The 118,220-nt window shown below is 64.0% G+C and overlaps 8 protein-coding genes across 12 annotated transcripts; 4 read left to right on the top strand and 4 right to left on the bottom strand.

Moving 5' to 3' along the window:
• Window positions 1-5,193: 5,193 nt before the first annotated feature.
• Window positions 5,194-17,873, top strand: SAPCD2 (suppressor APC domain containing 2; the record flags this gene model as incomplete). The annotated part of the gene is made up of 6 exons (XM_082327358.1): window positions 5,194-5,593; window positions 10,517-10,650; window positions 16,325-16,471; window positions 16,594-16,695; window positions 17,223-17,336; window positions 17,745-17,873. The coding sequence occupies 6 exons, from the start codon at window positions 5,194-5,196 to the stop codon at window positions 17,871-17,873; spliced, it is 1,026 nt and encodes a 341-aa protein (XP_082183484.1).
• A 22,730-nt stretch (window positions 17,874-40,603) lies between these two features.
• On the top strand, window positions 40,604-52,164 carry ENTPD2 (ectonucleoside triphosphate diphosphohydrolase 2). 2 transcript variants are annotated; one of them, XM_082327349.1, is made up of 9 exons: window positions 40,604-40,767; window positions 47,186-47,303; window positions 47,820-47,970; window positions 48,593-48,752; window positions 48,853-49,080; window positions 49,487-49,753; window positions 49,949-50,068; window positions 50,348-50,482; window positions 51,085-52,164. In XM_082327349.1, exons 1-9 carry the CDS (start codon window positions 40,657-40,659, stop codon window positions 51,283-51,285), a joined length of 1,491 nt encoding a protein of 496 aa, XP_082183475.1. In that variant the 5' UTR covers window positions 40,604-40,656; the 3' UTR covers window positions 51,286-52,164. The 2 variants fall into 2 exon arrangements, with proteins under 2 accessions (XP_082183475.1, XP_082183474.1); XM_082327348.1 differs by having other exon boundaries at window positions 49,484-49,753.
• Window positions 52,165-54,917: 2,753 nt separating this feature from the next.
• TMEM141 (transmembrane protein 141) lies at window positions 54,918-56,658 on the bottom strand. Its single transcript, XM_082327262.1, has 5 exons — window positions 56,574-56,658; window positions 56,339-56,405; window positions 56,146-56,229; window positions 55,872-56,003; window positions 54,918-55,219 (listed from the first exon to the last, which is right to left on the bottom strand). The coding sequence occupies exons 1-5, from the start codon at window positions 56,625-56,627 to the stop codon at window positions 55,140-55,142; spliced, it is 417 nt and encodes a 138-aa protein (XP_082183388.1). The 5' UTR covers window positions 56,628-56,658; the 3' UTR covers window positions 54,918-55,139.
• An 11-nt stretch (window positions 56,659-56,669) lies between these two features.
• PAXX (PAXX non-homologous end joining factor) lies at window positions 56,670-59,170 on the top strand. Its single transcript, XM_082327261.1, is given in 7 exon segments — window positions 56,670-56,800; window positions 56,883-56,943; window positions 57,057-57,098; window positions 57,100-57,352; window positions 57,917-57,988; window positions 58,488-58,581; window positions 58,703-59,170. Coding segments are annotated over 7 exon segments (666 nt in total). The 5' UTR covers window positions 56,670-56,696; the 3' UTR covers window positions 58,743-59,170.
• A 1,047-nt stretch (window positions 59,171-60,217) lies between these two features.
• Window positions 60,218-63,077, bottom strand: CLIC3 (chloride intracellular channel 3; the record flags this gene model as incomplete). Its single annotated transcript, XM_082327227.1, is given in 7 exon segments — window positions 60,218-60,379; window positions 60,742-60,917; window positions 61,216-61,322; window positions 61,452-61,577; window positions 61,988-62,097; window positions 62,963-63,016; window positions 63,018-63,077. Coding segments are annotated over 7 exon segments (795 nt in total).
• A 2,998-nt stretch (window positions 63,078-66,075) lies between these two features.
• ABCA2 (ATP binding cassette subfamily A member 2) lies at window positions 66,076-100,173 on the bottom strand. 4 transcript variants are annotated; one of them, XM_082327395.1, is made up of 49 exons: window positions 100,037-100,173; window positions 91,614-91,707; window positions 89,018-89,129; window positions 88,399-88,565; window positions 88,048-88,175; window positions 87,695-87,799; window positions 87,033-87,218; window positions 86,701-86,919; window positions 85,773-86,104; window positions 85,324-85,483; window positions 84,777-84,905; window positions 84,333-84,500; window positions 83,922-84,018; window positions 83,338-83,511; window positions 83,146-83,248; window positions 82,372-82,486; window positions 81,827-82,017; window positions 81,459-81,609; window positions 80,994-81,198; window positions 80,266-80,430; window positions 79,767-79,947; window positions 79,325-79,537; window positions 78,814-79,010; window positions 78,546-78,728; window positions 77,916-78,100; window positions 77,695-77,815; window positions 77,141-77,431; window positions 75,809-76,027; window positions 75,523-75,625; window positions 74,794-75,122; window positions 74,031-74,244; window positions 73,763-73,868; window positions 73,307-73,418; window positions 72,834-72,894; window positions 72,408-72,582; window positions 72,207-72,322; window positions 71,791-71,938; window positions 71,430-71,553; window positions 69,709-69,841; window positions 69,400-69,517; window positions 69,094-69,272; window positions 68,637-68,778; window positions 68,200-68,334; window positions 67,866-67,969; window positions 67,501-67,593; window positions 67,138-67,240; window positions 66,852-66,989; window positions 66,383-66,589; window positions 66,076-66,121 (listed from the first exon to the last, which is right to left on the bottom strand). In XM_082327395.1, exons 1-49 carry the CDS (start codon window positions 100,100-100,102, stop codon window positions 66,086-66,088), a joined length of 7,533 nt encoding a protein of 2,510 aa, XP_082183521.1. In that variant the 5' UTR covers window positions 100,103-100,173; the 3' UTR covers window positions 66,076-66,085. The 4 variants fall into 4 exon arrangements, with proteins under 4 accessions (XP_082183521.1, XP_082183518.1, XP_082183520.1 ...); XM_082327392.1 differs by lacking the exons at window positions 91,614-91,707; window positions 100,037-100,173 and having other exon boundaries at window positions 79,767-79,950; window positions 89,018-89,140; XM_082327394.1 differs by lacking the exons at window positions 91,614-91,707; window positions 100,037-100,173 and having other exon boundaries at window positions 77,222-77,431; window positions 79,767-79,950; window positions 89,018-89,140.
• Window positions 100,174-105,485: 5,312 nt separating this feature from the next.
• On the top strand, window positions 105,486-108,413 carry FUT7 (fucosyltransferase 7). The gene is made up of 2 exons (XM_082327302.1): window positions 105,486-105,555; window positions 107,126-108,413. Exon 2 carries the CDS (start codon window positions 107,169-107,171, stop codon window positions 108,210-108,212), a length of 1,044 nt encoding a protein of 347 aa, XP_082183428.1. The 5' UTR covers window positions 105,486-105,555; window positions 107,126-107,168; the 3' UTR covers window positions 108,213-108,413.
• A 3,601-nt stretch (window positions 108,414-112,014) lies between these two features.
• Window positions 112,015-115,772, bottom strand: LOC309597617 (POU domain, class 5, transcription factor 3-like; the record flags this gene model as incomplete). Its single annotated transcript, XM_082327217.1, has 5 exons — window positions 112,015-112,266; window positions 112,535-112,699; window positions 113,233-113,363; window positions 113,788-113,899; window positions 115,272-115,772. 5 exons carry the CDS (start codon window positions 115,770-115,772, stop codon window positions 112,015-112,017), a joined length of 1,161 nt encoding a protein of 386 aa, XP_082183343.1.
• Window positions 115,773-118,220: the final 2,448 nt, after the last annotated feature.

Raw genomic sequence — 118,220 nt, 5'->3', positions numbered from 1 at the left:
TGCTCAGTGGCCGGCTGGGGTTAAACCACCACCCGTGGGCTGCGCCAGCTACTGCCAGGTGTTGGCTGGCCCCTGGGGTGTATCCGATGGGGACCCCAGGGCTGCTGGGACCTTTGTACCCAGGAAAGTCTCACGCCTCTTCTTGCACCCGCGTTTGCAAATGTACTGAAAAGCTCTTGGGTTTCCCTCAGCGCAGCAGGCAGCCGGGTGGATCCCCCCCCCCCCAGCTGTGATGGCCACAGCAGGGCCAGGCCTCCCGGCTCGCAAGCCCAGCTCCCCATCAGGGACGCAGCAGCGGCAGCAGTGAAACGGCTGGACACAAAATCCCAGGGGCCAAGGCTGGGCCGGTCACGAGGCAGCAGAAGGCGCACGGCGAGGCAGCCGCATCTGCACCCGTGCTGGGGCCGCAGGCTGCCGAGAGGGGGGGCAGCGCCGTGGCCTACGCTCCTGCCCTCGAGCCCCTGGTGTAGTCAGCGCGCTCTCGCCGCTGAGCCGCCCGGCACCGACTCCCTGTCCCACCATCGGGCTGTCTCCGTGCCATCCCGCCCACAGTTGGAGCCCGGCTGGGCAGAAGGAGATGAGAAGACAGACAGACGGACGGACGGCTGCTCAGACACAGCCACCTCCCTGCGTGCAACTGCAGTCGGGGAGCTGGACCCCATCCGGATGCGACAATCGGGTCAGGAAGAATCCCTGACAGTTGTCAAAGCTTCTGTTTCCCGCTCTGGTTCCTCTTTCACGGGGCTCAGCGCCGCTCCGGCGTGGGCAGGGGGTTTCAAACACTCCTCGCTCTGCTCCCGTTCGCACAAAAGCCCTCCCTGCTGTGGCCGTGGCCCCTGCCTGCCCAGCGGGCGTGGGTCCCTCCCGCACGCAGCGCCTGTGTAACCATCAGGCCTTATTCATCAGAAAAGGCTCTGTCAGTTCCAGCTTACAAATCCAGCCCTGCCTTTTCCTGCAGAAATATTCCTACAGCCCTTGCTGCTGTGCTTTGAAGGAACCCCAGCACATAGCCATGGCATCCCACATAGCCGTGGGATCTCGTAGCCATGGGATCTTGTAGCCATGGCATCCCACATAGCTGTGGGATCTCGTAGCCATGGGGTCTTGTAGCCATGGCATCTCATAGCCGTGGGATCTCGGCTCTCCTCGAAGAACCACCGCGAATCGTGCTGCTGCCGGTGAACGTGCTCCCACCCCCCAAATCCAGCCATCCACCAGAACAGGTCTGTCCTGCTGCACAGAGTCCCCAGGGCCGATCGCACCAGTGCGGGTAGAAATTTCCTTCTGTAAAGCAATAAGAACGAGGGCAGGTTGGGTCGGATACAGCGGGCAGGACAGCCTGCGAGCAGGAGGGAGGTACGCTCGGGCCAGAGGAAACACAAACGTGCTGGTGGAACAGAAAATCCATCATGAATAAAGCTCCAGCACCCCGAAAGCAGACAGACAGACAGCAAACACTGCTCCATCAGGGTAAGATATGCTACCAGGAGACGGGTAGAGCTTCTCGTTTTTAGGGCCCTGCTTCAGGCTTCAGTATACAAACATCCACCAATATATCCCCAAAGAAACGCGGCCATATGGTCGTTCCCTGACCAAGATGAAAGGCTGGGCAGTTTCTGGCCGCGGCGTGACCGGTACTGCCCGCGTAGCTGCTCCTGTGATAGCCCGTCACAGCGGCAGCAGCAGAGTGGCATTTATAACAGGACAGAGCAATTGCTAGATGGATTCTAATCGGAGGCCTTGCAGCGTCTATCGCGCTTGGATTTAAGACCCAAGTGATTCCTTATTGTGCTGAGACCCCATCAGCTGGAGGGGTGGGAGGGTGAGGCTGGGCATGACTGACTGCTGCTTCCTACCGACACAAAGTCTTGCTCTGCGGCCCCAGGCACGTTGCAGAGCGAGGAAATAAAACCACCCGCCCCGGACAGCTTATTTTAGCTTCCCGCCCGCCGCCCCTCTCCCAGCACTCGTGACAGCCTGCGAGCTGCCAGCAGCCGCCAGGCTTCCTGCTTGCCCGCCCTCCGGGGGGAAAACAGTCTGGAGGAAAGAAAAGGAATGTTGTGGGAAGCGCCTGGCCCCCTCCAAAGCAAACAGAGCGTGTCCTCAAGAGGCCCCGTAAGCGACAAGATGGAAAACACCATGCATCTCAGAACTGGGAAGATCAAACAAGGCAGCCCTCCCCCAAGGCAAAATCCGCTGCGTCGCCCCAACCACACTCCCCTCACCATTTTTAGCCTCTGCCCAGAGGTTTCCTGGGGATGGGCGCGTTTCTGGGTCGACACTTTGGTACCCCGCTGGAAGTGATCCCCTCCACCCCCTCAGCTTCGGGGTGAAAGAAGGGGTTAACACCAGTTGTGCCTAATGAATCGGACAGTAACACCAGAACTTGGCATTGGGGCTGTTTGCACAGCTCCTGGTCTGGTTTTAACCAAGCCTCGCCCAACCGGTCCTGGGTACGGTCTGGTAACCTGTGCTGGCCGGGCACCAACCCCCACGTGGCTGGTTGCCCACCAGACCTTGCTCTCCCCCAGGAGAATGTGACAGCAGAGGCTCACAGCATCTGCTTGAGCATGCTCATAGGAGCCCACCTCATGGCCGCCGTCACCACGTGTCCTCTGCAGAGTCAAGATTCACACGTGAAGACCTACGTGCTGCTGAAGTCAGCACAGGGCTTAATCTACTGCCGCAGTCACCCAGCATCCCCTGGAGGGGGTCAGTGTCATGTCGGAAGGTGCCCCCGTCTCCACCGCCAGCACCCTGTTCCCCCAGCGCCCTGCTGGGGTTTGGTGCGGCTACTGCGACCTCTCCTCCCAGGGGTGGCGAGGCTGGTTACAGGACACGCTGGCCTGCCACCAGCCTTCCAGGGGACATCGGACACCCCGTGCCCTCCCCAGAGAGGGGTACCAGCGTGTTGGGTGCCACCAGACCAGAGCGTGAGTGGCACCGCCTGTGCCTGCGGGCCAGTGTGGAGGGAGGGCTGGGCCAGGGCTGAATGGCAGCTGGTGCTCCCCAGTAGCCTGGGGGAAGGAGAACTGAGTAACTGCGTTGTTTATATTTAAAAAAAACCACAAAGGTGGCTCTGTCAATGAGAAGAGCCTGGGCTGGCCCCAAGATAAACTACTCAGTGAGAGAAAAAAAAAAAACAACAAAAGAAAACCCCAAAAAGCCTTTTCCAAGAATTTTCAATAGCTCCCTAACCACGTTCAGCTGACCAGGATGAAGACATGGGCCTGTCTCATGGCGGCCTCCTGAGGGCACCTCGGTGTGGAAGGCGCGGGAAGGCTGGAGCTGTGCTGGGCAGCTGCGTCCCAGCTCCCGGTTGCCGGAGCAGAAAGCTCCACATGGAGGAGCGAGAGTCCTTCGGCTGAGCCACCAGCCACAGTCAGCACCAGGAATTGTTTCTGGTATCTCCGGATTTCTTTCCTGGTGGGACAGACCTGCCAGGCAGGGAAACGGGACAAGAGACATTAAGGTCATTTTGAATTCCCCCTATTTTTCCTGCCTGTTGCAGCAAGCCCAGAGATGTGGGAGGAACCTAGAGAAAAACTCATTTTCCTGCAGATTTACCCTTTGCTGAGCAGAACAGCCCATGCGCTGATGCTGCCGGAGCTGAGCAGCGTCACATCCACTGCATTTTCTGGGGCAGAAAGGGGAGGGGTGGTGCACCGGCTCCTTCGCCATCTGTCCCACGCAGGTGTGAACCTGTTCAGTCAAACACGGCTGAGCCACGCAGAGATCTCAAAACAGGTAGGACAGGTCCGGGAAATGTATGAAAAGAAATGCTTTAAGGAAAAGCAGGCTGTGAACAGCCTGGCCGTGGCACAGCCAGAGCAGGTCCTTGATAGAGAAAAGCCTGGTGAGGGTCTTGGAGGCTGCTGTGATTTACCTGGCAGCTGGGTCTGACAGCACTGAGAAACTCCATGGAGAAGAGGAATGGCCAGAAGGGGCGGAGGAGCCAGGAGCAGGACCGAGCTGGTGAAGACACCCGGGGTTGGAGTCCGGCCCAGAGAGGGAAGCTGCTGGCGAGGGGAGCACAGCAAGGGCCACGTGGACGGGAGGGCTTGAGGGCCAAGTGTCTTCCACCCTTCCTTTGGCTTTGAAGCCAACTCAGAGCTAAAGGAAATCACCCCCGGTGGAGGTGTCCGTGGCACAGGGCGGTGTCCATGGCACAGGGAGATAGATACCTGTGGCACAGGGAGATGTACACGGCACGGTGAGGTGTCCATGGCCCAGGGAGGTGTCCGTGGCATGGGGAGGTGTCCGTGGCACAGAGAGATAGACACCTGTGGCACAGGGAGGTGTCTGTGGCACAGGGAGGCGTCCATGGCCCAGGGAGGTGTCCGTGGCCCAGGCAGCCTCACAACCCGAGCACCCTGACAGGGCCTAATTGCCCGTTCTGGCCATCCCCCTTCTCCAGCACGCTCGCTCCTGACACTCCTTCTCTCAGCATCATGAGCAGCAGACCAGGATGGGGGCTCTGGAGGTGCCGGCGCGGGGGCCCCTCGAGCGGGTCGCGGCGCCCGTGGCACGGGAATCGCCACACCAGGGCTTTGCAGTCTGCTTTGTTGCGACGCGCCATCGGAGGGAGGACGTTCGCAGAGGAGGGCAGCACCTCTCGCGGGGGCAAACGTGCTGTCAGATCCAGTGGACGCAGCAAATGTCGGTACGAATTAGAGAAACGCGTTCCCTTAACAACGCCGGTTTGTACTAAGTTTATAAGAGATATGATCCCAATGCTGTTTTTCTCACATTTATCAACATTGATATATTTTTTTTCCCCTCCTTTTTCCACGTCCATCGTTCCTTTGGGCCTCTACCCCCGCTCCTGCCGGCACCATCAGCCGCATCCCCGGGATGCCCAGACTCAGTTCCCGTGGCACCGGGCAAGTGAAGCACACGGGACCGCTCACGAGTCCCTCTCCCGTGGGGATGCTGCCGAGGGGGGAACCTGGGCCCCTCTTCCAGGCCGGGGGTCGGGGGGTCCCGGTCCCCGCTCCCGAGGGTCCGGACCCCCCGCCCCCCTCGGGCCGTCAGCGGGGCGGGCTCCGCCTGCAACTCAAACCGCCGTCCTCCCGCTCAGCCAATAGGCGGCGCGACCGCCCGACGCCAACCAATGAGAACGCGGGATCTCCCGCCACCAACCAATAGGAGCGCGGGGGCCGGAGCAGCGAGTAACGCTCGGGCACGGCGGCGATGGCCCCGGAGCGAGGCGACCGGTCGCTCCCCGCCGGTACCGAGGGTCTTCCCCGGGTTTTCTTGCAGAGCCTGCGGACTCTTTTCGATATCCTGGATGACCGGCGGCGGGGCTACGTGCACCTGCGGGAGATCGAGTCCCGCTGGAGGGGAGCGGAAGCCCGGGAGTTGCCCGCCGGGGTGATGGAGGGGCTGCGGCGGGCGGCACCGGCCAGCGGGTACCTCACCTTCGAGCGCTTCGTCCTGGGGCTGCGCTCTGCCCTGCCCGGGGCTGAGCCCCCGCCGGAGAGCGGCGGCCGGCGGAGCGCGGAGAAGCCGCCGAGCCCGCGCGGTGCCGAGGAGAGGCGCGGGAAGAGCAGCGGGCAGCGGGAACCGGGGCACGGCCAGCCCCGCGGCCGAGGTGAGCCGGCGGGGCCGGGCTGCGAGCGCCGCCGGCGGGGCAGGACCCTGCCCGGCTCGGTACCGGCCGCCCCCTGGTGCGCGCCGCCCCCCCGGTAAGGGCAGCCCCCCGGTACCGGCCGTCCCCCCGGTGCGGGCAGCACCAGCGCCGGAGACCGGAGTTGGGCAGGGCGGGTCGGGACCCTGCGGCCTGCTCCAGCCCTGGGGCAGCGCAGCCCTGGGCCCTCCTCAGCAAGGTGTAAAAGCAGCAGGCCGGGTGTAAACCCCGCCGGAGTTAGTGCTGGTTGTAACTCCGGCTGTGGGGGACTTCGATCCGAGGCACGGGTGAAGCGGGGCGGCGAGTGCGCTGCTCCGCTCTCCGGCTCCCCTTTGCGCTTCCCTTCGCGTCTCCCCTCGCGTGGGTGCTTGTCCGTTTATAGCGGTGACGAGAAGAATTAAGGGCTTTACCGGAATGTGTCCGTGGTTGTCCCCTGGCGCAAAGTGACCTTCCCGGGGGGAATGCGGCTGGGCGTCTCGGGGAGTCGCTGGGCCCGGGGCTCTCCGAGAACCGAGTGGCTTTGCCGGAGCGAGAGCTGCGGTCGCGGAGCAGCCCAGTGCTCGGGGGCCCTCCGAAAGGCTTGGTTCATGATTCCGTCCATGTTTTGGACAAAAAACCCAGAAAAACCTGATCCAACTTTTTTGTTTGGATAATTCTGCAGCACTATTTACAATAATAAATATTGAAGCAATAATTCAGCGGGGAAGCGGCCCCAGGGAGATGTGCTTGGAGGCCTCCGGGCGCTGCCCAGGTGGGGAGGCCGGGGCTCCCCCACAGGGCTCCCGGCAGGTCCCTGCGGACTCTGCCCCTTCCTCGGGGCCGGGGTCCCCGTGCTGGGTCTGCCAGGGCCCCCCACCTGCGGGTGGCATGCCGACCTTGGCGAGGGGGAGACTCTTCACTGGCATCTTCATTTGCTGCTGGTCGGTAGGAGACGTCAGAAGGAAACCAGGCTTCTGGACTTGTCTGGTGTAGGTAATAATTCTTTATCTGGATTTGTGAGGCACTTTGAGATCTACGGACACAAAGGTCTGTGTGAAGAGCGGGTGTTTGTTATTGCAACACTGGGGCGCGATGGCTTCCTCTGCCTCGGGAAAGCTGTCTGGGCTGGTTTGCCTTCCCTTCCCACCCGCTCCCTCCCCGTCCCGTCTTCTCTTGGGTGGAGAAGAAACTTTAACCGTGGCTGAGGTTCTCTGCTTTCCATTTTGCCTCCAGACTAATCTCTGGAGTTTCATCTAGGGGAATATTATTAAGCAGGCTGGCTCTTCTATCATCAAGAGTGTAAATCTGGAAAAACCTGAAAAAAAATCCTCCTTGGTAAATAAAGAGCAAATTGAAAGCTCTGCCCTGGGAAGGAGTGAACAGACGACTACAGCAGCTTTCTGACTGCTGAGGATCTTTCCATCATAGGCTGATGTGCTGATGTCCTGAGCCTGTGGGCAGGGTTAGTGCCTCAGCCCTTGCTGCCAGCTTCCCGCAGTGCAGGGCTGTGTGCTGGCAACAGGCCTGAATTTCAGGTTGATTCAGCGGCTTAGCGAACATCATAACTCAGAGTTATTCTGTCTCTTTTAGCTCCAGATCCTGCCCAGCTGCCCAGCACTCCCTTCCACCACGGAGGGTTTCCCAGGGCGTGGTTGAACATAGATGCTCTCCTCAACTGCTGCGAGGGAGTTGGGCACTGCCGTGGCAGGACACGGCTCTTTCTCGCTGCGGAGAAATGTGCTGGGTGCTGAGAGCTGCCTGTGGGTCCGGGAAGCCCTGTCTCCGTTAAGATTGTATCGTTTGGGCTTGAGGCTGCTCTGAGCCTCCAGCTGCACCAGGCAGCTTCTGTGAGAACCCAGCCACGTGCAGCGAGGTGGTGTATCAGCACTCATCAGCTGCAAAGAGCCTGAGGAAGCTCTGCCTGTCTGCGCCGTCGGGGAAGGAGGTGCTCACAGGATGCCACCCGAGCTCTGCTCTCTGCTCCAGGGAACCTCTGCATGCGCCAGAGGTGATCTGGATGCAAACCACGGCAAGATGGCAGAGGCTGGGGCCAGATCGTCCTCCTGGCACGTCCAGGGGTGGAGTGAGCCAGCAGGATGGCGATTCTGTCCCCTCTTCCCCGCTAACCTCCGTTAGCCTATGGGCAGAAGGGAAGAAGTCCCTGCTCAGAGCCAGCTCCCAGCTTCTCAGAAGCTCTCATCAGCCCGGCGGTGCTGGAGCAGCCTGTGAGCCGCTGCTGGGTGTCAGCCACGGTCTCTGGGGAGCCAACAGCACCTGCTGGGCACAAGGACGGTGAGGCTGAGATTGGAGATGTCACCGTGATGGCTTCCCTACCAGTGGTGCATAGGTGGCCCATCACAGCAGCATCCGAGCATCTTGGTGTTGGGGGTCTTTACCCTTGTGGTTCCCCTGAGAGCTGAGACCTGGGGAAGTTAAGACACTTGGGAGGTCTGGGGTGGCCCTGGGCTCTGCCTCCTCCCCGGTGCAGTGCTTGCCTTTGCCACCGGGGTGGCCTGGCTCTACCGGCTGCCTGGAGAGCTGGGGGCCCCGGCGGGAGGGAGGGGTGCTTTGTTGGGGGCCCCGGCGGGAGGGAGGGGTGCTTTGTCGGTAGCTGTTATTGTCTGGGCCGCGGCCAGGGACAGGTATGAAAATGTGTAAAACGGCCCCGAGGTGTCTGCTCCAGCCCCGAGGTGTCTGTTCCGGCCATGAGGTGTTGCTCCAGCCATGAGGTGTCTGCTCGGTCCTGGGCACTTGCTCTGGCTGGTGAACGCTGGGCTCGTGCCCTGCAGGGGCAGAGAGGCTTTGGAAGGGAGGAGGCCATCGCACATCTCACGGCAGGATCTCCTCCACCCCTGGTGAGCTGGTCCTGCTCTTTGCCCAAGAAGAACTGATCCCAGCTCACTAGCAGGGATCCTGTTTTAGCCGCTGTCAGCGCAGGCACACAGAGCTCAGTTGTTTGACCAGGGAGCGCCTTCTTATCACGGGTTCAGCTCAGCTCAGCCTGGCGCTTCCAAGTACCAGCAGCAAAAACCTTTTTAACATGTTTCTACCCTGCAGCTCTTCCCCGAGGTGCTTCTGGCTTTGCTTTGGGATTCTGCCTATTGAAGCTACCCTTGGGCTTGGGGCTGTTCCGCAGCTTCCCAAGCAGGACGTGCTGCAGGTCTGCTAGGAGAACATGTGCGTGGTTGCACCAGTCTTGCTGGGTTCCTCCCGGCTAGATATGGGTGTATGAAACCAAAGCCAGTTGGCAAAACAAATGAATGGGCGATATCAAAGTTTATAACTTTGTTTTATAAACTGTGTTTATTGATGTGCTGGAGACCTGTCTACACCGGTGCTCTTGCTGGTAGGAGAAGTGGGTGCCATGATGGACCAGGAAGAGGATTTTTCCTGTGCTGCGGTGGCTTCTTTCCCCAGGGACACGAAGTGACAGGCTGAGCAAGGTGCTTGTGCAGTGCTGCCTGCTGCCCCCTGAGCCTGAGCCCAGCTCCTGCTGCTGAACGGGTGCAAACGTGGCAGCGCAGGCAGCCCCAATACCGTGCAACTCTCCTCGACCTCCTTGCCTTCAAGGTGAAGGGTGGCTCCTGTGGCCATGGCTGCCCTCTCCTGCCCCGTCTCCCTCTTCCATCGTGTCCCTGTGCTCGGCTGAGGAGGCTCGTGGAGCAGCGGGCAGCGATGTGCCAGCCCAGGCAATGCTACGTGGCCCGTCCCGGCGCTCGCAGCCCTTCATGCCCGCATGGCGGAGAACGTGCTAGACCTGCTCCAGGCAGTGCTGGTGCCTGGGAGCCGGCGTGTGCCCAGCTGTGGGAGAAGGATGTGGCGATGGGTGGGGGTGCCTGGGAGATGGGTGAGGAGCAGTCCTGAGGAGATGTTTTTCCCATCTGCCTTAGCTTGCCTGCCTCCATGCTGCTCTGGTTTGAAAGCCAAGTTGGGAAAGAAACTCTCGAGGAAGGCTGTGTGCAGAGAGCGGGGTGAGCTGCCAGAGCGAGGGGGTGAGCGCGAGGCAGGGTCTGCTGGGGACTCGGCAGGGGACCGGGGAGGTGCAGCAGGCTTGCTGCCCGGGCACGGCTGGGGAGGGTGCTGGCTGCACCCTCGGCTGCCCGGTGCTGCGGTTCGGGGCGGCAGGGCGGTGCTCTGCCAGCTCGGCCAGAAGTGGGGATCTGAGCTGGCTTGGCCATGGCCGCAGGGCTGCGTTTCTGGCGAGTTCGCCAGGGCGGGCGGTGTGGAGCTTGTACTGACTCTACCGCAGGTGCCCAGCCAATACCTGCTTCGGTGCACAGGCAGGAGGTGCCTGATCCAGCCTAAAACCTGCCAGTATGAACTTAATCTGCAAAAATAGGTTATGCATGGATTTGTACCAGCGTCATGCGTTTGTCGTAGATCAATCGTTTGCAAGATAGGATGTTGGGATTTTAATAACATTTTGGAAAACCTACAGCCTGATTTACTCTATGCTTAGACCAGAGGCACGGGGTCTTGGGGGGGACACCTGCACGGCCAAGCCCATCACCAAGCAGGAGCTGCCTTCAGGAGGAGTCGGGTTCCTGGCAGAGCCTGTGCCACCTAAGTGGGAGCCAGGGGTGCCATGAGGACAGGCCGAGGGTAGGCAGTATCACCAACGGTTTAATTGCCTGTGCTGGGACTGAAACAGCATTGCCTGGAAGCTGCCTGCTTTTTGCAGAAGATGACCACTGAGGTCTGTTGCCAGCCTGGCGCAGCCAAGTCAGTCATTGCTGAAGCCTGCCCTGCCCATACGAAGATGCGAGCAGGGGCTCGGGCTGGTGCTTTGCTCAGCTGCTCCCTGCCACATCCGTTTGCCAGACCACCCTGCAGACAGTCCCATCGAAGTGGCCGTGGGGAGGTTTTCGTTGCAAGTGGCTGGTGGCCTCATGCTTTTCTCTGTTACAGGTGGTGATGCTAAGGCTGCTGGTCAGTCCCAGGGAGATGGCAGCCATCCAGGGGCTGGGGACACTCGGAGGAATCAGAGGGGACGTGCAGAACACCGGAGACACACCATCACCAACGGTGTGGACTTCAGCATGGTAAGGGGACAGCCCTGTCGTGGGCTCCAGCGAAGGGGCCCGGGGTTGCAGGGGTCCCCCACCGCTGATGCCAGCTCTCTTTGGGCTGTGGCTCCCTCCTGCCCACGCTGCACGTGTGAGCCGTGGGGCGTTGGGCAGACCCTGGTATTTCGGATACAAAGCTCTGTTGATGTACGTGGAGGTCCTGCCATTGCTTCCAAGGAGCTTTCTGTCCCGAATCGTGCCAGACAGGGAGGAGGCACCTGTTCCCCTGCCCTCCCCCAGGGCAGGGTCGGCCCACGGAGCCAGCATTGGGCTGCACGGGTGCCTTACCCGGGGGTGAAAACCTGGGCAGGGAAAGGCAAACGTGTAGGTGTAGGAGCAGGTGGGTCTCTGGGCCTTTCAAGCATGCCAGCGAAGGTCAGGTACGCTCTGCGCTGGCGCACGGTGGTGCTGGGTTCTTTTCCCTGCCAGATGTTCTCTGCAGATCGGGGCTCAAGCACACTGATCCTCCTAGCTCCCGAGAGACTTTTTGCCAGTAATGCAGAGAAATCAGCATTGAATTTAGCCAGGCAGCCCAGGATGCAGGGATCTTCTCCCTTCTCTCCACCCCTGAGTGGAGAGGCTTGGATCAGATTGCCTGGATGAAGGGATCTGCACTGCTCCCAAGTGGGATAGAGGAGCTGCCTGGGCATGTTGCCCACAAGCTCAAGCTAAATTTTCCTGGGAAGAGAGGCAGGACCCAGCCTGCAGGATGAGTGATCGGCCAGAGCTCGTCTCGCCAATGTCAGAGCTGCTGCGGAGGCTGTGACTGTCACCTCTGCGCTTCCACCCCTCGCACCCTAGTGTCACCCTGCTCTCCGAGCCCAGCGGGGCTGACCGGCAGCATGAGCAGTGTCCATTACAGCCTGGTGCTGGCCTCAGGGGACATAACGTGCTCTGACGCCTGGCCTGGGGAGCGGGGGTTTATGCACACATGGTTTGCTGGGCTTGCGGCCATGCAAGGGGTTGTGGTTCTCTTGGGCTGAGGGGGTCTCTGCTGAGAGGAGCTGGCAAGGAGTAATAAAGGGAGATGTGTGCATCTGGGGATGGGGGTCTCTGATATTCAGGGGTTTGGTGGCTGGGAGTTGCTGCTTCGGGGAGGGGAAGGTCCCTCCTTCCCTGGCAAGGCTCTTCCTTCTGAGTGCAGCTCCAGGCTGGAGCCCATCACTGCCATGAGCTCAAGGTCCTGCCCAGGACTGGCGAGGAGGGGCTGGTGGCCAGCGCGCCTCGCCGACAGCTGGGGTCTGTTCCCAGCTCTGCCACAAGCGCTCTCACTCTGGGCTTACGTTGCCCTTGCCTCTGTTTCCCCAAGTTGTTGTGGGGGCAGTGGGAGGGAGGTCCTCTGCCTTGCTTCCCGCTTCCCCACGTACCTGAGTGCCGCGCTGCCCTTAGCGTGCTCCTTCCCCTGGACAAGGGGTGCCTGTCCCTGTCCCGTGGGTGAGGAGCCTTCCCTGGCAGGAGCCTTTGGGTGCTATTCCCACTTCTGAGCATACAGACACAGCTGGAGCAGGTTTGAGTCCTGCAAGAATCGAATCCCTGTGCAGGGTGGTGCTGTCACCTCCCCCCTGATGCTGGGAAGATGTTGGGCCTCCGCAGCGACAAGGCACTCGCCTGTGATTAGGCTAATTTGCCTAAAGGCCGTGGTGGATGGGAGTACTGGTATCATAGCATCACAGAATGCTTTGGGATGGAAGGGACCTTTCAACCCCCCTGCAATGAGCAGGGACATCTCCAACCAGATCAGGTTGCTCAGAGCCCCATCCAGCCTGGCCTTGAATGTTTCCAGGGATGGGGCATCTCCCACCTCTCTGGGCAACCCCTTCCAGTGTTTCACCACCCTCGTTGTGAAAAAGTTCTTCCTTATATCCAGTCTGAATCTCCTCTCTTTTAGTTTAAAGCCATTCCCCCTTGTCCTACCACTCCCTGCCCTCGTAAAAATCTCCTCTCCAGCTTTCCTGTAGGCCCCTTCCAGGTACTGGAAGGCCGCAATCAGGTCTCCCCGCAGCCTTCTCCTCTCCAGGCTGAACACCCCCAGCTCTCAGCCTGTCCTCACAGCAGAGGTGCTCCAGCCTCTGAGCATCTTCGTGGCCTCCTCTAGCCCCGCTCCAACAGCTCCATGTCCTTCCCGTGCTGAGGACCCCCGAGCTGGACGCAGGGCTCCAGGGGGTCTCCCCAGAGCGGAGCAGAGGGGCAGCATCCCCTCCCTTGGCCTGCTGGCCATCATTCTTTTGATGCAGCCCAGGAGATGCTTGGCTTTCTGGGCTGTGAGCGCACATTGCCAGCTCATGGCCAGCTTTTCATCCACCAGCACCCCCAAGTCCTTCTCGGCAGGGCTGCTCTCAATCCCCCAGCCCGTACTGATAGAAAGGATTGCCCCAACCCAGGTGCAGGACCTTGCACTTGGCCTTGTTGAACCCCATAAAGTTCACCCAGGCCCACCTCTCCAGCCTGTCCAGGTCCCTCTGGATGCCATCCCGTCCCTCAGGTGTGTCACCTGCACTGCTCAGCTTGGTGTCATCTGCAGACTTGCTGAGAGTGCACTCAATCCCGCTGTCTGTGTCACTGATGAAGATATTGAACAGCACTGGCCTCAGTATGGACCCCTGAGGGACACCAACTCATCACTGTTATCCATCTGAGCCATTGACCACTACCCTCTGGATGCGACCATCCAGCCAATTCCTTATCCAGCAAACAGTCTGCTCATCAGATCCATATCCTTCCAATTTAGGGAGAAGGATATTGTGGGGGACCGTGTCAAAGGCCTTACAGAAGTCCAGATAGATGACATCCGTAGCTCTTCCCTCATCCACTGATGCAGTCACTCCATCACAGAAGGCCACCAGCTTGGTCAGGCAGGACTTGCCCCTGGTGAAGCCGTGCTGGCTGTCCCGAATCACCTCGCTGTCCTCCATGTGCCTTAGCACAGCTTCTAGGAGCTCCTTGATCTTACTGGGCACAGAGGGGAGGCTGGCAGGTCGGGAGTTCCCAGGGTCCTTTGTACCCTTTTTAAAAATGGGTACAATATTTCCCTTTTTCCAGTCCCCGGGGACTTCACCTGCCTGCCAGGACTTCAAATATCATGGAGAGTGGCTTAGCAACTACATCAGCCAATTCCCTCAGGACCCTGAGATGCATCTCATCAGGACCCATAGACTGATGTACGTCCAGGTTCCTCAGGTGGTCACGAACCTGATCTTCTCTTACAGTGGGAGGACCTCTGCCCCCCTGTACCCATCTTGCACCCTGGGGTGCACCGGGACGGGTTCATCCTGCACAGGGCAGCGGAGGTGTGGGGGCTGTGCTGCGGCCCCAGGACCCTTTGCACCACCACAGCCGGTGTCCGCTCAGCTGGTGTTTTTCAGCCAGTCCATCATTGATCGGCCTGATTTCCCCATGGCCAGAGGGCGTAGCTGGGAGGAGACCTTCTGTGAGTGGCTGAGCGCTTAAGTTTGTAGGCGGCACAGGGTACAGCACCGTCCCCTCCCTTTGCACCCCGGGTAGCACCAGCCAAGTCCAGCGCTCTGTCTTCCTTCTGCCCCCAGAGCATCCCATCCTTAGCGAGGTGCCGTCCGTCCCTGCGCCCGCCAGAGCTGGTGATGTCCCGCTGCTCTGCGGGATTCTGCCTCTTCCTCCGGTCACCGTGCTGGCCAGCAAGGCTGGTGGGACCAGGTCAGGCCAGGCGGCCGTGGGCTGCAGCCCGAGCTGGGTGGGTGTCCTTGCCACGTACAGCACCTTCTTCATGCCCCTCAGCAACAGCCTGCGTAGCACCAAGGCTCTGCGCTTCTTCCTGTGGGTATGTCCCCTTTGGTCTGTCTGTCCATCCAAGCATGGGGGGGTGCTGTTGTGTTGCAAACAGCGTTTCCAGGAGGAGCGGGAGCAAGAGCAGCCCTGGCTTAAAGGGTAGCTGGCGTGGGGCGGTTGGGAGGCTTCACGGCTGGCAGTGGGGACAGGGAAGTGCTGGTGGCCTGAAGAAGGTCTTGGTATGGTCTTACTTGTCCCTGGGGGCGGGGATCTGTTCAGGGTCACCTCTGAGCTGAATCGTCCCCCTCCAGATGCTCTCTAAAGCAGCAAGAGAGATTCCTGAGCATCCAGCAGCTTCTGGGTGATCAAAGTTGCACTGGTGTCTGGAGGAGACTCTTCTGGAGCCCAGTCTGTGCTGTGGGCGCTGGAGGTCAGGCTGTGTTGTGCAGAGAGAGCAGCAAGGCAGGCAGCTCCCCGTGCTCTTGGCATGGAGACGGGGGGGCAGGAGCCAGGGGAGCAGGCTGGCACGGCTTGGGAGAAGGGGAGCGGGAGCCCTGGGCTCACTGGGTGAGGGCTGATGAAAGGGTCGCTGCACTGGTTGCTCTGTCCACAGGGACGTCCCCTCTTCTCTCTCCCCCTCTGTGATTGCCGGTGGCAGCGCAGTGCCGAGGGGCTGCAGGAGAAGAAGGTGGCAGCGGAGCAGGGGACCCTGTGTTCCCTGGGGCACAGTCAGCTGCTCCAACCCCGCTGTCGATGGAGGGGCCGAGCCGCCTGCCCTGCAGCAGCCTTGGCTGTGCCATGACCTGGTGCTGGGTCCTGCTCTGCCTGTCCCAGGGCACTGGTCTGGGGGCAGGAGCCCCAGGAACCCTCGTAGCAGCCCTCCAGGTTTAAAAACGTCCCCAGGTCCCTCTCCAGGTGATGCTGGTGCTTGAACCTGAAAGACTTTGAGAACAAGTCTTAGGAGGAGTGGCTGAGGGAGCTGGGGGTGCTCAGCCTGGAGAAGAGGAGGCTGAGGGGAGCCCTCATCGCTCTCTGCAACTGCCTGAAAGGAGGCTGGAGCCGGGGGGAGGTCGGTCTCTTCTCCCCAGTAACAATCGATGGGACGAGAGGGAACGGCCTCAAGCTGTGCCAGGGCGGGTTTAGGTGGGATATTAGGGAAAACTTCTTCACCGAAAGGGCTGTCAGGCCCTGGCCCAGGCTGCCGAGGGCAGGGGTTGAGTCTCCATCCCTGGAGGTATTTAAAAGACGGGCAGACGTGGTGCTCGAGGACATGGTTTAGTGGTGGGCTTGGCAGTGATAGGTTAACGGTTGGACTCGATGATCTTCAGGGTCTTTTCCAACCTTAACGATTCTATGATTCTATGACTCACAGAGACGCTCAGCAGAAAGGTGTGCTGTGCTCTGCTCAGCTCGGAGGTGCCTTGGGGGTAAAGCAGAGTGGGGAGCAGAGCAGAGTGCTGGGGAAACGGGGCTGCAGGTTTCTCCCCGGTTTCCAGTCTGCACATTTGTCTCGCTGCTTGCCGCTCACCAAAAGCCGTGTGTGTTTGTGCTGCTGGCTGATGCTCGCAGCCTTGTGGGGCTTGGGGAGCGGCTGCAGGCCCTGCTCTTGCTGCATCCCTGGATAAATACAGGGCAGAGAAACCTGCTTCTGCAGTGGGGAGCAGGAGGGTGGAGGTTGCCTGACTGTCCTTGACCTGCTTTGGTTGTTCTCCCAAAGCAGAGAACTCTTCCCCCAAAGCAGCATCAAGCAGCAGCCATCATCCCTCTCCTCCACGGCTTTTCATGGGGAGAGGTGCTGAGACCCCTGCCTGTATCCATATCCCTCTGTGCCTTGTGAAGAAAGCAGCTCCTGGGGCGTGACAAGGCCTTGGTGGGAGGGAGTGACATCTCCGTGCACTTTGTCCTGCAGCTGAAGCACATGAAGGAGCTGGAACAGGAGAAGGATTTCCTGCTGCAGGGCCTGGAGCTGGTAGAGCGTGCTCGGGAGTGGTACCACCAGCACATCCAGTTCATGCAGGAACGCCAGAGGCTCCTGGGGAAGAACAAAACCAGTGCTGTGAGTCTGGGGCTTGTTCTTGGGGTGCCCGTCTGCTTGGGAGGTTTGAAGAACTGGGCTGGGACTTGGCTGGAGCTGGCCCCACGGTAACACCCAGCCTCTTCTTCCTCCCCGTCCCCCAGGAATTCCTCCCTGAGGGCAGCCAGAGCCACCTGGGGCGCCTGCTCCCCAAGCTGCAGGAGGTGAACCGCTGCCTGGGCGACCTCCTTTCCACCGCCGGCAAGGTGAGAGCAGCAGATCAGCAGTGTGTGGTCGTTTGCATGAGCTTGGGACCTATCCTTTCTACCCCCTTACTCTGGTGGCTGGGCTGACATCGGAGCTGCCAGAGTTTCCCCGGGCTTTGGGGAGGTGACTTGGCTCCGTGGGCAAGACAGAGGATGGGGGATGACGAAGAGGACAGCACAGCTAGTCCCAAGATGGGCTGGAGGACGCTCAAGGCATTTGGGGACTAAAGGAGATCCCCCAAAAGGTGTAGCCATTGTCAAGGGAATAAGGAAACCATCCTGCTGAGGTGCTGAGTCAGCCCTTTCGGGGCTGGCTGTCCTGCCGGGCTCCTGGCAGTAAGGCTTCCCACCTCTGCCTGCCTTGCTGGAGACCCTGCGATGGCCTGTGCTGGGGTCTTAATCCTGTGCTGGGCTTCTCTCAGCTCCCCATGTGCCACAGAAACAGCTTCTGGCCTTGGAGAAAGGCTGGGGAGAGCCACGGGGAAGGAGGCTCAGTGTCCCGTCCCTTCCCTTCATCTTCTCTGCAGCCAGTGAACCCCTCCTCAGCTCTGAACAGGCTGGTCCCCGTGGTGTCCCCAGCCTCAGCAGGCTCCCAGCAAGCCATCAACATGCTGAAGGAGCAAAACCGGCTTCTCACCAAGGTGAGTGGAGGTATGGGGGGAGGAGATCCCCTTGGGGGGGCTGGGAGAGGAGGAAGGGGGGGATGGGGCTGGGGAAGGAATACGAGGCAGTGGAGAGTGTTCCTTCAGCTGGGCCAACCTTGGCCATCCCAGAGGAGGGCATGTGGGCTGCACCTGGAGACCCCCCGTCATGCAGCAGTGTCCAGCTGTTTGCTGGGTGAGGGTCTGCAGGCAGAGTGGGGGCATCCCTGCCAGAGGGAGACGACTGTGACAAATGCAGGTCACAGGAGGGTGCGGACGTGGCGGCTGGGGTCTGTGAGCAGGGCAGGGCCGGGCTCACTGCCGGGGGTCACATCCCAGCACCCGCAGCGCAGCCAATGCCAGCATTTTCCTCCTCTGAGCAGCGTTTTCCTCCTCTGTCCCGTGCAGGAGGTGACCGACAAGAGCGAACGCATCACCCAGCTGGAGCAGGAGAAATGTGCCCTGATCAAGCAGCTCTTTGAGGCTCGTGCCCACAATAACCATGAAACGAGCCAGCTGGACTCCACCTTCATCTAGCGCCCATCTCCCCACTCCCTGTCCTTGAGCTCCCCCGGGGCTTTCGTGGGACTCTTGCCCAAAACCCCTTGCACCCGTCGCTCCAGGTGTGGTATCTCGAGGTCTGGAGCTGCCGGTGGCCTCTCTGCAGGAGGAAGCTGGGAAGGCGTTTCCCCGCGCTTGCCTCGGGAGCATCCCCGCACTGCTCTGCTGCTGGGCTTTCCAGCCGTGCTGCTCTCAAGCTGCTCCTTTTCTGTCTCTAAATGGACTGCAGGGACTGTACCCCCAGCCCCGTGATCCCCAACGCGCGGGGGGAAACAGCCGCTGCCCATGCTGCCTGCGCGGGGGGCAGCTGCTCTGCCCTTGGCCTGACTTAGGCTGAATTTTGGCTGCTCTCAGAAAAAGGTGATGCGTCTTCAACACCAGCTGGCATCTCCAGGCAAGCCTGGCCGTCGAAGGGCGGCCTGTCCCCTGCTTGTCCCGCTGTTGGGAGACAAGATGGAAAATTGGATGGGGCATGCCTGGCCCCTCTCTGCTGCCTGAGTTCTGCCCGCCAGTGACGATATACTGGGCCAGAGCAGTGCCCGAGCTGGTGCTCCTCCTGGCGCAATCCCTCTCTCCAGTTTGTGGTAGTGATGCCATAGTCGCCGTTTACATGTCTGCAGGCTCCTGTAGTTAATGAGCCGTAGACCCAAGCGGGGTAGGCCGCACCTCTGAGCTGCTGTTTCAGGCTATTTGCAGATTGAGGTGGACACCCCGCCATCCCTGCGTTTGGCCTGGCCTGGCAAATGCTTCCTCCTGACTGCCAGGCTTGGGGTTTTTTCATGATGACTTTAAAAGGTGATGTCCTGCAGCATGAGGATGCGAACACAAGCCTGACTTCACAGAGGGGCTTTAGGACAAGGTTTTGTATTGAACCGAACGCAGGTGACGGAGCGGAGGCTGATGGGCTCTTTCCTTTGCACATCTCCAAGCGGGGAAATGGCAGCTTTGCCTGTCCTGGTGGTGTACGCTGGCTCCCCGGAGTGACGTCCCGAGCGTGAGCTGCACCCCTCTCCAGGTCCCTTGGGGGGGTGGTGGTGGTCTCAGTGTGGGTCCTGTTAGACTGGTGCATCGTAGGATACCTCCTCCTTCCCACCCAGCTCAGTGATGACGCTTGAGCTGAGCGATGTCTTCCACCATGGCTTGGTACTTGGTATTGATGGTACTTCCATAGGAGATCCTTGTGAATCCCCGTGTCGCGCAGGCCTGGCCCTCTGTAGCTCCAAGGCCAGGACCTTTCTTTCCAGGGTTGTTCCATGCTCTGACTCTCCTGGCCCGATGCTGTGGCACAATGCACTGAGCTGGGCAGAAGGTGCTGAGCCTGCCCTGCCGTGGGCTGGGCACCACGCAGACGAATGCCTTTCTCACTCCTGCTTTTATCTGTCCGTGCTGTCTGTCGCACCCAGCTCCAGTTTGAGGTTGATCTTGACCTGAAGCTCACTGCAAGGCATGAATCCCTGCTCTACCCTTGCGCCCGCTGCCCTGTGCCGGAGGGGATCGGCGGAGTGCCAGGGAGAGGGAGGAGCGAGGCCAGCGGTAGTCGTGTCCCCTGTCTGCCGGAGTAGGGCGTTAGTTGTCCCCTGGGCATCGGTGCCTGCCGTCTCTTCCATGATGCCACCTCTGGTGTCCAGTGCCTGTTTTGCCTGAGGTTTAATTAAAAGCGACCCTCTTTACGAGGAGGGTCACCTCTCTGTAGGGCTAATAAAGTGGGGTGAACTATTTAACTTATCCTTCTGTCTCTCTGCCTAAATCAGCCCATCTGCTGCTGCAAGCCATGAAGTTCCCGACTGTCCTGTCCCATGGGATGTGGGGTGAGCTGAGGTCGCGCAGTCACAGCCGGAGCACGAGGAGCCCGGGGGTCTCTGCTCCAGGCCGCGTTCCCGTGCCCTTTCCCGTCCCCTCTGGGCTCCCCCGTGCTCAGGGGCTGGGGACCCCCGGTCACCCCTCGCCGCTGTGAGGGGTGATGAAGCCACCTGCACTCCTTCCAGCGCTTGTAGCTCCATCTGGCTGCTCCTCCAGAAGCTGTGCTGGGGGGTCGTACTCCTCAGGCCGTGCTGGGGTAGGTCACAACCTCTCATTTCTTTTGCAGTCCCCTCCTTCAGAGCTGGCTCCCGTGGCTGTGGGCCGCCGTGGCCATGGTGCTCTGCAGTGACGCCTTGCTTCAGGGGCAGCCGGAGGGGACCTTGTGGGCAGGGCTCTCTGCAGTGCACATCCCTCTGCCCTGGGGTGCACATTCCTCTGCCCTGCAGCGCACGTCCCTCTGCCCTGCACCGAGGGCGACAGCACCCACTCAGGGGGACCCTGGGGCTCTATGCACAGCTGGGCTGGGGGGTGAGCTGGGACCTCCTGCACCCCGGGGGTGAGCTGTCTGTGCCTCCCCTGCCAGGAGCGGAGCCGGGAGGGAAACCCAAGCCAAGCTAGGAGAGGGATCTTTGCCACAGCCTCTTGAGTGGTGCTTAAGGCAGCCGGGAGTCCCAGATGGGGCAAGGAGGGGGGCGATAATTGCCCTCAGTTCCCGTTTCAGGCCGTTGCTTGGATGCGAAGCCCGTGAGGTCTTTCAAAAGAAAGAGGGGATCGTTGTCCCTGCTCCGTGCAGAGCCAGGGCAGCTCGGCCCTTGCCCTGCTGTCGCCGCTGCCCCGGCCCAGGGCAACGTCCTGGCCGTGGCCCAGCAGCGCTGGCCCTGGGCCCGCTTCCTGCGGGATTGCTGCCGGGGTGGCGGGGAAGCTCTGGAACTGCAACAGGCCCACTGGGAGCCGGGACCCCGGGAGCTGCAGGGCTGACCTCGAGCTGTCGCCACGCTGCTTCTGGCTCCCCCATGGGTCTGGCCTGTGCTTGCCCCTCACCTGTGTGTCTGGGCTGTGTCCACTGTGGCACCCTTAACTGTGGGGGCTGGCACCACTGCAGTGGCGGTCTAGGAGCCACGCAACCGGGGTTTGTGGCCAGGTCTGTAAGCAACGCACTGGGTGACATGGGCGAACATCTTCCCTTCTCCTCAGGCTCTGTTCCTGCTGGAGCTGGATTTGCACGGATCTGTGAACGCACCTCCAGGGCTTTGGTCACATCTGGAAACCTCTGTGTGAAGCTGCGGTCTGCACGGGGAGCTGCTGGAGCAGGTCTCTGCTGTCCCCAGCCAGGACCAGTCCTGCTGACCCACCTCAACTCAGCCCCTCCACGCCTGAGGGTGTCAAACCCGGGTGCAACACCACATAGTCAACATGTGTCACTGGGCATTTGTCATGGGCACCAGGGTGACACCGCACGAGGGGTCCCCACTGCCAGAGCCTGGGCATGGGGGCTGTTAGCGGGAGCGGGCTGTGCTTGGCCCTCGCCCAGGCTCAACCGGGAGACATTTCCAGCCCCCGAGCTGCCCCAGGGGATGCAGGATCTCGTCCTCTGTGTCCTCAGCCACGCGGTTTGGGAAGGATCCAGTCACCCAGGTCTATTTGTACTTCCTCTCTCTTCTCCTGCCCAGCTCCATGCCCTTCTCATGCCCTTGGCGGCTGGGCTGCGTGCCCAGCTACCCCTCTTAGCGAAGGGCTGCTCTCCCAGCAGAGCAATTATCTCAAATGCCAGCAGGAACAGCCGCATCTTGGGCCCCCAGCCCGTACATTTTGTGCTTTTTGCTTTTCTTCCCTGCCGCGTGGTCAGGAACTGCTCTGCCTGTCGCAGGTCCTTGCTGCCCTGGGCGGTTTGCAGCAGCTCCAGTGTCCAGCGCGCTGTTGGCCCACGCACGCTGCACCCACTCTCCTGCTCTTGCCAGTGCAAATCCCTGAGAGATGACCTGAGGATGTGATGACCTGGAGAAGCCGCCAGGTCCTGGGGCTGGTCCTCACCAGGATGGGGAGCTGAGTCATGCGGGGATGTCTTGGCTAAGGGGGTGCCCGCTGCATCTCAGACCTGCGAGCTGGAACCTGGTCCTTCTTGCTCCTCCCCTTGGTCCCTCGTTGCGGGTGTTCTCCTGCCCCAGGCCATCCCTGTGCCTTGCTGCCGCAGCCCTGCCTGTATCCCAGGCTCCAGCTCGCCACGGCTTTTCTCCTCTTGGCAGGGATAAAACTGCCTCCTGCCTTAGCCGCGTTACCTGGCACGTGCTCTGTGCTCCCCGTTCCTCCTCCCTGGCTGCGGCCATGGGAGAGTTTTGTTTTCCACTGGCACATGAGGCACAGTGGAGCAAAGATCTGCTCCCAGGTGGCAAGGGACCGGGTCCGCCCTCCCCTCTGCGGGGACACGGCAGGGGCAGCGGCGGGTGAGCCTCTGCCACGCCATCACAGCTCATTCCCGGGGGGCCACTGGGGCCGCGGCTGTGCCAGGTGCCCCCGACATTGCCATTGTGGGCAGAATCGGGCACAGCATCCCGGCGCTGCTCCAGCGCCCTGCCAGGGCCGATGGCTCCCCGTGACCGTGACCCCAGCCCGGCGCGGGTGCTCGCCGCTGCCTGCGCAGCCAACCCAGCCTCTTCCAAGGTACAGCTGATTGAAGCCAGCTGCTCCCTCCCGGGGAGAGCCGGTGCGACGGGGAGGGGTGGGGCTCCCAAAATTCCTGCTTTGCTCTGCAGCTGTGTGCCGTGGGGACCATGACTTTACTCCCCGCATTACATAAAGAAGCAGCTGCCCGTGGTGGATATCCACCCTGTTTCCTCACTCTCGGAAGCAGCCGTGCAGGGGCTGGGGTCCTGGCCATCACCCTGCGAGGGGCCACGCTCGCTTTGGAGGTGTCCTTAGACCCAAAGTGTCCCCTCACGGGACCCCAGTGCGGCGGCAGGGGCAGACACGGTGGAGGTGGCCCCCGCCTCCTGCCCTGCCATCAGGGCACCTCTGGTCACCCTTCCTAAGAGACGGGATCGTGCCAAGCAGGACCATGCCCCGGGCAGGGACAGGCAGCTGAAGGGACAGAAATGGCTGGATGGGCAGAGAGTCTGCAGTGGGGCCAGGCTGCAGCCATGTCCCAGGGGGCAATCAAAACCCACCCATACGATGACACCGGTTAACTGCTCTGCCTCAGTTTCACCAGCTGTAGATGAGGGCTGGGCACGTGGACCAGCACATCCCTGCAGCAGGAAGCCTGGGCTGCTCCGTGCCTCTGCAATTTCAACAACCCAGCATTTTTCCTTCATTCATTCCCACATCCCGCTGCAGCCTGGTCCCGTGGAGACGGGGCAGGGTGGACACGCAGCTCCCACAGCTACAGCTGGGTCTGGGGACCAGTGCTGGGAGCCGTGAGTCCTGCTGCCCCAGAGCCTCTCCTGGGCACATGCCCCCCATTTCCCCCCAGGGCATGCCTGCAGGGGTCCGAGGGACCCCACAGATCTGCCGGCTCCTGCCACAGGCAGCCAGGGACACCACGTCCTCGGACAGGTCCAGGCAGGCAGGTTTGGTTTCTTTTGGCTGCTGAAAACGATCTCCTACCCATGGTGGAGGTCTGGGGGGTGTCTGCAAGCCCAAGCAGACACCAGGTGGCTGTAGGGATGTCCTCCAGCCCTTTTCCTTGGGGAGGAAAAAAAAGAAACCATTATCAAACCTTCCTGTCAAGAATGTGATGGCAGGCAGGGCTGCCTGCACCGGGGCACCCTGCAGCCGCCCCTGGGCAAGGGTCATGGTCACGGCCATGGTTGTGCATCCCACAGATGGGGACCCACAGGACAGAGCTCAGACACAACAGCGATAGCCCAATGCACACAGGACATCCTAGCCCCAGCTCCCCGCACTGGTGTCCCCAGGTACGGCCTCCAGCCAGGTCCTTGGCAGTGGGGACAGAGCCACCACGGAGGGACTGGCGCTGGCCTGGCCCTACCAAACCCCGCGCAGGCGCCATACATCACCCTGCCTTTGAGGAGGGTGTCACAAGTGACACAGTTTGCTCCGTCTCAGCCCTGGGCTCCTCCCCGCCACGCCGCTGTGGTCCTGGCCACCTGAAGCAGCTGGCAGTGTCACAGGTGGGCAACCCAGGCAGGTCTGCAATGGAGGGGAACACGGGAAGCAAACCCAGCTGCGCTGTGCTGAGAGCACCAGCCGCGTGGGCTGGCTTTCCCCCGTGCTGTTGCACACACCTGCATGGCAAAATATTTATCTGTATTTACCACTCGGGGTCCCCAGAGTGATGTGATAGGCTCTGAGCATCCTGGTCTGGCTGAAGATGTCCCTGCTCATTGCAGGGGGTTGGACTGGATGATCTTTGGAGGTGCCTTCAACCCGAACCGTTCTGTGATTCCATGTGGAGCGGGGGGGTGAAGGGAAGCTCCGGATGAGCTGTGCCACGAGCAGTGCCAGGCTCGGTGGGGAAGGGCTGAGCATGGCAGGTGTGGGGAAGGGCTGAGCATGGCGGGTGCCACAGGCACGGGGAAGGGCTGAGCATGGCGGGTGCCGTGGGTGCGGGTGGGCTCTGCCTGCGGTAACGATGTTCCCATCTGCAGGGTCTTGCATAGGGTTTTTGTGTTGCTTCATTTCTACAAAGGCCCTGAGTGGTTCTCAAACCACAACGGTGTTTCCATCCCTGCTGAAGATGAACGGCTCCCACGCGGTGCTGGTCAAACTGGGAAAGAAACGGGCTTTTTTGTCCTATTGACTAAACAAAGAAACCCGAAGGACATCGCCTCAGCCACCAAGGTGGTTTTTTAGCCCAAAATGAAAATACTTTGCATTGGTTTGAGTTGAGTTTGGGCTTTTTAAACACACATTCCTTTTCCCTTCTGCTGTATTTAGGGCCAGTTGAAATGCAAAAGCTGTTTCCAAGTAGCACACGGAGAAACAGCCCCATCCTGGTACTGCTAGCATGAGCTCTGCCATGCAGAAAGCACCTGCTTCTTTGGGACGCTTCCAAAATCTTCATTAGACCTTAAGATCTTCCAAAACCTCCATTAGTCCTCAGGCTGAAACACTTTTCAGGGGAGACCTGGTGCCATGGGCAGATTGGACAGCCCTCCGTGCCAGGCCGGGAGCCGCGCCGCGGTCTGGGTTCAGCGTCCCATCCTCCACGATGGATGCACCCAGCCAGCTTGGAGAGAGCTCAGCTGGATGGGCCAGGAAGATAATAACCACATAATTTCACAATTTCCTCATTAAATATTTAATGTTGATGGCTTAGGAAGAGCATAATTTGGGCTTGTGAGAGACATCCCGGTGCTGATGCTGCTGCTCAGATGCAAACGCCTTCTTACCAGTGGCCACGTGGCCAGGCAGCGCTGGTGGCTGCTGCTCTGTGCCGGGCTGCCGGGCTTGTCCCGTGGGGACGGGTGAGCCCAGCACCCTGGTAGCATCCCTGGCATCCCTGGCATCCCTGGCCAGGGCGGCCGGAGGCACTCGGCTGATCCTGGTGGGGTTCTTGGTGGAGTCCACAGGGGAAGCTTTATCCCCGCAGCTTTCCATGCTCCGCACCACCCAGGACACCCGGATGTGTCAGCTCTCATTTTGCTTCTCTGTCTGAAATCCTGAGGGAGTTTTTCCAGCCCAGCCATTTTTCACATTTCCCTCTGATGAGTAGACTATTGCACCGCTGCCGACTCCCAGAAAGTCATAAATCTCCCTGGCCCTCCTAAAATCATGAAATTAAGGCAAAAAAAGAAAAAAATAAACCCAAAAAGCGGCTTTTGTAAATAATACTTTTAGGAGAGGGCGTTTATTCCTCTCCAGGGTCCTTAGCCTTCATCACTCCCATCGCTCAGCTTTCCCCTGCAACGCCCACCTTTAGTGGCAGCCCAGTCTTACAAAACCAAAGGAGCTGTGAAAACCTAAATATTGCAAAACTTTATTTGGTTAAGAAGAAAGGCAAAGCCATTGGGGCCATCAGGGCTGCGAGGCTGGAGCAGCTCACCCAGCAGGATCCGACACCAACAGGAACACCCCAGCTGCTTCATGTCCCACGGGATGGCTGTGCCGGCGGGTTCTGTGGGGAGGGTACGGCTCCCACCGTGGCTGCACCATGGCCTGAGGAGAGTGGGAGCCCAAAGCCCACCCGCCTCTGCTGCTCCAGAGCCCGTCTGTGCTCCCTGAGGCTTTTCCAGGGATTTCCACCATTTTCCTGGTGCCGTGAGGTGCTTTTCCTCCTGCCTCCCAGTGGGATTGGCAGCTCTCCCCACTCACAGAGAGGTTGTGTGGCAGACTCGGGATGTCGGTCTGCAGGGCAGGATCTGTTCCCCCCGGTCCCCTGCCCAGGTCTCCAACCCCCTCACAAACCGGGCTGGCACCCGGCTCCTGCTGCTGTGACCACAGGGGCCGCGCTGGCTGGGGACACCCTGCGGGGTGACGTCTGCAGGGCCAGGGCAGCTTTTGCCATCCCTCCAGCTGCCAGCCCAGCTGCAGGGCTGGGAGGTGGCTTTCCCTGTCCTTGACGTGTGCCAGTGTCAGGCTGTGACAGCCACCCCGGCCTGGCCACGTGCATGGCACTGCAGACCGCTGCTGCAGCTCGAGAGCCACTGGGACGCTGCAGCACAGCCTGCGAGCGCACTGACAAACACCCCCAAATGACAGGCAGACAGGGGGCTGCCAGGGGGAGACACCGGCACAGCCACCGGTGTGCCAGCGTTCATGGCACTGCTTGGGCGGATGGTCAGGGATTCGGGCACCGCTGGAGAAACCCCTTGCCATGGGTGCGCACAGGCACAGGCAGGGCCACAGCAGCACGCCTGCAGGTGTACACACTGATGCTGTGCCAGGCTGTCCCAGGGCCACACACAGCGTGTCCGTGCTCACACCGTGACCGTGCTTACACCATGACCGTGCTCACACTGTGTCCATGCTTACACCGTGTCCGTGCTCACACCGTGTCCGTGCTTACACCATGTCCATGCTCACACCGTGTCCGTGCTCACACTGTGACCATGCTCGCACCATGACCATGCTCACACCATGACCATGCTCACACCGTGTCCATGCTCACATCATGACCATGCTCACACCGTGACCGTGCTCACATCGTGCCAAACTCTGCTCCCAGCCCCACACACTGAGCCCCCCGCTTTCCCCACTCAGTCCCTGGCTCCCCAGCAAGGCAAAGAGGAAGGAGCCTCTCCATGGGCAACAAACTCTATCGGGGCTCGACAGCCTCCACTCCAGCCCACCCACACACCCCTGTCCATGTGTGCCACCACCCCGGCCATGTGAGCAGTGTCTGTGCTGCAGGGTGAACCCGTACCGCGAGGCCCGGGGAGGCACCTCGTCCTGCAGGAGCCTGGGAAAAACAGGCCGGGTATAAAATTAGCCAGAGCTTTTATTGACAGGATTTTATTTTTAAATGCAATGGAAAATACATCGCTGGAGGGAAAATCCAAGAGGTCTGGGCCAGCCTGTGGGATAACGGCGTACCTCTGTCCCATGGTGAATGTCCTGCTCGCCCCCGGGGGGGATGTGGGGTGGGAGCCGGCTGCGGGGTGCAGTCAGTGCGGCAGCAAGGACTGCAAGGGGCTGCTCCTGCCCCCGCGACGCACCCAGGGCGGTGCGTGAGGAGCGGCAGGGGCAGAAGGAGGGGATGAGCCCTGCCTGCAGGCGTCGTGGTGGCCATAGGGTCCCTGAGAAACTCCGGTGGGAAGGGACCTCCCTATCTGAGCAGGTTGGGACCCTCTGGCCAGAGAAGATACAACTGGGGGTCTGGAAACTCAGGACTGTCCTGGAGAGGCCGGAGAGGGACAGAGCCACCAGCTCTTCCAGTGCATGAATGGGGTGAGGTGGGAGCCAGATTGAATCCAGCCTGAAGCAGGGGGTTCCCCATGCTGGGGTGGCAGGAGCTCCTTGCTGAGGGATGGTGCTGATGCTGGAGGCTTCCTTGCACCCAAAAGGAGGTTTTTGACAAGTCCAAAGAGGGGGGATCTATTGAAGGGTGTAAATACAGAGAAATCAGGAAATCGCATCTGGTTCAGGAAATTCCCCAAGCTGAAAATAGCTGGAGACTGGGAGAGGGCTCAAGGGAAGTGTCACGTATGCTTGCTGTCATCTCCCTCATCCCTGGACACCGCTGGGTGGCAGGAGGGGACACTGGGGACATCACAGCTGTGTTACTGCTGCCGGCTCCCAGGCTTGTTTGCTCAGAGGTGTGTGCCCGTGGTCTGAGTGCCTGGTTCCCGGGTGAGCTCCTCACCACGAGCTGCCTGGTGGCTCCCAGGGGACCCCAGTTATTCCAGACACTGGAAATGTGGCTCCTCACACAGACACCCACTGCTGACACCACGGGACCTGGTGTCCATCCTCTCCCCTCCGAGCTGCCCTCCCGGCCCACAGGCGCGATGGTCCTGGTGGGGTGACGAGAGGCGCCTGAGCTGCACCCACAGCCTGGGGCAGAGCTCCGGGTCTCTGTCTTGGACCCAGGTACCTCTGTCTGGCACCACGTAGCCGCAGGAGAACTGAAAGTGCCAATCCTGGAGCTCGCTTCCAAAGAGAGGCACGTGTGGGATGTCAGAAAGGGAAGGTGGATCGTTTAGCAAGGCACGTGCAAGCCTTCCTACACGACGAGGTGGGGACAGGACGCGGTGGCGGCTGGGCAGGCTCCTGGCAGCTGTTTGGCTCTCAAACCAGCCCTCAGAGGCTGAGCAGGCTCCTGCGTGGGAAGGCGGAGGTGTGGGGTCCTCCACGGGCTGCAGGTGGATCTCTGCTCCACTGTGGACCTCCACAGGCTGCAGGACACAGCCCACCTCACCATGGGCTTCCCCACAGGCTGCAGGGGAATCTCTGCTCCGGTGCCTGGAGCACCTCCTCCCCTCCTTCTGCCCTGACCTTGGTGTCTGCAGGGCTGTTCCTCTCACATCTTCTCACTCCTCTCTCCCAGCATTTTTTACCCCTTCTTAAATACGTTCTCACAGAGGAACTACCCTCTTTGCTGATGGGCTCAGCTTTGGGCAGTGGTGGGTCCATCTTGGAGCTGGCTGGGTCCAATATGGGGGCAGCTCCTGGTGTCTTCTCACAGAAGCCACCCCTGCAGCCCTCTGCTACCAAAACCTTGCCACGTAAACGCAACGCAGTCCCAAGGACATGACGTCCCCCCTGGCAGGAGGGGGACCAGGCTGGAGCAGAGGGGGGACGCGCTGGGAGCGGGATGCAGTCGCTCATCCACACCAGCCTCTGCCCAGATCCCATCTGGTTGACGCACACCGAGCAGGATCATTTCTGCCCCGACAGCAGCTTCCCACACGCCTGGGCTGGTTTCAGCTCTCCCGAGGACTCACCAGCCCGGGCAGCTCTTCCGACACCCGGCGCAGGGTGTGTTTCAGGAGCTGGACCTCGCCGGCCGCTCCTCGGAAAGGAGACGAGCGGCTGCTGGCTGCTGAGCGCGCCTCTGGCAAGCTGTCTGCACCCCGGGTCTCTGCCAAATTTCACACGCATGCAGAACGCTATTTGTCTGCACTGAGGATTTAACTTCAGCCCTGCCTGGGGACTTTGGGCTGAAAAAATCATTCCAGCAAAGAAAGATTTTCCCCACAGCAGAGCTGTGTCTCCCTGTGGCTCCTGCCAGCAGCACGTGAAGCGATGATTGCTCTTCTACCCCACAAAAAACCAAAATCCAGCTGAAGCTGGAAAAATTGCACTCAGTAGTTTCATCCAAGTCACCTGCTAAAACCTGAGAGCAGAAGTGAACCCGAAGGTGGGACGAGGATCCTTCCCACGCCCTTCCCGGGCACGACCCCATCCCCGCCGGCACAGAGGAGCACCTGCAGGTCACACTGCCAGCTTCCCACAAATGAACCTGGGTGGGTATTTCTTTTTGTCCCAATTACAAAGCACAAACGTATCTTAAAAGGGCAGGGTGGTGGCTTTGAGTGAAGCATTAGCAGCCCTGAAGGCCTCAGAGATGATCCCAGGACACAGCTCTTCTCCATCGCCTTTCTCCTGACTCCATCATCTCTGCAACCCTCTTCAGCCTCAGGGACGTGTGTTTAACTGGTGACACCCCAGGCGTGGGTCCTGCTTGCTCTTCTGCCCTGCAGCACATAACATCCTTCATGGGACCACATTTCTTCAAAATATTTTGCAGACGTTAGGGAAGAAGGGAGGCCGGACCCTGAGGCCCTGCCACTGGCTGAGGTGCTCCCAGAGCCGAGCGAGACGCTGCGCCGGGGAGGCCGGGCAGGGGACATGGAGCAGTCCCTGACCTGCTTCATGCTGAAGCAACTCTCTTTTCGTTATTCAGAGGTTTGCACCAAGCCAGCTGACCTTCCCGAAGTGGCCTGAAGAAGACCCAGAGAGCTGTCTCGGTTTTGGGGCAGGAACAGGTAACCTGCAGCACTGGGGTGCGTTTCAGGGTGTCCATCTGCAGCTGGAGAGATCCCTGTGCATCCTCAGGAGCATCCAGCTGCTCATAAATCGTACTGGTTTGTGGCGTGTGGAGGAAGAGGAAATGAATGAGGCTCTCAAGGGCTTTTTGAGAGCTTCACAGCACATGATTTTCTCAGATTGCAGCTGGTGGCATCCCACAATGAGCTCAGAAGCTCCAGTTCTCACTGAAAGACAAATAAAAGTCCAGTTTTGCAGTTATGTTAAAAAAATGAAAAGTGCAACCGTGAAAATCTCTACAGCTCACAAACTTCCTTTTTTTAAATTTCAGGATTTTAGGCTGTCTGACTCCCATTTTTGAATTTTGAGTCATTTGAGAGAAAACCCTAAAGAGAGACGGGGGAGCCAGGGGTGCACCGGGAATTGAGCAAGGGAGTTCATACGAAAGGCCCCAAGGTGGGCAATGGTGGTGAAGCAGAAGGGTTAAATATGGGGAAAAAAGGATTTAATAAGTTGATTAAAGCTGATTAATTCCCTGGCCTGGGTATGGATCAGTTCAACAGCCTGATCTCAGTAACCAGTGATTTCACGGCAGCTCTACAGAGCTCGTCCCTGCTCCCCGGGCAGCCCTGGGGAGCAATGGGTTCACTGGAGGGAGAGGAGCTGGGATGCTGGAGGGCTGCTGGGAGGCGGAGGCAGAGGGAGGGTCTCCAGGAAAGCAAACTGCCAGCGCTGTTTGCCCAACGTGGGAGCCGTCAGCAGCTGGGAGAGATTTTCTACCCGGTGCCCAGATGTCAGCGGGTTTGGGTTGGGATCCTGCAGGGCAGGCACAGCTGCTGCCCGGAGGCAGCCACCGAGGGCCGGGAAGCGATATGGGAGGGGAAGGGCTCATTTGGCTGAGCCTGGGCCAAAGGGCCACAGCACCGGTGCTCCTGCCCCTGTGCTGCGGAGGGTCCCCTTGCTGCCACTGCTGCCACCCCTGCAAACAGGTCCTTGCAGTCAGCCAGACGCGTCCCGGGCTGCTCCGGGCACCTCACGCTGCCCTCCCTGCCACAGTGGCGGGTAATGAAGTCTGTCCTGCAAGTGTCATCATCTGTCCTGCCTGTGCCATCATCTGTCTGTGTGCGCCATCATCTGTCCTCTGTGTGCCATCATCTGTCCTGCCTGTGCCATCATCTGCCTGTGCCATCATGTCCTGCCTGTGCCATCATCTGCCTGTGTGTGCCACCATCTGTCCTCTGTGTGCCATCATCTGTCCTGCAAGTGTCATCATCTGCCTGGGCCATCATCTGCCTGGGCCATCATCTGTCCCGCCTGTGCCATCATCTGTCCTGCCTGTGCCACCACGCTGGCATTGCTCTGCTGGACATGAGGGGTCCCGCTGCCAGGAGCGGTGGCAGCTTGAGGCAGGAATAAGAACAGCCTGTGACCTCCCCAGTGCCCCCCTTCGGAGGGGTCTGTGCTCCTCCCTTCGCCACCGAGGACTCAGAGCCCTGGGAGCACGTGAGAAATGACGCTGAGGTCACTTGGAGCTCAGCCCTGGTGCCGCTGGGCAGCGCAGCAGCGGGTTTTCAGCTGAGTCAGCAGCGTGACAGTGGGAAGTCCTTGTCCTGGAACAAAGGATACTCTCTCACTCTCGGGACCAGCACGGGTGGCTTCGAGTCACCTTCTGTGCTCTAGCCGTCGGCTGGCTGGGGCTGCATGCTGGAAGCCCACCAGGCAGGGAAGGATTTGGCTGCCCACGCAGTGGTTTGGTGGGGAGGGGATGGGAAAATACCATTTGGACTAAGGCTGGCAAGAGAAAGTGTGTCACGTTCAGCTGGGGCTGGAGCAAGCCCTGGTGTTCCAGCAGAGGAAACGGCTCTCCAGAGATTTCTTGTTGCATTTTGGGATGCGGAAAGGACTGGAAACATGCCCTCCAGCTGGAGGGTGATCCTCAGGGCCGTGTGCCTTTACACAGAGACAGGAACCATCTATCGTAGGGAAACTCTGTTGTTAGGGTGAGAAACAACGCTACTGACGCACTTACATTTAGAGATTGCTAAGCCGGCCGGCCGGGCTGACAAGGGGCTGCCCCGGGCTGGGGGCACCCAGAGGTGCGGGGCTCTGAGCCGCTGTGCTGGGGCTGCTCCTGTGGCTCCTGCTGGAAAACGGTGGGAAAAGGGGCTGGCAGAGCAGGATGAGTTACAGGATGAGATGGCTCCCCGGTGCAGAGCTTTTCCCAGAAGGACCTGGCACGGGAGGGGATGGGATGCTGCAGGACAGCTCTGCTGGCCATCCTCATGGGGAGGCCACCAGGGAGCCCCAGCCTGCACTGGGAATCTGGTTTCTGTTAAAGTCCTGCCAAAGGAGAGGAGAGACCCTTCCTTTCCCTCAGCTTGAGTTCCCAGCACGAGGTCATGGATCAAGCAAGCATAGTTTGATGCCAAAGATTTGAAGGAGCAGTCGCCCCGGGACAGGACAGCTTCTCCAGCCGCCGCATTGCACAACGTCGAGGGAGGTGATGACGCCCCTGCAAGCGGGAACCCTCTGCAGGCTGCTGGTCCTCAAAACCAACTGCAAGCACAGAGGGAAGCAAAATGATCTTGCCCAGTGCAAAATGGAATTGGGCTGAAGTGACACCTTCCCGCATCCCTTCCCAGAGCTCAGGAAACGCGTGCTGGAGCAGCATCACCTCGCTGGGCTGGGGCACGCTGGTGGGTAGCTGCAGGGCAGCAATGGGAAGGTGGCTTGTGCCCTAACAGAGATGCCCCTGCCTCCTGAACTGGCTGCGGTGGCACAGCGGGAGGGCGGTGGATCCACAGAGCCTTCCCGGTGCTCAAATCCTCCTCAAATGTTAGTTTTGTTCCTAACACCTCTAGAGAATTGAGGGAACCTCAGAGCAGAGTTTCTCTGTGCAACAGCAATGGGAAAAGAGCAAATTCACTGCACAGGACAGCTAATGGAGAGATGCTAACACAAACCACGTCCCTCCGGGTTACTTGAATTCTCCTTGCAGATCAATGTAATCCTCACAGGGGGATGTTTGCAGTGGCCCCATGGTCCTGCTCACCTCTGGACCTCGGGAGGCTGAGCAGCAGCCCAGGAGTCCCGCTCAGCTGCCCCCGACAGCCCCCTTCTTATTCAGAGCCCCTCTGATGCACTGATGGGGGCTCAGCGGGCATTGCCTGGGTGTTTCGGCATCCCACAGGGGAGCCCGTCCTTGGTGCGGCTCTGCATGAGGACACAGTGGTGGCTGTGGGCTGCTGCAGTGACCCTCCAGCCCCGAGAGCCAGGGCAAGGGCTCAGCCTCTGCGTCACCCAACTGCTCACCAGCGCTGGCTGTGGGGCTGGTGCTCACGGTGGTGAGCTGAGGTCGTTCAAAATGTGGTTTCTCGCTCATGATTGGAGTCTCTGGTTAATATTGGCCAGTTTTAAGAAATGTGACAAGCAGCTGCCTGCTTTATTCCAAGTAGAACATCTTCCCCCTCCGTCCTGCCAGCTCTGTCCCCACCCCACCACCATCCCCTCCCTCACACTGAGGATGGGGATCAGCCCCGTGGGCAAGGTCTGCACGTGGTGCTCCCTTCCTTCATGCCGTGTGCTTCCCTCCTGCCTACACACCCCGTCCCACAGGTTTAGGGAAAGGTGAGCCCACGGCGGCTGCACGGAGCTGCTGGGATGTGACCACGGCCCCAGGGCTCTGCATGCCAGCACACCTCTGCCCTGGGGTCACAGCGTGGGGGAAGGATGCTCTGCTGGGCAGGTCCTGCTTCCCGTGCCAGGATCCACAGCCCCGTACCATGAGCCTGGGCAAACTGCTCGTCAGGCCCCGTGCCACAGCCGCATGAGCAGAGCTGACGGCACAGGACGTTTGCCAGCCCGCAGTGGCTCTTTGCTGCAACGCCTGCCCCGCGGCCGGACACCTCCGTGCCATCTGCCCCGTCACGAGAGGGCTGCTGGCCAGGCAGCTGAGAGAAACCGGTCGGGCTTTTCCGGAGAAGACGCCTATTTCCTGGCTGCTTTGGTGCCAGGGCAACAGGGAGCAGATCCCTGGGCTGGCATCACAGGGATGCTGCCCTGGGAAACAGGAGAGAGAAAAGATTTTAGAAAGTAAGGCAAGAATGGAGAGTTGTGCTTGCGTTTGATCTTCCTTCCAGGCAAGTGTCCTTGCCAGGAAAGGGATTATAGCCTTGGATACACTGGGGTCCTTCAGTGCCTGTAGGAGGAAAAGCTCTGAGCTTGAAGCCAAGGCTCGAGTGCATTGGGGAGCTACCACCCACAGGGTGTCGAGGCAAAGCCGCTGGCTCAGCGGGAGCTGTCCTCAGTCACACTTTGGTTCGTTGCACCCCCTTATTTTTCTCCTCTACCGACAGAAATACTGGTTGAATTTGCAGTCTCATTGCTCACAGACTCAAAAAAACCCAAAAATACCTTGCATGCATGTGCTGTGGGCATGCTCAGTGCTGGGACCAGCGTGGGCACCCCCAGCTATTCCCAATGCCCTGGCCAGGCTCATGCTGTGTCGGTGACACCGTGCAGGTGGAGATGTGGGGGGACGCACCCCGGGCAAAAGCATCGTTCTGGCTCTGTCTGGACACACCTCTTCGGGGATGCCTCTCCCCAGCAGGACAGGCTGCTGGGCGGTTTTCCAGTACCCCGCACAATTTTGGGACTCCTCTATGCAAGGCAATGGGGAGAGAGCACCAGCAGTTGGGGAAGCCCAGGCGCCCAAGTCCTTTGGTTGGTGCAGGCCTCAGCCTGGGGAAGGGCTGGCTCTGAGCTTGCGGGGTGGCTGGCCTGCGCTGGCCTGCGATCTCCAAAAAATACACCCGATTTCTCAGCCAAGTCCCCAGGGTTGGGTCAGTCCAAGTCCTGACTCCAGAGAGAGCTGCAGAGCTTGGCTGGGCTGCACGTGGCCCTGGGGACTGGGAGCAGGTTACAGCTCCTCCACCTGGCTGTGGGTCCAGTGCTGCTCCCAGGCAGGACTGGGATTGGGATTGGGGTTAGCCTTGGGATTGAGAGCAGGGCTGGGGGATTCCCCCTCCCGTGGACGACAGCACGTGGCCCTGTGAGCAGTCTCAGCCCAGCCTGTGGCCAAGGAACAAGTCCCTGCCCTCGTCCCCCGTTCACACACTGCTCCAGAGCCGCCCGTGAGGCAGACGGGGGCTGTGCTCCTGCTGGGGACGCCTTCGCAGCCTCGCTCCATCCCCAATGTCCTGCTGGCTGCCACAGGGACCGTGCTCTTCTCCAACCAGCCCCTCTTTCTTCCTGCTGTTCCTTGCCCTGGCTGTCTCTGCAGAGCAACCGCAGCACCCACTGCCCTGCTGTGCTCCCTCGGGAGCAGGCCAGGACCGCCCCGGGGCTCCCATCAGTGCTGAGATCAGTGTTTTGCTCTGGCAGCTCTTGAGTGCATCATGGGACTGCTTGTGCATCACTCATGGCTGGCCTGTGCTGGTGGCTCATCCTAATCCCAAGATTATCGAGTGCTCCTGGATGCATCTCCCCTGCACTTGCTGTTGGCCAAGGAGCTTGCAGACAAGAGCAGAAAACCCTGTCCCTAATCCCTCACTTTGGACCTCGGCCCGTTGCAGTGTCTCCAGGCTCATTCTGTTCTTCCTGTTATTTCCCAGCCACATATGGAGCTGCAGTGCCGCCCACCAGTGCTCCCAGATGTGCTCATCCACGTTTAATGAAGACACCAAGAAGCCCTGAGCCCCCCCACCAGCAAACCCCACCATCCCCAGGCACCACCTCCCAGGGCCAGCCAGCGAGTCCCTTCTCTTGCTCCAGTTTCTCCATTAATCGCTCACTCAACCCGGGCAGCCCTCGCCCAGGTGGCCCCACGTCAGATGCTTTTGTTGGAAGAGGTGGATTAGAAAAACCTCTCTCCTTTGTCCAGGAAAGCGGCTCTCCCGCACTGCTGGGCGAGTAACGCACTCCCCACCTTCTCATCTTTGTTCCCTACCTGCCACTTTGTCCCCAGTGAATCTTTCGCCTGCGAGTCCCCCGGGGTGGGGACAGGCTTTGTTGCCCAGCTGGGACAGGGCTGCCACCAGGACCTGTCTTTCTGGAGCAGCTGGTGCCTGCGCCTCTCTGCGGAGCGGGGGAGGAAAGCCCCATCTCGCCTGCACTGCTGAGCAGAAGTCGGTGTCCTCATCAGCTGCAGTGGATGTAGAAACACTTGCCAAGAGCCTGCAGGTGCCTCAGGCGTGCTGGTGGCACATCCTCACTCAGCTTTACCCGGGACCGAGCTCTCAGTGCTTACCCAGGTATGGGGTGAGTGAAGGCACCAGCGCTGCTGGCAGCTGGGGTTCCGGATCCGGACCCCCTTTGCCTGTGACAGCCACCCACTCCTCTGGGCCTCACGTCTCAGGGGCACGCCAGGGCCCTCTCTGCCTTGGCCTGGTAACGGAGGTGACAGCCCATACACAGGCTGTAAGCATGCAAAATTGGCACTAAATCATGGGGCTCATAGCAGACCCTGGCCCTGCATCTGGTTGATTATATGGTTATTTGAGGTTACCATAGGTGTCTGGTCATGCTGAGGGTCCCTCTCCCTCCTGGTATCAAAGTAGGACCCCTAAAACCTCACTGTGTGCCTCCGTCCCTGGGGACGCTCAAGGCAGGATGAATGGATGGAGAGCAGCTCTGCAGAAGGGGTGGAGGGTACTGGTGGATGAAAAACTGGACATGAGCCGGCAACGTGCGCTCGCAGCCCAGAAAGCCAACCATCTCCTGGGCTGCATCAAAATAACGATGGCCAGCAGGGCAAGGGAGGGGATTCTGCCCCTCTGCTCCGCTCTGGGGAGACCCCCTGGAGCCCTGCGTCCAGCTCGGGGCTCCTCAGCACGGGAAGGACATGGAGCTGTTGGAGCGGGGCCAGAGGAGGCCACGAAGATGCTCAGAGGCTGGAGCACCTCTGCTGTGAGGACAGGCTGAGAGCTGGGGGTGTTCAGCCTGGAGAGGAGAAGGCTGCGGGGAGACCTGATTGCGGCCTTGCAGTGCCTGGAGGGGGACTTTTTACAAGGGCAGGGACTGACAGGGCAAGGGGGAATGGCTTTAAACTGAAAGAGAGGAGATGGAGATCAGATACAAGGATATATTCTTCACCATGAGGGGGGTGAGGCACTGGCACAGGTTGCCCAGAGAAGCTGTGGGTGCCCCATCCCTGGCAGTGCTCAAGGCCAGGTTGGATGGGGCTTGGAGCACCCTGGTCAGTGGAAGGTGTCCCTGCCCAGGGCAGGGCGTGGAACCAGCTGAGCTTTAAGGTCCCTTCCAACCCAAACCATGCTGTGGTTCTATTTGCCTGCCTGAGCACAGCTGCCTGGAAACACTTGCCCTTGGGCCTCCTGAGCTCCTGCATCTGCACTACTGAGGGCAAAGAGCAGACGTGGCACCGGGGACAGGAGGACAGTGGGACACTGGAGGTGCCGGACACCCTTGCTGCCCTCTGGGGCACAGGGCCCTGAGACCTGGTGCTGCTCTCCCTCCACCCCTGCCTTGCTGTGCAATGGCAGGCCAACGCGTCGGGGGGCAGGGGGCAGAGGTGACAGGACAGCAGGACAACCAGGCTGTGCTGGGCTGGCTCTCCACGCATTGAACCTGCTCATTCAGGCAGAGACTTTTCTTCCCAACCTGGGGTCCCGCAGAGGTGACATCTGTGCCAGCCTTGTGTTGCTGGTGTCCAAAATCCACATGTCCCTGGTTTCCTCAGACAAGCAAAGCTGCACTCTCCTTCCCATGGCATCGGGAGATCCCTCGCTCCATCTTCTGTCGCAGAGAAAGCCCTCCCTGCTCCTCGCTTTCCTTTTCCCACCGAATCTGTTGGTGCCTGGAGCTCATTTCATGCTCCTTGCCAGGCATTGGCCACCTGGGGTGGCCTCTTTCGTGCAGGCGCCTGCTCCATCCCCACGGATGTGGCTGGGTTCTCCCTGCCGGCACAGCGTGGGCAGAGGCACTGCCACCCTTCCCTGCCCTGCTCCCCTCACCACTGGTGCCTCCTGTCAACAGGGCACGATGAGAAACGGCTGCTCACAGGGCCTCCCCTTGCTGGGGCCAAAGCAGCCAGCGCCTGCCCCCGGCCAGGCTGAGCTCAGGCCAGCGGTGGCGGTGGCGGTGTGCTCCCTGCCTGAACGCACCATTGCAGAGGTATTTCTCTGGCAACACATGGATTCGTGTGGCTGCCATTCCCCTTACATGGCTGAGAGCATTTCCATCCCAGCACTTGGTGCCTCCCTGTTTGCAGTGGAGGTTGAGGCTCCTGGGACACTGGTGATCAGGCAGGGCTGGGCACAGGCTGCCTCGGACCTCGGCTCACCCCCCTGCCCCTTAGGGCCAGGCAGAGGGTGGCAAATGTGACCAGTGCAGAGAAGGAGGAACAGCCCCTTTTGCAGCGGGAAGGGATGCGAACCCCCTGCTCCATGCCACGTATGGGCAGCCCGGGAACAGGGCGGCCAAGCCTGCGCCAGGCCAGGGTGTGGAAGATGCTCGTGTTTCCGCTTAAAACCCAGGAGGGTCCCACCACACCGAGTAACCGCCTGCCAGAAAGGGACTTGCTCCAAAGCCCCAAAAGCAAAATAAGGACGAGGAGCAAAGGACCACCCTCACCCCCCCAGGGCTCTCCCAGCCCTGTCTCTGCTCGCCACCATCCAGAAAAGAGATTTTTGGTTCCTTTTCAGTCTCTGAAGACCTCTTCTCACTGCTTGTCCGGTCAAAAAGAGGAACTGGAGGCTCAGCAGCTATTAAGAAAGAGGTTAAGTGCAATCCAAAGAAGATTGTTCTGCTTCTGTGTTAACCCCTGGTGTGGTTGCAGCTGCGAGGGTTGCGGATGCGTGCCTCAGAAACACCCAGCGGGCAAGGACGGTGGCAAGAGGAGTCAGGAATAGGCAGGCATTTCCCTGTGGAAACTTGAGAAGAGCCTTTTAAGCAGTGGTGCAGGAAGGCAGCGGAAATGATGCTCCGCTAATCCTCCAAAACAAGACTACGGTCTCCTGCGGTATTAGCGGCAGCAGCAAAGGGGGAGCATCGTTTCACATAAATCGGGATATTAATGTCTTGGAGTTGATTGACACAGGTTTTCCAGAGGTTAAATGCTCAAGGAATTGAAGCGAGGAGGTAGACACACCTGCAAACACTCACAGGTTGAACACAGCGTTCCTGCGGAAAAGCCCTGCACTGCGGTGATGGGCACCGGCCAGGCGAGGGTCGCTCTCTGTGCCCCGATTTAGCCATTTTCTTCCCCAGACTCTGCTGCTGGTCGCTGCTCTGGGGGACAAAACTGGACCTCGTCCCTGGCCATCACCTCCAGCGGCAGAGCCTCTGCAACGCAGCAGCACATTGGGACCAGTGGCCCCTGGACCACAAGCCCATGGCATGAGCTGGGCCCCTCGAGCGCCTCTGCGCCCAGATACAACCGCGATGGGCAGGAAGCTCTGCAGGAACCCCAGCGCTCGTGCAATGGGTGCTACGTGCAGAGCAGCCGGGAGCGGCAGAAGAAGTGGCTTATTTCGAAAAAAATTAAGAAGTGGGGCAGGCTGTGATGAGCCGAAGTGTGACCCTCCAGCCCGCAACCCAGCCGGGCTGGAAGCCACGTCCTCCTTCAGCCTCCTCTCCTTGGTGATATCTTCTTGTTTATTATTTTGTTCACTGCTTTATCCCTCTGTGCACGCAAGCTCAAAATGTCCTTCTCAGAGCCAGGGGCCCAACCTTCCTTGGCTCACTGCTCCATGTGGAAACGCATTACATTATTCACTTGTGACCATATTAAAAACAATCTCAATATACGTCTGGGCTCCTCAGGGCTGTCACAAACTCCTTGTAATGATTAAAAGCGGTAATACATCCGTAACGGTTAATTGTGGTAGATGAGACACTTTCTCAGAGGTTTTCTGTTGCGCAGGGTGTTCTCAGCTCCCACCAAACCCAGCTCCAGGCTGAGCCCCGGGGTGGGGGCGATGCCGTGGGGGTGCAGGATGGGGCTGAGTCCTGGGTCGAGGAGGATGGCTGGTGGGGGGAGAAGGTGGGACTGATCCTGGGGACAGAGGACGTGCCTGGGGAGGAAGGACCGGGTGGGGCTGAGCCCCGAGGCCACGGTGATGCCCGAGGTGGGGGGGGCAGGACAAGGCTGATCCCGGGGGATCGGGGCGGGTGCTGAGTCCCTGGGTCAAGGACTGCGCCCGGGGAGGGAAATGGGCCCGATCCGGGGCAGGGGCGATGCCCGGAGCAGGAGATGGGCCCGATTCGGGGCAGGGGCGATGGCCGGGGCGGGAGACGGGCCCGATCCGGGGCAGGGGCGATGCCCGGGGCGGGAGACGGGCCCGATCCGGGGCAGGGGCGATGCCCGGGGCGGAAGGGGGGGAGTCAGGACGGAGCCGAGCCCGGGACAGGGGCAGACGCGGGACCCGCAGCCCGGGGCCGGCCCCCCGCAGAGGAGCCCGGTGTCCCGCCCGGGGCGGCGGTGACTCAGCCGGGAGAGGCGGGCGAGGAGGAGGAGGAGGAGGAGGAGGAGGAGGAGGAGGAGAAGGAGGAGGCGAGGGAGGAGGAGCAGCAGGAGCCGCCGCAGCCACCGCGGAGCCGCTCACCTGCCCGCGCCATGGCCCGCCGGGTCGCCGCCGTCCTCCTGCTGCTCGCCCTCGGTTGCCTCCTGGGCATCCTCCTGCTCTGCCTCGGCTCCGGGGATACGCGGGGCCCGCCGGGCTTCAAGGTGAGCGGGGTCGGGACCAGGCACGGAGGGGACGGGGACAGCGGGCACCGGGGGGACCTGGGCATCCCGCAGATCGGGGTGGCCACTGCGGCTCCCCCAGCCCCGGAGGGGCCACCCCGATCTGCGGGATGCCCGGTGTGGGAGAAGCTCCGGCATCCAGGGGATCCCCAGCATCACAGGAGGCCACCGGGCAGGGACAGGGCTGTCCCCTCCACCATCCCAGCGGCGAGACCCCCCCCCCGGCTGCGGAGACTCCTGGCCGCCCATCCCCGGCACCTCAGACCTGCGCTTTGGGAGAGGAAGGTCTAAAAAATAGCAGTGGCGTGTCTGGATGCGGTCCCCACGGCCAAGGAGGCCGTGGCAGCAGCTGCTCCCACGGGGGATGGGGCACCCCAGCATCTCCCGGCCTTCCCGGGCTCCAGCAGCATCGCCTGCGCCAGCGCAGCCGGACGAGAAATGCACTTCCCCATGAAAACGAGCTGCTTTTTTCTTCCCTTTCTCATTGTAAATTCAGATGCTGAAAGGAATTCCCAACCAATTTCTCGTTGGCCAAGTCCCCCAGTTGACTCTTCTGCAGCCCAAGTCTTCTGTTTTAAAAAGGTGTTGGTTTTTTTTTTTTTTGGTGACAGACCGAGCTATTCTGTGGGGAGCAGGCTCTTGTCCTGGAAAATGGCTCATCCAAAACCCCCTTTTCCTCATCCCAAGCAATTCGCTTGGAAACTTTCTGAGCCAGACCGAATGCCAGATGTGTTGCCTTCTCTCTGGATTTGTCAGATGTAATGAAGATTAGGTTGAGAAAACGAGCTTGCTTAGCTAAGACGCTGCTCGCTGCTGTTAGTATACCTAGCAACGATTAATTCTTTCCCTGTGACACCTTTCTTTGCCACCCATCGCCACATGCTGGGGCACACTGAGCAGTGCCCGCAGCTGGTTTCAAAATGGATTTTGTCTCTTTGGACACGGGGAAATGAGATGGATCAGTGCTGAGAGCCCTATGTGCAGCACTTGGGGCAGCCTGGGAAGCATTTTCTCTGCCTGGTTCCAAGATGGAACTTTGCTTCTAAGCCAGATGCATTCCCAGAAATTTAATTTTGGAGCTTTTTTGTGCTTTTTCTCTCTCCGGGTGGTAGCACCTTCCAGTCTGCAGGCAACACTGTGGTTTGGGGCCGAGCATCCCCCAACACCCACGTGGGCCCTGGCCCTGCTCTGCCTGAGGCTGCCTCGCCTAGCCTGGGGACTCAGGGTCTTGCACCGTCCCTGGATGTGCCGCGCGCATGTGGGGTGCAGCACGGTGTGCGGTGAGGTGCTGCCCACCGGAGCTCGGCACCATGGGGCTGGCGCCAGGCAGGCACCGAGGGGTTTGCTTTTGCACAAAGCTCAGGGCTGTTTTGGGGATGCAAAGCTTTGTCTTAGTCTAACTCAGCCCAAAATGTGCAGAGATGATTTAGAGGAGGTTGGTCCTGCTGTGGGAGACCCCGGGCACGTCCTCCTCGCCCGCCTGGGCAAGACATGGTCCTTGCTGGCTCAGTCCACGTTAGGAGCAGCTGCTGGGTGATAGCGTTGTTCACTGCTGAGCTACGGCTCCACGTCTTCCCTTTCCAGCTCCTTTGCTTGGAATATAGCCCTAAAAATACCCCAGAGTGGTTATCCTGCTGCCAAGGGACTGGTCCCAGGAGCGCGGTGCTCCCCTTCCCTCGCGGGTCCACAGCAGGGCTTTCGGCACCGCCGCCTGACGGCTCAGAGCTGTTGCCTTCTTTTGACAACCCTTTTTTTCCCTTCTTTTGGCAAGTCTCTTCGCTGGCCGTTACAAAGCCTGCTGGGCTCTTCCCCTGCCAGCCGTCCTGGGGGAGCTGCGGCTCCCACGGTGGGAAGGAAACCCGTGGTAACCCACCGCAGACCTGGCGGCCCCACGGGCCTCGCCACCCTCAAGGGAGGTGGGATGTTGTGGGGCCAGGCTGAGCCCCTGCTGTGGTGGGGGCCTGGAGGCCCGGCCACGGCCATGGCCACAGAGCGTGGTGCCAAGCTACAGCGAGTTGGGTGGTTCCCAGTGTCCCCCTCCGTCTCCTCCCCTGGATGTGGAACATTTCTGGGCAGAGCAATGCACTCACCAGGAGACCTGAGCCCTCCTCGTACCTTTGCTGTCTCATGGCCTTTGGGGACATCCCCACCTCCTCTGCAGGGACTTCAGGACTGAGCAGCCCTTGCTTGGGCTGGGCTGAGCGATGCCGCGGCGAGGCAGAGCCCACAGGGCCACGGCTGACCCAGGAGGCAGCGGGGAACGCTGCGGTGGCACGGGGACACTGTCCCGGTGTGGGGCCATGCCGGGGACCCCCACGTGCCCCAGCCCTGTGGCATCGCCAGGGTCTGGTCAGGGGGTCGTGTTGTTGGAAAAATCCACCATCCCTGTGCCACCAGTAGATGCTGGGGTTGGGGACTGTCCCATGGGCTGGGGCCAGTGCCACAAACACGTGTGCGAGGCCCCGCCAAGCCCTGGGGTGCCGGCAGCCGAGCGTGCCGGGGCAGATGAGAGGGATGACAGGAGCCAGGTGCCGGCACGGGAGTGTGCCAAGGCATCCTTGTCCCTCCAGCCCTCATTTCCAGCCTGCCCGTTGGCAGGCGCAGGATGCCTCGGCTGGAAGAGCTGAGGGCAGTGCTTACGCTGCAAATCGCTAACGAGATGGGCTTTCAGCCGGGTTTCTCCCTCCCGGGGCTCCCATCTGCAGGGCTCCTGCGGACGACCTGCCTGTGCCCCCCGCACGGCTGCGAGCTCACAGCTCGGCCACGGCTTGAGCCTGCGCGGCAGCTCGCCCTGCGCTGGGCGATGGAGTGGCTCCGCTGCCCAGTCTCAGGGGCTGGGACGGGGACAGGGGCTGGCGCAGGAGCTGGGACAGGGGCCGGCACCATCGCAGCCCCACTGTGGGTGACCCCATCCCTGATTCCCATGTGGGTGCTGGAGGCGTGTGTGTACCCCCGCATCTGGAGGAGGGGATGGGACCTCTCCTTCATCCCTGGGAACGCTCTTGGCCGTCCAGGTCTGCCCCGGCCTGTGCACGTGGCTTCCACCCCTGCTCACTGCCGCCAGGGCCACCGGGGAGGATGGCTCTTCCGCGGGGACAGGCTCGGGTTCAAAACCCTGCACCCCCCGGGAGTGGGGCAGAGGGGGCTGACGCGAGGCCGTCACGACTCCTCTCATGCCGGGGTGGCGAGGGAGCAAGCCGAGGCGTTGGCGGCTGGCTGGGCGCCAGGCACTCCCTGCGGCTGGCAGCACCCACCGCGCTGCAGCGGTTCATGTTGCCGCACGTTGCTACCTTGGCTGGGCCTGAGCGCTGCTGCCTTCACTGATGGGGCCGGGCCACCACCGGTCGGGGGCGTCCCACGGACCATCCCTCGCCCATGAGCCCTGGGGCCACTGCCCATCTTTGCTGCCGCGCACCTGGGAGCGATGGGCTCTGCCTGCCCAGACACCGGGATCTGAGAGGAGAGACCCCCACCCCAACCCACAGGTGTTGGTTCTGCAACCTGCACCGGCGGTGTCACTGTCACCCCAAATGTGACACCTCCCCGCTGGGCTTGCCCTGGGAGTGGGTTCGGTGCCGCCTCTCGCTGCCAGCCGCCCTGCGTGGGCAGCAGAGCCGCAGTTGCAGCCACATGTGCTTCCCTTCCCTGGGCCTGAGCAGGCAGTGTGGCTGCCCCGGGCATGCACACACCAACACGCATGCCCGCACGCGTGCACACTTGTGTGCATGCCCATGCACACCCACCCAAATGCATGTACGCACAGACACACGTGCACCCGTGTGCACAAAAACACGTCAACACACCTATGTGCGTGCACACCCCACCCATGCACACCCACGTGCGTGCACCTCCCCACCTCAATTTGCACACACGTGCGCATGTCCATGCACACACCCCCACATGCACACCTGCAGGCACGCACACCACATGCACACATACACGCACATCCATGCCCGTGTGCACCCACGTGTGCACCCCCACATACGTGCAACTCCCCCGTGCGCAACCGCCCTGCGTGTGCAAGCCCACGCGTGCAAGCCCATGCGTGCACCCCGGTGCCAGCTCTCAGCGGGGCTGGAAGCAGGGCCCAGCCGAGCCAGCCCTGGCGAAGGCAGGAGGAAATCCCCTGCACCAGGGTTCCCCCGGCCGCAGGCGCACGGGGCTTCCCCTGCCCACTCCGCATCCAGCCGCGTGTCCAAGCGCCCGTGGCCACATCTGCTCCTGCCGCGGGGCTGTCCCCATCCCTGGTGTGTGGCACCGGGTGTTCCCCATGCTGCAGGTCATCCTTGCTGCCTCCGGCTCCGGCATTTCTTAGCCCCTGCCATCCCATAGGTATTCCCATCTCCGGTCTTGTCGCCCTCCGCGGGCTGCAGCCCCCCAGGTCATCCTGGGGCTGGAAACCGCTCCTGGGGTCCCAGCTGTGCTCAGCCTCAGGTTTGGGGGTGACTTGCTGATGCTTTCCCTTTGGGGACAGCGTTGTCACCCGGTTAATGCTGATGTGCCTCCAGGTGATATCTGGGGTGGCACGGAGGTGGTGTGGTGCCCCGCGAGGACACTGGGGACGTCTGCATGGTGGCCGCAGGGCATGCAGGCACGCGCATGGCAGAGGCAGGCAGTGGGATCTGCTGGGGCTGGACCCTCCCCGGGGACCCCTCGCAGGGATGCCAGCACCCACTCGCGAGGGCTGGGACGGTGAAGGGGACATGCCGAGAGGGCCATGGGGTGGGAGCTGGTGGTGACACACCTGCGGGCATCCCCTGGGACAGCATCAGCACCTGTTATTGCTTGTGCTTGTGCCTGCAGGCAATTGCCTGTCCGGGGGTGCAGGGGGTGCCCACGGGGCCCCGCGGCGGGCAGGCGAGGCAGAGGGTGCTTATGGTGAAGAGGGACCGAGGGGATCCTCGGTGCCAGGGGGTGCATGGCCCGTGGCACGCTGGGCAGAGGAGGGGGCTGAGAGCCCCCCAAGGGTGCCCAGGGCACCGACCCCGAGCACCCAGCCCAGAAATGGCCCAAACTGGGGGCCCTGCTCCCCCGCTTTGTGCTTGGGAGCAGCAGCTGAGGGGGGGAGGCTGTCAGAGCCCCCCTCCTCCTCTTGCAGCATTCAGCATCGCCGGGAGCTGCTCCCCCACACCAGTGCCGTGGCACACTGGCCCCAGTTTGGCCACAGGGGGAGATTCTCCACTGGCTCGTAGCTTTTGGCCCAGCGCACGTGGCAAGCTGCTGACAGTTAATGGGAGCCGGGGGAGGCTGGAGGGGGGTCACCCATTGGAAATGGTTCCCTGGGGGAGCAGGTGCGGGGCCATGGGTTCACGTGGGAATGGGGGTTGCCTCTAAGCGGGGACCCCCCGGCATCCCTGCCTCTGCCCGGGCACTTTGTTTCTGCTGCCTGAGCTGGCCAAAACCCAATCCTGCAGCCACCCGGGCTGGAGCCCGCTGGCAGGGACAGGGACGGGGATGGGGACACGGACGGGACCATGGGCACCCACCAGGCAGGGCTGGGGTGTCTCCTGGGTGCCAGGCAGGGAGAGGAGCTGCCCTGGGGCTCCCGCCGGGCCCGGGCAGGGCAGGCAGCAGACAGAGCCTTTGTAAAGCCAGGTTTAAGCCTTAAGTGGTTTCACCCCAGAGATGCTCAGCTCCTTCCCCGCCCCAAGACTCGCAGCCTCCTCTCCGGCAGCGAAGCAGCTCCGGTATGGAGGGGGCCAGCGTGGGCAGCCCCGAGCCCGTGGTGCTGGGGGGTGAGCAGAGGGGTCCGACCGGGGGGGGCTGAAGGCAGCACGGGGCGGCCCCTCCCTGGGAGCTGGGTAACCTTGTTTGGCAGGAGGGAGCGGGGTTATTTATAGCCGGAGAATGGCCGAGCCATACAAGGGCAGGAGGGACGAGGTGCCTGGCTGCCCTTCTTTGGAGAGCTGCATCCCCGAGGGGCCGCTCCCAGGTGTCCCCTCTGCTGGTCCCGGGGACCCCGGCATGGCTCAGCACCGATGCCCGCTGGCCAGGAGCGATGCTGTGAGGAGACGGGAGCAAGCCCGGGGCGGGGAGAGAGCCTCCACTCTGTGCTCAAGGAGGCAAGGGGGTCCCCGTGCCCAAAAAGCCGGAGTCCCTGTGCTGTGCCAGGCGGCATCCTGGGGTGGCCAGCATCCCCAGCTGGGGAGAGCACCCACTCCCAGCCACGTCCTGGGCAGGGCCCTGGGCAGGCAGATGTGGGCAAGACCATGCCCATGCTGGGCTGAGCAGCGCTCACCTCTGCCAGACAATGCTCCTGAAGCTGCCGGGCCAGGCACTGCCAGGGCAGGACCGGCCGGGCACGATGGGTCGCTGAGCCCCAGTGCCTTCCCTCGGGATGGCCTGGGGCAGCCGGGGAGTCTCCTGCCTCCAGCCTGACCTGCTGCCTCCCGCCCCACAGTATGGCATCGTGCTGGACGCCGGGTCCTCCCACACGGCCATGTTCGTCTACAAGTGGCCTGCGGACAAGGAGAACGACACCGGGGTGGTCAGCGAGCACAGCATGTGCGATGTGGAGGGTAAGGGCTGTCCCAGTCCCCGAGGGCCGGTGGCTTGTGGCAGGGTCTGTCACGTCCCCTGTGGGCAGGGCACGCTGATGGTGCAAAACGCCCTGCCATGCCCAGCTGCCTCCCTGTGCATCCACCAGCGCAGTGAGGTGTTACAAGGCGTCCGGCTCTGTTCCCAAAACCTCCCCCATCTCCCCCCAAGGCTTGCAGCCGTGCATGCCTGTGGTTTATCTTTTCCTGGCATGCACTGAAACGCCAGGAAACAATTCAGCTCCCTGCCTAGCCCAGCTAGGAGCGAGGGATGGTTTCCCACTCTCCATTTTAAGCAACCTTTCCCTGGCTGTCAGCTGGCAGGGGATGCAGCGTGGGCAGGGAGATGTGGCTGGACTCCGGATGGCTCCATGCCCACGAAAACCTGCAGGTCCTGCCTTTTGAACAGCCTGGGAGGGGCAGAGCTGCTCACCGAGCATCTTCCCACTGCGCATCTTCCCACCGCCTGCAGGGAGCCACGCTCTTTCCTTTCCACAGGTCCTGGCATCTCCAGCTACAGCACCAACCCTCCGGCTGCCGGGACAAGCTTGGTGCACTGCCTGAACCAGGCACTGAGAGATGTGCCCAAGGAGAAGCACACGGGCACCCCTCTCTACCTGGGTGCCACGGCCGGCATGCGCCTGCTCAAGTGAGTGCTTGCCAGCCGCCTGGCCTCAAACGCTGCCTGGGGGGCCCTGCTGTGCCACCTTGCCGTCTCGCCACCCATGGCAGGGGTGGAGATGGTGAACCGCAGCTGCGATGTCTCCCCTTTGCCAGGCGAAGCTCCTAACCCTCCCGGCTGCCCGGCTCCACATCCCTTGCAGAAGTGCTCCTGCCTTTCAGAGCAGGAGATGCTCTGCAGGGCACAGCCAGCACATCCCTGGCTGAAAAGGGGCTGGCGTGGGGCCAGCACCAGGATAACCCACCCAGTCTTTTTGGCTAGCCAGGAGGAAAGTCCTCCTGCACCCTTTGCCAGCCTGATGGGACGCAGTGAGAATAATTGCCCTCCAGGGCAATAATTGCCCAGCCACAGGGTATGGCTCAGGAGGAGGGAGCACACCTCTGTCCCTGCCGCCTGCCTCCTTCTCTGGCAGAGACAAGGGGGGTTAGCTGGGGTTTTATGGGGGACATCCCTACAGGCGAGGACCCACCTGCCTCCCACCCCGCGCACCACGGTGGGGCCGGGCCCCGAGGGCAGCGTGGGCAGCAGGGGCTCCGCTTGCGGCAGCCCGGTGCAGCCCTGCCACTCCGCCCTCTTGCCTGGCCTGCAGCATCACGAACCCACAGGCTTCGGACGCCGTCCTCAGCGCCGTGGCGACTACGCTGAAGTCGTACCCCTTCGATTTCCGGGGGGCAAAGATCCTGTCGGGGGAAGACGAAGGGGTCTTCGGCTGGGTCACCGCAAACTACCTCCTGGAGAACTTCATCAAGGTGGGCAGGGGAGCGCGGCGCCCACCAGGGACGGCTGTGGTGGCCAGGCTGTCCCACGGCTCACCACATCCTTATGCCCGCTCTTGTCTTCCTTGCTCAGCGTGGGTGGCTCGGGGAATGGATCCAGCCCCAGAAGAAGACCCTGGGGGCCATGGACTTCGGGGGCGCTTCCACACAGATCACCTTTGAAACCAGGGACATCATTGAAGACCCCAGAAATGAGGTGATGCTGAAGCTGTACGGCCAGGCGTACAAAGTGTACACGCACAGCTTCCTCTGCTATGGAAGGGACCAGGTCCTCAAGAGGCTGCTCTCAAAGCTCCTCCAGGTACCAGCATGTGCTCGATGGGGATGCTGGTTGTCATCACCCCTCACCCTGGTGTTTATACAGGGGCATCCCCCAGCCCTGGCTCTAGGACAGCCCCGCGGGGCCGGCTGCACGCCTTTCCCAGCCAACTCTTGGGTTTTGCCGCCGACCCTCTCCCCTGGTCCCAGGGCTTCCTCCCACCCTCTCCGTAAGGTGTTGCACCCCTCGGCCAGAGTCAAGATGTCCTGAGTCATCTCCAGGTGCTTGTGGCAACTGCCAGCTCTGCATCCCGCTGCCCAAGCTCCTCCGCGTCTCCCCGGCAGGGAGATGGAGGCAGGCAGGGAGCTGTGCCAGGGCTGCTGCACAGCACGGGGGGAGCTGGGGCTGCGGCACGGCTCACGCGTCCCACCTATCGCTTCTCCAGCAGGCTGAGAGCTACCAAGCAACCATTCACCATCCCTGCTGGCCCACGGGCTACCACAAGAGCCTGCCACTGAGCAGCATCTATGACAGCCCCTGCACGGAGAAGGAGAGGCCCAGCCTCGCCCTCAACACCACCATCACTGTGGTCGGCACTGGGAATGGGAGTCTCTGCTCTCTGCATGTCAGCAAGCTCTTCGACTTCACCACCTGCTCCTTCTCCCACTGCTCCTTCGACGGCATTTTCCAGCCGGAGGTTTCGGGAAACTTCATCGTAAGTCCTGGCATGGAGCAGGGTGGTGGCCTGGCTGCAGGTGTCCCTGGCCCCCCAGCATCATGCAGCAGCAAAGCCAGACCCCCAGCTCTGCAAGGGCAGCCGCTTGTGCCCACCGCGCCAGTCAGAGCGGCCATTCCTGGCAAGAGGGTTTGCTCCCAGCCTGTCCCACAGCTGCCTCCTTTTCTCCATCAGGCCTTCTCTGCCTTCTTCTACACGGTTGACTTCATCCAGACGGTGATGGGGAGACCCGTGCGCTTGCCCAGCGACCTGAAGGATGCTGCCAAGACCATCTGTGCCACCAGCTGGAGTGAGGTGGGCTCCTCAGGCATGGTGGGGAGGAGAGGACTGCTTCATGGGGGGCATCACCCAGGCTCTGAGAGCAGCCCTTGGAGGGGGCTGGGTGTCCTGGCGCCCATGGAGTAAGGGGAGGGTGGGTGACGGCTCCCACGTGGGACCAGGAGAGGCTCAGGTGGGTATGGGCAGCGCCTTGGCCAGCCAGATGCAACCACCCAGAGCTTCTGGCCACAGAAACAAAGACTGGACCCTGTTGGCTTGACCCCTTTTCTCTGTCCCTCCATGAATCTCTCCCAGCTGCTCCAGAAAGCCCCTAAACTGGAGAAGAGACTGCCGGATTACTGCCCTGTCAGCACATTTGTTTATTTGCTCACCACCAAAGGCTACAAATTCAACAACCATTCCTTCCCCAACATCGCCTTCCAGAAGAAGGTGGGTAACACCAGAACACATAGCCATTCCATAGTATCTGTTTGGAATCAGGCCAAAAAGCCCTGCAGGAGAGATGATCCCAGACCTAGAAAGAGCCAAGCAATGTGAGGGAAGATCTTGGGGAACAACGGCAGGATGGGACTTCCAGTTTTTGGGTGGATCTTCTGGGAGATGGGAAAAAAATGAGCTGAGCTGACTGTAGGGTGGTCATGGAGGCAGGTCCTCCCGTCCTTCCTTGGCCCTCAAGGCACCAGCCATCTCAAACAACTCTGCTCAGGCTTGTTGGGAAGTTATCTCAGGGCAGGAGCCCTCCTTCGCCAAATGCCCTCGCCTGCATGAGCCATGGGATGGGCAGCCAGATCAGGGCTGGCCCAAGTGGACGAGATCCTGCTCCCATCGGATGAGCCCAGCTCAGCACAGGAGGGTCACTGGTTCGTCCCTGGGCTGGCTGGACCCGTGGGCGAGCAAGGGCTCAGGGTGCTGTGGACTCCCCCACACCCCTCTCCTCCATTGGGCTGGCACTGAGGTGGTCCCTGAAGGTCTCTTGAGGCCCATGGAGCTGGGTTGACTGGGATGGTGACCATACCATGCTCTTTCCATAGGCAGGAGAAACCTCCATCGGCTGGGCCCTGGGCTACATGCTGAACCTCACCAACATGATCCCGGCAGAGAAGCCCTCTTCCCACAAAAGCATGCTGTACAACTACTGGGTCATCCTCATCCTGCTCTTTGTGGTCACCACCCTGACGTCTCTGGTGACTGCCGTCTGCCTGCTCCGGCGCAGCAAGTCCAGCGCAATCTAACGGCAGGAACAGGGTGGGCCTTGTCTGCACCATCCTTCCTGCTGGAGCCTCCATGGCCTGAACACTTGGGATGCGGCAAGTGCTCAGAGATGTCCTCCTCCAATATCTGATGCTGCCTGTCCCAGAAGGAAAGCTGTCCCTTTTTGCCCTCCCCTTGCTTTCAAGCTGCAGAAAGGGGGGGACAGAAGAGGGCCTCTGGCCCTGCAGAAGAATGGCTTAAGGGTTTCCCAGCACCACTCAGGGGTGGACCCCGGAGCAGGCTCGGGATTTGGACGTGCAGACCTGGGGCATCTTTCTGCCACCAGACCTGGGCTGGACTGGGCCAGTAAGTCCAGACAACAGCAGGATTTATTCTCGTGTGCGTGGGGTGGGTGGGGAGTATTACTTACGCTAGTCCTTATAGCTGACCTCTCTAGCCTGTCCCTGGAGCATCAGCCCTGCCTCCCGCGGAGCTCTGGACATCACCATCACCCACGCTGCCTTTCTGGCCGATGCACAAACCCCACTGACCTTCTGAAGGCCAGATCTTGGCCTGGACTTCCACCAGCCTCAGCACAGGGTCTTCGGGCAGGGGCTTAGCAACAACCAGACGTGGAGAGTAGGCAGCTTCCCAGGTCCCACTTCAGCAACCAGACACGGTGCCTTCCCCATTCCTGTGGCTCCTAAGTCAGACTCGCCTTTGCCACAGCCAGAGCCTCCCCTGTCCTCCCAGCAATAGCACAAAAAGCCGCCGTGGCTCCGGTGCGTGGCCATGCCAGCGCAGCGGTGATGGGCTCGCTGAGGGAGTGGGGCTTTGCACTGCTTTAGGATTTGAGCCCCGCATCGCCCCACGCCAGGCAGCTGGGAGGACGCGCCTTCATTTCCAATTGAGACATTTCCAACAGGGACATGCAAACATGCAGAAGGTTTGGTTTTGTTTGGTTGATTTTTTTTATAATCAGAAATAAATCTTTGTAACCACTCCTATGGCTCTGTGGCTCCTGATCAGCAAGAGGCTGATCAAGCCTGGCTGTCCCGCAGGGGCAGAGCCGCTCATGGGGTCTCCTTGGACACAGCCGCAGGTCAGGCTCTGCCTGAAGGTCTCCATCCCTCAGAATCACAGAATTGTTAAGGTTGGAAAGGACCTCTGAGATCATCGAGTCCAACCTGTTAACCTGACTGCCTGGTCCACTTCTAAACCATGTCCCTAAGCACCATATCCACACATTTTTTGAACACTTCCAGGGACTGTGATTGCACCACTGCCCTGGGCAGCCTGTGCCAGTGCCCAACCACTCTCTCCATGAAGAAATTTTTCCTAATATCCAGCCCAAACCTGCCCTGGCGCAGCTTGAGGCCGTTCCCTCTCGTCCCATCGCTTGTTACTGGGGAGCAGAGACCGACCCCCCCGGCTCCAGCCCCCTTTCAGGCCGTTGCAGAGAGCGATGAGGGCTCCCCTCAGCCTCCTCTTCTCCAGGCTGAGCCCCCCCAGCTCCCCCAGCCACTCCTCCCCAGCCTTGTGCTCCAGACCCTGCCCCAGCCTCGCTGCCCTGCTCTGGCCACGCTCCAGCCCCTCCATGGCCGCCTTGGGGTGCGGGGCCCAGCGCTGAGCACAGCATTCGAGGGGCGGCCTCACCAGGGCCCAGCACAGGGGGACGATCCCTGCCCTGGTCACGCTCCAGCCCCTCCATGGCCGCCTTGGGGTGCGGGGCCCAGCGCTGAGCACAGCATTCGAGGGGCGGCCTCACCAGGGCCCAGCACAGGGGGACGATCCCTGCCCTGGTCCTGCTGGCCACACCGTTCCTGATACAAGCCAGGATGCCATTGGCCTTCTTGGCCACCTGAGCACACGGCTGGCTCATGTTCAGCAGCTGTCGACCAACACCCCCAGGCCCTTTCCCACCAGGCAGCTCCCAGCCGCTCCTCCCCACGCCTGCAGCGGTGCCTGGGGTTGCTGTGACCCAAGTGCAGGACCCGGCCCTGAGCCTTGTTGACCCTCACCCAGTGGCCTGGGCCCATCGCCCCAGCCTGGCCAGGTCCCTCTGCAGAGCCTCCCTGCCCTCCAGCAGATCGACACTCCCACCCAACTTGGTGTCCTCTGCAAACTGACTGAGGGTGCACTCGATCCCCTTGCCCAGTGATGAGACACCATCATGGTTTCATATGCTCTACCAGCCTGGAGAAACCCCCAAGACGGACCAAGGTGGGCTTGAAACCTCACTCCAGACACAGGCCCATCTGGAGGTGGAAGAGTTTCAACCAGCCATGGCTGCAAAGCTGCGGTTTCCCAAGTGCTGGAGAGAGGTCCAGCCACCCCAAAGGCGTGAGCCGGCAGCGCTCAGGCTGCCTCTGCCCCGTGCGTTCACCACTGTGCTCACGGCTGCAGCCTCCACGCAAGGAAAACACGCAAGGAAAACACGTAGGGAGCCTCTTCTCCCAGGGGACCGGGTCTGGCACCCGGGCAGGGCGGGAGAGCAGCCCGCAGGGTTGGCAATTTGTTCGCGCAGCCGCTGGCAGCTCGGCCACCACAGCTCACATCCAGCCGCCATGCAGCTGCGCGGGGCCAGTCCCGACTCGCCAAGCCCATCTGGAAAAGAGCCTCCCGCCCTGTTCTGCCACGTGCCCCAGGAGAGGAGCGGCTTTAGCCAGAGTTGTGGTTTCTCGCTGCCCTCCTTGCGCTCGCAGGCAGCACGAGCTCCGCTCCCTGCTGCGGCCGAGCTCCCGGTACGCTGTGCTTGGCTTGACCCACCCATTCCCCGCAGCCACTTTGCTTTTTAGCTGTTCTGGCGGCTGCTCCCCATCTCTCTGCACAGGCCAAGCACGATGCCACTTCAGATGATGCTCCGAGCCCCCAAACCCAGTTGCCTCCCCCGGCCCCGGTCTCCCCAGCACAGGGACTCCCTCCCGTGGCGAGGCTCGGGGACTGTCTCCCGCTCTGACGCAGAAGGAGGCATTTCTGGTCTGCTCTGCTCTAAGAAACCAGCTAGCTTCCAGAATCCAGGCTGGGTTTCCCCTTCTAAGAAATTCAGCTGCAGCTGAACTGGAGCTGGACATCCACCAAGAGCAGCCGGTTTGCCCTCGTCATGACTTGGAGTTTGCTATTTGGAAAAAATTAAGACAACGAGGCTTCTTAATCTTCCCACGTGCCTCTCTGGACGCGTGGGATTTGAGACAGCACCATTCCCTTGCTGGCTGGTTGTGGATCCGATGAAGAGCCCGGGGCTGGCTGGGTGACACGCCCCAAGAGCAAGGCAGGCACCGCGCAGAGGGGCCTTGGGCACACGAGCCTCCCCTCTGCGGGGCAGAGAGGACCCCCCCAGAGGCCACAAAGCCGCAGGGTGCAGCTCAGCCCCGTTCGGGCAGGTGAGAAAAGCCTCGCTGCTACAGGGGCAGGGAGCCCGTGACCAGCTAGGCTGAACAGAGAGCACACGGGAATCGCTCTGCCCCTCACAGCTTAGCCCAGACCCATCCGTGCCAGCGGTCACTTCACAGCTCTGTGCCGTCGGATTGTGGGTGCCGCGGCCTCTGAGGGCCCAAAGCTCTCTGCTCCAACATCTACCGCAAGGGCTGCCTCAGGGTAACATCTGCCACCTCACCCCAGCTCCTTCTGTCCCACCGCCAGCCCTCACTTCACCAGCGCGCGCTTTCAGCTCTCGACTTTTATTGCACTCCCCGCGTGCGATGTTCAGAGGCCACCTGGGAGGCAGCAATCCCTACGGTGCCTCCACCACGCTCTGACTGCAGGATCGACTCATCCAAGCTCCGGGGCAGTGCCACGGAGCCCACCAGTCTCGCAGGCAGCACAGGCACAGGCAGGCTGGGCAGGCAGCAAGGAGCGAAGCAGGACACGGGCCCGGTGCGCTGTGCTCTGCTGGCTACTCCATGACATCCCCATACTTGTTCCTCCTCACCAGCGGCGCCGCGCTCTCCCTGTCCTCTGGGCTGGGCAGATCTTCTGCAAGAGAAAGAACAAGCTCCCTGGACCCCTGACTGCCCCGGCGTGTTTGCCAGGGGCGGGCAGAGAACCACAGAGCCCTCGTGAGGCGTTTAAAGCCTCTTCGGCGAGGCCCAGCTTTGGGAGCTCAAGGTGCCAGTGGGAGAAAGCAGCAAGCAGCCGTGGGAACTGCCCAGCAGCACTGTCGTCTTGTCCCTCCGGCTCTGCCCACCGTACAGAGCAACCGAGGCATGGAGGGGTTTACTGCCTCCCTCCATCCCCTACCGTCTTCTTCCTCTTCCAGCAAATGAGCCCTTCATGCTGGCTCTCATGAATCCACAAAGCAGGCAGGGCAGCAGGCAGAAGCGAGCATTCCCACCCCACGTTGCCAGCCCTGCTCGGGTACCTGCAGCGCAGGCAGGGGGCCCAGAGCACAGAGGGACACGGGAGCCAGGGGACATGCAGGGAGCTCCGGCTGCCCCAGCGCTGCTGCCAGCCCGGGTGCCTGCTCCCATCCCTCGGCTGCGGGGTGCTGGCGTGGGACTTTTATGGGGATTTTGGCAATGACACAGTCACCAGCTTAATTACGAGGCAGGAACAGCAAATTGTTGCAGCAGGGAAGAACTGGGCAGGACAAGACCAGGGAGAGAAGCAGGGAGAGATGTGGATGTACCTGCGGGCTGAGATGCCCTACCAGCCACGGCGAGCTCCTGGGGGGACTTGCCCGTCTCCAGGTAAATCCAGAAGTCGGAGCATTTCTGCGTCTCGGCTCTGGTTACCACGTAGCTGGCGAGGGACCCTGTGGCTGGAGAGACCAAGACGCTCCCGAGAGTGCCGGCGCAAGGGCGTTTGCTCAGGGCAGCGGCGGGGAAAGCTCCTGCCAGCCTGGGGGCTGCTGCAGCCGCCGGCGAGCCGCCCCTGAGCCCCGGGCCGGGCCGGGCACTCACCCCCGGCCAGCAGCAGGCTCCACTGCGGCCCGTACGGCAGCTTCTTGTTCAGCAGCTTCTGCACGGCGAAGGCGGCTCCGCTGCCTGCAGAAACCCGGGCACCGGGCCCCGTTACCGGCCACGGCCCCCGCCCGGGCCGCCCCCCGCAGCCCCCGGGGGGAGCCGAGCCGGGCCGGGCCGGGCCGGGCCGTACCTGCCAGGAAGGTGCCGATCCCCTTCATGAAGGCGTGGGACTGGCAGGCCGCGTACTGCTGCAGCGCCTGCGGAGACACGCTCAGCCCCGGCCCCCGGTACCCCCCGGCACCCCCCGCCCCCGCCCCAGCCCCCGGTGCCCCCCGGCCCCCGGTGCCCCCCGGCCCGGCCCCCGGTGCCCCCGGCCCGGCTCCCTCAGCCCCGGCCCCCCCAGCCCCGACGCCGGCCGGGCGCACCGGGTGCTTGGCGGCCACGCTGTCCTCCACCCGCCGCAGCCCCAGGTTCACCATGGCGGGGCCGGCGGCCCCAGTGCCGGGGAGGGCCCGCAGGCCTCGCCCGCCCCTTCCGGCGCTGCCGCCATGGCGGAGCCGGCGGGGCCCTTTCACCTGCTGCGGGCCGGGCCGGGCCGGTACCTCTGCTACTGCCGCCCCGGGCCCAGCCCCGGCCCCGGCGGCACCGTCTAGTGAGTGCGGGGCCGGGAGCGGGGCCGGGGCCGGGCTGGGGCCGAGGGGCCCCGGCGCAGCCTGAGCCGCTGCCTCCCGCAGTGTGACCGACGCGCTGGAGGTCTGGGCCGGGGAGCTCGGCGCCCGCCCGCCGCTCGGCTGCGTACGTACCGGGGCCGGGGCGGCGGGGGGACCGGGGCCGGGGCCGGGGCGGCGGTGGGGACCGGGCCTGGCCCTGGGCCGGCGGTTTCGGGACGAGCCCCCTCTCCTCCGCAGCGCTGCCCGCCGGAGGAGCACGGCGCGAAGCTCAGGTGGGTGCCCCAGCCGCGGGGTCCGGCGGCTCCGCCGAGGGCCCCGCTCACCCCGGCCTCGCCCGTGCAGGGAGGCGCTGGGGCGGGGGGCGGCCTCGCTGAGCCTGGGCGAGGGGAAGGCCACGCTGCGCCTGCGGGAGGAGGCCCGGTGCTCGGCCCTGGATCTCTTCAAGCTGCCCATCGCCGAGGCGAGGAGCCAGCTCCAGGCGCTGGTGTTCGGCATGGCGGGGCGCGTCGCGAGCCTGGAGAGGCGGCTGGAAGGTATGGCGGGTTTGGGAGGGGGTGAGGGCGGGAGCTCCCTGCCGCCTTCCCGGTCTTGTGCCCCCCACCCAAGGGTGTGCAAGGGATCCAGCTCGGCCAGCAGCAGGTGAAGGCTGCGCCTCCCTGGCCTCAGCCCAGCCGGTTTCTCCTCGCTGGCCCCGGGTGGGCTGGCCAGGAGCGCTGGGCAGCAGAGGTGCTGCCTCCTTTCTTTAATTCGGGCTGGCCCGTTCTCTAGGCTGGCCAGGGTCTGCACCTCACCCCCTCGAGCCACAGCGCTCCTGCGTGGGACCAGAGGAGGTGGTGTTGTGTCTCTGTGCAGAAACGCAACCTTGTCCCCACGGCCAGCACCGGGCCAGCACCGCTGTGTGGGGGAGTCGCCTTACAGAGGTGTCTCTTTTAGGGGTCTCAGAAGATCCTGGGGCAGCGGCTGCCTGGGTGGGAGGGCTGGGAGGAGAACGCGGCTCCGTTTGGCTGTGGAGGGGAGGGAGGTTGCTGGGGAGGCCTGGAGTGCAGCATGCCGCGCTGGGGCGCGTTGTCACAAGCTCTGATTCCTGTCTCCAACAGCGGCAGAGACGCTGGCATCTTCCTGCAGCCCTGAGAAGAACGCTGCCCGGAGCCAGCAGCTCTTCCTGCCAGGTAGGCAGCTGCCAGGGGCACCTCCCCGGGTCCCACTGTTTGTCTGCCTTCTCTTCCCCAGGAGGCTGCTGGTCCTGTGTCCGTGTGCTCTCCGGGACACGCTGAGTCCCCTCGGCTGCGGCTGCTGTCAGCCCCCCCGCTGTCCTGGTGCCCTTCCCGGCACAGAAGGGGCCAGGGCTCAGCGCGGTGGCTCTCGGGGTGTCTGGGATGCGCTGTGCTCAGGTCAGATGCCGGGCATCACCGGGCAGGTTGCTCACTAGCCTCCAGGAGGAGGTCAGGCTTCGCTGCTCCTCCAGACTGGGGGCCGTGGCAGGTCCATGGCTCCCTGCTCCTCTGGGAGAGGAGAGCAGGCTTGGCCCTTCCTCACCCACCAGCAGTGCCGGGCCAGCCAGGCTGGGCTGCGGGAGGCTCACCCTGGGCATGGAGGGGCGTGCAGGGCTGCCAAAGCAACAACCTGACCTTTTGTAATCCCTGTCCTGCCTCTCTCTGACCGAGGCAGACCCCAGCCCCAGGAAAAACAGGGGTGCTGGCTCAGCTTTGCCGGCCAAGAGGAAGATCCCGGGCGAGTCTCTCATTAACCCTGGCTTCAAAAGGTAAGTGCTGCTCACAGGCCCAGTGCTGGGGCTGGGCCGCGCTGGAGATCCAGTGGACTCTGCTCTGTAGCTGCATGAGGGCAGAGCATGGGGCTTTGATGCCCCTTCCATCTCCTTTTAGCAAGAAGGCACCGTCTGGAGTAGATTTCGAGGACTCCTGACCTGTGCTGTCCCATCCCCGATGCCAGCCCTGCCGGAGCCTTGTCAGCCGCTTGTGTGCCTGGTGGAGGAGGTGCCACTGCACCCTGGGCCTGCGGAGCCCCTTGCGCCCAGGGAGACGGACGGGACAAGCAGCACCCAGAGGGCTGGAGCCAGCGCCTGGCAGGCCCGAGCGGACGGCAGATCCTCAGCTGGTGCAGTGGCAGGGCCTTTGGGGGGCACGGATGGGGCAGGGGTGACAGAACTGGTGGCTTTTTTCCTCTGTAACTCTTCCCTGCCAGCAGGGGCCACCTCTCTACCTCGCTTGCCATGAATTGGTGGGGTTTTTAAAGAACTTTTATATCGCCATGTAATGAAAAGATTGCCTGTGCTTAACTTATTGCCAGTAAAGGCGGTTTTAGCCAGCCGGTCTCTGGGGACCGGGACAGCATGGATGTGTTGGTCCATTCTGTCTTTCCCTTGTTCAGGAACCCTGTGGCCAATTTTAGCTGAACTTGGAGGGTCAGGGGCTCAGAGGAGCTGACTTTCCTGCTAGCTTTGTGCCAGTGGGCTGGTGGGTGAGTGGTTGGAGCCTCCCCAACCCCCCGGAGAGCTGGGAGAATGGTCCCAGCCCTTGCTGGGCACTGGGAGAGGACTGGGAGGCTGGTGTGAAGTCCTGCGAGGGAGGAGAGCTGCTGGGGCTGGTTGCTTGACTCACACTTGTGTTGCTTGCAAAGCCTTTATTGATTTCTGGGAGCTCTGATACATGGCTTGGACTTGGCCCGCTTCACCCCCATCCCCCTCCCAGATCTGCTCCTGAGAGCGTCCTCACGGTGGGTTGGGGGGGGACGGTGCCCTTGGCTCCCCTCGCCCAGGGCGACGGCTGGGCCGTGCCCACCACCCGCAGCGTCCCCCCGGCTCCGTCCCCCGGGTGCTGCCGTGGCGGGGCGGGCTCCCCTCACCGGGTGCAGCTCCTGGGGGCACCCTGTGGTGCCTGCTGCCCCGGCATGGCCCTGCCCCGGCTCGCTGGCCTGGCGGGTGGCACCATGTGCATCCGAGGGAGGCTGCAGGGCTGCTTGCTGCAGCGCCCTGCCCTCTCTGCCCCGCAGCCCTCTGCTCCAGGCAGCTTTTCCTCCCCAGCTCCCACCCTTGCCCTCAGCGCTGCCCAGCTTTGGTACAAACAGTGCCCGTGGCTGTGGCTCCCCTGCACCCATCCTGATGCTCAAGGGACCGCAGGGCAGGTCGAGGGGGTCCTGGCCGGGCAGAGAGGGCGGCACAAAAGGCGAGAACGCGTTTGTGGGCTTAGTGCGATGCAGATTGCTGCCGGCACCTCGGGCAGGGGTGCCAGCTGGGGGAATTTGGATGCCAGGGGCACAGCTCATGCGCTCTGCCCTTCCGAGTGCGTGCAGGCAGGACTGTGGTGGTCGCGGCAGGACCGGGGCGGGCGCTGGCCTGCTGCCCGACCCTAGCCCTGCGCCCGCCCGGGCGTGTGCCCGGCTCACTGCGGCGACCTGACCACGGAGCGATAGGCTTGTATGATCTCCTCGCTGTTGGGGCAGGTGTATTTGAATTCCTTGGTTTCGCTGGCGCTGTTGAGGTAGCGCCACACGCCCCGCAGGTCCTTGGGGATCCCAAAGCGGCGGTAATGCTGGCACACGACCTGCGGGCAGAAACGGGGTGAGCCCTTGCCCAGCCCCGTGCGCGTGTGGTGTGCCGAGGAGGGCCCTGCGGCCGGTATTCACAGGCAGGAGCCAGCCAGGAAGGGTGGCAGGGGGCCAGGGGACATCCCTGGTGCTGCCTGAGACAAGGGGTGGCACCGGGCAGGGGATGCAGAGGGTAGCGAGATGTGTGGGAAGGCACCATGCTGGGCAGGGGCCATGGGGAGGGGGTGCCGGGGGGCACCGGGGTGCTGTAGGGGTTGGCAAAGCAGCGGGGGGTTGCTGCAGGCAGCGACGGGAAGGCGAGAGCACATGGAGGAGCCAGGGCAAGGGGAGGGCACGGCACTGGGGTGCCCACGCTCACCTGAACGATGTTGAGCTTGGGCAGCAGGTTGCAGTCAGCCAACGTCAGCTGGTCCCCGTCGAGGAAGCGGCGCCGGGAGGCACGGAGGTGGGGGTCCTGGGCCAGCTCGTACTCCAGGGGGGCACTCAGGTACTCGTCCAGCTTCAGCAGGGCCCGCAGCAGGCTCCGCTGCAGCGCTGCGGGGAGGGCGGCACTGCTGGGTCAAGGCACGGCCCCACGGCGGGCACGGGGCCCCACAGCTCTGCCGCAGCCTCCTGCCAGCCCAGCCCTGTGCCCGGGCTGGCACCGGCCCCTGCCCTCCCAGGGGAGCCCTGGCACTGCCACACTGAACTCCTGGGGAGGGGCAGTGCCTGGAGAGGCCCCGCCATGGCGTGGGGCAGGGGAGGGCTGGAAGGGCTCAGGGTGACCTGCCCGGCGTTCGAGGGGGTGCCACCTGAGCGGCTGCATGGGGTGTCCCCCCACCCAGCTCCTCACCCTCGTCCTGGGCAGGCACCGGGTTCTTGATGAAGGTGGAGAACTTGTGGAAGATGTCGTTCCCGGCCAGGCTCGACTCCCTGTACCGCGGGACCAGGCTGGGGAACCTGCAGGGATGCGGGCACAGCTGAGGGAGGAGGTGGGGGCCGGCAGGCTTGTGTGCTGCCCGCCCCCCCCAGCCTGTCCTGCCCCCCTTTGGCCCCTTGCCCCCTCTCGGGGCAGCACCGGCCGCTGACCTGGGGGGGCCCAGCTTGTCCTCCAGGAAGTCCTCGATGGTGACGGTGTCGGTCTTGGGCTCGCCGTTGTAGAGCAAAACGGGCAGCTGGGCGCCCGGCGCGAAGTCCTTCAGCACGTCCAGCGCCCTGTGGGAGACGGGGACAGGCGCTGATGCCTCGCAGCGCCCGGGGCTCTGCAGGGCACCGCACACACGTGTGTGTGTGTGTGTATGTGCGCGCACACATGTGTCCTGGGCAAAGGGACAAGGTGGTGCCCCCAGGCTGCTCCTGCCTCTCTGTGTGCCCATGGCAGCTCTGCCCTGGAAAATGCCCACCGACCTCCCTCAGGCGGCGGTGGGCAGCTTGGGGGTACAACCATGTGTCCCATGGTGCCCACCCTTCACACCTCTTCCCAAGGTATTGGGGACCTGCCACCTCCCCCAGCAGTGGGCCAGGGCAAGGCTGTCCTACCCCACCCATGGCCCTGACTCCCTGGCTGGCAACCCTTGTGGCTGGCAACCCCCATGGCCGCGCGGTGAGCGGGGGGCACGACTCACCTCTTCACGTCCACGGTGGTGAGGGTGAAGGGCACCCCTTTGAGCAGCAGCACCATGAAGAGCCGCTGGCAGAAGGGGCAGTGGCCCACACTCTCGCCGTCCTCACTTGCCTGCGGGCCGAGAGGGAGAGCTCAGCTGCCCCTGTGCCCTGGCACGGCCACAGCGGGGGCAGTGCTGGCCAGGCAGCCCCGGTGGGTGCAGGGTGAGGGTGGCAGGGCATGTGCCACCCTCCCTGGCCAAGCCCGGGCTGGCCGCAGGCTGGCGAGCAGCGCTGGCAGCCTGTGGCACCCGCTATGCCGGGCAGGGTGCCAGCTCCTGGCCCCCGCCTGCTCCTGGGGCCCTCGCCTGCTCCTGGGGCCTCTGCGCCCCACCCCGGAGCAGCCTGCGTGGCACGGCGGGTGCTGGCCTTGGCACCCCCGGGGGACCAGAGGGCCCCAGGCTGCCCCAGCGCCACAGTGCCGAGTGGGCTGGGGCTTGGGGGCAGCCACCGCAGTGGCACTGGGGACAGCTGTGGAAGGGGACAGCCCAGCACGGCAGGGACTGCGCCGGAGGAAGGCGATGGCGATGCTGGTGGCCCCGTCAGCCCCAGGCACAATCCCAGGCAGGCCCCGTCCTGCCCTGTACAGCCGGACAAACTGCCCCGGCCAGGTGGTGGCTGGGAAGGGCCCAGCAGGTGCAGGCAGGCAGATGCTGCGGTGGCTGGGCTGCTGGGCAGGCTGGGGTGCACCCCATCCACCACCCCATGCTGAGCACCCACAGCCCCCCATGCCCACGGGGCAGGCAGCAGCCTGCTGTGCCCTGGAGAAGAGCCCCAAGCTGCCCGCTGCCTGCCCGCTGCCTGCCCGCTGCCTGCCCAGGGCCTCACATCTGCGGTGGGCAGGGGTGGCCGGGCCACCCCAGCCCAGCAATGCCAGGGGTGGTTGCCGGAGGTGGCCACTGGCCCGGGGCCCCCCAGACCCCCTTGACCCCACTCACCTTGACGAAGAGCTGGATTTGGGGTTTCTCGGCCATGCTGGATGGCGGCTGCTGGCTGAGTGGTGGCTGTGCCGCAAGTGCCCGTGCCGGAACCGTGGCCTGTCCCAGCCCACATTCCTCCCTGGGGTGCACCCGCTCCCACCCACGCCTGGCCCCGCGGCACAGCCGGGGACGCCCTGCTATGGGGCCCCGGCCCCCGCTGCTGCTGCCAGCCTGGGTCCGGCAAGGGCAGCTCACGGCATTGCCAGCTGCGGCTGCTCCTGCCTGGGCGCCCTGCCTGTGCTGCCTGCACCCTGCCTGCGCTGCCTGTGCCCTGCAGGCCTTCACACCCCCAGCCAGCCCCACCACCTGCCCTGGAAGATGCCAAATGCTGGGTGCAGCTCTGTGTTGTGCCCAGCACCCCGACCCCGGAGTCCTGTCAGCCCCTCCTCACCCATTGCCCAGCCCGGTCCCTCCCCGGTCCCCAGCCCTGGCGCTCCTGCCCACCAGCAACCACGCAGCCTCGCTGGCTCCAGTTATTATTTTTTATTTAAAACGATCATTATTTTCACATTTCATCTTTCGTTTCTTTTGCTTGCAATGTACAGGCTCCTCCAAGGCGTCCCCACCCCCTGGGGTGCCCCGTGCTCAGGGCCGTGCGTGGCACCGGCACTGTGCCCGCGGCTGGTGGCCAAGGACGTGCAGAGGGAGGCGAGGCGGGAAGCGGGGCCAAACTCAACGAAGCGAATAGTGTTAAGGCAGCGGCCACCCCTGCCCTAGGGCGATGCCCTCCTGCTCCCACCCTGCTGCCGCCCTCGGGGTGCCCCCAGCGGGGTTTGTGCCTGGGGCAGCCCCGCGGCCAGGGCAGGGAGGCCGCTGCGGCCACCCAGGCTGCGCAGGCAAGGGTGCCCCGGGCACAAAAGTGTCTCCCCGACCTTGGAAAGCCATGGGGGGGTGGGATGGAGGCACGGCAGCGGGTGGGGGCAGCTCTGCGGAGGGGAGGGCTCTGTGCCTGGGGTGCCGGTGCCCCCCGGAGCCCTGAGCGGCAGGGCAGCAGGGAGGGTGTGGGGCGAGGACAAAGCCCTGGCCAGAGCATGGCACCGTGCCTGCCCTGGGGTGCCCCAAGGGTGCCACCACAGAGGTTACAGCTGGGCACCCAAAGGTGACACCGTCCCCTCACCCTGGTGACAGAGGGCTAACCCCGAGCTGGCTTGGCCCCCAGCGCCCACTCGGGAAGGGAGCGTGCCCAGGCGGCACCCCAGGTGGGGGCTGCCCACCCATGCCATCCACCCCCCCCAGGGCCAGCCAGTTTCCAGTATGCCGTTAAAAAAAATATGGTCTGAAAAATCTGAAAATAGAGCTTATCTCCCCCCCAGTTTTTCCCCTATTGAAAATACTGTATATTGTATCACAATCTATAGCTGGTGGCATACAGGACTGGCGAGACCAGGGGGCACGGGGAAAGCAGAGGGTCAGCTGCCACCCGGGTCTGCCCCTGCGCCCTGAAGTGGGGCCAGGGCTGCCCCCATCCGCCTCCCCACGCAGCGTGCTGCCCCATGGCAGCGCACTGGGGGCCCAGTGCTGCCCGCTCGCTGGTGGGCAGGAGCCAGCCCGGGGCCTCTGGCCGATCCCGTGCCAGGGAGGCGGAAAGGGCAGCAGGGCGCACGCGGGGCGCTCGGCCCTGCGTGCTCCCGGGAAGGAGGGGGGACTGCGCTGCAAAAGCCTGGGGCACCCAGGGGTGGGTGGTCAGGGTCAGTGTCACCGGCCCTGCTGTCACCCCACCTCTGGGCACAGCTGCGGGCTGGGGGTGCTGCCGGGCTGGGAGTGCTGGGCACGGCCCCCATGGGTGACAAGGCGGCAGGACTCTCTGCAGAAAAGAGGGGCACTGCTGGCCGAGGGGGTGCCCACTGCCAGAGCCGGGGACGCTGCCAGCCCCTGGTGATGCTGCCAGCCCTGGTGACACTGCCAGCCCCACTGCCTCAGTCCATCCTCCCCTCCGTCCCGGGTACCCCTGCCAGGTTGCACTGGCGCCCAGCTGGGCTGTCTTGTCCTCGTAGCTCAAGGCCACCCCACTTCAAGTGGTGCAGCAACCCCCAGTACCACCAATGACCCAACAGTAAGAAACCAGTGCAGGTGGCTCCTGTACAGGGCCGGCCGCTGAGCAGTGAGTGCCAGGGCAAGGGGGAAAAGGAGGGGGACACAGCAGAAAGGTGGCACAGCCGCAGCGATGGCCTGTGGCGGGGGAAGCGAGGGCAGGCAGGAGGCAGGGTGAGGGGCTCTGGGAGGAGGGACGTGGTTGGGGGCAGAGGGGAGAAGCAGCTGGTGCCAGCATGTGAAATACCCTGTGAAATACCCCTCTGCCCCACCGCGTGCCCCTCTGCAGGGGCGCCGCTGCCCTGCCCCGCAGGCGGCACTGGGTGCCCAGTGCACGTGTGGCAGGGCCGGGGCGGCCGGACCCCTCGGCTGGCAGCAGTGCGGGTGGGCAGGACGCACCAGTGGGGCTGAGGCCCCCGCCTCGGGTGGGCTGGAGGGTGCCAGTGCTGTCCCATCAGTGCCAGAAATCCATCCTGGCTGACGCACCGGAGCTCCTGCCCCCGCAGCACTGGACTCCGAGCCACCCACAGTGCCAAGGGCAAGCGCCAAGCCAGGGGTGATGGGAACAAGGCGAAAGCAGCCGTCCTTCCTCCGGCCCTGCCAGGGCCAGACAGGGGTGGTGCCAGTGCCAGGGCGGGGGGGCGTCCCCGCAGTCAGGGGTCCCCAGGGTGGGTGCAACATGGGTGTCCAACTGAAGGCACCGCACACAGGCCTCGTCCCCGCCACACAGCGTGCGGAGCCACAGCACTGGCCCCAAGCTGCGTCCTTCTCTTCATAGTCTGTGTCCATTGGCACACGTTGGCTGGGCGAGCCGGCCGAGGGCAGTGGCCCTCGGCACCATGCAGTGACACTGCCCCAGAGCTGAAGGGGACAAAGGCCATCCAGTGGGCGGTGGCTCGCGAGGTCCATCCAGGCTGGCGCCGTACCCACCACGTCCTCCCTGGCACCTGCCTCCAGCCGCGGCAGCTCCGCTCAATGAGGCAAAGGGAGGGGAGAGGCCAAAAGGGTTTGGAGGCTTCACAGCCGGGCGACATGGCCGCCCCCGGGGTCTCAGCACAGTGTGTCCGTGTTGAACGAGAGCTGAGCCTGCAGGCAGAGAGATGGGCAGGGCTCAGGGGCTGGGCAGCGGCTGCCCGCTCTGCCCAGCACACCCAGTGCTGCTGGGGGCAGGATCCGGCCTGGGGAGGGAGCAGCTGCCCCTCCCAGAGAGCCCTCTCTGGTCCATCCCTGGCCCCACCATGTCCCCCTCCCTGGACAAGATCCGGTGCCATGGCACCTAGCCCCGGTGCGCCGTGGCAGGGACACAGCTGGGATCAGGGACACCAGAATCAGAGGACAACCTCTCACCCTCTCCTCCTCAAAGCTGATGAGGCCTTCGTCGTCGGTCTCCAGGTCTTCCTGCTCCTCCACCACGAGAGCCCGCAGCTCCGTGGGGGCGGCCCGGGGGCGCAGCAGGCTCAGCAGGCGCTCCAGGGGCGACTGCAGGGCGCAGCTGGGGCTCGTCTCCTGCTGCTCCAAGTTGTCACTTTGCTTCTTGGCAAAATTCACAAACACCTGGGTGAGAAGCGGCAAGAGGCTGTGAGGGACCCCCGTGAGCACCTCCACCACCGGCTGCCCCTCGCCTGCCATCCCCGCCGCTGGAGACAGACCCCAGCGCATCCCACCGGGCTGTGGCCACCACCATGGCCCCCACCTAGCTCCACCTCCCGTCCCAAAGGTGGTTTCTGCCAGGCGCTTTGGCACAGCCACCCCTGCCAGGCATGGCCGCCTTCCCTGGGGACAAGCATCCAGCCGCCCGTGCTGTCCCTGCTCTCACGTTGTCCAGTGTGGTCTGGCTGACGGAGTAGTCTTCAATGCCCAGCACATCCACCACCTGCTCCATCTTGCTGAAGACCTGTGCCAGTGAGATCTGGTCCGACTTCAGCTGGTACTGGGCCTTGGTGTGGTGCCGCTCCTGCAGGGGACAGGGATGTGGCACCCGAGCCCTCGCTCCCAGACCCCCTCCTGTCACCCGCGGCGGGTCCCACAGAGGTGTCCCTTGGGGGATGAAGGCTGCTGGTGCCCCGAGGCAGGGGACGCCACCGGCACTGCAGGGAGCTCACCTTGAGGACAGCCTCGGGGAAGTTGCGGTTGAAGAACCTCACCACCTCCTTGACGTTGAGGCTGGACTTGGTGCGTACCGTGATCATGTAGCCATCTCCGAACCTGCATGGGGACAAGGGACCCCGTGAGGAACCACTCCCCGCCGGCACCTCTGCGGGGAAGGAGCCCCACAGAAGGGGACGATGCTCTCCAGCAGCTGCTGTCACCCAAGCGAGCCCGTCCCCTGCCCACCCTCCAAAGCAGCACCCACACAAAGGGCTGATATCTCGCCGCGGGTGCCACACCATCACCCTGCCATGGGGACCCGGCCCCCTCCCGCCCCGCAGCGCACACGGGGTGCTGGACCCCCACCGGGCTCTTACCGGTTCTTCAGGTGCTGGATGCTGCCGAGACACTTGAGCCGCCCGTTCACCATGATGGCCAGCCGGGTGCAGAGCGCCTCGCACTCCTCCATGCTGGGGAGACAGGGCAGGCTTCAGCAGGGTGGCATGGGGAGACAGTGCCAGGGGCCGTGGCTGGGCCAGGCAGGGAGCGGAGCTGCCCCGGCCATCACCCAGGTGCCATGGCCTCACTGCCAGGGACAGCAGAAGGCAACAGAGGTGTCCCAGGCTCCCTCTGCTCCCCATGGCCCTGCCGAATGCCATCCCCTGGGGACCACAGAGCTCCCACCCACGCAGCACCCCAGGTGCCCAGAGGCATCGCGGGTGCAGCCAGAAGCCCCCCGGACCTGTGAGATGTGAGCACCACGGAGCGACCCGTTTTGATGACATCCAGGATGAGGTTCCAGAGGAAGCGCCGTGCCTTGGGGTCCATCCCCGTGGTGGGCTCATCCTGGGGGAAGGACAGCACCCTCGGACATGTCAGCCCCTGGGGGGACCCCGCGACCCCCTCCCTGAGGCCAGCTCAGGACACCATCCCACACCCCAGGACACTCGTGGCGGAGCTGGGGTCAGGCAGCTCCCACCCGGGGTCATTTCCCCACCCTAGCCCAGCACCAGCCCCAGGGACACGGCGGGTGGGACAAGGACCCTGCGGGCAGGGTGCTGGAGCCCGGGGCGCACCAGGAAGATGAAGGCCGGGTATCCGATCAGTGCGATGGCTGTGGACAGCTTCCTCTTGTTGCCTCCGCTGTAGGTGCTGGCGGGCTTGTCAGCGTACTTGGTCAGCTCCAGCTTCTTCAGCGCCCACTTGACCACCTGCAAGGCGCAGGGGGCTGCCGTCACCCTGCCACAGCCACAGGGCTGGCAGAGCTGGTGGTGGGCAAGCAGTTGGGCTCCACGGCACAGGCCCACTGCCAAGGGGACCACAAGTGATGTGCCAGTCAGGGGAGCCCCACGGCAGCCCCTGGCACAGCCACAAGTGTCGGGGGGCCTGTGAGCGCATGTACCCAGTCCCAGCACCTATGGACGTATCACTGGGGCTAGTGCCCAGTGATCTGCCATTCCCGAGGCACAGTGCCAGCCCTCAGGTGCTGGCAATTGCCTGCCCAGAGCCCTACCCGCTCCTCGTCCTTCCAGGGGATGCCGCGCAGGCGGGTGTAAAGCTCCAAGTGCTCCTGGGCCGTCAGCTCGTCGAAGAGCGCATCGAACTGGGGGCAGTAGCCCAGGCTCTGCTGGACCTGCAGGAGCTCCTTCAGGATGCTGTGGAAGAGGACGGAGGGGCCGTGGGGAGAAGGAATTGCTTTTTGGAAGCACCCCGTTGCTCGCCCCCTTTTCACATGCCTTTATACTGGAGCATCTTCTACCAGGTAACCCACAACGCAGCCTTGGCCGAGAGCCGGTGTCACTTGCCACCCCCAGGTGATGGCCAGCCCAGCAGGACACAGGGCTGCAGAGTCCCGCACAGCCACCCTGGCAGGCTCACGCTGCTTCATCTTGGGAGACCCCTGAGGAGACCCATCCTATCCCCAGGACAGCGGGCAGTCCCCACCTCCCACCCAGCCCGTGCCCCCTGACCTGTGCCCGTTAACGAAGGCCTCTCCGCCCGTGGTGCTCTCGTCCCCCGTCAGCATCTTGAAGGTGGTCGTCTTGCCTGCGCCATTGACGCCCAGCAGCCCGAAGCACTCCCCGGGCCGCACGCCCACGCACAGCCGGTCCACAGCCAGGATGCGCCCGATCTTGCGGGACTTGTACACCTGGTGGGGCAGGGGATGGGGGCTCAGCCCGCTGGCAGGCACCCGGAACCCCAGCCCCAACCCACGTTCCTCAGATGGGACGTCTCCTTGCAGCCCTGGCGCATCCCCCACCGCCCCGCTGCCGCACCTTGGTGAGGTTTTCAATCTTCAGCATGTCGTTGTCAGCGTCGCCACGCAGGACACGGTGCCGCTCATTGGCCACATCGATGTCGTCCTCAATGGGTTTGGTGGAGACAGGCAGCCGCCTGCGGGAGGGCGCACTGGGCAGGGTGGGGATGCAGGCACGGGAGCCGCCTGCCCGCACCCCTGCCGGGGATGGGCAGCTCCCCAGCGCGCACCCACTGGAGGGGCTGCCTTGAGCTCAGGGGTCCCGACAGCAAAGCCTTTCCCCGCAGCCAGAGTCCCCAGCCTGCCCCCGCCCCCCGGCCGCACTCACTGGGGCTTCCGGAAGAAGTTGTACTGGCACATGATGGTGATGAAGAAGCCGACGAAGCCTTCAATTGTCATGGCGACAAGCCCCCGTGTCACGATGTCCCATTCGAAGGGCGATTTCATTTTATCAAACTGCCCTGAGTGGGAGGAAGAGGAGAGAGCAGCTGGGGACACCTTCCCATGGGGACAACCTGGTCATAGGTCTTGAGCTGGCCTGTGACAATGACATTGTCCAGCTCCCCTGTCCCCTCCCCTGCCGCAGCTGCCTGAGCAGGTTGGCGCTGCTGGCGCCAGGGCTGGTCGCAGCAAGGCTTTCCATTCGTAGCACGTGTGCTGTTGAAATCATCTTGCAACTTTTCAACCTCAGTAGGATGAATCAACCCAACTGAGAGCGGGTATTGGATGGATTTCCCAGATCCTGCCCCAAAATTGCCCCTCATGATGCCAGCAGCACCTGGGTTATACACAGAAGCTGCTTGAGAAGCAGAGAGCAGCAAGAGCTTTTGGAGGCCAAGCTGAAGCTGCGAGTAGCAAAAGGCTCATTTTGGCTGGGCAGCGCAGCCCTGCAAGAGACCATGTCTGGAAGGAAAGAGCCCCTGCAGTCCCCATCCCTCATATCACAGCATAGCCCCACCATGGCCCACCATGGCCCACCACAGCTCCACCACGGCCCACCATAGCCCCACCACAGCTCCACCATGGCCCACCATAGCCCATCATGGCTCCATCACGGCTCACCATAGCCGCACCACAGCTCCACCATGGCCCACCATAGCCCCACCACGGCTCCACCACAGCCCACCATGGCCCCACCACGGCTCCACCATGGCCGCACCACGGCTCCACCACGGCCCACCATAGCCCCACCACGGCTCCACCATGGCCCCACCACAGCTCCACCATGACCCACCATAGCCCATCATGGCTCCACCACAGCCCACCACAGCTCCACCATGGCCCACCATAGCCCCACCACAGCTCCACCATAGCCCATCATGGCTCCACCACAGCTCACCATAGCCCCACCACAGCTCCACCATGGCCCACCATAGCCCATCACGGCTCCACCATGGCTCACCATAGCCCCACCACAGCTCCACCACGGCCCACCATAGCCCCACCATGGCTCCACCATGGCCCACCATAGCCCATCATGGCTCCACCACAGCTCCACCATGGCCCACCATAGTCCCACCACGGCTCCACCATGGCCCACCATAGCCCATCATGGCTCCACCACAGCCCACCATAGCCCCACCACAGCTCCACCATGGCCCACCATAGCCCCACCATGGCTCCACCATGGCCCACCATAGCCCCACCACGGCTCCACCATGGCCCACCATAGCCCATCATGGCTCCACCACAGCCCACCACAGCTCCACCATGGCCCACCAGAGCTCCACCATGCCCCCTCCAGAGGCAGTGTGCAACAGCAGCAGAAATGCACAACTCTGCCAGGGCTCATAACCTCCTCTCCCCGTGGGGCTGCTATTCGGGATGGCCCAAGGAACCTTTTGCAGCATCACTGGCACCACACCACAGCTGAGTCTCAACCATGTCTCTTCCCGCGCCCGTCTGGTTCACGTCCCCTGGCTTTTTGCTCCAGGTTGCTCGGGGCCTCGGGAAGCCCCACAGGGCAGGCGGAGGGGATGTGCCAGCTCCGTGGTCCCTCCCAGCCCCACATGCCCTGGAGCAAGGGAAGGAGGGAATGAGAGGCCATACCGATCTTGGCATAGTATTCGTTGATGTACTCGTTGTAGGCCATCTCCATCAAGCCATGGCCCAGGTTGTAGTTAGGGAACACAAGGAAGCAGCTCTTCAGGTAGCTGTTCACCACCTTCAAATCCTGTGAGGACGGGCAGAGAGGACACGACCATCAGAAACACCCCTGAAGACCGTGAGTGCATGGTAGGATCAGGTTCCCCACCAAGACACAGCCTGGACAGGTCTCATAGCTGACCCTGCTGGGAGCAGGAGTTTGGAGCAGAGACGTCCTGAGGCCTCTCCCAGCCTGAGCTGTCCCACGACCCGATGGCAGCTTCTCTCTTCCTGGTGGCCCCAGGCAGAGCTGTAAATTCCCTACCTTGTCGTGCTCAAAGAGCTGCAGCAGGAATGTGGCGACGGTGGCTGTGATGCCGATGAAGAGGTTGATGACGATGAGGAAGACGTAGGCGGAGCTGGGCACCTCAAACCAGAAGGAGGCAGGGTACATGATGGGGGTGATGGACCAGCTGGGAAGGCGAGCGGCAGGAGCGCACGTCAGCGTGGTAGGAGAGGGACCGGGCAGTGCCAACCATCAAGCCTTGGGATCACCCATTCCCAGCCCTGTCCCCCCGGGGCTCTCCCACCCCAGCCCTTGCAGCCTGGCAGCTACAGGAGCTGCAGAACATCAGCCAGATGGGCAGCCCCGGGGCCAGATCCTGCCCAGGCACCCACAGCGCGGACAGCACATTGGGGGTACCCACCAGTGCCTCCTGACCACCCCTCTGAGCAACGTACCCGTAGAGCAGGAAGAGGGAGAGGACAGCGGGGAAGTTGGTGGGAGAGGTGTACGCCGGGAGGTCGAACACGAACAGGATGATGATGCAGCACGTGGCCGGCACCAGGTAGTTCAGCTGGAGAAGACAGAAACTTCTGTGACTGCCCACGCACCCACCCAGCCCTGGGGGCTCAGCCACTGGGGCCACGTGCCCTGCTCACCATGTCCCACACGTAGTTGGCCAACCAGTAGATGACGGGGTCGCAGCCGCTCACAAACTGCAGGTGTTTGGCCTTGGTGGCCTTTTCGGCCACCAGGAACACCACAAAGCTGGCTGGCACAAAGGACATGGCCACGATGATGAAGATGGCGATCACGACGTCTGTGCCTTGCAGCCTGCATGGGGAGCAAGGAGGAGAGCAGGGACCCCATCACCCTCAGCCGCCCGGGGAAGGGCCACCCGTCCTGGCACAGTCGCTGTGCACAGGGCAGGGCACGGCACAGGGACCCCTGTGTCACAGCCACCTGGTCCCCCACCACGCGGCCTGCAGGGCAGAAGCCTCCGCATTCCCCTGCCAACCGCGGTGAGGAACTCCCTCCCTTCCACGGGACGGCCACCCTCCCTCAACCCCGCTCCCTGGACCTACAGGTAATCCAGGGACAGGCTGGCGCTCGTCTTGTTCATGGGGTGGTTGGTGACTGTGATGCCTGCAGGAAGGCCCAAGAAGAAATACGGGAGCATGAAAGCTGGCTCAGGATGGAAAATCTTGCCCCCAGCCAGAAAAACTTCCCTCCCTGCAGCTTGGCAGGAGCTGAGCTGTCTGAAGCAACCAAGGACCTCGAGGCCAAGCCCTCCCTCACCAGCTGGCAGTGAGCATCCTCGGACAGGTCACAAGCCCAGGTGCCTTCAGGCACTGCTTTGGGACGTTCTGCCCCAGCCCAGACCTCAGAGAGCTCTGCCTAGCCCAGATCTCCTAGCCAAGGTCTGTGACCCCCCTGCCCCAACTGGGCACTAGCCTGCCTGACCCAAGGGGGGACACTGCACTTTAGAGCCTGGTTGGACCATGCCCTAAAGCTGTTCCTGACGTGCTTCTGCCCTTAAACGCCTCCAGGCCCTCACCATAGGCAGCAGGGTTGCCTTTGCTCTTGGGCAAGTTGGCTCGCAGGATGGCATTGTTGAGAGCGTTGAGGTAGGTGGGCATGCTGTGGTAGCCCTTGTTGTTGTAGAAGACCTGGAGGAGCAGAGAAGAGTGGAGGAAGGTGGCAAAAGAGCTTGGCCCATGGCAGATGTACTGGAAGGGACGGATGGGATGGGATGGGGTGGGGTGGGACAGCCACAGGGCTTCCCGTGCTCACAGCTGTGGGGGGAGCAGGCCACTGCTGACCATGCTGGGCCAGACCCGCTGGGGTGGGAGCTGCCAAGCACCCCAGGGGGTCAGAGCCCCACCAGGTTCCTCGGTGGAGAGCGCTGCCGCAGAGCTGTGGGTGAGGGGTCCCTGCCGTGCAGGCAGCGCTGCCTGTCCCCTTCTCCTCCCCACCCATCTCCCAGCTGCCGTGGGGCGCAGCACGGTCCCACCTGGGCTGTTCTCCGGACGGCAATCTTGCGCACTGTGGCAGGAGCCCTGGCCCCGAAGGAGGCCGGGATGGATTTCTGGACGTTGCCGAAGGTGAGTGCCCCATACCTGTGGGACAAGGCACCACCAAGTAGCTGCGACCACTGTCCTCTGCCTCCAGGAGCAGGGCCGTGCAGCTCCCATCAGCACCGCAGGCCGGTGTCCCCGAGTCCCTGATCCCCCACCTCTGCTCCAGGGCACAGGGCAGACCCTCCCAGCCTCCCCTCTTGCCTGTGCAGCCGGAAGCGGTCCGAGGTGTAGAGCAGATACTCAGAGACGTTTCGCCCTGTGATGTCTGCCAGGATGTCCCCTGTCACCACCTTCATCTGCGGGGGGTGGCCCCCCACGCCGCTGGGGCAGGAGAAGCCGGTGCCCTGCATGGAGCACGTGCACTTGATAGGCTCATGGACGATGCGTGGCAGGGCAGGGGCTGAGGTCACGGTCTCTGAGGAGCAGAGAGGGCAGCTCACAGCCAGGGTCCTGCCCACCCCGGCTGCCTGGGACAACGTGGGGGTGAGAGGCCGAGCTGAGGGGTCCCGGCTGGGCAGGGAGGGAGCGCTCTGCCCCATGGCCAGAGCCCAGTCTGTGAGAGGGCTTTTGTGACCGAGAGGGACCAAGACATAGATGTGGTGAAAAACTCTGGGGGGACAGAAATGGTTCAGAGAGGGGGCATGAAGCATGGCTGAAGGCAATGGCTGGGGACCGCGGACCAGCAAGGGTGACACAAGGCTGGGCACAGGGCTCTCGACGGTGTCACCATCCCAGAGAGCTCCACCAGCACTGCTGGGGCTGAACGGGGAGCGGTGCTGCAGGGCCAGCACTGGTCCTGAGCCAGAAGTTCAGCCCAGCAGTGCAATACTCTGCTGTGGCCAGGCCAAACTGCTAGGCACTTCCAGGGGGCCCTGGAGCTGCTTCTGCAGGCGAGACACATCATCTCCCTGCTGGAGGTGAATCGCAGGCCCGGACAGACTCAAGCACCAAGTGCAGGCGATACCTTTGACAGCGGAGGAGAAGATCGTGGAGTTCCAGGCACGGAGCAGGTCCTCATCCACCGAGACAGGGTAGTCAGAGGGTGCCGGGGATGGAGGTGGCGGCACAAAGTTGGAGAGCGGCAGGCCCTGGGTGAAGGAGTCAATGCACATGGCATCGAAGTACTTGGCTGCCAGCATCTTGGACTCGTTGCTGTTGAGGTTGAGCGTCTGCATGGGTTGGTCCAGCGTGTTGTTGAAGGCTGTCTTGAGCACGCAGGTGGCCCCCACGCCGGAGGGCAGGTGGAAGGTGTTCACCAGCTGCTGGGGGCTGGCATCGGGAGACAGCCTGATGCTGCGGGGAGAGGAGCGGGTGAGGAGGAACAAGGAGCAGGAGACACAGGTCTCACCACCTTGGCCGTTCTTCTGCTGGCACCTTCCCAAGGCCTTGGCATGTATCATGACTAAATGGGCACAGGCACCACGGTGGCACACACAGCCCAGGCCCGGCATGAGCCGAGCACTGACTGCAGCCCGGACTGGCACCTCTCCCAGAGACACCCTGAGGAAGATGGAGGCTGCTTTCTGCAAGGGGACATGGCACCGGCCAGGACCTGCTCCAACCCTGAGCCAGCCCCGGCGCCAGCCCCGCTGCGGGCTGCCCTCCCTGCTGCCCCCCATCGCAGTCCCGGGGATGGAGACAGGGATGGGGACGGGGCATGGGACGCTGGTCACCGGCAAGCGGCGGCTCTCACCGGTACTCACGCCGCTCCTCGTTGGCGTAAGGAATGAAGTTGCCCTTGGGCTGGGTGTAGTTGTGGTACTGCGATGGTGAGAGGATGAGGGGCGGCAGGTCACCTGCGGGGACAAGGACAGGAACCCGCTCACACCCGCAGCACCACCACGCACAGGCAGACTGGCACAGTGCCTGCAAGCCTTGTCCTCACCCCCGCCCCAGCCAGTGTCCCCACCGGCCACACTGGGGCAGGCAGAAGGGGCCACCAGCAGCCCCCAGCATGCAGGTGGGTGGCTTGCAGGCACCTATTTCGGGCACGGAGAGCGCCACCGTCATGGCCACGCAGACGAAGAAGGCGGGCAGGAGGATCTGCGAGAAGAGGGCCTTGGTGTTGCGCTTGGCGCAGTGGAAGCGTTTGACGATCAGCCCGTGGAACTGGCGCAGCTTCAGCCACGAACCCTCCAGCTTGAAGCTCCCTTGCCCGTCCAGGTCGCGGTCCTCAGCCTCCACCTCCACCTCTTGCTCTGGGAGGGGAGAAGGATGTCAGCCCCTGGCACGGCTGCTCCCGCACCCGCCTTGGCCTCCAGGGAGCTGAGCCAGGCACTGAGCCGGGCGCAGCCACCCCAAGGGACAGGGCAGCACCCAACCCTGATGGCCACCGAGCCACAGCAGCACTGCGGCGTGAAGCAAGGCAGCTGGCTGGCGGGTTCCTCTTGGCCCAAAAGGGGAAATTTAGACAATAGTTTTAAAAAAATAACCTAAACTGGTGCTTTCTGGCAGAACCCCTCCATTTTCCCATCAGCTCTCCCAGCTGGCGAGGGGTCAGCGCAGTCAGGAACAAGGGATGGGACACGGGTGGGGGGACCCCGCGCGGCAGCAGGCACGGGGCTGGGGCTCAGGGAGCTCTGCCGCAGCACTGTCCCGGCAATGCCTCCCGCAACCCAAATCACAGCACTCAGAGCAGCCCCGGCTGGGAAGGCAGGGTGGAGCATCCCTGAATTAATCACAAGAGCTGCCGAGATAACCCAGAAAAGGATTTGTGAATAAAGCAGCAGCCTGAGGGCGCCTGCCTGCATCCTCCATCCTCCAGCAATCCCAGCATCCAGGCAGGGAGAGCCCTGAGCCCTGGTCAGGGTATGGAGGGCGAAGCCACCAGCTGGAAGATGACTCCATGCCCAAGGGCCAAGAGAAGACAACCCGACCCGGCGCCAGCACGAGGAGCAAGTGTTAGTGGGGCAAGTCTGCAGGATGGCGCTCACAGGATCTGAGGGAGGCAAAGGGCAGAGCTAACGCCGGCTGCGCCCGCGCCTGCCGGCTCTGTCTCAGCATGGGACTCCCCCACGTACATGCTACCAGTTTGGGGGGGCAAACTGGTGGAAGCACCCATTCCCAGCCCTCCCACCCAGGCTGTGGTTCTCTGGGCGCAGTGTCGGCAGATGCAGCATCAGACCCCCGGCGGGGTCTTGCCCCAGCAGGCACAGCCCCCCATCCCCAGCTCACCCACCTGCCCCGGCCAGGGCCAGCTCTGCCCTGCCCAGGTGCAGGGACGGGCACTGCTGCTGCCCCAGCCACCCTCCACGTCCCAGCTGAGCACCTCCCCCAGCCCCTGCCGCTGGCCGGACGCCGGCGGCACGAACCTTGCAGACTGATGTTATCGGGGTCCTGCTGGTTATCGAACAGGGGCGCGTAATCCCCAAAGAATTCGGAATAAGCCCCACCTTCATCGCCCCGCACGGAGCCCACTGAGGAGGCCGAGCGCAGGGATGCCTGCGACTGCGCCAACTTGGAGCAGGTCACCAGGTTGCTGAGCTCCACCTCGGGCTTCTCCAGCACGGCCGCTTCAGCCAGGGCCTCCCCGTTGGCCTCAGGCTTCGGGCCGAGCTCGGGGGCAGGTGGCCGCAGGGCGTCCTTCTTGGACTCCTTCATGTCTGGAGGGAGAAGGGGGTTTGCCACCAGCCATGCCACGCTTCACCGCGGCATAGCACGGAGCAGGGACGGATCTGCTCTGCAAACCCAGAGTGGAGAGGCCGGCTGCCCTTGGATGGGATGGGCTTGCTGGAGACCACTCCTCCCCTTGGGAAAGGAGACTCCTGCGGCCACGCGCAATGGGAGAGGAGCCACCAAGCCCACACAAAGGCATGCAGCCCCTCGCCAGCCCCAGCAGCACCGTATGCCCTGCCGCCACCCATACCCACGTCGCTGTTCTCCAGAGACTGGTCCTCCTCGGACACCTTCAGGAAGACCTCCTCCAGCGTGGTGTCCATCAGCCCGAAACTGGTGAGGTCCAGCTCTTCCAGGCTCTGCTCCAAGTGCTGTGGAGGCAAAGCACTGCGTGAGGAGGGCAGGAGGTGCCCGCAGCACCGCGGCCTCCCACGACCGCTGCCTGCCCACCCCGCCAGCCCCCGCGGTTACCTGGAAGAGCCTCTCGAAGCAGCCCTTCTTGACGGCCTCGCTGGGCAGGATGTAGGAGAGCTCAGTGTTGGTGTCAGAGATGAGGAGGCAGGAGGCCACGTATTTCTTGATGAACTGGGAGACGCGAGGCTCGGAGCAGGGGCTGACGGAAGAGTGGGCCGGGGGGCTGTGCGGCTGGCCTGGCTCTGGGGCAGAGGGGCAGCACCAGTCGGTCACATCTCACCCGGTCTCCCACCAGGACCCACCACGTCCACCCTACACCCCAGCGCTGCGGGGCTCCTCCAGCCTCCATTGTGCAGTGCTGGAGGCTCCCCGGCCGCCCTGCCTGGCCTGGGGACGGTGCTCTGCACCACAGCCCATGCTGGACGTCTCGGTGGGCAGCTCACGGATCGGACAGAACCAGTGCCTGGAGACAAATGCCACCACGCAGGGTCTAACCCGGGACCCAGCCGGGAGAAATCAAGCCTGAGCAATGCCACCTCAAACACCCCTGCCCCCTCCACCCTCCACGTGGCCTAAGGAGACTTGGGGTGGGACCACTTGGGTGTTGACCTCTCGTTCCTTTCCTGGGCTGAAGAAGGGCTGGTCCCATCTACTCCTCTAAGCACAGGGTCCCACTCCCCCCCAGACCTGTGCCGTTCCTGGTGTCCGACTGCTTCTTCACCACCGTCAGCTTGTAGCCGTCGCCGTAGGTGCTTTTAAGGAAGAGTGGAGAGCCACAGCACTTGAGCTTGCCATGGGAGATGATGGCGATGCGGTCACCCAGTAGGTCGGCCTCATCCATGTGGTGCGTGGAGAGCAGGATGGTCCTCCCTGACAATGGCACAGAGCCTTATCAGAGAGGCCAGGGCCATCGCAGCCAGAGGAGCAACGCTGGGCTCTGCCCACCTCCGCTCACCTGGCTTGTACTTGAGGATCAGGTCCCAGATGGCCCTGCGTGCATACGGGTCCACGCCAGCCGTGGGCTCATCCAAGATCACGGCCCGTGACCCGCCCACGAACGCGATGGCCACCGACAGCTTCCTCTTCATGCCCCCCGAGAGGGTCTGCACCAGGGAGTGGCGTTTGTTGGAGAGCTCCAGGTCCTCAATCATCCTGGGGACAGGGGAAAAGGACCAGGGATGTGGGGGGCCGTTCTGGCGGCTGGTGCCTGCGGTGAGCACGTGATGGCTCTCCCCTGCACGGCACCTGCGGCTCTCAGCCGCGGGGATAGCCCAGCTGCAGCCAGGCTACAGAAGCATCTTCTGCTGGCTTCCACAGCCTGAGACCCCAAGTTTTGAAAGCCACTTGGTGGAGCTGCTCCAGGGACATCTCTGCTCCCGGATCACCCACCACAGCACAGCCAGCAGGAAGGGGACCCACTCACACAAAAGGCACGGATGGGGCAAAGGGAGCTGGGGGATGCCTACTTGTCCATCTCCTTGCGGATCTCCTCCTCCGCCATGCTCTTGAGCTGCGAGTAGAACCAGAGGTGCTCCTCCACCGTCAGCCTGTCGAAGAGCACGTTGTGCTGCGGACACATGCCTAGGTTTTTCCGGATCTCATCCATTTCCGTACGGATATCGTGGCCATAGATGGTAGCGGAGCCCGAGGTCGGAGGGAACAAGCCGGTGAGGATGGACCTGGATGGATGGAGAAAGGCAACAATGTGAGGGACCTCGCATACCTCCGTCTGGTCCCAATCCCAACCACCACCTCCAGGAGCATCTGCTGGGCTCTGGACAGAGCAATGCCAGTGCCGGGCTGCGCACCCACTGCCAGTCCCCCTTTCGTGCCACCGCCACATCCACACTGCTGCCACAGGGCCCTGCGAGTACATCATGGCCCACGTCCACTCCAACGGGCACTCACATGGTGGTGGTTTTGCCCGCGCCGTTGTGCCCCAGGAAGGACACCACCTGGTTTTCATAGAGGTTGAGGCTCAGTTTGTTCAGCGCCAGCTTCTTGTCTGTCTTGTAGACCTTGGTGAGCTTGTCAATGCAGACCACCAAGGGGAGGTGGGTCGGCTCCTCCTCGATGCCCCGTGTCTCCTCTGCTGTGAGAGAGGGATGGTGAGGAGCCGGGGGGTAGCAGGGAGGCCGAGCTTGGAGCGGGGCTCCCCGGGGGATGAACCTCCCTGCCTCCATCCCGTCGTGGCTTTGCTGGCTCGTGACCCCTTCCCATCTGCTTCTCGCCAGTTTCCCCCCTCGCACACCACGGGCAGCAGCTCCCAGACAGGCAGCAGCGCCTGGCCCAGGATCCTGCCCCGACAAGGGCACAGGGGACGCACGGGGTCCCTGGCCACAGCAGGACCCTGCAGCAGAGCCAGCGCCACCCCGGGCCACCTCCCGCCACCTCTGTCTGCCCTCACCCAGCCTCCGGCTCTCCATGGCACAGGCCTGGTCCTCCTCCATGATGCTGAGGCGGGTGGTGCGGGACCAGGGCCAGGTCCACTCCCAGGTCTCCACTCGCCCGTTGCCCAGCCAGTAAGACTTCTGGAAGGGGAAGTACCAGGGCCGCGGCAAGCCGAACATGCCTGCAAGCACAACCCCTACGGAGTCAGGGCCACGCCTGCACCCATGTCCGTGCAGAAGCCTGCCGAGGGCCGGGACAGAGGTACGGACATGAGCTTGGAGGCTTCCCCAGCTTAGGGACATCACTGCGGGGTGGGGGCTGCAAGCGCCCTGGCCAACTGGGCTGAGGGCAACACTGCTGGGCTGTGCAAGGAAGCAAAGTCCTTTGGGCTGGGCCTGGCTCACGCTTCGGTTTTACTAGGAAAGCAAAGGAAGCAGGTGAGACTCCTCCCTGGGTGGGCGATAAGGGGGAACAGTGCTCCAGCCATGGACACCCTGCTTTGCTACAGCTGGCCAGTGAACTGAGACATGCAACTGAAGATCTCCAAGGCACCTGCTGGTGTCACCAGTGGGTCAGGGCATGTGGGCAGGTGTCCCCAACAGGACACACGCAGGGGACCCTGAAGGCCCGTTGTGCCAAATCCCACCACGTCAGGGCTGAGCACCGCCAGGAACCAGCAGCATCCCCAGTGAGGAGGCTCCCGTAAGATCAGAGGTGCCCTCATGCCCCACCTCGCACACGTACCTGGGTGCACGGCCTCAATGTACCACGTGAGCACCCCGTACACCACGGCATCCACCATCAGCATCATCATGGACAGCAGGAGGTTGAAGTCATCTCCTTCCACAGGTGACTGGCTGAAGGTGTGCCACTGGATGCCCACACCAGCCACCTCGTACAGCGCAAAGTACTTGGAGCCCAGCCCGAAGGCCGTGGTGGACATGAGGGACTGCGGAGAGGCAGAGGGAAGGAAAGGGGACATCAGCAGGAACCACAGGCCAGCTCCAGAGGAAAAGACTGGGGCAAACTCCTACCCGGTGCTGCCCCACCCAGCCCCATGGAGCTGCTCCCAAAGCCCCATGGGGAGCTGGTTCATACAGGCAGAGGTTTGCCCAAGGCTTGGTGACAGCTTGGTGACAGCTTGGTGACCTGTGTACTGGACATGGGGTGCCCGGGGCAAACCTGGGGCCAAGCATGCAGCCAACTCACCGCAATGCACTTCTCAAAGGCCGTGATCTTGTCATGCGCCACCTCCTCCCGGATGGCCACATACATGTAGGGCACGTAGCTGAGGAAATAGATGATGCCACCACAGGCGGAGGCCAGCTTGGCCTTGGAGTAGAGCACCGACACCAGGAAGCTGCAGGGAGAACAGTGTCACCTCGGATCCTACCCCACCAGGGCTGATTTTGGTGGTGTTGAGGTGATAAACCGGCCCCTCAAATCAGCTGTCTGGGGGAACTTGCCAGCTCCACTGGCCCTTGCCCACACAGCTCCCAGCACCCTCGCCCCATGGCACAAGGACCCCGGCGCTGCCCTTGACCCCCTCACCCCACGGAGCGGACCAGGCAGCTCACCAGAACATGATGGTGGCCACTGCGTAAATTGCGAGAAAGAGCCAGATGATGAGGACATCGCTGTGCATCAGGACCTTGCCGTACTTCAGGATGGCGGTGAGCGCCGTGACCGAGATGGAGAGCTGGACGAAGCCGGTGATGAACCAAGCCACCCAATGCACCGCGTTGTTCAAGCCCATCATCTTCATCACCTGCGAAGCCAAAAACGCTTGGCGGGGCTCTCCCCTACCCTGGGCATCCCTGCTACCTCGCTCGCTGGGGCTGGGAGAGCAAGAGGCAGCACCAAGGGGTCCCTGGGGGCTGCTGGGAGCGGGCAGGCCACAGCACCCTGTGCCAGGGTGCCAACAGGCTCAGCTCCCTCTGGTGCTGGGCAGGGCTAGTGCTGGGGACACTCGGAAGGACCAGCTCAGCCCAGGGATGTGGGATCTGCGCCCGCCCCAGCTCATGCGCCCTGGAGACATGGGGAAGGTGCCCAGGGACACAGCGCAGAACTTAGAGCTCAGAGATGCCAGCTCCTTCCCAGGGATCTCTCCTACCATCCCCACCTCTTTCAGGCGATGCTCCTTCTCCGTCACAATGTGCTGGATCATCATGGCCACCGAGTAGACCCAGGAGATCACCATGCACAGGGGCATCATGTGTTCGATGACAAAGAGGAAGCTGGTGGGGTAGAGGAAGAGAGGGGAGAGCTGGATGGTGGCACCACCGCAGAGACCGTGGTGCAGACCCTGGGGCACAGGGCAGTGGAGGGGCTCTCCCACTGCTGGGGTCAACCAACCTTCTGGTCCAGCAGCTCCTTAGTGCCCTGAAAGAGCTTCTCCAATGAGCCCATAGGACAACCTAGTGTCCTGGCTGTCAGGTCCTGGCAGGCAGGCGGGCAGCAGCCACCAGCTCAGCCCAGTGCCCTGCCTACCCTGCTGTGGATGGGGCCCTATCCACCCTCCTGCCCTGGAGGGCTGGTGGCTCTGGGGCTTCTCTGGGTGCTTCCTCCAGACCACTGTGTTCAATAACCACCGACAGACCCATGTGCCATCCATTTACCACATTCCTCTTGGTCTCCCCAAGTCTTTCAGCCTCCAAGACACCCCGCAGCCGTGAGTTCCTCACTTCAGCTGTAATCTGGGCACAAAATCCTCCCCCTGCTTGCCTACCCTGGTGGTCCAAGGAACAGGGCTCAACTGGTTGCTCGTCACTCCCAATGTCACCAACCTCCCTCAGGTCCCCAAACTTATCCCTTTTTCCCAGCCGAAGTGTCCTGGCCTGCAAAGAAGAGGGAAGGTCCTGCCCCTGCCCACCCTACCCATGCAGGTGTTACTCACTCGTCCCGGGTATAACATGGGTACGGGAACATCTGCACATAGTTCCCGGGCTCCACCACATCGTGGCCAACAAACGTGTTGATGAGGGCACGCTCCATCATGTCTGGGGAGGAAGAGGAGAGGCCAAGCTGAGCGGGCAGTGTGGGCAGGGGCCAGGGACGTGGGCAGCTGTGGCAGGGGGCTGGCACTCACCCTGGATCCAGACGAAGCCGTAGAGGAAGTAGAAGCGGCCGCCGGTGTTGGGGCCGGGCCGCCAGTACGCCCGCCGGATCTCGTTGGTCTTCTCCGTGAAGCTGGAGTTCTGCCGGATCTTGTACATGACGTGGGGGGGCAGTGAGCCATCCCTGTTGGTCTGGAAGATGACGCCTGCAGGCAGCAGGAAAGGCAGGGAGCCCGCTGGCACCACTGGATACAGCCACACCAGCCGGCCCACAGAGACAGGCGGGGACGTGGAGGGGTTCGGCGTGTCCCAGCCAAGGGCACCACGAGGGCTGCGATGGATGAGGAGGGTGGGCATGGCCCTGGCATGGGATGCGAGGGCACATGGACAGCAGGCAGCGGCGATGGGAGAGCCAGGACAGCGGCAGGGTGCTGCACCCGGCAGGGCTCGGCCAGGGGCAGAGGATGGGTACCGCGAGATGCTCAGTCCGCTCATCCACCCAATGCATGCACCAAGGGAGCCACGTCCCAAAGCCAGTGACCCCAGCCTGGGGCACAGCTGGAGAAGGACACGGCTTCAGGGACCCCTGCGAAGGGGCTGGTTCCCGGGGACATACTGGCAAAGACCGTGACGTTGTCCTGGTAGGCCTGGTTCAGCGTGTAGTTGACGATGCTCTCCTCATCTGGGAAGCCTTTGAAGATGTCCACGCTGACCTAGTGGGACGGGAAGGCCAGTGAGACCCCACTGCCTTTGATGGGTCTAGCACACAGATCCTGCACACGGTGCTGCATGTGCCACCCACAGCCATGCCGTCAGCCCCCGAACCCAAGTGGATGGGCACCTCCACTGTTGATGTCTACCCCAAAGCTCCTGACGCTGCAGAAGCCACTATCTCCTCCAAGGGTCCCGTCCCATGGCCTTAAGAAGCTCTGAGTGAACCTGACCCCTCTTCAGCCCCACAGAGCCCAGCTGCGGGCAGTGGGTGCCGCTCTAGTGCCCATGTTCCTACAGGCGGGCACAACCTCACCTTGGCCATGAAGTGGACCCAGCCGCAGGCGGCATTGTCGATGGTGTCCAGCTGCTGGAGCAGGACGCTGGCGTTGGGCAGGGAGAAGTTGCCGTTGAGGAAGTTGTGGAGAACATCACTGTCAGAGACATTCAGGATCTCTGGGTGCTTGTGCAGGTCAGCGGTGAACTGGGACAGAGAGGGAGACACAGGAGGGAGAAGCTGGGGTACGCGCTGTCCTCCCCATGGACACAGACAGGACCCTGCGCTCCTCCTGGGGACAGGGAGACAACGACCACCCTGCGCAGGGAACCAGCCTGGTCCTCGCAAGAGCAGGGTGGGCACCCAGGAGCACCTGAGAGCTTCACATGAAGAAGCTATGAGGTGCCGGGGGGCAGGACACCCCCATCCCACCCCCAGGGCAGTAAAGCCCAGGCAGGCTCAGTTGCCACCGCACTACCCTACCTGCTGGAGCCAGCGGATGCGCCTCTGCAGCCTGCCCTCCTCCAGGTAGGCACGGATCTCAGGGGAGATGTTCAGCCATGCCTTGGCATAGTGGGTGACGTTGCCCACAAAGGCAAAGGTCTCATTGGCCTGGGGGGAGGAAGGTAGAATCACAGAATCGTTTAGGTTGGAAAAGACCTTTAAGATCATCCAAGTCCAACCGTTAACCCAGCACTGCCAAGGCCACCGCTAAACCATGTCCCTCAGCACCACATCTCCCCAGCTTTTAAATGCCCCCAGGGATGGGGACTCAGCCCCTGCCCTGGGCAGCCTGTGCCAGTGCCTGACTGCCCGTTCAGGGAAGAAGTTTTTCCTAATATCCAACCTAAACCTGCCCTGGCGCAGCTTGAGCCCATTTCCTCTCATCCTATCACTTGTTACTGGGGAGAAGAGACCGACCCCCGCGTCGCTACAACCTCCTTTCGCTGAGCCCGTCTGGGCAAGGAGGTCCCTGCGGAGTGGGGCTGGTGGGAGAGGAAGGATGGGGGCACGGCCTCTGCACCCTCACCTTCAGGATGACCTTGTCCACTTCGGTGCCCACAGGTGCGTACAGGATTTTGGGGTTGCTGGTCATCAGATGCACAAGGAGGCCCAGGTTTCGCTGCTCCTTGCTGGTGAAGCCCAGCGAGCTCATGTTGCCCTGCTTCAGCGCCTCAGGCTCGATTGTCCTGCAAAGGGGGCTCAGGCTGCCAACTCCGCTCCAGCCCCAGCACCCCACACTGCGGGCAGCCCCACCCCTGCCTGTGAGGGGCTCCCGTGCCAGCGCGGTGCTGCCCAGCACAGGGAGCTTACCCCAGGTGCAGTACAAGGATGCGGTGCAGCATCCGTTCCCCGCATGCTCATCAAGGGATGACCGCAGCCCTTGACCGCTGGCAGAGGCTGGGTGGGCTCTCCCGCACCTCTGTCCCGATCAGAGAACACCCAGAGCAACACCACTCTGCCCCCCAGGGCTCCTACCGGTTGTTGCCGCAGAGGATGGGCTGCAGCCCGGCCCAGAGCTGCACGAATGCAGAGAACTGTCCCTGGGGGTTGTCACCGCCAGCCGGGGCCCCCCCAGCGCCCTCCTCCTCCGCCGTGGTGTTGCCAGCTGTGGCATTGGCGCTGGCCCAGCCAGTGCTGTTGGCAGTGGGCGGTGGGGCCTTGCTGGTGCAGGCTCCCCTGGGCAGCAGCTTGGCCAGCGCTGAGAGGATGTCCACGTCGCGGAGAACCTTCTCCATCTCCACCAGGTCCTCCAGGAGGGCGCGGAGGCGGTGCTGGGCGGCTGTGCTGTTCACCTCGTCCAGCTTCAGCTGTGAGGACGAGCGGGCAAGGGGTTACCTTACAGCGCCCTGCTCACCAGCAGGAGGGGATCAAGAGGGACCTCAAGCAGTGGCATGTCTGCTTTCTTGGATAAAAGGTTGGAGCTGTGCCCAGATGGGACCCCGGACTCATTGCCGTGCATCTGGGGCTATCAGGCAGTGGGAGTGCAGGCAAATGCTGGCAGGGTTTTGTTGGGGGACAGGAGATGTCCCTCAGGCAGGAAGGATGGTCCTCTGTGACCGCAAGGGACATGTCAGGGGCAAGTGGGACGAGGAAGGGGACCTCAGAGACAGCCTTGAGGAGCTGCGCCACCCGTTGCCCGTCCCAGGGAGAGGAGCCTGTGGGGAGACACTTGAAGGATGCTGGGGATACCCAGCCCCATCCAATGGGCAGCACCCCAATGGGTGCCAGGAGGGGGAATCATCTGGGATCCCACCATGGGGTGGTAAAGGGGTGACCAGAAGGGGCCCAGCCGTGTAAGAGAGCCCCCTGTCCCCACACAGCCCTGGTGAGTAGGGAAACCCTGCCCAGGGCTTGTCCCTGCCCCACAGCCAGTGGGAGGCACGTCCCGCAGCCCCGCTCTCACCCTGCTGACGATCTTGGGGGTGTCCAGCTGGTCCCGGAGCTCGGCGGCCAGCTGGGCGAAGCGCTCCTGGCGGACGGCCCGGCTGCCGTTGCAGGCCAGCGCCCGGTACGCCTGCAGCAGCGGCTGCTGCCCGGGGGCCACGCGCAGGAGGCGGCGCAGCCCCCCCGGGCTCTGCTCGCACGTAAGCTGCTCCAGCACCGGCCCAGTGAAGAGGACACCCTACAGGACAGGGAGCCGTGGAGGCACAGCCCCGGGCGCGGGGGCACTGCGATGGTGCCCGCCCTGCCAGAGCAGCTGCCCACGCGCTCCAGTTCACCCTGCGAGGTGCTCACCTCCATCTCGGCGACGAAGGCCTGAGGGCTGTCGGAGGTGGTGGGTGCAAGGGCAGCGCTGGTGAGGCCCAGGGCTTGGGAGAGCAGGCGGAGCAGTGCTGGCCGGCGCGGGGCTGCCGCAGGGTCCCGAAGCGCCCTGTGGACCAGCCCTTCCCGCAGGCTCCTCCAGCTGCTGGGGAGGCTCTTCTGCAAGAGGACCAATGGGGGCAGTTGGTGGTGCAGGGGCTCCCCAGGGTCCCCTCCATGTGTCCCCCCGAGCACACATGAATGGGTCCACAGCACCCACGTCCACGGTCTCCATGGGGAAGGGAAGAAAAGGGGACACACAGGTGGGGGGGAGCATGGGTCCCCTGCACCCCAGCCACAGGAGGGAACAATCTCCCCCGCTCCCTCCACAGCCACCGTCCAGGCGGTGCCATCACCCATTGCAATGGGAAAGGGAGGCCCACGCACTGGCATGCCTCAAAGCGCTGGGGGAACTGGTGGCAGCACGGGGACAGGACCCAGCCATCCCTGCTGCTGCTCTGGCCACCTGACAGCGTCCCATCACATCCCCTCTGCCAGGATGGACACCCCCAGATCGCTCTGTGGTGGGACACGAAGGGGATGCAGAGGACAAGCTCTGCCCCACCATGTCTCCCACATGCAGCACCGCTCCTCACCTCCAGCTGCGTCATCTTCTCACTGGGGCCAAACCCATCCCACAGGTCTCGCTCATGGGTCTCGTCGGGTACCAAAGGAAAGGAACCGAAAAACAGGCGGTACACCTGCACCGGGGACAGGAGCGGGGCTGCCAAGTGCACCGGGAGCAGAGGCACCCGTTTGCCCAGCTTGGGGTGGCAGGGCAGGATGAGTCCCACCCGGGTGCCCGCTGACTCCCACCCTGTGGGTCTGGTGGTCAGGATGTGCCCATTCGCTGGGGCAGCGTGGACCCCTGCAAAACCCGGCCCTGCAGCGCTGGGCGGTCACCCGCCTCCTGTGGGTCACCACCCACCTCCCGCAGGTCGTCACCCACCTCCCGCAGGTCAACGCTGGAGCCCAGGAGCAGCTCGGCCGTGCTGTTGGGGAGGGACAGGTTCTGCGCCAGGAAGCGGTGCAGCTCGCCCCGGTCCTTGGCCGCCCATGCAAGCGTGAAGCTGGATCCTGGCAAGGAGCAAGGCAAGGGGGTCAGAGCAGCCCGCCAGCGTTGGGGATGTGGCATGGCCCCACATGGGGACATATCACAGCTGGCCCTGCCCAGCACACAGTGATGTGGGACAGTGGCAGGGCACTGCCACATGCCATCACATCGCTGGGCGCCTGGCGGGTGGGCATCTCCATCCCTGCCTGCACAAGCAGCAGTGGGGGCAGGCAGGGCCCAGCCTACCTGCTCGGTTGCTGAAGTGGGTCTCCATGGAGCTGGGCTCGCTGCTGCTCAGTGCCTCCAGGCGCCGGCGCAGCGACTCCAGCTCCTCCTCCAGCCCCGGGTGCTGCGGGTCAAAGAGGCTGCTCTGCTCCACCGCTTCACTGAGGTGCTCCAGGAGCTGCGTCACCCTGTGAGAGCCCAGCACCGCCGCAGCTTCAGGGACAGGGACAGAGGGATGGGGACACCCTCCACAGAGCTCTGGCGGGGACGAGCCCCTCGGCACTGGGGCAGCAGCGCTGCCTGCCACAGGGCACTGCTGCCCTGGGAGCTGCCCGTGCCTCCGCACCGAATCCACCATGCCAGGGGCGCAGAGGAGAGCCCCAGTGCCTCGAGGTGCCCCCAGAGGCCACCTCCGTCCTCCTCCCAGCACTGGGCACCTGGGAGCCCGTGGGGGAACGCACCGAGATGTCCCCTGCACCCCAGGGACACGGCGCTCTGCACCCAAGCACTTTGGGGGACAGGGGCTTGCACCTTGTCACCGGCGGGGCACGGCCAGCGTGGGAAGGGGCAGGCTGTGAGCGGGAGCGTGCGGGAGCGTGCAGGGCAGGAGGAGGAAGCGCGCGGCGAGGGCAGGACTCACGTGGAGTTGGAGTACTGCAGGAAGCCGAACTCATCGCGCTGGCCGTCGGGGCACAGGGACTGCATGATGGGCAAGATTCCGGCCGAGGTGAGCGGGGCCGCCGTGTAGAAAGCTGAAGCCAGCAAGAGAGCGCAGAGAAGGCCGGGGAAAGTGCGGGCAGGGAGGGAGGACAGGCAGGGGGAGGCAAGGGGGGAGACAGGGGACCACCAGAGAGACACTCAGTTCAGAAAAGCGCGCGCTGGGCCCTGCGAGCCCCGCAGGAGGTTGGCGGCCAAGGTCAGAAGTCTGCAGCTTTTCCACCACGGCTGTCCCCAGCTGGTGGCCCCCTGGGGCTGTGGGCAGCTCCTGCCACGCTGGCTCCTGCCCTCTTGCCCCTGCCTGCTCCCCCCTGGGGAGCCCCAGTATGATGCCGACTTCTGCTGCTTGCCCCCAGGACGGCTGCCAACCTCCCTGGGCATCTTGGCCCCTCTTGTTAGTAACCTTGGAGGCACCACCGGATCTCCAAAGGAAGAAGAGGAGGAAGAATACGACAGGGAAAGTAGAGTCGTCACCGTCATCTCCCCGAGCCCCCCGGCCTCCCCCCTGCCTGGCTGCCCCGACGTGCGGCTGCTGGAGGTAGGTGGAAATGGAGACACAGGGGGGAGAGATGGAAGAAATGAGGAGCAGCAAGGGGACGGCAAACCTTCCCCCCCTCCACCGGCACTGAGCCATCATCCCTGCCAGGGTCTTCCCATGTCCTTCCCCAGGGCAGGGTGAGCCTGGAAGGGCCCTGCCCGAAGGGGACCTGAGGTTGTCACTGGGCAGTGCCAGGCAGGGACCCTGCTCTCGTCGCCCCAGCTGGTGGCCCCACGGTTAGAGGTGGGTCAGTGCTGTTAGCACGGCCGCAACGGACAGGGGCTGGTGAAGATGGGCTTTTGGCAGGGACAAGGGACAGCCCAGGGCAGGGACGGGCATAGCATGGGATGGGCTAGCAGCCTGCTGGGGTGGCAGGACAGACGGTGGTGGCCATGCCAGGCCTTGGTGACAAAGCCAGCGCATGGGTGGCATCTTGCTGGCCTCCAGGCTCCCAGTAGTGCCACGTCTCAGCTCGTCCCAGCTGCAAGGGGCCAGGTCAGGGACCTAGTGGTGGTGCAGGGCTGGGAGCCATCTCCAGCCGCTTGGGGACCAGCCCCGGGGGAGCACAGGCAAGACTGGGTGACCACAGGCCACCACATGGGTGCCAGCACCCAGCAGCATCTGCCCCGGGAGGGAAGCAAGAAGGGGGAGGACACGCCTCCACTTGGCCTGGAGAGCCCTCTGCAGCCCAGGGCGCCGGGGACATCGCTGGCAGCGGCCCCAGCACCTGGGGAACCCGTCACCACCAACTCAGTGGGGACACCACCAGTGGGGACACCAGCAGGGGCCGTCCTGGCTGGGCAGCCCCCGGGGAGGAGCAGGCAGAGGCCACGCTGTGCTGCCCAAGCTCATCTTCACCAGCTGCGGAGGAAGACGACGGGGTTACAGAGGTGTGGATTAGGCCAGAGTGAGTTGATCCAAACCGGGCTCTTTCTCCCCAGAATAAGTAGCCGGCACAGGCAGGGGAAGGGAGGAGGCACCCACCCGCCCCACCAACTTACAGACTGGAGCATGCAGTAGAGGCATGGAGGGCAGGCGGGCAGGGGAGATGGTGGGAAAGAAAAAGAAAACGTGAGCAAAAAGAAAGAAAAACCAAACCAAAAAAAACACACAACACAGAGCGCACGTCAGCGCCGGGGCAGGAACCAGGGCCGCGCCCACCACCGCCTGCAGCCGGACCCGCGCTCGCAGCTGGGCTCTCCCTCGCCGGCACACGCTGAAACACAGGCTTGGACCATCGTTATGCCAGGTTGCTGCTGCCGCCAGCTCCCAGCACCTCCCCTTGGCCCCACCACGCCACTTGTGCAAGGGCACTCGCCATGGTGGGCATCCCATGGGGCATCTACATGCCACCCAGAGCCCTGGCGAGCTGGCAGCTCCGCTCCGCCGCCTCCTCCCAGCGGCACAGCCCGCAGGTACCGGCACCCGCAGCCCCAGGCAGAGCTCCAGTGGCACATCTCCAGGAGCCCCCAGCTCCGGTCCTATCAATTTGTCACCCTGCCAGGGCCCCAGAGCCCCCCCCGTGCCAGGCACGGGGCTCCATGCAGCACATTTCCCCCCCTCCCCAGCACTGCAAAGAGCTGAGGAGCCATCCCCAGCACTGCCCCGGCTGCTCCTCCAGCACTCAGGGAGACCGTGGCTGTCGCAGCACCATCCAGCTCCATCTCCCTCTTCTCCCCCACGAAACGTCCCTGCCGATGGCAGCCACAGGCTGGTGGGCACTGCCACCCCCAGGGAAGACCCCCCCGGCTGGGACCGACCTTGGCTCTCCAGCCCCCGTGTCTGCCCTGCCAGCCCTCGGCTGCAGCCCCTGCCCAGCGCTATGTCCCCCAAAAGGCCCCTCGGGGTCCCTGCCAGCTGTCGTGGCCCCCCCCCAGGCTGTCCCCGGGGTGCTGGAGCAGCTCTTCAGAGCCTCAGGGTGGCCCCAAGTGTGGGGGTCCCCAAGTGCAGGTGCCCCGGGCACCACCCCGCTGGCACTCACCTTCCTTCACAGGGATGGTCGGCTTCTTCTGCCGCAGCCCCAAGAGGATGAAGAAGAGCACCAGGGGGATGAAGATCTCAAAGGCCAGCACCCACTGGGGATGACACAAAGCAGAGGGATCGTGACGCCTGGGGACAGGACCCAGGTACCAAGGAGAAGCGTGGGCGGGACGGGGGTCCCTGGGACACCGGTGCAGCATGGCACCATGCCCATGTCTTGCATGTGGCTGGTGGCACTGTCACAACTCAGCCAGAGGCAAACAGGTCCCTGGGCACCCAAGGATCCCCAGCTTGCCCCTGCCTGCACCCTGCCTGCTCCACCCTGCCCGGGGCACCTCGGGACAGGTGAGGGTTCCATAGAGGGGATGGACCCCTGCTCCAGCAACACAAACAGGGTCCTGGGGCTCGAGCCCAGCCCCAACAGGCCACCGCAGCTGGGGCTGCCCAGGGGAGATGACCCCAAATCCTTATGGCCGGCAAAGAAGTTGCAGGCCCCCATTCCTGGCAGTGCCCTCACAGTTGGCAGCTGCCTGGCATCACATCTCCCTGCCACCCGTGCCACCACTGGGTCCCCCCGCAGGATCGTGCAGGGGGCAGACCCCAACACCGTCGGGGCGAGGTTCGGTTCCACCAGGCCGTGGCACCGGCTCCAGGTGCAACCGGGGGACAGCGTGGGGGGTCCTGGCATCCCCTCCGTGCCCTCCCAGAAGGCTACGGCTGCACAGGACTTCCACCAGCGGCATATGGTAAATCACAGCAAATCCCCAGGCATCCCTGACCCCGATCGTGCAGGCAGCCCAGGCTGGGCTCTGTGCCCAGAGGCCCTGGGGATGGGCATCAGTGCCTTCAGCCACCGGCAGGAGCGGGCACCCGGCACGCTGCCAGTGCAGCCGCTGCCGGTTTGCACCGGGAGTGCCCAGGCCACGTCACAGCCCCACTGCCCTCGCTGTCAAGTGGAGGGGAACTACTGTAGGTGGCGAAACTGAGGCACAGGGTGAGGTGAGCCAACCTCGGCTTGCTTCAGGGCCGGATCAGACCCTGGGCTGGCGCTGAGACCCCGGCACCTGCTGCCACCACGGGCAGGGCAGGCCCCAGCCCTGCTGCTGGGAAGGTGCTCGCTATGGCACCAGTACCTCCCCCCATGCTCCCGCACCCGCCCAGTCACTCGCAGTGCCCAGGTGCCAGAGGGGCATGCCAGCGGGGTGGGAAGAGAGGGATTTAACACGACAGGGGCTGCCTCGAAGGACACAGCTGGCAGCAGGTGACAGGGTCAGTCCCTCCTGTCCCCAACAGCGTCACCTCCACACTGGCCTCACCTGGGGTTTGCAAATGCTCTGCCAAAAAGTCACAGCAGCCCAGCCACCTGCAGCGAGCAGAGGGACCCCCGACCCCCACCGACACATGGCCACAGTGCTCCTGTGGGCACCGTGGTTGGTAGGGCTGTGGGATGAGCATGGCTGCACCCATGGGTGCCCTCCAGTGCTGCCCTCCCCATGCCCAGAGCGGCTGAGGGAGAAGGGCTGGAAGGGACGGGGACAGCAGACACCCCAGGAGCAGTGCCAGGGCTGGGGGATCCCCATCTTTCTGGCACCACTGGTCCCAGGCACGGCCCCTGGTGTCACTATCCCTGTACCGGGGGGTGGCAAGGGACACCCCGACCCACTCTGCCCGCCCATTGGCTCCTGCCCTGCCGCTCGCTGCCTGCACCCGCCTCTCTGCCTGTTTACCAGGCAGACAATCGCGCCTCTGTGCCCAGGCGCCCGTGGGACCTTCCCCCCGCGCCCATGCCGGGCCGTACCAGGCTCCCTTGGGGACTGTTGGGTCCTTGGCAGCAACAGGAGGGATCTGCTTGTTGTTATTTATTTTTTTAAAGTGGGTCATTGACCTTTTGCTCATCTCCTTCCCTAGAGACGTCCCCTGTCCCCAACGCCTCCCGCACTGCTGCATGCCCCAGTGCCAGGGCAGGCTGTCCCCCACCATCGGCACCCGGGGTGACACGGCGATCGGCAGACATGGTGGCAGAGCGGGGCTCACCAGCCCACGCCTCCGGGACCGCTCCTACCCCTTTGGTCCCCAGGTCCGTCCCTACGGAGTGGCTTCCCAGGCACGGGGGGGCCAGGGCTGCCCCCCACCCACAGCGGGGGGAAGGGATGCCATCCCAGGCAGCCTCAGCCCCCCTGGGGGGCAGCACCCAACAGGGGCACCCAACACTGGCACAGCCTGAGGACAGCAGGGTTCCTGCCTGCAGGTGCAGGACACTGGGGGACATTTTGGGATTGCGTGAGGAAGCAAGGGCGGGGAAGGCCAGGATCTGGGCGGCTGAGAAGGAAACACTGGGAGGAGGAGAGGAAAAGGGCTGGTGCCCACCAGCAGCTGGCCACGCCCTGCAGTGACCAGCGTGGTCTGTCCTGTCCTGTCCCCTCAGCTATTCCTCCCTCGCTCCCCCCTCGGTGAGGGCTCTCGCACCTATGTCTGGGGGAGGGTGCAGGTGCAGCACCCAGGGTGGGACACAGGCCCCAGGGGACCTCGTGCCCATGTGACAGTGGCTGGGGGCAGCTCCTGGGCAGTGGCAGAGCTCAGCTGCCAAAGGGATCCACTCCATACATGTGTGTGTACATACCCCGGCACAATTCACCTCGACCTGCCCGAGAGGTGAGCAGGATGAGGCCATGGGTGCTGTCTGGGTTTGCACGAGTGCTGGGTGCGTCTGCCTGCCACTGCCACGGACGGTGGGGTAGACACGGGCCTGCTGCGGTACTGTGTTCAGCCCTGCCATCGGCTGGATGCAGGGGCAGCGGGATCCTGCCCGACTGCCCCAGCAAGGGAGGCAGAGGTTGGTGGGTGCTGCCGGCAGGGTGCTGGCCCCAGGCATGCACCTCCCTGGCAGGGGGACGCTCAGGTCCCCGGAGCACCGGGCCAGCGACTCCATGCCTGCTCCCACCCTCTGCCATGCTGGCAGACGGGAGCGGGGGGCTGCGAGGAGGATGAGTGGGATCGGGAGCCGCGCAGCCCGAGCGCGAGGCAGCAGCAGCACCAGGCGGGGACGCGCGGCTCCCACACTGCCAGGCCAAAAGCACCAACAACCCCCATGGGACGCAGCGAGAGCAAACAGCCCGGCCTGGCACAGCGGTCCCACCGTGCTCGCCCTCCGGCCAGCACCAGGGGCAGCTGGGAGACGCGCTGAAGCCAGGGTTAGCACAGCCGCAGGCGCTGGGCTGTGGACTTTGGCAGGACAACCCCGCCGGCGTCCCCAGGTCACGGCAGCGTGCGTGCCCCCACGGCCGAGCAGGGCAGTCCCCGTGCGGGCAGCCAGGGCAGGCGGAGGCAGCTCTTTACGTCCATCGCCACCACCCAAAAGTCTGCAAGCCCGGCCTCCGAAACCCCTGTCCTGCACCCAAGGGAGGACAGGGCAGGGTCTGCCCGAGCTCCTCCCTGGGGGGGAAAGAGCCACTGCCTGCTTGCTGCCCGCTCCCTGCCAGCCTCTCCTGCAGGTCCCAGCGCTACCCACAGAGCCGGCAGCAGCAGGCGTTGGCCTGCAGGAGCCCCAAGGGATGGGGGTCAGCTCCTGGAGAATCAACACCCCAACTTTTCCCAACAGCATTTTACAGCTGGCAGAAATATCTTAAAGTTTTTGATGGCTCCAGACTTTAATCACCATTAAATACCCACTTACTTGCCCACAGCTGGGAAGTGCAGGCAGGTGAAGCTGCGGTCGCTGGGAGAGATGAGCACCGGAGCCAGTGCGTGAGCAAGGCCCCATGGCCGGGCAGACCCAGGAGGCCAAGCTGAGCCCCCATCCCAGACCAGTCCTGCCCCCCCACCCCACCCCGACCACAGACACCCACTGACGGTCACCACCCAGCTGGGCACCTGCCAGGGCTCCCCGAGGCCACCTGCCTGTGCCCTCACTCATGGGGACAGCCATGGCCGGGCCCAGGGGCTGCCGACTCCCCCGCCGAGGCCTGGCTGCCGTCACCCCTGCCTCTGGTCACACTTGTGCTCAGCACAAGTTGTGCCCGTCACCTCCTGTCCCACTGCCACCTGCCCCCAGCAAGGGCACATCCCCACCCCTTGCGCCCTGCCCTGCCGCCCTGGCACGGCAGCCTGGGGACATGCCTCGGGGAAGCTGGAGGAGGAGGAAATCCCCAGTGGGGTTTGCCAACACCTCTCCTGAGCCCGGTCCCGCCGTGCCAGAACCATGAGCCCAGGGAGAGCCGAGCACGGTTCTGCCCCACGCCAGCCCCACGTGCTGTGTCAGGCAGGCACCAACGTGCCAGGCCAAGGGGGACACGTGGCAGCGCTCCCACACTGGTACATGGCGCTGGCACATGGCCACCCTCCTGCCGGCACAAGGTGCCCAGCCTGAGAGCAGGCGGGATTGTGCCAGTGGCCACGGTGTGGAAGAAGGCACTGGTTGTCCTGCAGCCTCTCCCTGCAGGCAAGGAGCGAGGCAGAGCTCTGCAGGCTCAGTGGCTCATGGCCACCTGCCCTGTGGGCCACCACGGCCACCAATCGCTCTGCAACAGGTGCCCCCATGGCCACCCTGCGAGCAGGGATTCACAGGGACGCTGCCTGGCACTGCCACACCAGCACCACCCTGCCAAGCCTGCGCATCCCCCCCCGCCTCCCCCGCGCCAGCTGCAAACAGCGAGGGGGCAAAGAGCACCCTGAGCCCAGGCAGCGCCAGCCCAATCGATTCCTGCCACGGGATCCGGCACCAGCCCCCGCCCAGCACCGGGACCTGGCAGTGCCTCCGCAGGCACGGGGTGCCCGGTCCCCCAGCACAGGCACTGCTGCAGCAGAGCCCCACTGGCCAGGTGAGCCCTCCCAATACCCCAAATTTCAGCCTTTCTTATTTTGGAGGCATCAAGATCCCCCCAGCTCTGCTCCCACTGGCCACGGAAGAAGGGGCAGACCTGCCAGGACAACTCCTTTCTGTGGTGGGAGCTTCCCAGCTCTCGGCCAAGGAGCAGAGGGCACAAACCCTGCACAGGGCGAAGCAGCCACGCCACTGCCCAGCTCTCCCCTGCCCCACGTGCATCCTCCCCACAGCCCAGGGCCGATGCCACGGGAGCCCCACCGACATGCTGCGACACCGAAGCAGCACCCAGAGCCTCCACTCCTGCTCGCTGTTCCTCCGGAAGAGCCCCGAACCACCAACATTCCCCCAGGGCCAAACAAAAGCTGGCAGCGCACTTCCATCCCCAGCACTTCAGAGCCGGGAGCTCCAGCTGCGGTCGCCTTCCCATCCCAAATGTGTGGGCACAGAGAGCCACGGGGAAGGCGGCCGAACACCCCGAACTGCACCTGTGGCAACTTTTGAGAGATGACCTGTTCATTTTACATCCAACATAGGTTTAAACCAGCTACCAAAAGTCAGCAGGGAGCCCATCCCTTAAGATGCACACCGCCGAGCTCGCCCCCATCCCAGCAGAGCCAAGGCGACGCAGACGATGGCACAGCCTGCACTGCCCAGGGCTGCCATCCGCACCCCAGGGGGCTGCCCATCCTCAGGCACCCACAGCCCTGCCTTCCCTCTGACAAGACCCACTGGTGCTGTTCTGCTCAGACTCCCATCGCCCCAGGGCTCCTGCCTGAATTTCTGCCCTGGGAAGAATAAAATCACAGCCACATCCCAGAGCAGCCTGCAGAACGGCTCAGCCATGCTGGGCAAAGTCCAACACTCCCATGGGCTGGGCACGAGACCTTACAGAGGTGCCACGGGACAGTGCCCGGCTCAGCCATCACCCTCGCCAGGCTGCAGACGAGCTTGTCCCACAACAAAGGGGGTTACAGAAGCGGGTGACACATGGCACTGTGGGTCAGGAGCACACCTCACACCTCTCTCGAAGGCCACCCGGTCGCGCAGCCTCCCTGTACTCACCACTGCTGCATCTGCAAACGGACCAGCCAAGCCCTCACCAAGCATCTGCAGACAAAGTCCATCCCAAAACCACTGCTGGGCCTCACTGCAGCGCTGCTGCCCAAACAGCCCCTGGTGCTAGGGACAATGAGAACTCCCCCAGGGCCACCAGCATTCAGGGGCAGTGCTGAGGACGGGCCCCAGCTCTCTCGAGTCCCAGCCCAGCGCCCTCAGCCAAACGCGAGGTGTCTGCTCCCCATCCCATCCCGCAGAACCGGGGCCGCTGCTCTGCATGCTGCTGGGAGGAAAGGCACCTACCCCAGGGCAGCCCCCGCAGCACGAGGCTGTGCCAACGGGCAGCTGCTGGCAGGGCACGGGCAGGGCACGCACCACACTCCCTCCGTGAGAAGCCCAGCACCCCCCAACTCCGACCCCCTGGGGTGAACCCCCAGCAGGGGAGGGGGTCTCATGCTTACCCCCCTCCCACTCCAGTCCCCCCAACCTCTGCCTGCCACAGCAGGATCACCCGAGCAGGATACGGGACTGGTTTTGCTTGGTGAAACATCCAGCTCCGGATGGGGCCAGGGCAGACCGGCGCTGGGGGACCCACCCACCGAGAGCAAGGCACAGGCTGACGAGGCCAGGCTCTGGCACAGGGCCTGACTCTGCCCGGGCCGGCCAGCGCCGGCAGCGCTGCTCCCAGGCTGCTGGGAGAAGGCAGCGCTCCCCCAGGAGCGGGCAGGATCACGTCCCCTGCGCAGACAGGGAGCGCGAGGTGACCGTGGGACGTGCACGCAGCAGAAGCACGAGGACATAGGTGACACGCACAGGGCACGCACGTCCTCAGGGCATGGCTGCCCCAGGGGCTGCACCAAATCCATCCACGAGCACCTGGGGCACTGGGGGCAGCTCCCGCCCTGGCTCACAGTTGGTCCTCCGCATGCCCCATCCACAGGCAGCATCGCTGGGTGGGCGAGGAGGTGCTGGTGCTGCCACCCTGCCTGCAGCAAGCAGGGCACTCCAGTGACGGTCCCTGTGCATGGGGGTGACTGGGCCTGGGCTCCTCATCCTCCTCCTACAGCTGCAGCTTTCTGCGCTGCACCCTCACGCTGCCCGTGGGGCTGGGGAGGGTCAGGGAGAAACGAGTCCCCAAAAGATGGGTGCACCCCCAGTCTGTAACCCCACCAGCCACGGCAGCCAGGTCCAGGTCCGTTGCCAAGGGCCGGCAGATGCCAGGGCGTAGCTGTGCCAGCTGGCTCGCGCCCGTGGGCAGGGGTCCACGGCACACCGGCGCCGGGCAGCCCCTCGCTGTGGCCATGCAGCTCTGCTCAGGGTGAGGAGCAGAGATGACTCAGCCGGAGCATCATCCCCCTCGCCCGTCCTGGGCGCACCGGGCTGCCCGTGCAGCGGGCACCTGCCTGCACCGCGGGCCTCAGCCCAGCCCTGCCCATGCCCTCCCCTGCCCCAGGCAGGCTCTGGTGCTCTGGCCACTGGGACGGAAGCAGGGCCCGATGCTCGCGGGCTGCTGTCAAGGGAAAGCCGGCAGGATCAGGCCTGCAGGATATTTGGGAGGGGGAAGAGGAGAGAGCATTGCCAGCTCGGGAGCAGCAGTTTGCTACCCTCCCCCACCCTCTAAAAATAACCGGCTCCCTCATCGCCCAGCGCACCCATCGCCCGCCCGCGCCGCGAGCCGGGGTCCCTGCGGGCCGGGGGTCCCTGCCAGGGTCCCTGCCGCCCATCCGGCAGGGCTTGGCAGGGCCGCCCCACGCAGGAGCAGCCACGCAGGAGAGGCCGGGGCAAGGTGACAGCGGATTCTCGACCACGGCGGGAAGGTGCCGCCCTGCCACCTCTGCCAGCCCAGGAGGGGACCGGGCCCCCCGGGTTCCTCAGCCTCACGCCCGGAGAGCAGGAGCAGCTCCTCTCCAGCCCACGGAGCAGAGGCAGCCCTGACCCACATAGGATTTGGAAACCTATTTATAGCCTGCGGATAGCAAGGGCTTGGGGAAAGCTCTCCCAGCCCGGAGGGGTGGCCCTGGGGACCAGGGACAGGGCTGGCGAGTGCCCCGGGCGCCCGGGACAGGGCAGCGGGCACAGCGGGGAGGGAGATGCTGCGGAGACTCGGGTGGGGGAAGGCACCCAGCCCACGGCCCGGGGCTCCCACAGCCCGGGGGCGGGAGCGGGGCCGGACAGCCCCAACTGTTGCTGCCCCACCAGCGGGGCCGCCGGGCTGGGCCCGGGCCGGGGCGGGGCGGGGGGGCCGACCTGCAGCAGCCGGGCACGGCGGGGGCTGCCCGGCCGCCCCAGGGCTCACGGCCGGCGCCCACGCTCCCCGCAGCCCCACGCCAGCGGACAGCGCCAGGCCCGGGCCCAGCGGCGGGGACCCACGGGAGACCCCGACCCCGGGGGAGGGGGGAACCCCGGCCCCGCGCCCCTGCTGCGCCCGCGGCTCCAGGGCTCCCCCGCGGCCCGGGCAGCCACCCCCGCCCGGGGCCTCGCCTCGTCTCCCGCAGGGGAGCCCCAGCCCCCCGGGACCCCGCCGGGGCCGCCGCCCCCGCGCTCACCGGGCTGCGCCGCTTCAGCGTCACGTTCTTCCAGAGCAGGAGGTGGAGCTGGTGCAGGAACCCCATGGCCGGGCCGGGCCCAGCCCCGCCGCAGCGGCTCCCCCCGCTCGGCTCCGCGGATCACCCGCCGCCCACCGCCATACCCCGCCGGGCCGCCGCCGCCTTTGTCCGCTGCAGGCTGGCTGGGAGGGAGGGAAGGAGGGAGGGAGCGGGCCGGCCTCCGGCTCCGGCCCCGGCCCCACCGCGCCCGGCCCGGCCCGGCCCGGCCCGGCCTTGCGCAGCGCCGCCCCCGGCCCGGGGCCACCCGCCCGCCGCCGCCCCTTAAAGGCACCGCCGGGCCGCGGCCGCTCCGCCCGTACCGCCCGGCCCGGCCCAGCCCAACTCGGCCCGGCCCGGCCCAGCCCAGCTCGGCTCAGCCCGGCCCGGCCCAGCCCAATTCGGCCCAGCCCGGCCCCGCCCAGCCCAGCTCGGCTCGGCCCGGCTCGGCCCGGCCCCGCCCAGCTCGGCTCGGCCCAGCCCAGCTCGGCCCGGCCCAGCCCGGCCCGGCCCAGCCCAATTCGGCCCAGCCCAGCCCAACCCGGCCCAGCCCGGCCCGGCCCGGCCCGGCCCAGCCCATCTCGGCCCAGCCCAACTCGGCCCGGCCCGGCCCAAGTCGGCCCAGCCCGGCCCGGCCCAGCTCGGCCCAGCCCAGCCCGGCCCACCCCAACCCAGCCCAACTCAGCCCAGCCCAACTCGGCCCAGCCTGGCCCAGCCCAACTCAGCCCAGCCCAACTCGGCCCAGCCCAGCCCAGCCCAAGGCCCCAGGGCAGCCCTGCAGGCCGGAGCCCCGTGGCCCAGCCCCAGGGCGGCTTTGCCGGACCCAAGGGTCCCGGGGCTTTGCCGCTGCGGCACCCCTGTCTCCCCCGATGTGGGCTCTCCGGCAGTGTGGCTGCCGCCCCAGGGAGGTGCCGGGGCGGGGAAGCCTCTGGTCCCCAGGAGCTGCCCCTGGCGGTGCCCCTGCTCCTCTCCCAGCCAGAGAGACGGAGCGGTCTGCGCCTCTGCTCCATCATTGCCCCTCCAGGCCAGCCTTCAGGGCAGCCCGTCGCTGCGGGGGTCTGCGTGCGAGGGTGGCGTTGCTGTCCCCACGCGCTGGCTGCTGCCTGCCCGCAGCTCCTGCCCAGCCCAGCCCACGGACAAGTGGGGGGATGCTGGAGGGGACCAACCTGCCCACAGCATGCTGTGCCCCAGCCCAGCTGCAACTCCAAGGCTGGGAAGGATGCCCTCAACAGCAGTAAGCATTAGACCAGGAGAGCTCTCTGTCCTTCCTTCCTTCCTTCCATCCAGCCATCCTTCCTTCCATCCTTCCTTCCTTCCATCGTTCCATCCTTCTATCCTTCTTTCTATCCAGCCACCCTTCCTTCCTTCCATCCTTGCGTTCATCCTTCCTTCCCTCCATCCATCCATCCTTCCCTCCCTCCATCCATCCCTCCATCCTTCCCTCCCTCCCTCCCTCTTTCCATTCCTCTGCTTCTCTTCATTTCACGACCTGGGGTCCCCTCTCTCCTTCACCCCCTCCTCTCCCGCAGCAATCTTTAACCATCTCCGTCTCCGTGTTGCTTTCAGGGCCGGGAGCTGGGAGTAACTCCCTCCCTCGGCTGCCCCAGCCCCAAGGGGTGTTGCTCAGGGTGACTGCGTTTCGGGCAGCCTCTGCGGCAGCTGCCCGGGCGCTAACAAAAGCTCCCCTTGTCCTGCCACAAAGCGTCATTATTCAAAAAACCTCTGGGCAAAACATTGTGCCAAGGTGAGGGAGGACAAGGGACGCCCGGGGGGACACGGCGGCAGAGAGGCACCACCGCGACCCGGCCCTGTGCCCTGGGAGGGCAGCTGTTTGGAAGGGCTGCCCGGCATGCGGGCAGGCCTGCGGGCAGCAGAGCTGCCTGCCGGCGAGAGGAGCTGGGCAGGGGGTGGCCAGGGCTGGCTCAGCGCCTTTCCACCTGCGTCCCGCCGGCACCAGTAACCCGGGGGCTGCTGTGCCGGGGTGGCACCGAGGCTTGCTGGCGTTACTCTGGCTTTGGAATGCCGGAGAGATCTGGTGTTGAGGTAAGCCGGGCTGCGGGGTTCAGCCAACGGGCTGTCCAGCCCTGGCCCTCGCTCCAGCAGTGGCTTTTCCTTGGTCCCTGGGGAAGCAGGGATGCACCCTTGGCTCCTCCCAAGGGATCGCACGTGGGTTGTCCCCAGCCCCCACTAGAAACACCACAAAAAACCCTGCCCCGCAGCAGGGTGGGTCCCCAGCCCGCAGGGGTGCAGCGGAGAGGGTCACGGGGGGGGGCCATGGGTGACAGGGGCTCAAAGCTCTTGGTGAGCTTCGCAGCTCCTCTTCTGCTTGGCGTGACCACGAAACCCAATGAGGGGCCAGCAAGAGCCAGACCCAGCAGCATGCCACGGGGCAGCACAGCCCCGGCAACCCAGTGGCCTGTCTCCTCCGTGGGCCTGGGACCCTGAAGTCCCAGGGACCCGGTGGCCCATCTCCTCTGTGGACCTGGGGCCCTGGTGGCCCATCTCCTCCATGGACCTGGGATCCTGAAGCCACAGGGACCTGGTGGCCCATCTCCTCTGTGGACCTGGGGCCCTGAAGCCCCGGGGACCCAGTGGCCCATCTCCTCTGTGGACCTGGGGCCCTGGTGGCCCATCTCCTCCGTGGACCTGGGGCCCTGAAGCCCTGGGGACCCAGTGGCCCATCTCCTCCGTGGACCTGGAGCCCTGAGCACCTCTCAGGGGACTTCCTTGCAGGGTGGCCAAGCTCCTCTGTCTGTGTGGGGTCATCTGCAGAGGGCAGCACCCACCCACACAAGACTCCCTGCCCTGTGCTGGTGCTGTCTGCTGTTACCCCGTGGTCCAGTGGCCTGGCCCCGGGCGCTGGGGGCTTCTGCCCAGCCCACCCAGGCAGAGCTGGCCTGGGGTCCCAGCCTGGCTTTGAGCCTCCGGCACTGGGCTGCGGGGTCAGGGTGCCTGTGCCAGTACCCCCCAGGGCATCGTCCCTGCCGCCGGGGTGTCCTGGGGCAGCACCCGGGGGTGACAGCTCCAAGTGCGGGGGAAAAGCTCCCTCCTGCTCCACTATCCATCCCGCATCCCCTGTGGAAACATCTGTCCCTGCTGCTGTCCCTGCTGCTGTCCTCCGTGGAGGGGAACAGCCCGGTTCCCACGTGGCCCCGGTCCCCAGGGCAGTGCAGCGGGGACGGGGACAGCAGCGGGGACGATGCTGGCAGCTCCGGCCGGCCAGGGAGTGCTGCCTGTGGCCAGCAGGGTTGGGGCAGGCCCTGCTGGGAACGGTTGGGGCAGGCCCTGTATCGGGGCTCTCAATCACACAGGGGAAGAAATGCAGAAAGGGGGTGAGAAAAGATAACAGGAAACAGGGGACACGGCTGGGGAGGAAAAAAACACCCAGCCCGGAGCCACAGTTGGCCTCTGAGGGCTCCCAGGGCGGCACTGAAACCGCAGAGCCCTGCTACACCCCGGTGCGGTGGCATGGCGCCGTGCCCAGCCGCTGCCCAGCCCCTCGCCTCGCCGCCAGCGCTGCGGCCGTCCTCGCTCCCAGGATCTGGGCAGGCAGCGGGAACAAGGGTGCAGTGGGGGGTACAGACCCCAAGTGGTTTGGGGCCCCGCTCCCAGCTCTGCGTGTGCCCCTGCCAGCGCCAGGGACAGCACTGCACGCCTCGGGGCTCCCCTCCCTGCCACTGCCTCAGTTTCCCCATCTCTCTGCCAGGGCTTCGGGGGAGACTTGGTGCCCGGACAGCAATGCCAGCAAAGAAAACAACTGGGCACGTGGCCAGACGGGGACAGGGGAAGTCCGCAGCCTGGGCACAGGAGGCAGCTCTCCGTGCAGCCGCTGCCGAGGCACATGTGTGCCCGCTTCCCCTTTTGGCAGAAAGCATCCCCGGCAGGGCATGTGCCCGGGGCCTGGCAGTGCCGAGGAGCTGCTGGTGCCGCTTTAGCTGACAGTTTCAAGATGAGTCAGTGGGAGCCAAAGTCAGGCTGGCATCCTGTTTTCAACCGGGCTGCGGGTGGCAGACGGGAGGCACCTTGGTGAGGCTGAGGGCAGGGCCCTGCCTGCACCCATCCCAGCGCAGGCAGGACGTTCGAACCCCCGGCACACGCGCCCGGGCAAGGCGCCAGTCCCTTCCCAGCAGCCGCCAAGAGGGAATCGCCTGCGGCCCTGGGTGGCAGTGCCAGGCTGAGGCTCTGGGGCTGATCCCCACTCCCTCCCCGCCAGCTCTGCCACGGGTAGCGGCAAACACTGAGGAAGCACCTGGTTCCAGTCCAAGCCGAACGAGCATCTTGCTCCTTGGCTGCTCCTGGGTGGTTTCAGAGGGAGCTGCCTGTGCCAGGGGCGCGCAGCCGGACCCAACCATCCTGCTTTCGAGAATAATAATAATAATAATAATAATAATAATAATAATAATAATAATAAATAATGCATTAGTGGTCTCAGGAAAACAAAGCTGCAGGCTCACAGAGCTGCCCGATGGGCTCCACGCAGCCCCGCTGTGCTGCATTACCCCCTGCATGGCCACGGCTCCAGCAGGCAAACCGCGGACAGGTACCTTGGAAAACTGCGGCGCAGCCAGGGCATCGAGGCTCTGGCTGGCAGCTGGGATGGGAGAGGCGCTTGGCAGAAAGGAGCCACGATTTGGGCTCAGTTTGGAAGCTAGCACCTGGGAAAACTCTTTGGGGAGCTGAAATCCCAGGTGGGGCCACAGGCACCTTCTCCAAGGAGCCGCAGCCTGGCCGGAGGGCGGCAGGGGAAGCCCAGGGGATGGGGCAGGCACAGAGCTGTGAGCAGCACCCGCACCAGGAGCCTCTCCTGGGGGTGCCAGGGCTCTGCCGTGCGGCAGCACTTGCCACGGGGCACGCGCCGGGCAAGTGTCCCACCCTGGCATGGGGCATGCACCCGGCTGGAGGGCACGCACCCAGCCACATGCAGCACCCAGCCACGGGGCACGCACTAGCCATGGGCACCTACCCAGCCACAAGGCACCCACACATCTGTGGGGGCGTGTGCTCAGCCATGTAATGCCTGCCCGGCCCTGGGACACTCACACAGCCACGGGGCACCCACTCAGCCACACACCCACCCTGCTATGGGGCATGCACCCAGCCATGGGGCACCCTCGCCGATATGGGACATGCACAGACCGTGAGGCACCCACCCAGCCATGGGGTGCCCGCTCAACCAGAGGGCACCCACCCAGCTTTTGAGCACCCACCCAGGCCACAGGGCATCCACCCAGGCCACGGGGCACCCACCCGGCCCCAGGGCATGCACCCAGCCCTGGGTCACGGCGCTGCCTGCGCAGCACAGGGGAAGTGCCGGGAGCAGGCTGTGCCAGCTGCCACGCGCAGCAGGAAGGACCCGCTGTGGGGCTGGGACGAGGCAAAACCGCAGAAAAGAGGAAGCCCTCGAGTGCCCCAGCCCAGCACCGGCAGCCGCCCGGGCAGACGCACGCAGGCACCTCGCACGCCGCCGCGCCGGCCCTTCCCCGGTAAGTCTGAGCTCAGCACCACTGCCCGCTGCGGGAAGAGGGGCTGAGAAGCGGGTCGGCTCCTGGCACTGCCGGAGTGGGGTATCCCCTTCCCAGAGCATCCGTGAAACGGGGGCAGCATCCCCATTGCCGGGGACTGGCGGGCAGAGGGACGCGAAGCACCAGCGTGCGGTGCCGGGAGCTGGCAAAGCTTTCCCAACCCTCCCTGCTTCAGATGCCAGGTTTCTCTGCAGCCTAAACTTAGCTCGTGTATTTTAGCAGGACAGACGGAGTGGGCCAAGGCAGGGAAGGGATTTTTCACAGCAAAGCTGCAGCAGCTGGGGTGGGAAAGCAGGGCACTGCTTTCCAGGAGGCTCCAAAATCGTGGAGGAACCGGCAGAGCCCTCGCCGGCAGCGGGGCTCAGGCAGCCAGTGTTTTCAGGGGGTTACCTCAAAAGGGAAACTGCCTTTGGTGCCGGACGCTGTGGGTGCTGAGCCCTGCCCCTGGGACCAGCACTCCCGGGTGAGCTCAAGCTGGCCACCGGTCCCCAGCCCAGCCAAGCGTCCCGCTCGCCGCCCCTGCCGCTGCTCTCCCTTCCCATCAGTGCTGCCGGTTAAGGCACAGCACCGCTGGCAGAGGCCTGAGGCAGGCAGATGGGCACCATGGCAGGGCGAGCATCTCGCGGCTGGGGTTGCCATGTGCCTGTGGGCTGAGCCCCACCAGCAGCAGCCCCAAATGGCTGCCTGCCCGCACTGCCCTCCCTGCCCTGCCTGCGGGGCACTGGCCCTCTGTGACACCCCGAAAATAAAATACAAGTGTTTGGGGCACCAAGGCTGCGAGGTCCCAGACTGCTGGGGCTCCCCATGCCCTTGGTGGCTGGGGAGAGCACCCCGAGCCCGGGGAGAGCACCCTGAGCCTGGGGAAAGCCCTGCCATCACCACAGGAGGGTGCGGGGGTGAGGGGGCACTGCTTGGGCAGGACACAGCCCCAAACAGGGTTTCAGACTTCCCAGTCACTCCCAGTTTGCAGCTGGGGCCTTGCTGTGGGGTTATTCAGGCAGGACTCAGGGTATCCCCCCTTGCCCTTTGATGCATGGCCCCATCCTGCAAACCCCCAGCACCTTTCCCCGAGCCTGGCTGCGGCGAGACTGGCTGCATTTCAGGCTCAACCCACCCGGGGCAAAGCAAGACGGGTGGAGTGGGAGTGTGGCTGTTTGTCGGGTGGGGAAACTGAGGCACGGAGCGAGTACCAGGGACCGCATCCCTTGCGCGTGTGATGGGGAGCGGTGCCAGGGAGCTGGGGCAGGGGGACGGGGGGTGCCACCCATCGGCTCTGTGTCCTCTTTGCCAGCATCCCTGCTCGCCCCGGAGGTGGGGACACCAGGAACTGCGGGAGGGTGACACAAAAGCCACCACAGGGTGACACCAGGTGCATGGGGGGAGCTGGGGGCCAGTGGAGGGACCAGGGGTGACACTGGGGCCCAGCTTTCATGGAGAAGCCCTTTCTCCACCCCCTCTGGCCCTAGCGCCTCCCTACCACCCCTTGCTGTCAGCAAGCTGACGGCCCTTGGTGGCCTCTCCTCTCTCCCAGGTGTTGGCTCTGTCACCGAGAAGGTGACAGCCAGCCCGGCAGCATGCCCTGGGCATCACCGCTGCCACGGCTGCTGTGGGGCCGGCCCGGCATGAAGGTGGTCGTCACCGCCGGGGTGTTTGTAACCACCCTCTGGAACCTGTGGTGCTTCCTCAACCCCTCCGAGGTCTCGGGAGAAGCCCCCAAGCACACTGAGCCGCTGGTGGTCCTGGTGTGGGAATGGCCCTCGAAGCAGGTCCCCAACATCAGCGGGGACGTTTGCCGTGAGCTGTACAGCATCGCCGGCTGCTGGCTCACCACGGACCAGCGGCTCCTGGGCCAGGCGGACGTGGTGGTGTTCCCCCACACCAGGCTCCAGCCTGGCAGGGAGAGGCTGCCCAGGGAGAGGCCGCCGGGGCAGAACTGGGTGTGGGTCTCCCTGGAGTCCCCCTCCAACACTAAATCTCTAGCGGGATGGAAACAGACCTTCAACTGGGTGATGACCTACAGACGGGACTCGGACATCTTCATCCCCTATGGCAAGCTTGTGCCCAACCGGTCGGCCACCGTGAACATCCCCACGAAGACCAACTTGGTGTCCTGGGTTATCAGCAACTACCACAGGACTCAGAAAAGAGCTGAGATCTACAAAAACCTCTCCCAGTACCTCCACGTGAACATATACGGGAAAGCAAACAAAAAGCCACTTTGCAAGGACTGCCTCTTGCCCACGACATCCAAGTCCAAGTTCTACCTGGCCTTTGAGAACTCCATCCACCAGGACTACATCACTGAGAAGCTCTGGAGGAACTCACTGATGGCCGGCACCGTGCCTGTGGTGCTGGGGCCTCCCCGGGCCAACTACGAGCAATTCGTTCCTGCAGACTCCTTCATTCATGTCGATGACTTTGGTTCCCTGGCGGAGCTGGCCACCTTCCTGAAGACCATGAACTCCAGCCGCTACCGCCAGTTCTTCACCTGGCAGAAGCGGTACAGCGTGAAGCTCTACACTGACTGGAGGGAGCGCATCTGCACCATCTGCACTGCCTACCCCAGCCTGCCCCGCGGCCGCATCTATCCCGACCTGGCGAGCTGGTTCAACACCTAGTATGGGGCTGGGGTGTGCTGGGACCATGGGGACGCATCTGGGCAGAGGATACTGGGGTGGGGGGAGCGTGGGGCACCCTCCTACAGACCAGGACATCGGACAGGGAGGGATGCGGGAGCCCCAGCCTCTCCTCCCACCCGGCTGTTGCCACACTGGGACCTTGAGCAACTCCACGTGACTTAATGTCTTGCAAAATGGGACGAACCCCCCCAGACCTGACAGTGTCCTACCTCACCAGGGTGCTGGCAGGATGAGAGGGTGCTTTGGAAATAAATGAGATGGCACTGCAGAGGCTCTGCCTGTGGCACGGTGGGTGGGCAGGGCAGGAGGCTGGCGGGGGGCTGAGGGCTCAGCACCCTCTGCTGAGTGGCGAAGCCCCGGTGGCAGAGGCCCCGTGGTGACGTTTCTGGCTGGGGTGGAGGAGCCGAGCTCGGGGCAGCCCGGTGGGGCCCAGCACCCTGCAGCAGGGACGAAGAGCACAGCCTCTGCTCTGCCACTTCCCGGCACAGCCCAGCAGCACTCATTTCCCCCACCCACCCCCACTCTCGAGCTGTGGGTGTCACCGTGCCGGCAAGGACCGGCAGGACACCGGATGCTCTCAGAGAGCAATCTCAGCCTGCTCAGTGCCAGACCGAGTCAGAGAGGGATGCTGTGGTTTCTTGCTCCCCTGCCGGCACGCCTGCCCTGCTGCGGCAGGAAGCCAGCGAGGTGGTGGCGTCCGGAGCCTTGCAGCCAGCCCGGGGCAAAGCTGGTCCCATGGGTGCCCCGTGGCACCAGCAGCCTGCTCCGTGTGCCCTTGGCACTGCCAAGCCCCTGCGCACCCTGCACTGCGCGTGCACCACACACCCCAGGCACCCGCTCTACTGGCACCCTGCAGTGCTGGACACTGTGCTCCACACACGCCACACTGTGGGCACCCTGCGCTGTGCACACACCCTGCACCGTGGGCACCCTGCACAGAAAGCACCCTGCACCATGGGTACCCTGCATGGGAAGCACCTTGCACCGTGGGTACCCTGCATGGGAAGAACCCTGCATGGGAAGCACCCTGCACCGTGGGCATCCTGCGCCGTGCACACACCCTGCACCACGGGCACCCTGCACCACACACTCACCCTGCACTGCGTGCACCCTGCTCCATGGGCACCCTGCAGCGCATGCACCTTGCACCCTGGGCACAGGCGATGCCCAGACACCCCGAGGGGAAGCACCCATCTGGGATCAGTGGTGGCTGGGTGACAGGAGCAGGGGGTGGGACATGACTGCTCCATCTGTGCCTTCCTCCATGCCCCTTGGCTCAGTGCCATCAACGCCTGGCACAAACAACTCATTTTGCCACAGGTTTCCCCTGGTTTCCCTCACTGCAGCCCCAAAGCCACCCAACCCCACCCTTGCCACCCCACGAGCTGCCAGCTGCCCTCTGGGACCTGCTCCCCACGCCCGGGGTGCAGCGGGGCTCAGGCATGCGGTGACACCCCCTCAGCAGAGGGGACATTCCTGCCCGAGCTGGCGCTTCGCTGTGGCCCCAGCCCTCACCGGGCTGCAGTTTGACGGGCACACCATTCTCTTCCGATTTCTGCGGCTTCCGATTTCGGTCTTGTTTTGTCTTCTGGGTCAACCGAAAAGGGAGCAGGAGGGGCCGTGAGCGGCCGTGGGCACGGCACTGGGGCAGCGGGATCTGGGGACCCTGCGGGGGGCTGGGGCTCCCGCCAGGATGCCTTTTGCTGGAGCAGAAAATCAGACGGTGCAGATGTGGAAAGAAGCAAACATCGGGGCGGTGACATCCTTCCCAGGCTTTCTGCTACCGACCCCACTGATCACCGGCCTCCAGCACCCCCAAAGCCCCAGGCAGCAGAGGCGGTGGGGGCAGTTTCCAGTGGGTGCCATGCCCCCACCCTGTGGGCAGGCAGAGACGTGGCCCTGGGCACCCAGGCACTGGGGAGCAAGCGGGGACACTGGGTGAGCCGAGAGGATCCCACCCCATGGGCTGGCACCCAGCTGCCTGCAGTGGCCCCGCTCCTGCCCAGCCCATGGGAGCAAGGCTGCAGGCCAACCCCAGAGAGCAAACCCGTTGCAGCCGAGCTGAAATAGGGGCTTTTCAGAAGCTTCCCTGCAGGCTTGGTCATTTCATGGCTTCTGCCGAGGGGAAAAATCCCCCTCAGGGGTGCAGGCTGGTGGCAAACCAAGGTGCAGAGGCCAGGGCGGTGAAAAGCGAGGTGTCATCCCCCAGACACTTGCACCCCGAGGCATCATCCCCAACACTTGCACCCCCGATTCCCACCAGCTCAGCCCCTGGTGCCCACCCACCTGGGCTGGCACCACCAGGCACGGCCACCACGAGGCTTCCTTGGCTGGACCACGCAGCAAGGAACATCCCTCGCCCACTGCGGCCACACTGGCAGCCCTGTGGCGAGGAGAGCCTGGGCTACCCGTACAGGGCTAGGGGCTCTGCAGCTCCCGCTGCATCCCTGTCCTTCCCGCTGCATCCCTGTCCTTCCCTGTCCCCAGCATCCACTGGAGCTGCCTGCGCGGGAGATCCTGCTGTGCTTCCACCCTTCCCAAAAGCAGCTATGGAAAAACCACAGCTCAAACCGGGTGGAAGGCGACCCCCGCCATCCTCCTGACCACCTCTGCTTTGGGGGTGCACAGCCCAGAGACGCCGGTGTCCCTCCAGGGCCAAGCCGCCGCCAGCCCTGCAGCGGGCCAGGCCGCAGGCACCCAAGAGCCGGGTGGGCCAGGTCAGCCCTGTTGGGGTGCCCCGGTCCAGCGCCACTGTGCCCCCCGCACGCAGCCAAACCCGCACCGCTGGGCTGCCTGGCCCCGTGCAGGAGCAGGGATGCAAGGAAAGGGTTAACTCGCTCTCATGCCCCAAAGAAGTGAGATTTATTTCGTTGCCAGAGGGAATATGATTAAGGAAAAAAAAATAAAAAAATAAAAATCATCATCAACTACAGTGGGCTCAAAGGCACGGGGGTGCTAGCAGCATGGACAGGACGGTGTCGGCCCCGCTGGGCAGCCGGGCTGGGGCGAGGGACAACGGCCGGAGAGCAGAGAGGGCACAGGGGACCCGGGGTGACACTGGGCACAAGGTCTGTGGAGGACTCCCCCCAAAACACACCCTGCCAGCCTGCCCAGGGACGGGCGAAGCTCTCCCATGTGGCGGGGCAAGGGGCGGCTGGGGCTGCGAGGGCTCACCTCTGCCCCACGCTCCAGCCCTCCGCTCACCCCAGCTGCCTGGGAGGGTGGGCAGAGCCGGCGGGGACCCCGGCCCTGGGCCCAGCGCCCCAGCCCTGCTCTACATGACAGGGAGGAGGCACCTGGGAAACTAGTGATCACTACAAAGATTTTTGCTTTTTAAAAACTACAACCGAAAACCATTGGAAAAAAAAAATAATAAAACCACCCCCCTCCCCCCCCCCCAAAAAAAAAAAAATCTAAAAAATACTTTTTTTTCTGGGTCTTGCAGGAGAGTGGGCTCGGCTGGGCTGGGGCCGGGGACAGGCAGCTCTGCTCGGCGCCCTGGGCACGCGTGGCTTTGGTGGGGTGCAGTGGGGCAGGAGCAGCTGCCCCCCAGGAGAGGTCGGAGGGGGGCCAACGCTGCTGGGACCAGTAAACTCACATAACTGGGAAGGGCTGGGAGCAACCACCTGCCCCTTGTGCCCCAAAAGCCCTAAGGCAGCCCAGCGAGTGCCCTGGGAGCGGGGCCGTGCCCGTGCCTTCTCAGGGCAAAGGGGGGGAGGTGCCCCCAGAGAGCCAGCCCGGCCGCGGTGTCGGGGCGGCACCAGCCCCCGCAGCCCCCGGTTCAGTGGCTGCTGTTGCTCATGGAGAGCCCAGGTTGCAGCGCTTGAGGGAATATCTCGGCTTTGTGGAAGGGCGGCATGTAGACGGGAGGGGAGGGCGCCAGGCTGTAGCCCTGGGACGTCACCGGGATGGGCAGGCCAGTGGGCACCAGGGACTGGTTCATGTCGTACATCACCCCCTCCGCCTCGTTGCCGAAGGGCAGCAGCAGCCGTTTGCCTTTCTGACGCCGGTTGCAGAACCAGACCCGGACCACCTGCGAGGGAGGGGAGACGGGGAAGGGTGAGAGCCCAGGCGCTGTGCGGGTGACAAGGGGCCCCTTCTGCTGGTGGTGTCTCCACAGCACCCCAACCCACCAGCACAGCACCCTCCCTGCCACAGCTCCTTCTGAGGCTGGGCTTGGGCAGGTGGTGGCTACCAGCCCCAGCCGCCCTCCCGCAGCTTCCAGCATCAAACTGGCCTGACGTGGGCGCTCAGAAACCGCAGCCGCGTGGGCACCCACCCTGCAAACCCTCCCAACCTACATCTTTGTCCAGGTTGAGGTCCTCAGCGATCTGGGAGATCTCCTGGGGACTGGGCTTCACGCACTTGCGGAAGAAGCTCTCCAGCGTCCCCTTCACATTGGTCTCGATGCTGGTCCTGCGTTTTCTCTTTCGGGCTTGGGCCAACACTTGCTCCGCGTTGCACATCTGGAAATGAGGGAGAGGCCACACGCGTGGTCACAGGGCTAGCCATGTCCCCGCCAGGCTCCGGACACATGTGCGGCTGGCTGCAGAGGTCTGGGAGGGATGGGGACAGGCTCTGTCCCCGTGACTGTCCACTGAGCGTCACCCCACTGCAACTGGGGCCATTCGCAGTGGCCCAGCACCGCCTGTAGCTGGTGTGGGGGGGACGGACGCATCATCCCACACCCCTCCAGGCTCCCCAGGGAGCAGCGAGCTGCACCTCCAGCTTATCTGAGATTCCAGCAGGAGCCGGTTGCTCTGAGATGGGAGCTGCCACAGTTGCCACAAGGTGTCTGTGGGGGGATTTGGGCTCCCCCCAGCCTGGCGGAAGGCGACACCCAGCGGTTCCCCGCACAGCCCGACGGAAGCCAGGGCAGTGAGATGCTGCTGTGGCATGGGACGGCTGCTGCTCCCCTCCTCTCCCCCAAAAAGGACGTGTAAAGGGAGGAGGAGCTGCAGGCCGAGGCTCACCGGGGCATGGTACCCCCTCCCCGTACCTCCTGCATGTTGTCCGTGTTCTCCGCCTCGTTGAGCCAACGCTGCAGCAGCGGCTTCAGCTTGCACATGTTCTTGAAGCTGAGCTGGAGCGCTTCGAAGCGGCAGATGGTCGTCTGGCTGAACATCTTCCCTGTGCGGGCAGGCAGGGCATCACGCACCGCTCCTGCTCCTGCTCCTGCTCCTGCTCCTGCTCCTGCCCCTGCCCCTGCCCCTGCCCCTGCCCCTGCAGCCCCCCTCCAGCACCCCCTAGCCCTGGAGATGGGGGATCAGGAAAGGCATTCTCCCTGCTGCTTTAGCAGGGATTTAAAGCACTGAAACACTCTTCAATAAGCAGCTGTAGCGATTTTAAACCAGTTCCTCGTTATCAAACCCCTGCAGCTTGAGCGAGCACTTAAGCAGGGCTGGGGAGCCCCGGGGCTGGTTCTCACCGCCTCCTTCGCAGGTCGTTAAGGAGCAGAAATCTCCATCGCCCAGGTGCTCCATCCCCCTCCCGGGCCTCTCCCTTCCCCCCGGGTGTGGGGGGGAGGCCAGGACCCGCACCGGACCCCCCTTACCGTAGAGGGTGCCCAGAGCCAGCCCCACATCGGCCTGGGTGAAGCCCAGCATGATGCGCTTGTGCTTGAGGTCCTTGGCGAACTGCTCCAGCTCCTCCGAGGTTGGCGCATCCTGGCAGGGGCAGAGACAAACCTGAGAGGGGACAAGTGGCACCCAGGGGCTGCCAGGAGCGGGGTCTGTCGGGGCCAGCGTGGGGCGGGGATGGGGACAGGAGGGGCACCCACCAGCCGCTGCCACCTCGGGGCAATGGGGTCCTTGGGGCAACGGGGTGGGCGGCAGAAGGGTTTTCCCCAAGCCCTGAACAAGGGGCTCTGCTCAGGGACCCCGAAGTGCCCCCACCCCGCCCTGCCCCACGCAGGACCTCCTGGGCACCCCCGGCCACGGCACACTGCCCAGCTCACACCACGCCGGCGGGGCAGAGGCCTGGGTGGCGCAGGGACCCGGCAACACCCGGAGCTCCTGCTCTGCCCCCCGGCCCGACCAGAGCCAGCGCTGATGGGCACATTCGCCAATGGCCCCCGCATCGCCCGGTCCCCCGCACCCCACGACGCGTCCCCAGGGCTCCCGGGCACGGAGCAGCCCCTCGCCAGCCCCGCGCCCTCCGGGCAGCGAAATCATGAAAGCGCCCACGACTCCAGGGGGATCCAACCACCTCCCTGCCACAACCAGGCTCTTCCCTCCTGGAAAGCCGCTTACCCAGGCGCTTCCCAGCTTCCAGCCGCTGCGGGGGTATTTTGCTCGTTTTTTTTTACCCGATTTCCACATTTGCAGCGCAATTTCGGATTTTACAGCCCTCCCCCCTGCCAGCGAGTCTCGGCTTTTAATTCCTGCCGTACATCGGCAGCAAGAAGTCCGGGAGCATTCCTGCCACGGGGCAATCCTCAGCCGGGAAACCCCATCCCTCCCGGTCCCCGCGGCACGCAGCCGGCAGCGGCTCCCTCCCCACACGGGAACCTTCCAACAAACCCCGGCATCATCTGCCGCCGCTGCCCCCGCGGCGCGCTTGCCTGGGAGGGCCGGGTTTATATTTAAAAACATTAATAACAACCCCAAACGACAGCTGCCAGGCACGCCGAGAACCAGCGCTGCCGAGCCCCCCCCGCCCGGCGCTGCCCCCGCAGCCGTCGGGGCCCGCGGAGCCACGGGAGCCGCGGCCGGGGAAGGAGCCGCCGCGCCCGCAGAGCCGAGGGCTGCCGGGGGCCGGCGGAGCCCGGGGGGACCGCGCTGCCCTCGCCTCCCCAAACTCCCCCTTCTCACCCCAGAGCAGCCTCCCCCCGGCCGGGAGGAGCCGCTGGGACACGTCGGGCCGCTGCGGGGCTTCTCCCGGCGGAGGCAGCGCGGCACCGGCGGGGTCCCCGGCAGCTCCGGCCCCGACGGGGCGGCCCGGCAGCGAGCCCAGGCCCCGCTCCCTGCCCCGGCAGCGGGGCGCGGTACCCCCGCGGGGAAGGGCAGGGCAGCCCGTCCCCGTCCCGTCGGGTCTCACCTCGTCGCCGCTGTCGCTGGAGTGTCCGCCCTCACTGGCGGCACCGCTGGAGCTGCCGCTGCTGCCCAGCCCGGAGAGGCCGCCGGAGCCCGGCTGCAGGGCGGCGGGGCAGAGCTGGGGGCCGGGGAAGGCGGCGGGGCCGGGGCCGGGGCCGGGGAAGGGCGGGCCGGGCAGGGCGGCGGCGGCGGCGGCGGGGGGCGCGGGCCCGGCCCAGGGCGGGGCGGGCCAGGCCGGGCCGCAGCAGGCCGCGGCGCGGGGCTCGGGCGAGGGCTGGCGGCAGGGCCGGCCCGGGCGAGCCTCCGCCTTGGCGGGCGGCCCGGCGGGCGGGGGCAGCCAGGCGCGGGGCGGCGGCGGGTCGCGGGCGGCCTCGGGTTCGGCGGCGAAGGGGAAGAAGAGCGGCTGGGCGGCCGCCCCGTCGAAGCCGCCGCGGGGAAAGGGCGGGCCGGCGTCGGGCAAGAGGCCGAAGGGGGCGGCCGGCAGCCCCCCGTCGGGGCTGAACATGCTGCCCGCCGCCCTAGGGCTCCATGCGGGGGCTGCGGGGCTCGGCCCGGCCGCCCGCCGGCCGCTGCCTCCCTGCTGCGGCGCCGCCGGGGCCTCTGAGGGCGGCGGGGCCGGGCCGGGCCGGGCCGGGCCGTATGGAAATGGGCCCCGGCCCCATTGGCCCCGCACCGGTGGGTCGGGCGTGAACTTGATCCCCCCCGGGGGGGGCGAGGGGGGCGCCGGGGGGAAGGGGCGAGGGGAGGTGGGCGGCGGCCGCCCGCACCCTGCCCTCGGGGCGCAGGGGGCCCGGGCCGGCCCCGCTGCGGCGACGGGCAGAGCCCCCCGCACGGCCCGGGGGGGGCCGCCTCTGCAAAGGGCCGCCGCCGGGGATCCCCGCCTGGGGCTGGGCACGGGCGGGGACCCGGCATCGCGGCGGGGAAGGGGGCAGCCGCCGCGGCCAGAGCCGGGGCTGGGGGCGGCAGCCTGCCCGCGGGTCGGACGGCCGAGCCCCGGGGCCGCCGCTGGCGTCGTGCGGCGGGAGCGCGGTGCCAGGGCTCGGCCGCCCCGGGGGTGCCCTCGAGTGCTTCGTGCCTGGCGCCGGGGCTGCCCACGCTCCCGCCGCCCCTCTCCTCTTCCTCGCCCCGCAGAGCAAGGCCGCGGCCGGCGGGAGCGCGTCCCTCCGGGCCTGGGCAGGCGGCGAGGCCCCGCAGCTCCGGCTGTGCCGCCGGGGAGCCGATGGCAGCCCTGGCTATGGCGCCCGTCTTGCTCCACGATGGAGCGCGCTTCAGATTTTCTCTATCTGAAGGGCTTTCCTCTCACGCTGCCCTTCACAATGGCGCTATCCAGGCATTTCCCCCTTCCCGCCTTGGCACCGGGAGCTTCCCCGGCCCTGGCACTGCCGCCACGCCAGGCCCCGCTGGGACCGGGCTGCCCGATGCCGGCTCCTGGGCACAGGTGGGCACTGGCAGCGTGGGCACCCCGACCCCAGCCAGGGCAGGGCGAGGGGCCACCCCGCTGCCAGCACTGCTCCCTGTTTATTAACCCAGATTACCGGGAGCCTGCAGCCGTCTGGCACTGGAGATATGCCAAAGAGATAGGCCGGAGGAGCCTCCCCCGCGGCGGTGGGATGGGGATGGGGCTGCTGGTGGGACTGATGGAAGGCACTCGGTGCTGGTTATGAAGCGCTTGCTTTGGCTCCCGAGAGGGCTGGCACCCAAGGGCTGGCACCCAGGGACCCATATCCACCCAGGGACCCATATCCACCCAGGGACTGGCACCCAGTGCCAGCAGCAGCCCCTGGCCCAGCACATGGGAGTGGAACAGCCCTTGTAGTGATATTCCTAGGAGGGAAAAAAAAAAAAATGACCAAGAGGGTGAGCTGGAATTGAAGCCCCTTCCTGACGCCTGGCGGGGCATGTGCCAGGCTGCCCATTCCGGCTGTGCCAGGCTGCCTGGGGGTGGGAGGGCACCCCAGGAAAATGACCTGAGGATGCAAAGAGCCTGTCCGCGGGGACGTGGGCAGCCCTGAGCCCTGAAGCACTGCCTGCAGCCGGCGAGGCGCTTTTCCCTGCAGGTGCCGGATTTGGCCATGCCAGGGGAGAGCCAGGCCCTGGCCCGTGGTGCCGTGGTGCCTGGGTGCCCTGCTGCTGGGGGTGCCGTGATGCCTGGGTGCTGTGCTGCCGGGGTGCCGTACTGCCAGGGGGTCATGCTGCCGGGGTGCCGTGCCGGCAGGGCCACCCTGCCTGCCCTCCGCCAGCGGGCAGGGGAAGTCTCGCTGCGGGACCCCAATGGCAGCCATCAGCCCTGCTCCTCCCGGGCTCCCGCTGCGGCCCAGGGTTTCAGAAGATCCTCGGCTGGGCAGTAACTCCCCTTCCCTTTGATTTATTGTTCCTGGCCGGACCCCCTCCTCCTGCCAACCTGCTCTTTCTCTCCATCCCCCCAGGAAGCCCCCCAGCCCGCCAAGGCCTCAAACGCATTCCTGCTCTCTTTCATATACAGGCGGAGGGGAAGGGAGACGTTGACTTTGAACCGGCCCCTTTGTAGGAGCGGGGCCCATTGTGGCAGTGATGGTTTTAGCTGGGGGATGTGGAGGGAGTCAGTGGGGTTTCTCGGTGTGTGTCCCCCCCCCGTACATTTCAATGGGGCGATTTTGGGGGGGCCGTGTGAGGTGCCTGGTTGTTGTGCGGGGTCATTGTGCTCCGATGGCCAGGCCTTGGCCGTCCGCCCCTCCGTCACCCCGGTGGCTGGAGCCTGTGCACGCCATGGGCCTGGGCCCGGCGCTGCGGTCTGTAACCCAGCTGGGGACGGGTGGGATCCTGCCAGGAAAAGGGGAGCAGAAAGAAACGCGCCAGTGCTCCCCAGCTCACTGAGATGGCAGCAGGCTGTGGGGACAGAGGCGCCCATCTGCTTGTCCTCCCTTTGCGGGGTGCGCTGGTTTGGCGCTGCTTTGGCGCTAGTTTTGCTTGGTGA

The sequence above is a fragment of the Platalea leucorodia genome (genome assembly GCF_965183815.1).
Source record: "Platalea leucorodia genome assembly, chromosome: 15".
In the NCBI taxonomy this organism is placed as follows: domain Eukaryota; kingdom Metazoa; phylum Chordata; class Aves; order Pelecaniformes; family Threskiornithidae; genus Platalea; species Platalea leucorodia.
The sequence above is the reverse complement of the archived record's forward strand: the minus strand, read 5'-3'. Positions and strand labels throughout refer to the sequence as shown.

Excerpts from the sequence above, each read along its gene's own strand:
- ENTPD2 (XM_082327348.1), top strand. The coding sequence starts at position 40,657 with ATGGCCCGCCGGGTCGCCGCCGTCCTCCTGCTGCTCGCCCTCGGTTGC. Across the intron at positions 49,754-49,948 it reads AGGTTTCGGGAAACTTCATC|GCCTTCTCTGCCTTCTTCTA; the intron begins GTAAGTCCTGGC and ends TTTCTCCATCAG. Across the intron at positions 50,483-51,084 it reads ACATCGCCTTCCAGAAGAAG|GCAGGAGAAACCTCCATCGG; the intron begins GTGGGTAACACC and ends CTCTTTCCATAG.
- TMEM141 (XM_082327262.1), bottom strand. The coding sequence starts at position 56,627 with ATGGTGAACCTGGGGCTGCGGCGGGTGGAGGACAGCGTGGCCGCCAAG. Across the intron at positions 56,406-56,573 it reads GCGTGGCCGCCAAGCACCCG|GCGCTGCAGCAGTACGCGGC; the intron begins GTGCGCCCGGCC and ends GTGTCTCCGCAG. Across the intron at positions 55,220-55,871 it reads TAGGGCATCTCAGCCCGCAG|AAGATCTGCCCAGCCCAGAG; the intron begins GTACATCCACAT and ends TTTCTCTTGCAG.
- ABCA2 (XM_082327395.1), bottom strand. The coding sequence starts at position 100,102 with ATGGGGTTCCTGCACCAGCTCCACCTCCTGCTCTGGAAGAACGTGACG. Across the intron at positions 81,199-81,458 it reads CCTTTGAGAAGTGCATTGCG|TCCCTCATGTCCACCACGGC; the intron begins GTGAGTTGGCTG and ends GCCTCTCCGCAG. Across the intron at positions 67,241-67,500 it reads ATCCAGCACCTGAAGAACCG|GTTCGGAGATGGCTACATGA; the intron begins GTAAGAGCCCGG and ends GTCCCCATGCAG.
- FUT7 (XM_082327302.1), top strand. The coding sequence starts at position 107,169 with ATGCCCTGGGCATCACCGCTGCCACGGCTGCTGTGGGGCCGGCCCGGC.